At 47.7% G+C, this 144179-nt stretch overlaps 1 protein-coding gene across 6 annotated transcripts; it reads left to right on the top strand.

Annotated features, from left to right (window-relative positions):
- On the top strand, positions 29260-136759 carry FGF1 (fibroblast growth factor 1). 6 transcript variants are annotated; one of them, XR_002341962.1, is made up of 6 exons: positions 29260-29690; positions 46308-46462; positions 115903-116105; positions 128707-128810; positions 133511-136162; positions 136552-136759. XR_002341962.1 is itself a non-coding variant. In XM_013987617.2 (6 exons), the coding sequence occupies exons 4-6, from the start codon at positions 115937-115939 to the stop codon at positions 133703-133705; spliced, it is 468 nt and encodes a 155-aa protein (XP_013843071.1). In that variant the 5' UTR covers positions 29262-29690; positions 46308-46462; positions 47389-47476; positions 115903-115936; the 3' UTR covers positions 133706-136759. The 6 variants fall into 6 exon arrangements, 4 of the variants coding, with proteins under 4 accessions (XP_013843071.1, XP_013843072.1, XP_003124058.1 ...); XM_013987617.2 differs by adding an exon at positions 47389-47476 and having other exon boundaries at positions 29262-29690; positions 133511-136759; XM_003124010.5 differs by having other exon boundaries at positions 29263-29690; positions 133511-136759.

Raw genomic sequence — 144179 nt, 5'->3', positions numbered from 1 at the left:
AGAATGCCAGGCTTGGCCAGGGCTCTCTTTTTTCCCTTTACTCCCCTTAACCCTTCAAACAAGGCTATGAGGCGGCTCTATTATTATCTATTATTTATCTGTCTATCTCCTGTCATTATCTAGTTATCACTATCATTATTTATTACTATCTATCATTTTCTATTACCTATTTAATCTATCATGTGTGTATGCCTGATCTATGTATGTGTGTATCTATCCAAACACCTGTCATCTATCTATCTATCTAACAGGGCTTTCTGCATCAGCTCTTTGTCTTACTTCTGGAAACAAGCCAGGGCCCCCCGCCCGTCTGTGGATGAGATCAACCCCTGAGTCCGCCCTCCGGAGGAAAGAGGTGTCCTGCCCCTGGTGGTGGCAGGGCAGGGGAGGAGGAGTCACTTCTCTCTAGAGGTGTCGGCTGCGATGTTCTTCACCCTCGAGGGGTTACAGCAGGAAAGCGCTGAGGTCGGGGGAGCCCGCTCTGGCTCCTCCCCTCCCCAGCACCCGCTGGAGGCACCCAGGGGCACAGAGACACCACCCGATCTCAGCTTTTGCTCACCCACCGCATGATACTGAGGGTTGTTTCCTTGCTTCAGAGACATAAAGGTCTCTTCCTAGAACACCTGGTGGTAGGGTAAGCGGGCAAACACCCCAGAGATAAAATTGGATCACCTGTACCTTCCCAGTAAGGAACAGCAATCTCTTACACAGTGCATCATTAAAAAAAAAAATGCTGAGAAAGACAAATACCACAACATATCACTTATATCTGGAATCTGATATACGGCACAAATGAACCTATCTAGAGAAAAGAAACAAACGCATGGACTTGGAGGACAGACCTGTGGTTGCCGAGGGGGACGGGGAGGGAGTGGGATGGACTGGGAGCTGGCGGTTAGGAGATGCAAACTATTGCATTTGGAGTGGATAAGCCATGAGATCCTGCTTAGAGCACAGGGAACTATATCCAGTCACTTGTTATGGGACACGATGGAGAATAATGTGAGAAAAAGAATATATGTGTGTGTGTGTGTGTGTGTGTGTGTGTGTGTGTGTGTGTGTATGACTGGGTTGCTTTGCTATACAGCAGAAATTGACAGAACACTGTAAATCAACTATAATAGAAAAAAATAATAAAAAACAAACAAACAAAAAAAATGCGCTTCCCACCTGCCACCCTGACCACGTTCCTCCCTGTGTCTCCAGGGCAGCCCTGCACGGGCTCACTCCTGCGTTGAGGGAGGGCCCAGGAAAATGAGTTCATCTGGGAGCGTTTGAGATTTGATCCCTTCCGTCCTGGGAGACGAGGGTGGGACAGGAAGGGGAGTGAGGTCCCTCTTTTAAAAAGAGGACCCTGGAGAGGATTCTGTTTGGAACAAAGGAACGACCCCAGTAGTGGAAGTTCAGCCACAAAGGCAGGGCAGGAAACCCCTGGGACCCCCGCACATCACAACTGCATCTCTGGCAGGGGCCTGCGGAGCTCTGGTGGCTGCTAATGGAGCTTCCGTGTCCAAGGCTTTTCAGGCCAGACCAGTAAACCCTAGAGAAGATGCTCTGAGGATGCCCCAGGCGCCCACCCTGGCCAGGCCACCTCTCCACAATTCCATGTGCTACCAGTTTTTAGTCTTGGGCCAGGCCTGCACCAGGGCCATGAGAGATGATGGGGGAAGCCCAGGAGGGGCTGAGCTTCTAGGACAGAAGTGGCCTCAGAGTCAGATACTTGGCGGTTGGGAGTAATTATATGTTCTCACTAGGCTCAGTTAAAAGGCTCAGTCCCTGGAGTTCGCAGTATTCAGGGCACTTGAGGATTCGGTGAGGAAGCATCCATAGTCTGCTCAGCATCCCCCCTGCTGCTTCCACTGACAGCTCCCCACCCCCACCCCGACTCCTCCCCAGGGCTGGTACCCAGGCACGTCCCAGAGCTGCTCTGAGCAATGAACGAGGTCCTAGCAGACCACTCCTCTGACTCCAGCTGAAGGACCCTCCCCTGGCCGGGCTGAGCCTTTCTTCAACCCACACTGTGGTCTGAGGCTCTTCCTAATGCTCATCCTTCCCCAGGTCTCCAGAAGCAGGTGTCAGACAGCAGAACACTGGGAAGCTGCTCCCTGCCCAATCCTGCTCCCTCCCTTTTCTGCAAACAACCTCTCACACTCCAGCTCATCTTGGCATCTGCTTCTCAGAGAACCCAACTAGTACAGGGATGGATGGCTGGAGAAGGCAGGCAGAAAGATGGAGCCTGCCTGGCTCCCCGTCGGGAAGGCAGAGGACACCATCCTGAGTAGAACATGGGGACAGAGAATCCCTGGCACAAGGTGGCAGAATAACCACTGACACTTCGCTGGTGGTGGCCTCATGGTGGAATGGGACAGTCTGACAGGTCGGAATCTGGAATCTGCCATTTGAATGATACAGGGGTGGATGGGGGTGGGGGTGATGTCTAGATGAGAAGAACCAGAGTCAGCTGGTTATTGCTAAGTTGTCTTGAAGCCCAGCCAGGGAGGAGAAACCCAGGGTCATTAATAAACAGTTAAGCAAACAGGCAAAGGCTAAGTGTGAGACCCAGAGGGTTTATTTGGTAGTTTACCAAGAGGCCCGTGTTTCCTGCAGGAGAAAAGTGAATAGAGCAGAGGAGCTAAAGCAGGGCTTGAGCTAAAAGCTCAGCCGAGACCAGCTAATACGCTAAGGCCAAACCCTGGCTGGAAAACCTAGCCCCTGCCATGTGGGATGGGGATGTCTGGACAGAGGCTCTGCCATGGTTCACACCCATGGGGAGCCCTGCCCCTTCCCCGGGTGGTGCCTCTGCAGGGTAGCCCACCTCTTTCCAGTTAGAGTTAGCACTTTCTCGCTCGGGGTGGGGCCGCAGAGGCCTCTCCCCCACAAGGCCTCTGGGAGCTGCCCCACCTTCCACTAACAGCGCTTAAATTCTAGCATGTGCTGGGCCTGACACGGGAACAAAGAGGCAGTTCATCAAGAGCTGTAGAAATTAGCTAGCATGTGTCTTTTTTTTTTTTTTTTTTTTCGTTTTGGGGCCGCACCCACAGCCTATGGAGGTTCCCAGGCCAGGGGTCTAATCCGAGCTACAGCTGCCAGCCTACACCAGAGCCACAGCAACGTGGGATCTGAGCTGCATCTGCGACCTACACCACAGTTCACAGCAATGCCTGGATCCTTAACCCCCTGAGAGAGGCCAGGGATTGAACCCACACCCTCCTGGGTACCAGTGAGGTCATTTCTGCTGAGCCACAATGGGAACTCCCAGATTTGGGGGTTCTTCATCAAAGGGCAAGAACACAGGACGCCAAAGACTTGGACTTGGAGGCACTTTCTTGGGACATGACATTTAATATCCTTCAAGGACCACAGGGGTCCAGGTGACCTTGCTGCTGGGGTTGCTATGGCCGGAGGCCTCCAAGACGGGCCCCATGGCCCCCTCCTGGTGTCCATGCCCTTTCGTCATCCCTTCCCACTGACGATGGGCTGGACTTGTGACTCCCACCAAGTAGAATATGGCAGAGTGACGGATGCCATGTCCATGACGAGGCTGGCTTACGTCTGAGGCTTTCTCTCTCTCTCTCTCTCCTGGTGCTCTTTCTGCCCTCCTGACAAATACCTTTTCCTTCTTTTCCAAAGTCCAGGCACCACGAGAAGTCCAGACTATCTTGCAGGAGAAGCCACCTCCAGAGAGAGATTCTGGAGGATGAGAGGTCACAGGGAAGAGAACAGGACACCCCAGCCAGCACCAACGGCCAGCCGTGCCCGTGAGCCTTCTCAGAAGCCACTCCTCCAGCCCCCACCCAAGCTTCAGATGATGCGGCCCCACTGACACCTTGACGGCAACCTCATGAGGGTCCCTGAGCCAGAACCACTCAGCAAAGCCCCTTCCCACCTGACCCACAATTGTGAAAGACCTGGTGTTCTTCAAAGTCACCAGGTTTTAGGGTGTTTATTCCACCGCCAGAGACAACAAATCCAATAGTGCTCAGAAGCCTGGAGAGAGTGATGAGCCCATGCGGACAAAGTGGCATGCATGATTCGCTCTAAAAGAGAGAAGAGGGAGGAATAAAGAAGCTGAAAGCTGGAATGGATCCGTTATGTGAGGTCAGGGGGTCACCAGATCCTGTTCTATGAAAGGATCCAGAGGACACACCATGAACTAAGGCCACCAGGACCTTATTAACTTAAGGTCACCAAGAAGTCTGGTGGTGGCTCTCCTCTGCAGGCCAGAGGGGGAGTCACAGAGCTGGGGGTGACCCCACCTTCACAAGGGACAGAAGCCAGATGTCAATTAGCGGGAGCCAGCTCTGGTGCGTTTCACCATAACAACCAGCAAGTCTGGAGGGGTGACCGATGGGGTGTGGAGATTGCTGACAGAGCAGCGCCATCCTAGATGTAACACAGGGGGCAGCTCGGAGTGACGCCATTTATCACAACAACAAAGCAAGTGTGGAGACACAGGAGACTAAGGGCAGTGGATCCAAGAAGCAGTCATGGGCCCTCACTCAGTGTCTGGATCAAGTCACTTTTCAGATCCAGAACCTGCTAGTGGCAGAGGTAGATGCGTTATTAACAGAAAGGACCCAGTGACATCACCCCACGTATATACTAGAACATGTACTCAGGTTATTGCACACGAAGAAAGTGGGGAGATCCAGGTGTTTGAAAGACCCTTGGGCATTCCTGTGGTGACACTGACAGCCAGAGACACAGAGCCCTACCTTGGTCTCCTGTAGAGTGAGGGCTCGTAGGAACCAGGTTATAAATGGATTCATGGTCAATATCTGGCTCCTGGTAGGTCTACGGGGTCTGTGGTCATCTCCCCCATCCTCCAGTGTCAAATTGGGATTAAGTTTAGCAGTGGGTATAATATCCACATTGGGTCTTTGGCCTTTGGCATAAGAGCCATCAGAGTGAAGAAGGGCAAATGGAAACTTCTGAAGGTGCCCCCTCCTGCCTGGCCAAGAAGGGAAATAAAAAAATAGTTCATCCCTGAGGATTGGAAAAGACTAATATCACCACTCAATACTTAAAGGAGATGATGGCCCCTCTTGTATCTTCACTTGATCTGCCAGCTGGAGCCCTGCAGAGAGCGACAGATCTGGAGAATGCCTGGGGATGACTGCAACTCAACGACTCAGTAGGCCTGACTGTAGCTGCTGTGATAGACGAGGTATTTTTTGCTCTAGAAGATTCATAAGGCCTAACGTATGTGGTGTGTGGCTCCTGGTTTGGTAAATGTTTCCTCTTTTTGCAAGAAAAGAAGATCCAGAAATAGTTCTCGTGATCATGACACCGATAATGCTTATTTAGTTGTGCCTCCATCTCTCTTAGCTCTCTCGGCTTTGGTGATAACATAGTCCAAAGAGATCTGGACCACCTGGACCTTCCATGGAACATCAGTCATTGGCTACATTGACGGCATCAGGCTCATCAGACAACATCACCGTCATTGGCTACATTGACGGCATCAGGCTCATCAGACAACATCACCGTCATTGGCTACATTGACGGCATCAGGCTCATCAGACAACATCACCGTCATTGGCTACATTGACGGCATCAGGCTCATCAGACAGAATGAGCAAGAGATGGCCGAGCACTGGAAGCCTTGGTAAGACCAGTGTGCCACACAGGGTGGGATGTGAATGCTATGACGATTCGGCAACTGGCCACAGCCACGGGGGAGTTTTCAGGGCTCCACTGGTCCGAGATGCACCAGAACACCCCCTCTAAATTAAAAGACAAATTGCTGATAGAGCCAGTGGGAGAATCATGATGCAGCTTCAGGATGCTAAGGCAGGGCCATGCAATCTGCAGCAGACAAGCACATACCTTCAGGGAAACAACTCGTGTTGTATTACTGGGTCCCAAGAGAGACAGTCTACGGTTACCTATTATGAGCTGGGGTCTGTCAGACCCACCAAGTCAGAGAGTTGGGTGGGCCCAGCAGCAGTTCAATGTAAGTTGGAAATGGTATATCTGGGACCAAGCTCCATGGATGGATAGTCCAGAGTCCCAGGTCACCTATCACAGTGGCTCAAGCATCCAGATGACATCTAGTCCATGCTGGATGTTCTTAAGACCAGCTGCAGGCAGAGGAAGAGGCCCTAGCGTGCTTTAGAGATGAGCTGGGCTGGTTGGTACAAAGCAAAAGTGGATGGAGGCTGCAACACATGGGATGACTGGCTGAGATGGAAAGTGAGAATCTTCTCAACAGGTGTAGCTTCAAGTGACAATGTGGTTACTCACTTCGTGTAAAAGCAAAAGTAATCTGAGGTGAGAATACGGAGAGGTTTTCGGGCAGAGGCCATCAGGTCATCTGATCAGTGTCATGAAAGTAAAAGGACGCCTCACCAGAACAGCCACAGAACCCCTGGAGTTCATGTGGCCTTGAAAAAGAGAACTGAGATACTGCCTTAAAAATGAACAAAATGACAGAACTTTGAATTTACTGTTGCCTCTTGGCAACAGTACGGAGAGATGAGGGAAAGAGGGAGTGGGGTCCTTCTTAGTCTCTTTGGCTGGTGTCTTCTTACATCTCGGACCTCTGAGGATGGGCAACTCCTTGATCGTGTCCACTCCTTTAATTCTTTACCAAACTACATCTTAGAGGATCGCATGGAGGCTCGTGGCTTAAAATAACATGTGTATGCTGATGGCTCCCAAACTTATATGTCAGTTCATCAAAATTAAAAACTTTGTGCTTCAGAGAACATCATCAAGAAAGGAAAAGATGACCCATGGAATAGAGAGAACTATTGATAAATCGTAATTCAGAGAGAGACCTGTATCCAGAATATACAAGGAACTCTTAGAACCCAAAAAATAAAAGGACAAATAACCCAATTAAAAGAGGCAAAGAATCTGAACAAATATTTTTCTAAAAAAAAAAAAGATAGACAAGGGGCTGATAAGCCCATGAAAAATGCTCAACATCATTAATATTCCGGGAATTGCAGATCAAAACTCAATGAGATACCGCTTCACACCCACTCGGATGGCTGTAATCAAAAAGACAGAACAATGAGGGTTAGTGCGTATCGGGAGAAATTGGAATCTTCACACATTGCTGGTAGGAATGTAAAATGGTGCAGCTGCTTTAGAAAACAGTTTTAAAATTCCTCAAAAAATTAAACATAGAGCCACCCTATGACCTAGCATTCCACTTCTAAGTATATACTCAAGAGAATTGAAAACATGTGTTCACACAAAAACTGGTACATGAATGCTGTGCTCATTGCAGCACTATTCGTAATAGCCCCAAAGTGGAAACAACCCAATTATCCCACCAGCTGATAAGTGGATACACAAATTACAGCTTAGGCATACAATGGAATATTATTCAGCCACAATAAGGAAGGACTGATGGTCACAGATGGACCTTGGAAACATGATGCTCAGTGAAAGAAGCCGGACACAAAAGGCCACATATTATGTGATTCCAGGTTTGGGAAAGGCCCGGAAGAGGCCTGTCTATAGAGAGGAAGGGGATTACTGATGGCCAAGGGCTTGAGGGGACAGAGGAACGGGAGTGACTGGGGATGGGGATGGGGTTTCTTTAGGGGGGATGAAAATGTTATGAAATTAGGCGGTGGTGATGGTTGCACAATCCTATGAATACACTAAAAATCCACCAAAATGTACACTTTAGAAGGCTGAATTTTACAGGATGTGAATTAGCTCTTGATAAACTATTATAAGAAACCACAGGATTAAGAAAGAATAATTAAATGTCAGGAAACCCTGACCTCTGTCCTAAACTCCACGGGTACCTACCGACCACTACACATTTCTGCTTAGATTCTGAGCAGGTATCTCAAACTTAATGTGTCCCACACAGAACCCTCAGCATCTCCCCAGAGGTGCTCCTCCCACCGTTTCCTCTGTCTCAGGCAATGCCAACCTCAGGCTTCCGGGCGCCCAGGCCAGAAAGTCTGGAGGCAGCCTTGACTCGTTTCCTTCTTCGCACTCTCCATCCAGTCCATCTTGGGACATCCTACTCCACGTAGGCCACTGTGGAATCGGACTCCTCCTCACACTTCCACATCTACGGCTCTGCTCCGAGCCGCCGTCATCGCTTGCTCACCCCCTAACTGGTCTCCCCAGGTCTAACCTTGCCCCCATACGAGCCAGACTGTGTTCCCTCCAAATATGGGAACTCTCAGCCCCGGCAACTCAGAATGTGGCTGTATTTGGAGAAAGAGCCCTGAGCGAGGGGCTTCCGTTCATCTGAGACCACTAGGGTGGGCCCTGATGCAATCCAACAGATGACCTTAGAAGAGAAGGAAGTGTGGACCCAGAGAGAGACAGCAGGGTGCCCGTGCACAGAGAAAAGACCACACGGAGAAGGCGGCCATCTGCACGCCAGGGAGAGAGGCCTCAGAGGAAACTATACCTGTCGACACCTTGAACTTGGACTTCCAGCCTCAGAACTGTGAGAGAAGACATTTCTGTGGCTCAGGCCCCCCGGCCTGTAGTATTTTGTTACAGTAAGCCCTAGCCAGCTAGCAAAACATCCTGCTACAACCTCCTTGTCACACAGCAGCCGGAGGGCACTTCCAGAATCCTATCACCTCCTGCACAGCACCTCTGTCACCGTCCTCACGTGGCCAGGCAGGTCCCATTCTCCATCTGCCCTCACCTCCTCCCCAGGGCCGCCAGGCTGCTCACCTCTTGGGAGATCCTGCCTGTCCTGTCCCTTCCCTCCATGGTCCTCCAGCCCCGCAGACGGCTCCAAATTCCTCAGACTCACAATTGCCCTTGTGCTGCCTGGCCTTTGCACACAAAGCCCTCTGGGCCTAACATACTTCCCCCTGCACGCGCCCACCTGGCCCTCTTCCTCGCCTGTCCAGGCTGATGCTCAAACCTCACTCCTGACAAGGACGCCCCTAATGGTTCTAAGATCTCTGTGCATGGTCTCATTTTTCTTCTAGCTCCTGGCATCATCTGACGTATTATCATCACAGGTTTCATTGTCTCCCTGCCTACTGTTATTCCTCTCAACTGGCATGAAAGCTCCTTGAAGACAGGGACTTAATTTTGTTCATATGGCTCTATTCTCAGTGCCTGGGATAATACCTGGCATAGAGAAGCTCCAGAAATGGTAGATTACTTTTTATTTATTTTTTTTCCTTTTTAGGGCCACACCTGCAACATATGCAAGTTCCCAGGCTAGGGGTCAAATCAGAGCTGCAGCTGCCAGTCCACACCACAGCCACAGCAATGCCAGATCCAAGCAGCATCTGTGGCTTACACCACAGCTCACGGCAATGCCAGATCCAAGCAGCATCTGTGGCTTACACCACAGCTCACGGCAATGCCAGATCCTTGACACACTGAGCGAGGCCAGGAATCCTCATGGATACTAGTTGGGTTCTTAACCCGTTGAGCCACAATGGGAACTCCTGATTACTTTTTGACAAAGGAAAGGGTGAGGGGATTGAGGATATTTGGGTCCCCTTTAAGACCGATTGTTTTTTTCCTGCTAGAAAGCTTGGAGCCAACCCGCGTGCTGTCTTTGGTAAAGGGAGCACACCAGGGAACCCACACAAGACCCTGGCTTTGTCAGGTTTCCCTTTGCTCTTATTCCTCCTACTGAGATAGACTGTGTGCATTTTGGCAAAAGCTGCCTTCGTTTTTGAGATGATTTTGAGTATAACAAGATGAACTTTAAAACATATTTTTTAAAAACATGTCTCTAGTTTCTGGCCTTTGGGATGGCTGTTTGACCCCTGGCTGTCCTGGGGGTGGGACGGACCCTTGGAGGGCTCCCGGGCCACATTGCTGGACATGGGTTCCCCTGCTCTCAGGAGTTCCTGGGAGAATTCTTCTGAAATTCTCTGAATTCTCCCAAGGACAGAATTCCCTGTAGCAGAAGAAAAGAGACCCTCTTGAGGGAGCAGTGGTCAAAGAGTGTGGAAAAAAATGAGCTTTTGGGGAGGCAAGGGCGTGCTGTCAGCCTCTGAGATGTCAGGCTACAGTGGAAAGGAGAGCTTTTAAATGTGCCCGCCCCAAAGGGCGCAAGGGCAGTTTCTAGGTTAAGGCCCTGGGTGCCAGCAAACACGGGGACAGAGTGACCATTGTCTGGCCGGCTGGGTTCCTAGAGGGCACTCTGCATTGGTGCTCACAGACTCACACGGCTGACACTGACCACAGGGACACAGGCGGGAAGGCGCCCCAAACACCACACAGGCATGCAGACTGTGCCCCTCTGCTCCCTGGGGGTCGGACCTTGCAGGCTGAGGCCAGGGCTGGGGCTCCCCCCTCTGCAGTCCACATGCCCAGTCTCTCGGCTCACAGTCCTGCCTCTGGCCTGCGGCAGAGGACAAAGCCACGCAGGCCTGGAAGCAGCAGCAGCTGCTCCTCCTGGAGGAGGCTGCCTCCCACCACGTGCCCAACAGCTAGGTGGTGTGGATTTTCTGGAACTTCTCACACACTCCCCTCTGCCCCCGCAAGCTTTGTCCCAGGCCAGGTAAGGAGCGCTGGTGTTTTTCCATCACAATTTCTTGGCCTCCAACTCCACGTGGCGTCAGATGACACCACTCTTCTACTTTCTCTGCTTCTTTGTGTTCTGTTGGCTAATACTTCGCTCGGTTGCCGAGGAACATCTAGTTGAGTCAGGAGAAAAAGAATCTCGGGTCTGCAGGATGGAAATTCAAGCTTCATTGTTGCAGAGCTGTGCCTTCCAAGAGTCCTGGTCCATCAGCATCATTTAGGCAGCAGGTCCCAAGTATAAATGTGTTGAAATTGCAGAGGGACCTGTGGTGAAGATGACCCGTTGAACATGAAGCCATCTGCTCCCTGTCTATTCAGTGAGCCTGGGGCTGGTGGGACAAAGAATCAGGTAACTGGACTCAACTTTTGAACACGCCCCAGGGGACTGTGGGCAGGCAGCCCGTGGACCACACTGTGGGAAATAAGTCCTATGGTTAACGATCTAGCCACCCACCTACCAATTCAGACCTGGCAACTCCGTGTGTGCTCTCCCCAGAGGAATCTGGTACACGGCTAAGCTGCAGACCCGCTGCCATAGGAATCACTTCGTTCTGAAAAGAAAGTCTCCAGTCTTTCAATTTAGATGTCCTTCCCCCAGGGGCACGTATCACGCCCTGAAAATCAAGGCGCCACCGCTGTGGGCACAGAAATGCTGGAGAAAAACAGTCACGTGCTGCAGCAGGTGAGATCCTCAATTAAATGACGACCAAAACAGAAGGTATGATTGTGATCACTTTACAGAGCTTTTCTCTCTTTTCCTGGGTCTCGTGGGAATCCCCAAGGTGGAAGGGGCCACCCGGAGCCACCCACCTGGCTGGGAGATGGGCCGCCCCATGTATGTGGGAGCAGAAGAGGCAAACCATAGCTGATCCATCCATCACCCAGAGCCAGGGCAGCCAGCATCCATCCTGGATAGCGGATAGTCGCCTATCAACACCATACGGGGGAGTTCCTATTGTGGGTCAGCAGGTTATGAATCCAGCTCGTATCCACGAGGATGAGGGTTCGATCCCTGGCCTCACTCAGTGGGTTAAGAGTCCGGCGTTGCTATAGCTGTGGTGTAGGCTGGCAGCTACAGCTCCGATTTGACCCCTATCCTGGGGACTTCCATATGCTGTGGCTGTGGACCTAAAAGACCGGGGAAAAACAAAAACACTGGGCAGGCTCCTCTGAGCCAGGTGCCAAGTGTGTTAACTGCCCCGGAGAGGGTGCTCTGTTGGGGGGCTCACCACCCCTGGAGGGGAATGACGTCACCTGCAGGAACACTGGGTCTGCCTACGAACAGGCAAGTCCTCTGGGGACAATCAGCAGTCCGGGTACCACATCATGGCCAATCCAGCTGCAGGATCTGCGGTTAGACTTGCCTGAGCTGGGCAGGCTGCTCCTCAGGGGGGACCAAAGAGCTGCATTTGGAGTTTATGATAAAGCCAGAGTCTCAGTCAAACGGCTGTGACTCTCACTTCCCAGTCCTCAAAAGCCAAGTGGCATCATGGGCCAGTCCTCAATGTCAGCTCCTTTCCTCCCACCTCCGGTGGGAATCACAAGGGTCGTGTAAGCCACTGCTCTCTTATTCATTCAACAAACATGGACCGAGTGCCTACAGTGATCACCATGCCTCATGCCGTCAATGTGATTGGCGGGGGCAGGCGCTGGGCTCGTGGGGGCTGGGTCTCTTAGATGATTCTCACCCAGCCATGCGAGAGAGAGGCTCACTTTACAGATGAAGAAACGGAGCATCAAAGTGGTGAAGCAGCCTGGCTAAGCTGCCACGGCCAGTAAGAGATGGAGCAGTCTGCTGGCCGGTCAGCCACGCCTGGGGACCAGGCAGAGCAGAGACAGTGTCCTCTTCCTGCCTCTCTGGGGAACAATGGATCCACTCCCTCCACAAGCCTTCATCCTTTCTGGGGGGGGGGTGTCCTTCACAGCCCATCCACCCTGCCCCCTTGGGCACTGTGCCTCCTTCCCGTCTCCCAGCCCTCTCAGGTGGGCTCGACCCTGCCATCCCCTGACCCCTCATTCCTTGTCCCCACTCCCCCACCTTCCCTCCACCCTCTGGCTCTCCCACCGGGTGGCCTCTTGAGCTCTGGTGTTGCTCCGAGTTCTCCGACTCTCGATTTTCCCAGGAAGACGTCCCTCAGCCCCGCCCCCACACGCACGGCTCCACAAGTGTCATTTCACTGTATACTGGAGATGCCTTTATCCTAACGTGACAGCCCATGCTATGTCAACAGGTGGCGTTTCTTCTGTCAGTATCTCTTATTAAAGTGGCTTCACGAAGGTGAACTGGTGCCCAGCCTCATGCATGGCACAGGACAGATTCCCAATAAACGTCTGCCAAACTGACCACTCACCAGAACTGACTCACAGGCCACGTACAGGGTGTGGGCAATGAAGAAGCAGCCCTGATATGCCAACATAACGAGGTAAACGTAATCTCATCCGCACTCAGAAGATAGAAAAACATACGGGAAAGAAGTATGGTAACTGAATTACACAGGAAAGGCCATGACACAGGTCAAATGCCTGACCCAGGAATCTGACCACTGGCTTTAAGTCCTGGCTCCCCCAGCCTCCAGCTTGGCAACCATGTGATCTGGAGCCAGTGATTTTGCCTCTCTGATGCTTAATCCCATCTAGAAATGGGACTAACCCATCCTACAGGGTTGCAGGAGGACTAAATGAGACAATCATGTGAGTATTTATTGATTTATTTTTGCTTTTTAGGGCCGTACCTGCAGCATAGGGAGGTTCCCAGGCTAGGGGTTGAATCGGCCACAGCTGTGGGCCTATACCACAGCTATAGCAACGCGGGATCCGAGCTGTGTCTGCAACCTACACCACAGCTCACGGCAATGCTGGATCCTTAACCCACAGAGTGAGGCCAGGGAGTCCAGGGATCGAACCCGCATCCTCATGGATTCTAGTCGGATTCATTCCACTGCACCACAAAGGGAACGCTCCTTGTGCAGTATTTAAAACAGCACATGGTTAATGTCTGGTGAATGGTCTATTTATTTTTCATTCATAATAAACGGATTTGCTAATGAAAGAGTGACGTTGGAGATAAAGAGGCATGGCAGAGTATTTTGAGAGCATGATACAAACCCCAGGGCAGATGAAAAATGCAGGTGAGAACTGGCCAACCAGGGGCTTAGATTTTACATTTTTTAATTAGCTGCCATATTTAAAAATAAAGAAACTTCACATTAAGGGAAAAAAATCCAGAGTTCTGACTTCCCTTGAGAAGCTGGAAGAGTTGGCAGCTCTGGGCTTCTCTTTCTGCAGGGTGGGAATTGTGGGGATTTGTGTAGTAACTGCCTGTTTTAGCACAGATGCCAGTGCTCCGGCTTCCCCGCCCCCACACCTTGCCATTTCTTACCTGGCCTGCTTCACACCATGGGCATTGAGTTTGTGACTCCTGCCATGGTTGATGCCATCTCAATACCAAGATAATTTCTTTTTAAATTCTTTTATTAAAATATAGTTGATTTAGGAGTTCCCGTCGTGGCGCATTGGTTAACGAATCCGACTAGGAACCATGAGGTTGCAGGTTCGATCCCTGGCCTTGCTCAGTGGGTTAAGGATCCGGTGTTGCCGTGAGCTATGGTGCGGGTCGCAGATGCAGCTTGGATCCTGAGTTTCTGTGGCTCAGGCATAGGCCGGTGGCCACAGCTCCAATTAGACCCCTAGCCTAGGAACCTCCATATGCCGCAGGAGCAGCTCAAGAAAAGACAAAAAGACAAAAAAAAAGAAAAAAAGTATAGTGATTTATAACATTTCGCCAATTTCTGCTGTACAGAGACTACGCAGTGCTGTGGAATATTTCAGTCATACAAATATACACATTCTTACAAAGGAAAAGGGCTTAATGTCCCAAATACACAAACAACTCATACAACTCAACCACAAACATCCCAACAGAAAAATGGGCAGAAGACCTAAATAGACATTTCTCCAAAGAAGACATGCAGATGGCCAGTAGGCACACGAAAAAAATGCTCACCATCACTAATTATCAGAGAAATGCAAATCAAAACTACAAAGACTTGTGTACCACCTCACACCAATCAGAATGGCCATCATTCATAAGTCCACAAAGGACAAATGCTGGAGAAGATATGGAGAAAAGGGGACCCTCCTACACTGTTGGTGTGAATGTAAATTAGTACAACCACTATGGAAAACAGCATGGAGTTTCCTCAGAAAACTAAATTAAGAACTACCATATGATCCAGCAATTCTACTCTCGGGCACCTAACTGGACAAAATGACAATTCAATAGGAGACATGCACCTGCATGTTGACTGCAGCTCTATGCACAATAGCCAAAACATGAAAACCACTTAAATGTCCATCAACAAATGAGTGGATTAAGATGTGGTACATAAACACAATGGAATACTACTCAGTCATAAAAAAGAATGAAATAATGCCATTTGCAGCAACGTAGATGCAACTAGAGAGTCTCATACTAAGTGAAGTCAGAAAGACAAATACCACATGATATCACTTACATGTGCAATCTAAAATATGGCACAAATGAACCTATCCACGGAACAGAAACAAACTCACAGTCATGGAGAACAGACTTGTGGCTGCCAAAGGCGAGGAGTTTGGGGTTAGTAGATGCCATTTCTGGCATGAGGTCCAAGCAATGAGGTCCTACTGTATAGCACGTGGAACGATATCCAATCACTTGTAATAGAACGTGATGGAAAAATAGCAGGAGAAAAAAGAACACACACACACACACACACACGACTGCGTCACTCTGCTGTACAGTCAAATTGACAGAATACTGTAAACCAACTATACTCTAATAAATTTTTTTAAATAAATAACAAAGCCCAGAAAACAAGTATCTATGTTCTTTATTATTATCTTCCATCATGGTCCATCCCAGGAGATTGGATATAGTTCCCTGTGCTGTACAGCAGGACCTCACTGCTGACCCATTCTAAATGTACTAGTTTGCGGGAGTTCCCGTCGTGGCGCAGTGGTTAACGAATCCGACTAGGAACCATGAGGTTGCGGGTTCGATCCCTGGCCTTGCTCAGTGGGTTAAGGATCCGGCGTTGCTGTGAGCTGTGGTGTAGGTTGCAGATGCAGCTCGGATCCTGCGTTGCTGTGGCTCTGGCATAGGCTGGCGGCTACAGCTCCGATTAGACCCCTAGCCTGGGAACCTCCATATGCCGCGGGAGCGGCCCAAGAAAAAGCAAAAAGACAAAATAAATAAATAAATAAATAAATGTACTAGTTTGCATCTACTAACCCCAGACTCGCCGTCCACCCCACTCCCTCCCCCCATGATAATTTATTCTCACACACAGTTCTCCTCTGCTTGAGAATCTAGTATAACTCCCTAGTACCTCCATCACCAAACTCACACTGCCACTTTCTCCATCTGGGAGCCCTTCCAGCCCCACTTCTCATGGATCCCCATTGCACCCCAGCTCTCCCTGCTATGGGGCTGGCATGGCCCCTCTCTCCCTCTCTATAGCCCCCCCCCAAGGCTTAGCTCCCGCCCAGCCACCCTCGCGAGCTTCTCCCACACTCTGCAGTCCACAGCGTGCTCTCTGACCCCCAGCTTGCTCTGCACTGCTGCCAGAAACACCCATGCTTCCAATGCAGTCGGGAGTGATGGAACTTGACCCCGTACAGAAATTGTCCCCTGGGTTCCCTCCTTTCCCCCTGCTGGACCTATCCCTGGAATTTTGTGATTTAGAACAAAACCAGAAGGGGCTGGGAGAAAGAGGGCAAGCGATGTGGGAGCTGAAGGGACAAGGAAGAGAAAAACCAGAGCAGACCTAGGGGGGCAGGTGAGTGGGAAGGAGAAACGGAGGGGCTGGAGCAGCAGCAGAGAGAGGATGGAAGGCCAAGGTCAGGGAGGGGAACTTGGCAGGTGTGTGCTTCCTGGGAGCCAGAATCACACCTTGGCTGCCCCCTAGGTCTTTGGTTCCCCCTGGCAATCCCATCTTCTGCAGGGTGGAAGCTCCACGAGGAGGGACACCCTACCCAGTGCTCCTTTATACCACCCAGAGCCCAGGGATTCCACAGGTGCACGCGGAGTGACTGACCTCAGCATCCTCAGGTGTGCTCAGGTAAGTGACCTGAAGATGTTGGGCATCGAGAGCGTGGGCTCTTAGATTTCACCTCCTGGCAGAAGTGTGATGAGATCAGATTGCAATGTGGTTTTGCCTCCCAACCAATAACCAGGCGGATGCTCTGAACTAGAGAGCAGTGGCGCCCAAGATACAGCCTGCAGCACAGTCACCTGAGGGGAGGGGGGAGCAGACGGTAATGAAAACAGAGATGCTTTCTGCCTCTCCTCCAGGGCATTCGATTCAGCTCATCTGGGACAAGGTCCAAGAAATTGCTTTCCTAACTCCTCCCCAGGTATTGCTGACGCTGCTGGACCGGGAATCACACTTTGAGAAACCCACCTCTAGAGTCCAGGGCTGAGGTCTCTGAAGCCATGTCACCCAGCTACTTTATGGAAGAAAAGTAACAGTTCCCTCCCATGCCCTTCACTGCCTGGCAGGTCACTCCTCTCTGTCTCCGTTTCAGTTGCTACCTGGACCTTAAATGCCCACGTGGGGAGGTGGAGGGTGCCCCCTTGTGGCACAAATGGAAAATTACCTGAACCGTAATGAGCATGCTCTTCCCCTTAATGGAATGTTGCTGAACAAATTTACCTTTAATCTGCCAGATTACTCACTAAATTCTCTGTTGGAGACGTTGCCTTTGTAACAGATGCTAGAAGCGAACAATTTCAAAGCCCTAGTAGCACTATGTGACTAAGGAGGGCCCTTAGGATGACTTTCAACTGTTTTCCCTCTAACTTTCCTGAAATTGGAAAGCTGGCATTATTAGCTGTGATCTAGTGTAGAGACGCTCTGGTGCCCAGCTGTCACCAAGTGATTCAGCGCAAGCACACAGCTTCTCAGCTTTTAGCGGGAGTTACAACACCCTATGGGATTTGCTGCCACCTGCTGCTCGGGCCTTGGATGTGCAGGAGTTGGTAACCAGGACGTCAAGCTGAGCAGCCTTCTCAGCCTAGACAGGTGCATTAGAATCAGCCAGAGGGCTTGTTAAAGCGTCGATTCCTGGGGTCCACTCCTAGAGATTCTGATTCAGCGGCACTGGGGTGGAGCCTGAGTATTTGCATTTCTAATCAGTTCCTGGGTGATGCGCCACTGGTTGAGGGGCGTGCCCCTGCATGGTATTTGTTGTTTCTCTTGAAGACACACACATTCTAGAGCTGGATATTAATCTGGCTAAGTCTGTAAATAATCAAGAGCCTCTAATTCCGGGTTCCTCAGCCTGCCCAGCATTGATATCTGGACCTGATAATTCTTGGTAGCGCGTGTTGGGAGTGGAGGTGGGGCTGTACTGTGCATTACAGGTTTAGCAGCATCAGGACCTCTAACCACTAGATGCGGGAAGCAGCTACCCTCCCCATCCCCAGATGTAGACAGTCACACATGTCTCAGGCATCACCAGATGTGATGCCCCAGCTGAGAACCACTGCCCCACGAGGTGGGCAGATTTCCCTCTCCGACTTGTTAGACAGAAGCCATATTCCAGCATGGCCTTAGATACGTAATGCTTGTGACCTGTAATCAACTTTCAGCTCTATGGGTTTAAACCACAGAAAAAAATGACATACATTTGTAGACTGCCTACGCTGAGCAAGGCACTTTGCTAATACTTTTGTATTATCAGCCTTTAATTCTTACAACCACTTTTTCTCTGGTGAGGAAACGGAAGCTTCCATGTGTTAAATGACCCGTCCAAGGCCATGGTTAATACCAGCTGGATCTGGGGCGGGGGGGAGGAGCAAGGGGAGTGTAGGGCTGGACCAGCCAGCACAGCCTCATAAATATAAAGCAAGTCACAAATACAAGCCATATGGGTAATTTTACATTTTCTAGAGCCACATTAAAACATTGAAAAGAAACAAATTAATTTCGACGTCTTATATTTCACCCAACATTTATATATGAACTGTTGTCATTTTAACATGCAAAATTTTAAATTTTTTTAAAATTTTAGGGCCACACCTGCAGCACATGGGGTTCCCAAGCTAGGGGTCCAATCAGGGCTACACCTGCCGGCCTACACCCACAGCCACAGCACGCCAGATCCCAGATATGTCTTCAACCTACATCACAGCTCATGGCGACAGCGGATCCTTAACCCACTGAGCCAGGTCAGGGATTGAACCTGTGTCCTCATGGATACTAGTCAGACCCGTTTAGAAGGAGCCACGATCGGAACTCCTAAATATTTTTAAATTGATATATTTTCCATTCTTTTTTTTTTTTAACTCAGTCTTTGCAACCTATGCAAACTGTATCTTATACTCACAGCACCTCTTAGAGCACAGGTCAGGTGCTCTAGGGCCACATATGCTCTTGGCTGCCACTTGGCATTGCCTAAAACTAAATCCTCTGCCTCAGCCCAGCCCCCCTCCAGGCTCAACACATGGACTATCGCGTGTCAACTTTACCTGCATGTTCTTTCATTTCTGCCGGCATTGTAACCATTTTACCAGACCCCACCCCCACCCCACCCCTACTCAGGGACCCTGCAATCTGTTCTTGGAATAGCTCCAGTTATTTTGAAACAAGGGCTACAGTTTTGTGAAATTTATCAAGCAGTAGATTCCTCATCTGGTGCCCAAACTGTTGACTGTCATCTAATTTTAGCTGCGACAGCTTTTCCAGTGGCTGTTTTCCTGCACGGTCTGTGTCTGTACTTGCATCACAGAGATCATTCATCTGAAGCCCATCTCTCTGGGCAAATATTTAATTACATTCTCCAGTCTTTTGGTTCATCTCCCAGCACCTAGGAAGGTTCGCCCTCATTCGGGGATCTTGCCTTTCAGCCCCTAGATGATGTTTCTCCCTACAGTCCTCCTGCTGCCTTCAGTAAAAGTTTCTGAACTCTTAGGAAACCGATTACTCTCTAGAGAATTTTGCAATAAACCCCTTAGTCTTACCACATCTGTTCGTTCACATTTTACAGGTATGAAAATCAAGACAGACCTGAGGACTAAGCTCAACTTACACCAATAAAATGGAGCAATAAGAGCTGATCTTTTAAAAATGCTTCCTACAAGCCATACACTGGGCTTAGCACTTGACACACATTTTACTTGTTTCGCCTAATATCCTACCAGGTGGATGCAATTACAATGGCTATCCTGAGATGAGGGGAGGAGGCACAGCGAATTTAAGACTCTTGCCCAGGGTCTCCCAGCTAGCAACTGGCAGAGCTGGGAGTCATATAGAAGTCTGTTTGATGACAGAGGTGACCTCATCTCTAGCCTCACTGTCCGAAAGTTGATTTGCAAATGTTGCTTTTATTTCTGAGTTTTTAAGCGTGTGGGTCTAGACTATATCCTTTGCCCCTTCTCTTGATGCGGAAGAGAAATCCGTAAATAACTAATAGCAGCATTATTTATAATAGCCAAGATATGGATGCAACCTAAGTGTCCATCAACAGACAAATGGATAAAGAAGATGGAATACATAAGTACCATGGAATATTACTCAGCCACAAAAAAGAACGAGACCTTGCCATGTACAGCAACATGGGATGGGCTTGGAGGTCATTACGCTAAGTGAAATAAGTCAGACAAAGACAAACACTGTATGATATCACTTATATGTAGAATGTAAAATATGACACAAATGAATCTGTCTACGAAACAGAAGCAGGTCAAAAGGGTCAGGAAAAGAGCACCCACGTTCATCGCAGCGTCATTCACAAAGGCCAAAAGGTGGAAGCACCCCAGTGTCCGTCGATGGAAGGATGGTATGTTCACACAGTGGAACAGTATTCAGCCCTTTTCAAAAAGGAAGGGCATTCTGACACTTGCTGCAACACGGATGAACCTTGAGGACACGAGGCTGAGTGAGACAAGCTGGTCACAAGCGGATAAATACTGCATGATTCCACCCGATGTAGGATCAACAGAAGTCAAATTTATAGAGACGGAAAGCCGAGTGGTGGCTGCCGGGGGCTGGGGAGAGGGGAAGGTGCAGGTGCTGTCTACTGGGTACAGAGCTTCAGTTCCAGTTTGCGAAGAAGATGTTCCAAAGCTGCCTGGTGGTGACGGTTGCACAACAACGTGAATGGACTTAAAGCCGCTGAACTGTACACTTAAAAATAGTTAGGATGGTAAGTTTCATGTCATGTGTCTTACCACAGTCTAAAAAAAAAAAAACAAAAAAACAAAAAAATCTAGCTCATTTAACAGGGACCTGATCCCGTGTCCCTGTCCATTTTTAGCTTGTCTCAGCTTGGCTTCTCTGTAAAGGAAGCTCAGCTGAGCGCAGGACAGGACTGAGCTGGGATATGGAAAAGCCACCGAGAGAGACAGTCCAGGGGACAGTAGTTCCCTGGGCTGTGGGCTTTGCTTTGAGAAGGGCCAGGTCTTTGGTCCCATGCTGACCCAAGAGGGACACCCCTGTGGGGTCCTCAGTAGCGGGAGGGGAGCTGCTTGCGGGGAAGGGAGACAGCAGCCTCCGTGGACTTGCCCTTTGCTGAGGGCTCTGCAGCCAGTGGCCCCCATCTGGGGAATAACACCACTACACAGTTATTACTAACTAAGCTCCCGTGTCTGGCATGGAATGCTCACAAGCTGGGTAAGGCAGCCCTGACACGGATGTGAGGACGCTGGAGCCACACCCCCGTCCCTTGCAATCCGGTGTTTTCAGACCCTGGGAAAGGAAGGAGCAGAGAAGCAGCCTTTGAACCCTCTCTCATTAATGAGAGACAGGATCTTTATACTGCTATGGGAACACTTGCAGAGGAATACACTTCCTTTCCATGCCTCTCCAGCTTGAGTCCCAAGCTCTTTTTACCAAATGCTTTCTACTCTGTGACATGCTTTGCCCACTGTCTATTATTAGACACATCAGAAAAAAGTCCGCCTTTGACTTCTCTTCCTCTGGCTTCTCACTCCTCATTCGTGGGAGGGGTGGTGGTTGGGGTAGGGGCCCTCTCCTTTCAATAGAACATGAGTGACAACGAGATGACAGTCATCTGAAAACTCACCTTGGTGCCAACGCAGCCTGGATATGGGCTCTGCCTCCTTTGCAAACGACACCTTGTCCTGGCTTCACCCCCCCACCCCCCCAGATGGCACAGCTGATGGGACAGGAGAACATACATATTTTAGAGCATTTACAGCATCGTTTCTCCCCACCCCCACTTCCTGAGAAGGTGGATTTCGTCTTGGCCAGCTCAGTTTCGGGGCCCTTCTTGCATTGGTTATAAGAAAGTACGGGAAGGGATTCTGAATTGTGCCATGCTGTGGGTCACAAGACTTGGGCTCACTGAAGAAAAGGCAGAGAATTAACTATTGGAGAAAGCAGACTAGAGGAGGTGAGGTTGGGGTGAGGGAGAAAGATCCAGGGGGAATTAAAGCGATAAACGGAGGTGGATTGGAGTAGCTGCTGGGCTGTCGGGAGGAGGGTTTGGAAGAGAGATGGGAGAGGATTTTTCAGAAATGTTGTTGGTGTTATAATTGGAATCCATCCTCCCCTTGACATTTTTCAGAGATTGCAGTAAAGACAGAAACTGGTTATGAAGTTATTTTTTGTAGGAGGGACTGGTGTTTATTCAAGGCAGCCTGGACCACTGTAAAGGAGAGCCCCCCTTCACCCCATTTCTCCCATCAGCACACGTGGTAGTCCAGCTATCTCACACTGCTCTCCTATGGGCTGCGTTTGGACCCCAGATGGATCTAGTGTGGCTCATTGAGAGTTAACTTTTTTAGCTACCATTGAAAATTAGGATTTCACGTTTAACAAGCCTGTGTTTCCTACTTCTCTTAAAAAACCAGGAAAAATTTGGCAACATGAGACTTTCATTCCCATGAGGCAAAAACAGGCCCTTGCTCTCAGGTTGGCCCCAGCGCCACCACTCACTTAAGGTGTGCATGTGTGTATACACCTGGCCCATTTCCTGCATTTGTATTTCCTGCCATCTGGTACCTTGGGGGTCTGCTTTCCTGCTGAGGACAATTAGAAAGGCTGGACAAAATAAAAATAAAATCAGCCTGAAGGCATCAAAGAGTTAATGAGAGAATGGAGACTTGCCAACCCAGTTCTGGGAAACAGTGAGCATCCAGGGAGACAAGCCCAACACCTGGGGGCTCTTTTCCCCTTGGGACACCTGCTGCTTCAGGAGGAGATAACTAAGAAACTGAGAGGTCAACCTGCACCTAGCAGCTTTGCACGTCTAAGGGGACCAAAGTTGGAATCTGGGGCCCACCAAAGAAGAGGGGGCCCTGTAACCCCCCATTTTAGGCAAGGCCCTGAAGGACTGTACCTTAAGACTGGGTGAATTGGAAATAACCAGATTTTGCCAGGCCCGAGCTCAGCTTCCAATGAGTCTGATGCTTCAAATGGATTAAGGGTATCTCAGGTTGCTAGTATCCCTGGGTGCCTAGCAGATACAAATGTATGCACTGTCTGGAGGAGGAGAGCATCGTAACGTCTCATGCTACTTCTACGAACAATCTTAGTTCTACACACAATTTCAGTCTGAAAATACCCAGGCACACAAGGAGACACAATAACATGAACAAGATCCAGCAGAAACAACTACAATAGCAACAATCCTAGAGAACTCCAGTTATCGGAAAGACAGACTTTGTGCAAAGGAGATAAAAGACAAGACTGAAAAATCTGGCAAAGAACTAGACACTTAAAAATATCATTGACACAACATGGTAAATTAACTATAATTTTAACAATTAAAAAAAGATAATCATGATTTGAAAGACAACTGAGTGGCATTTTAGAGCTGAAAAATATAACAAAAGTACAGAGTTCCGTTGGATGTGTTTAATAGGATCGTAGACATAGTTAAAGAGAGAATTGATGAACTGGGGATTAGGTTAGAAGAAAACATCAGCATAAAACATGGAGAGACACAATGATGGAAAATGCTGTGGGGAGAATACTCTTATATGGAAAATAAAGTGAAAACAGAGGTTCTGGAAGGAGAAGAGAGAGAGAACAGGGCAGTAGAAATATTTGAAGAGAAAATATTTGAGAAATTGCCAAAATTGACTGAAAGCATCAAGCCACAATTCCAGAATCCCTGAGAAACACAAGAAGGACAAGTAAAAAGGAAGCAACACTTAGGCATGTCATAGAAAAATAGAGAAAAACCAAAGACAAAGAGAAGAAAAATGTTGCGGGGGGGTGGGGGAGGTGTGTGTGTGGAGGAAACAAAAAAGCTACCATTACTTGAAAAAAAGAAACAGACTGTTAGCTTACTTCTTTGTTTTTGTTTTGTTTGGCTGTGCTCACAGCATGCAGAAGTTCCCGGGCTAGGAACCTATGCCAGAGCTGTGACCTGAGCCACAGCAGTGACAATACCAAATCCTTAACCTGCTGAACCACAAGGGAACTCCTAGCTTTCTTCTTGACAGAAACAATGGAAACTAGAAATTAGTAGAATTTAAATACCTCTAAATTGATGAAAAAGATTACTGCCAGCCTAGAATTCCATTCCCAGTGAAAATATCCTTCAATAATAAAGGTAAAATTAAGACATTTTTAAGATTCTTTACCAACATTGGATACTAAGGAGTGTTCTTTAAGCAGAAGGAAAATGATTTAAGATGATAGGTTATAGATGCAGGAAGAAATGAAGAACAATGCAAAGGTTAAGTTGAATAAATCAAATGAATTACTATACAAAACAACGTAACAATGTCCACTGGGAATTTTAAAAAAAGGTACATGGTTGGGAGTTCCCATTGTGGCACAGCGGAAACAAACCCAACTAGTATCCATGAGGAGGCAGGATCAATCCCTGGCCTGGCTCAGTGGGTCAGGGATCTGGCATTGCTGTGAGCTGTGATGTAGGTGGCAGATGCAGCTTGGATCTTGTGTTGCTGTGGCTGTGGTATAGGCCAGCAGCTGTAGCTCTGATTTGATCCCTAGCCCAGGAACCTCCAAATGCCATGAGTGTGGCCCTAGAAAAAGAAAAATTTTTTTAAAGTATGTGTAAGTCAGGATGGAGAGGTCAATAGAATTAAAATATTAAAATGTTCTAAGGCCCTTGTATTACTATGGAAGAAGATAAAAATACTAATTTAGATTAGGCTTTGATAATTCAAAGATACATACTGTGATCTCTAGGATAACTTCTGAAAGAGAAATGAAAATATATAAATTCCAAGGTAATATAGGGAAAAACAGAATATTCAACCACCCTAAAAGCAAGCAAGAAAGGCAAATAAAAAGAACAAAGAACATGTAGGATAAATTAAAACATCGAATAAGATGGTAGCTTTAAACCCAAATATATCAGTGATTACATTGTGTAAATGAACAAAATACTTCAACTAAAAGCTAAAGAGTATCAAAACTGAATTTTAAAAAATCCATATACTATTTATAAGAAGCACATCTAAAACATTAATTTTTCAAATATTAAAAGTAGAGTGGGCAAAATATAAATATTAACCACAATTGTATTAACAGTGTATATTAATATCAAAGTATCTTCATACAAATAGCGTTACTTCAGCTCAAGAAGGATACATCATAATGATAAAAATTTCAATTCACAAGGAAGATACGGTGATTAAAACTAGACCACATCTTATAATGTAGCTTCAAAAATATGAAGCTAATATTGACCAAAAAAGCACAAGAGATAACCAGATAAATGAGTAAGGATGTAGATTATCTGAACATGATCAGCACACTTGACTTAGGGGACATATATATAATATTGCAGCCAGCGATTATATAATTCAAGGTCTCCAAATATTTACAATCCCCCACCTTCCAAGGGTTAGGGTTAGGGCTTATTTATAACTTCCAACCTTCTAAGGGTTAGGGTTTAGGGTTAGCTGCCTAACCCTAAACAATAATCTTAACCCCAACCCTGAGTGATAATATAATTCAAGGTCCCCAAATATTTACAACTCCCCACCTTCCAAGTAAATAATAGAATTGAACTTCTCCCCCTCATTTTAGGTTAGGTGTGGCCCTAAGACTCATTTCAACCAATGAGGTGAGTAGGAGTACCCTCCAAGGGCTACTGTGAAAGTAAACATCTCCTTTCCTTCCTAAAAACAGAGGGCTGGGGCTCCGTCCGTCTGGGTCCCGACCTGAGAGTGACACAGAGCAGAGCTAGAGCTGCCGGGCCAACCTGAGGGTGTGTGACAAACAGACCCCTGTTGTTTTCAGTCACAGTCATGTGGGAGTCATTTACAACCACGGTAGAACCTGGTCTATCTAATACAAGTAGAAGAAGAAGGCTGTTTTGCAGGCACAGAGGTGAGCTCGTCTTGAAAGAGTACGGTGAGGTCACGGTGACTGAAGCCCTGGGGAGGACGGGTGAGAACGGGGCTGGGGCAGGAGGAGCAGCTCCCAAGAAGACCCTCGAGGACTGGCTAGATGCAAATCTTGAAGGGTCTCGGATTTAACAGTAAGGAGTGGATATGGTCCTGCAAGTTGAAGGTTCTCCAGAAGCAGGTGACTGGCTGTATACTGGTAGTGATGGGAGGATGAACTGGGGACGATCTCGCTGGTGTGAAAGGGGGAATCAGACGGAGAATATTCCCAGTGAACATGGCACACGTTTTGTGCTTGTGACAGTTGTTTTCCACTTCCTGGAGGGAGCTATTTTTAAGAATTTGGTGGGAATTCCCCAGCAATGGCACGCGCACACACACACACACGCACACACACACACACACACACAATCTAAACAACTTAAAAACACAAATCAGATCAACTACATTCTACCTGCAATTCTGAAGCTATTTTTTCCCCCAGTTAATGCTTTCAAGGCTCTTTTCTGTGTCATCTCAAATAAATGTGCCTTTTTCTTTTTTAAATTGACTGCCTAGTATATCCTTGCATGGCTGAACCAAATTATGTGGCTATTTCCCTCCTGACATTTAGGTTGTTTTCACTATTACAATGTTTTAGCAACCATATTATGAATCATTTCCATAGATTATTGTGTCTTCTTTCAATGGACAGCAAGACTGGTTTTGCCATCACTTTCATGCTGAGAATTCCAGGCTGGGTAACAGGAACACCACCAGGCAGGCCGTGTGAGATGACAGTTTTGGTGAGAGATACCTGGCGTGCCTTGATTATGCCCAGAAGAGCGTCTGAAACATAGTGGGCCCTCAAGAAGTACTTTCTTGTTGATGAATGAATCCCATCCACTGTCAACCCTTACTGGGCCTGCCCGTTCTCATCTGTAAGGGATTTTTCAACCTCAACACTACTGCCTCGGGGGCCAGCCTGGATAATTGACGTGAGGTGCTGTCAAGGACACTGCAGAAGGTTTTGCAGTATCTTTTGCCTCCACCCATCAGATGCCTTGAGCACAACCCCAGTCGCAGCAACCAAAATTGTCTCCAGAAACTGCCAAATGTCTTCTGGGGAAAGGGGGTTCCCACTGATGTATAATACGGACTGTATTTGTGCAAAGGCAAAGGGCCTTTCTAAAAACAACCGATGCTGCAAAGATTGATCCTGCTTTTTCCCCGCCCTGCCCCATTAAAATGGCCTTTCTTCCTGGGTCTCCACAGTCCTTTCAAACAGATAAGGAGGTACCTTTTTCAAGGTTAAGACCTCATTCCTGACCTCCCCACAGTGTGTTGGGTCAGCCCAAGACAATGCCTGACACATAGAAACTCAGTGGGTGTTGGTTGGATATATGGATGGATGCATGGATGGATGGATGGATGGATAAGAGCCGATGATCAGTCAACAAGAGGCACTCCAGGAGCAAGAGTCTTTGCCCCTCCTGAACCTTCTAAAACCATTTTGAAAAATAATGTTACTCATACTCGCATTTAAAAATTGATCTTAAATATTCACTCCAAAGTTCACATAGATTCAAGATAATAGCTTCCCATATACTGTAAATATTGGAAATAAAAAATTAAGCTGTGGCATCATTCTTTAAATGTATCTACTAATCTGTTACTCTTATTACCTTTTCTTTCTTTCTTCTTCTTTTTTTTTTAGGGCCTCACCCACAGCATATGGAGGTTCCCAGGCTAGGTGTCGAATCAGAGCTGTAGCTGCCGGCCTGCACCACAGCCACAACAACGTGGGATCCGAGCTGCATCTGCGACCTACACCACAGCTGACAGCAACGTCAGATCCTTAAGCCACTGAGTGAGGCCAGGGATCGAACCTGCGTCCTTGTGGATGCTGGTCAGATTTGTTTCTGTTGTGCCATGAGAGGAACTCCCATCATTACTGCCTCTAATATCCTCTACAGTTTGCTTTCACAGTGCTCTCCCTCAAATTCAAGGGACAGAAGAGACAAAGTTGTTAAATAAAAACTGCCTTAGTTATTGAGGGAAGCTGAATTCAATTATTAAAGGAAGCTTCCAGTTTGAGAATGTGAACTTAGAGGTTTCTATATTTGAGGCAAAGGTTCCTTAGGTTTGTGAAGAGTGAGGGGGATGCTTTCCAGTAGGGGAAGGATTATTAGGAACACAGGCATGTTCTCAGGCAAGCCAGTTTTATGAAAAAGTACCTAAAGAAACGGGGAACCTGGAAAGTGGTTCTCTAAAAATAACCCCCCCCACCCCGGGTGCCCATTGGAAAGTCTTGAAAACCACCATCCTGGGGCGAATCATGCTAGTGGCCAGCAGAGGGCAGTGTTGGACAAGCTGTTAGGCTCCATCTCCCTGGCTCCTCCCCAGGGCAGTAGACAGAAAGGGCAATTTCCCCTGGAGGCAGTGGCGAGCCCAGCCTGGGCGGCCCAGCCCAGTCTTCTCTGGTGTGTGTGTTTGCACAGTGAATTATTCATAGGAAACTGGCTTCATGGAGACTGGAGGCCAGAGACTCTCCATCCTGTACCAAGAATCAGGGCCTGGGACTGGACACAGATGAAAACCCTTATTCTTTTTCCCCTTCAAGAAACTGTGTTTGGGGGAAGAAATTGAAGAGTGACGTCATGGGTATGAATCAACCATGGACGTTTTTGTTTTTCTTCTTAAAGAAATGAAAACAACAGTGAAGTCTCAATAATTTATAGCTTCAGGAGACAGGGAGCAAAGTGGCAGCAAGCTGCCGCTCTGCGAGCTCACCCTCCCTGGCCTCTGCCCCTCTGGCAGAGCTGTCAGGGCTCTAGAAACAACCATGCTGATGGCGCGAAGAGGAGGATGGGCAGGTGGCATTTTGTCAGGCAGGAGGGCTTCCCAGCTTCCCAGGCAGGTCTGGAGAGGAAGGATCAGAGGTGAAAATCCAAGTTCCTTAAATATTTAAAGTTTTACAAGCTTAGGAGTTAAAAGCAGAAACAGCCAGGGGAAACAGCCAGCATCTCTGTGATTCAGGGTTCGAGCCTGACTCGTCACATGCTCACACCCCCCGCCCGAGGTTGCTAAGAGGGGCTCTTATGTCTGCAGCCAGAAGTGTGTTGACGGTAGGAATGCAGTACAAAGCAGTGACTTTGCTCATGACACATATCCTTCCTGAATCCTCAAAGGGTGGGGATGAGCTGGTGGAAATAAAGTTAGGAATCTGAACTAGCTGCTCGGATATACTAAAAGTGACCTGGGGAGAAAGACCCTCTGGCTGCCCTTCCGCCTTGCACAGGGAAAGGTAACCGGGCCGGTTCCAAAAGTGGCTCGGAGACAGCTTGGATGGGACATCTGTCCTTTCATCTGGCATCTATCCAGCCCCCAAATAGCTTCTGTGTTTGGTCCAAAAATAAAATCACATGAGAGGGGGGAGAAATAAATGCACAAGGACTTGCCCTTGGACTTTCTGTGAGTGCCCCAGCCACCCTGGTCAGGGCCCTGGGAGCGTGGCCTCACCATACACTCCCCTGCCTCCCTCTCGGGGCTCCCCAAGGCTGGGGAACCAACGACCTGGATCAGGGCGGGCGTGGGCTGCCGTCTGCAGGCAGCCCCTTCTCTGGGGCCCCCTCGAGCCCCAGTCACAGCAGTGAGGGAGCGGGAGAGAGAGGACCGCAGACCCAGCCGCCCGCACTCCAGGGAAAAAGGGCATCGCCTCCTTTGGTGAAGGACACTCCCTGCTGATGGAGGATGGGAAATCCCTTCCTCCTGCCGCAGCCCAGCTGGCCTGCAGTGGACCTGCTAGGACAGTGTGGACCTTGTAGGCTGTCGCAGCTGCCGTCGCCCCAGAGAGAAAGCGCCCCAGAGCCAAAGCTCCAAGGTGAGTGCGCCTGTTTCTCCAGGGGGCTCAGATTGCGGTGGACGTTCTGCCTGGCTTCAGGCTTATGCTCAGCATGCATGCTCTCCACACGCCCCTTCTCCCTCTTCTCCTCCCTGATCTGAGTCCGTGGCGGGGGTGAGTCTATGTGATGGATGCTGGGGTAAAACATTCCTGCACTCTCCTCTCTCACTCGGAGGCCAGCCTGCTTCCAGAAAGAACTGGGTGAGTCTAATGCTTAGCAGGGAAGCAGGAAGGGGTTCCTACCAAGTGAATTATCTTTGCTGAGATCCAAGAAGACATTTCTCCGAAGAACCATTAGACAGATTCCATTACAGTCACGTTAATGTCTAGCTTTGAAAAGCTCTGCCTCAAATAGGAAATAAACAAAAGGATGCCAGCTGAACCCTTGTCATTGGGCAAAAAGGAGAAAATGCAAATGTGGTCTGCAGAGCTTCCTCCCCCGCCTCTTACCCTATCTCTTCCTGATGTCTTGGAACCCTGCAAAATATTCTTAACAGATCCAAGAATTCATTTCTTTGGTTGTGAACAAGAAGGAATACATCAAGGGTTTGGGAAGAACTGCTCTGAAAGCAGAGCCCAGGGACAAAGAAGAAGGGAGAAATTTTGTGGAGCCATGGTTTCTTCCTTCTCTAGTCTCTGCCTCCCAAGCCTGGGACAGGTGCCTGCACCGCTTCTGGGATACGGGCTAAAGTCTCCATCACTTGGGCACATGCACTGTTTTTCCGAGACACGCACCGCCCCTCACTAGGGACCACAAATAGCTATGCTGAGGGTAAACCAATAAAATGTTGGTAGGAACAAGGTACCTCCTTGACTATGTCAAGATTCTTTTAGGGACAATGGACTGAAATCCAGTTGGAAGAGACTTAGGCAACTGGCAAGGCCAGGGGTTTGGGAAGGTGGGGTCCAGGTGCCTAGGCAATGGCACCCTGAATCTGTCTCTCTGCATTTGTTGGCTCTGTGTCCCTGCGTCATTCTGTTCCCCGGGAGGCTCACCTATCCTGGGGGCAGGGTGGCGGCCAGCCGCTCCAGGCTGCACCCTGGGGGCACAGCCCCCCTTCAAGAACGGTGCTCCCCTTCCCTGCAGTTCTAGCTAGACTCTCAGGGTCACGTTTCACAGAGCCAGTGTGGGTACTGCACCCAGCCCTGCCATGGGGTCTGGTCATCTCCACCCCAAAGCACATGCCCTGAGAGTGATGACGGGCGGGGGTCCCCAAAGACAATCGAGGGGGCTGGCTGCAGGACTGCCGAGGTCCCTGCTTACCATTTTCTGCTGCGTTTTTGGTGGGCTGTCTGGATGAAGAGCCAAAACTCCTCCAACATAACTCCTCCTCCTTCCTCCCTCTTTCCGTCCACAAAAATGTCTTAGTGACAGAAAGTCTCATAGGGCACGTGACTGTCTACTGAACAGGTGCCTGGCAGACCCCATGGCCTGTCTTTCCTAGGGACCCTGAGAGTGGGAAAGACACCAGAAGGTTTGTCTCTGGCTCAGTCCCCAGACTGCTCCCCATGCCTACACCCACCGGGCCCCCCCCCCCGCCCGTGCTCCCATGGGTGTCCCCTTTCCCTCCCGCCCCTGCCCGCTGCTGTCTCCCTCTGCTCTGTGATGTGAACCCTCCAGCCTTTATGGGCTGGACTCCTCTGGCCCCTCCAGTCTCTCCTGCCCTCTCCACTCCTGAACCCGGACAGCCCTGCCCCCAGCACCACAGTTCCCTCTGATGCCTTGTTGCCCTCCCAACCTGAATTTTACATTCCTGGGGACAATGAAGTTCCATCCCCAGCCCTCTCTGTGGCATCTGATACATGTCAGGGGTTCCCAACCACTTAAAAAAAATCAGCCTCCCTAAATAGCTTAGAGAGGATGGCTGGAGTATGTGAGATCCTGAATTCTGATTTTATAAGTGACATAATAACCATGACAGGGAGTTCCCCTTGGGGCTCAGTGGTAACAAATCCAACCAGGATCCATGAGGACGCAGGTTTGATCCCTGGCCTCGCTCAGTGGGTTAAGGATCTGGCGGTGCTGTGAGCTGTGGTGTAGGTCACGGACACAGCTTGGATCTGGTGTGGCTGTGGCTATGATGTAGGCTGGTGGCTACAGCTGCAATCTGACCCCTAGCCTGGGAGCCTCCATAGGCCATGACTGTCACCCTAAAAAGCAAAAAAAAAAAAAAAAAAAAAAGAAAAGAAAAAAAAGAATAACCATGAAAGACAGGCATTAATGGAGCTCCGAATGTATGCTGGGAGGTAAATACTGCTATTATCCCATTTAATAGATGGGGACACTGAGCCTCAGAGAGCTTAGCCACCTGTCCTGGATCACACAGCTAGTAAGTGGTGGCCTGGGGACAGGAACCCAGGCATGCCTTCCATTGCCCTTCCTATTAAATCCCTCAATTACGCACTTAGCAATGGCTCTTTCTACAGCCTGATTTTATTTTATTTTTTAACTTTTTGGTGGTTCTTTTTTTTTTTTTTCTTTTTAGGGCCACACTTGTGGCATACGGAGGTTCCCAGGCTAGGGGTCTAATCGAAGCTACAGCTGCCAACCTACGCCACAGCCACAGCAACTTGGGATCTGAGCCGCCTCTTCAACCTACACCTCAGCTCAAGGCAACGCCAGATCCTTAACCCATTGTGCAAGGCCAGGGATTGAACAACCGCAACCTCATGGTTCCTAGTCGGATTCGTTAACCACTGCGCCACAACGGGAACTCCCTGGTGGTTCTTTTTTTAGGTTTAATAAATATGAGTTCTAATTTCCTACATATACATACCCACAGAGAGGAAGAAATGGCATTAAAAAATAAGTAAAACTCCCACCTAATTGTAATATATCAAGTGTGTTTCAAATCAATCATCTTTAAAAGCACATTTTATAAAATATCTCCAGTAAGTTGACCATACATTCCTATCATGTGTTTCTGATTTGCTGCTGAGAGACGTGAACCACACAATAGAAAGGCAGCAAAGATAATCAATTGCTCCTCAACTCTAACACCTAAAGTTAAAAAAGTTGGGTGAATGACACAAAGTATGAAAATTTCCGTAAATATTTGCCCATAGCCAGAAAATATTCAGGTTTGGTCTATTCCGCTGCCTGATTTTAAAGAGCAAGGGGCACAGGTCAGAGAGCTTGAGGAGTTCAGTATTTTCAGCCCCTCTTCTGCCACCCTGGCTCTCAGTGCCTCTGTGGGGGGGGGGGTTGTTATTAGACTGTACCCAGGGGTCAGGGGTCACACCCCTACTCCAGAGCCAAAGAGAAGGTCAGGGACATGGGGATTTCCCAAAAGGAGGTACCTCTGGGGCTCTGCAGAGAGCGAGGTGTTTTTTGATTAAATGACGGCTCTAATTAGAGTGGTCTTGGGGGAAACATTAGCTGGAGGGTGGGCTTGAGAATTTAAGCTTTGCCCACCCGGCTGTCCGTCTCTAGGCATGGCCCCTGAACAGGTGACCAGGCAGGGACCCCCCTCAGAGGGCAGCTTGCAGGATTTGGAAAGCAACCAAATCAGATCTCAAAGGAAATTCACATCTTAAGCAAATGGCATTTTTTATACCGTCTGTGCCTCCACATCCAGCCACTGTCCTCTTGGTTGATGCTATTACCTGCGGGACACCTTGGTCTGAGGGTATCTGTCACCTGGGGAGCCCCTGATCTGAGGGTATCTTGTTTCTCTGACGCACATGAACCTACTCCTCTGGGTGAACATCTCAGGAGCAGATCCCATGGGGTTTATGTCCCGAATCCTCACAATATCCCTGAGAAGAGTCAGAGCTCTGGGGTCCTCTGGGGTCCTCACAGCGGAGGCACAGTGACACGGAGTCACATCCCAGGCAACACAGAAGCCTGGAGAGGCCCAGACTTAGGACAGAGGAGCTCTCAGATCTTGCAGAACCCAGCCTACTGGCTTCCTCATGAGGTCGTGATAGAACACAACTGAAACCCCAAGGATTACGTAGGCTAAGTAAAATGCTTGGTGTAAATCTTTAAAAGAAAAAGTACCACTGGACCCAAGAGAACTGAAAAATGTATGCTCACACAAAAACCTGTACATAACACAAATGTTCACAGCACTGTCATCCATGACGGCCGAATTGAGGAAGCAAGGCTGAGGTCCGTTCATCGATGAATGAATAAAATGTGGCATCAATTGGATTATTGCTCAGCAAGGAAAAGCAATGATGTTCTGGTACACCCTCCAGTGCGGACGAACCTCAAAGGTGTTACGCTTTTGAAGGAAGAGCAACCCACACTGTATGATCCCACTTAGAGGAAGTGGCCAGAACCAGCAAATCTACAGAGACAGAAAGTAGACTAGCCATTGTCTCGGCCTGCAGGGAAGGGGAATGAGGAATGAGAGCCAACGTGAATGGGGTTTCTTTCTTTCTTTTTCCTTTGTCTTTTTAGGGCCACACCCACAGCATATGGCAATTTCCAGGCTAGGGGTCCAATTGGAGCTGCAGCCATGGGACACAGCCATAGCCACAGCCACACTGGATCCAAGCCGTGTCTGCAACCTACACCACAGCTCATGGCAACGCCGGATCGTTAACCCACTGAGCAAGGCCAGGGATCGAACCCGTGTCCTCACAGATGCTAGTCAGGTTGGCTAACTGTGAGCCATGACGGGAACTCCAAATGGGGTTTCTTTTGAGGATGACAATTAAGTTCTAAATTAGATAGGGGTGATGGTTGCACAACTTTGTGAATATACTAAAAACATGTAATTGCACACTTTAAATGGGTGAACGGCCTGGTATGTGAATTATATCTCAGTAAAGTTGCTCAAAAAACGCCCAAACCATGGCTAATGGGAAATAATTCACCCAGTGACAGGGCTCTGCTGAAGGATGTGGTTTTCCCCATGTGCTCTGATAAGCTTATGTCTCATCCCACCAAGCTCGGCCACCGGCCACCCTGACAACTCAAGTAGAAAGAAGAGAGATGGGAAAGATGGGATCCATAGCACAGCAACGGGGGATCTGAGCCACGTCTGCTACCTACACCACAGCTCACGGCAACACTGGATCCAGAGTCTAAATAAGGACGATCGTTCCCTCTCTTTCTTATAAAGATCATTTTAAATCTTAGGGACTCAGTCTCACTATTCCATTTTTTGTTTCTGGGTTTCAAATCCTGCTTCAGACAAGCATTCCAAATCTTATTACCTATTGATTTCTTCTAATGTTTTTCTCTAACGTTTCCCTCAGTGGTTTGTCTTATTACATTTAAGGCTCTGATTCAGCATGAATTTAAATAACAAGCTGGGGATTCAGGTTGTTTTTGGTTTGTTTTGCCAAACAGTTTGCCAGTGATGAGAATGGGAGTTTTAAATCTGAGGTTAAAATGGACGGGGGGCAGCTTGTAACTTCCTGAAATTCAATATGGAAAAATGTGTGTGTGTACATTTACTTTTTTTTTTTTTTTTTTTTTTTTGTCTTTTTGTCTTTTCTAGGGCCACTCCCACAGCATATGGAAGTTCCCAGGCTAGGGGTCTAATAGGAGCTGTAGCTGCCGGCCTACGCCAGAGCCACAGCAACGGGGGATCTGAGCCACGTCTGCTACCTACACCACAGCTCACGGCAACGCCGGATCCTTAACCCACTGAGCAAGTCCAGGGATCGAACCCACAACCTCATGGTTCCTAGTCACATTCGTGAACCACTGAACCACAACAGGAACTCCTACATATACTTTTGGAGAATAGGCTCATCGATTCTCCGAGGTTGTGTGACTTTCGAAAAAACCATTAGGCCTCTACATTCATAACCTGGATCCAAGGAGAATTCATGAGTTCCATTCTAACGCACCAGAGTCTAATCCGAGCCAAGGACAGCTGTGAAACAATGATTGGGGCGGAGCGGGGGGGATGCTGAGTGATTACCCTTGGGGAAAGTCCTCTGTCACATGTCAAGAGCGGGTCCCATCACCTTTGGGTCTGATGTTTCACTGAGGCAGAGAACAAGCACTGCCTCTCACTGGCTCCCGTGGGCGGGTAACACTCAAGGTTCCTAATCACCTCTGACAAATCAATGAAGCCGATCCATCATTTTAGCTGGCAGGGCTTGTCTTGTCACAAAGAACGGGAGGCGGTCTACAGTCCAACAACTACAAATAAATGGTAAGATGAAAATAAAACTGCTATTCCAAAGAAGGCAGCAGATCCTTTTGCGCAGACTCCTGTATTCATATAACAAACGTATAAGCGATACCCACTGCGTGCCAGGCACTGTCTAGACGGGTGGCTCTCAAAGCCTGTCCGTAGACCAGCAGCATCAGCACCATCCAGGTACTTGTTAGACACATGCGTTCCCAGGCCTACTCAAGACCTCCTGAGTTAGAAACTCTGGAGGTCGGGGTCCTGCTGTCTGTGTTTTAATAAGAAACCAGGTGGTTTTGGGGTCCTTTAAGGTTTGAGAAACTTTGGTCCAGGTACTGGGAACATGATGGTGCAGAGACCAACAAAATCCCTGTTCTCCTCATGGACGTTACATCTCAGTGTGTGTGGTCGGAGGAGACCGACAACAAAAAAACAAATAGCTGAACACAATCATTCTCATAGAACAGTAAGATCTATGAAGAAAGAGAAAGATCTAAGAGGGGGGATTTAGGTGGTCAGGGAGGAGGGTCTGAAATGAGACCAGAACGATAGCAAGAGCCAGCTATGCAAAGAACCAGGGGACAGAAAATGTGTGAACTTCAGACAGAGGGATCAGTCGGTGCAAAGGCCCTGAGGTAGGACCACGCTTGGCCTGTACGAGGAGCAGCGGGGCTGGAGCACAGTGAGTAGGAGGAAGGCACTGGGGATGGAACCGGGGAGGCGGGTGGTGGCTGCAAGCTTAGCCTTTGTGCTTAGTGCCAGAGAAAGGCATGGGTGGTTTTGACCAAATCCAAACAGGATCTGATTTACCTTTCGGCAGGCTCCCTCTGGAATGAATGGTAGTGGGTCCATGCAGAAACAGGAAAGTCAGCTAGGAGGACACTGCAAGAATCCAGACAAGGACTATGGGTGCTTGGATGGACCAGTGTGCAAAGATCTATTACTAAGTGAAAAACAGACAATGCAGGACGTGGTGCCTAGCAAATTGCCTTTAATCATATACACATTTAGGTATAAAAAGACATTCCTTTTTCCCATGAAAGTTTCTAGAAAAAAAGTATCTATGGGAAGAAGGGGTTAGTGAGGCAGGTCATTTTATACCTTCCTGCACACTGGGCATTTTAATCACATGCACAGAGCATTGCTTTCATTGGAAGGTAAAATACTTTAGGAGTTCCTGTTGTGGCTCAGTGGGTTAAGGACCCAATGTTGTCTCTGTGAGGATACAGGTTCGATCCCAGGACTCTCTCAGTGGGTCAAGGATCTGGTGTTGCTGTGGTTGCGGTGCAGGTCACAGCCACAGCTCCGATTCAACCCCTGGCCCGGGAACTTCCCTGTGCTGCAGGTGCAGCCATTAAAAAAAAAGAAAAAAAGATAAAACACTTGAAAAATGGAAGACGTGAGATAGAGGAAAACAGAACAGGCCATGGGTGAGCAACACCAGAATGAGGAAGGCTGCTTCTTGTGGGTCTGCCCCCTTTCCAAGCGTCCTCCCCCGAGGTCACTGAGAGCCAGGCTGACAAAGTGGGGCCGGTTCCTGCCCTGGGTTAGAGGGGGAGCAGAGTGAGGCGCCTTCTCAGTGGAGAACTTCTGGATGTTGTTTCTGTCCTGTAGCTCTGGGGATGTTTGTGTCAGGTCTCCTTGGGCAACTAAAACAATTTCCTGTGAATGTCTGCTGCGTCTCCCTGTGCCCTGTTTGTCAAATCACTCCCCTGTGTCATCTTGGCAGCCAGTTCACCATGAGGCCAGCATGCCCTTCATTAAACTGCATGATTGGGCATAAACAGAAGGAAATACTTTGCTGGGGTGGTGGGGGCGGAGACTGGCGGGCAGCGTCCGATTCCTCCTGTCAGCTGATTAGGATTTGTTGAGTCCGAACAAGGTCAAATGAGATTAGAAAGAAAATGCAGTGTGTCTGGGATGCATTTCCCATAACTGTATCTTTTGTGTAAACAGGATGAATGAAGGGGAAATTTTAAAGCCAATATTGAATGGCAGCCTCAAGAGACAAGGTCAAGAAGCCAGGGCTTATGCGTTATGTCTGGAGGGAAAGTGAATTTATTTTCTGGGGACATTTGAGATCTTGAGGAATCTATTGGGCTCGGATTCTTCTTTCATGCAGGTGCAGTTAAAAAGTTTTATGTCTGATATGCAGAGACCCTGGGCACAGAATAAGAAAAACCAGAGAAATGCCACATTCTTCCTTTCTCGTCCTTCTAACGCTCTTCAAAGAGGTTTCGAGGCACTTTCTGTAGAGAGCGGCCACTAACGTGCTTAGCAGTGAGTCAGTCTCTCAGCATGTGGAAGGAAAAATCTCACCTCCACACCAGCCACAACATTCTAGACGTGGCTGATTCTGGCCAAGGCCACACCTCTGCGGATAAACCTACCAGGCTTCCACTAGGATTTTTGTTGACCCTTCAAATTTTTTTCTTTCCTTCTCAGACCCATCCTCTGCAGCGCTAGTGAGCATGGATATAAGGCTTTCATCCCTGAAGAAACAGCTTTAAAATTGGTCTAAGAGCTCTGAGGGAAGATACGGTTTCTGTTACATAGTCTGTATAGGATCTGGCATCTTGGGAAGGCTCAGTAACCAACTTCAACACCTGTTATTTTCATGGACTAGTTCCTAGCCCAGAACTGCAGGGCTTATTCTGAGGCCAGATTTTTTAACTCTTTTTTTTAAAAAAATTTCTTTATTAAAGTACAGTTGATTTACAACTTTCAAGTTCTGTTGTACAGCAAAGTGACCCAATCACACACATTTCCCTGTGCTGTACAGTAGGATCCCATTGCTCATCCATTTTATTTTTTTATTTTTTATTTTTTTTATTATTATTTTCCCACTGTACAGCAAGGGGGTCAGGTCATCCTTAGATGTATACATTGCAGTTACAGTTTTTTTCCCCCACCCTTTCTTCTGTTGCGACATGAGTATCTAGACATAGTTCTCAATGCTATTCAGCAGGATCTCCTTATAAATCTATTCTAGGTTGTGTCTGATAAGCCCAAGCTCCCTATCCCTCCCACTCCCTCCCCCTCCCATCAGGCAACCACAAGTCTCTTCTCCAAGTCCATGATTTTCTTTTCTGAGGAGATGTTCATTTGTGCTGGATATTAGATTCCAGTTATAAGTGATATCATATGGTATTTGTCTTTGTCTTTCTGGCTCATTTCACTCAGCATGAGATTCTCTAGTTCCATCCATGTTGCTGCAAATGGCATGATGTCATCCTTTTTTATGGCTGAGTAGTATTCCATTGTATATATATACCACATCTTCCAAATCCAATCATCTGTCGATGGACATTTGGATTGTTTCCATGTCCTGGCTATTGTGAATAGGGCTGCAATGAACATGCGGGTGCATGTGTCTCTTTTAAGTAGAGCTTTGTCCGGATAGATGCCCAAGAGTGGGATTGCAGGGTCATATGGAAGTTCTATGTATAGATTTCTAAGGTATCTCCAAACTGTTCTCCATAGTGGCTGTACCAGTTTACATTCCCACCAGCAGTGCAGGAGGGTTCCCTTTTCTCCACAGCCCCTCCAGCACTTGTTATTTGTGGATTTATTAATGATGGCCATTCTGACTGGTGTGAGGTGGTATCTCATGGTAGTTTTGATTTGCATTTCTCTTATAATCAGCGATGTTGAGCATTTTTTCATGTGTTTGTTGGCCATCTGTATATCTTCCTTGGAGAAATGTCTATTCAGGTCTTTTGCCCATTTTTCCATTGATTGATTGGTTTTTTTGCTGTTGAGTTGTATAAGTTGCTTGTATATTCTAGAGATTAAGCCCTTGTCAGTTGCATCATTTGAAACGATTTTCTCCCATTCTGTAAGTTGTCTTTTTGTTTTCTTTTTGGTTTCCTTTGCTGTGCAAAAGCTTTTCAGTTTGATGAGGTCCCATGGGTTTATTTTTGCTCTAATTTCTATTGCTTTGGGAGACTGACCTGAGAAAATATTCATGATGTTGATGTCAGAGAGTGTTTTGCCTATGTTTTCTTCTAGGAGTTTGATGGTGTCCTGTCGTATATTTAAGTCTTTCAGCCATTTGGAGTTTATTTTTGTGCATGGTGTGAGGGTGTGTTCTAGTTTCATTGCGTTGCATGCAGCTGTCCAGGTTTCCCAGCAATGCTTGCTGAATAGACTTTCCTTTTCCCATTTGATGTTCTTGCCTCCCTTGTCAAAGATTAATTGACCATAGGTGTCAGGGTTTATTTCCGGATTCTCGATTCTGTTCCATTGGTCTGTCTGTCTGTTTTGGTACCAGTACCACACTGTTTTGATGACTGTGGCTTTGTAGTATTTCTTGAAGTCTGGGAGAGTTATGCCTCCTGCTTGGTTTTTGTTTCTCAGGATTGCTTTGGCGATTCTGGGTCTTTTGTGGTTCCATATAAATGTTTGGATTGTTTGTTCTAGTTCTGTGAACAATGTCATGGGTAATTTGATAGGGATTGCGTTGAATCTGTAGATTGCTTTGGGTAGGATGGCCATTTTCACAATATTGATTTTTCCAATCCAGGAGCATGGAATATCTTTCCATTTCTTTACATCTTCTTTGATCTCTTTGATTAAGGTTTTATAGTTCTCGGCATATAGGTCCTTTACCTCTTTGGTCAGGTGTATTCCGAGGTATTTGATTTTGTGAGGTACAATTTTAAAAGGTATCATTTTTTTGTATTCCTTTTCTAATGTTTCATTGCTGGAATACAGAAATGCAACTGACTTCTGAATGTTAATCTTATATCCTGCCACTTTGCTGAATTTATGAATCAGTTCAAGGAGTTTTGGGGTTGAGTCCTTAGGGTTTTCTAGGTATAGTATCATATCATCTGCATACAGTGACAGTTTGATCTCTTCTCTTCCTATATGGATGCCTTTTATTTCTTTTGTTTGTCTAATTGCTGTGGCTAAGACTTCCAAAACGATGTTGAAGAGCAGTGGTGAGAGTGGGCATCCCTGTCTTGTTCCAGATTTGAGTGAGAAGGCTTTCAGTTTTTCCCCATTGAGGATTATATTTGCTGTGGGTTTATCATAAATGGCTTTGATTATATTCAGGAATGTTCCCTCTATACCCACTTTGGCGAGGGTCTTGATCATGAATGGATGTTGAACTTTGTCAAATGCTTTTTCTGCGTCTATTGAGATGATCATATGATTTTTGACCTTTTTTTTGTTAATGTGGTGTATGATGCTGATTGATTTGCGTATGTTGAACCATCCTTGTGAACCTGGGATGAACCCAACCTGGTCATGGTGTATAATTTTTTTGATATGTTGTTGGATTCGGTTGGCTAAGATTTTGTTGAGAATTTTTGCATCTACATTCATCAATGATATTGGGCGATAGTTTTCTTTTTTGGTGGTATCTCTGTCTGGTTTTGGAATGAGGGTGATGTTGGCCTCATAGAATGTCTTTGGGAGTATTCCTTCTTCTTCAACCTTTTGAAAGAGTTTAAGGAGGATGGGCACCAATTCCTCTTTATATGTTTGATAAAATTCACCTGTGAAGCCATCTGGTCCTGGACTTTTATTTGTAGGGAGTGATTTTATGACCTCTTCAATTTCATTTCTAGTGATCGGTCTGTTCGGTTGGTCTGTTTCTGCTTGATTCAGTTTTGGCAGGCTGTAAGATTCTAGAAAATTGTCCATTTCTTCCAGATTGTCAAACTTGTTGCCATACAGTTGTTCATAGTATTCTCTTATGGTTTTTTGTATTTCTGCTGTATCCGTTGTGATTTCTCCTTTTTCATTTATAATTTTGGTGATTTGGGTTTTTTCTCTCCTCTTTTTAGTGAGTCTGGCCAGGGGTTTGTCAATTTTGTTCACCTTTTCAAAGAACCAGCTCTTGGTTTTATTAATTTTCTCTATTGTTTTTTGAGTCTCTATTTTATTGATTTCTTCTTTGATCTTTATAATTTCCTTCCTTCTGCTGACTTTAGGACTTTTTTGTTCTTCTTTTTCTAATTCGTTTAGGTGGAGGGTTAAGTTGTCAATTTGGGATCTTTCTTCTTTTTTGAGAAAGGCCTGTATTGCTATAAATTTCCCTCTGAGCACTGCTTTCGCAGCATCCCATAGATTTTGAGAGGTTGTGTCTTCATTATCATTTGTTTCAAGGTAGTTTTTAATTTCCTTTTTGATTTCCTCATTGACCCATTAGTTTTTTAGTAGCATGTTGTTTAGTCTCCATGGAGTAGGTTTTTTCTCTTTCCTTTTCCCATGGTTGATTTCTAATTTCATGGCATTGTGGTCAGAGAAGATACTTGAGATAATTTCTACGCTCCTAAATTTATTGAGGTTAGCTTTGTGTCCCAATATGTGGTCGATTCTTGAGAATGTTCCATGAGCATTTGAGAAGAATGTGTATTCTGCTTTTTTTGGATGTAGTGTCCTGAAGATATCAATGAAGTCTAACTTTTCTATTGTTTCCTTTAGGGTCTCTGTTGCTTTATTGGTTTTCTGTCTAGAGGATCTGTCCATTGATGTGAGGGGGGTATTTAGGTCTCCTACTATGATTGTATTCTCATCAATATCTCCCTTTATGTCTGTTAATATTTGTTGTATGTATCTGGGTGCTCCTATATTTGGGGCATATATGTTGACAATAGTAACATCCTCTCCTTGGATGGATCCCTTAATCATTAAATAGTGTCCTTCTTTGTCTTTCTTTATGTCTTTTGTTTTAAAGTCTATTTTGTCTGATATGAGCGTTGCGACTCCTGCTTTTCTGTCATGTCTATTGGCATGAAATATTTTTCCCCACCCTTTCACTTTCAATCTATATGTATCTTTTGTCCTAAGGTGTGCTCATCCATTTTAAATATAACAGTTTGCATCCTTCCCCCCCACCCCCCGGCGAATGCCTATCCATCCCAGTCCCTTCCCCTTCCCCCAAGGAACCCCCAGTCTGCTCTCCTTGGCCATGATCTGTTTCTATTTTTTAAGATAGGATCATCTGTTTGATATTTTAGATTCCACAGATAAGTGATATAGTGTGGTATTTGACTTTTTCTTTCTGGGTTGCATCACTTAGTATGAGAATCTCTAGTTCCATCCATGTTGCTGCAAATGGCATTAGTTTGTCTTTTTTATAGCTGACTAATATTCCATTGTGTATGTGTATCACATCTTAATCCATTCATCCGTGGTTGGACATTTAGGTTGTTTTCATGTCTTGGCTACTGTGAATAGAGCTGCAACAAACATATGGGTGCATGTATCTTTTTCAATGAAAGTTTTGTCCGGATATATGCCCAGGAATGGGATTGCTGGACAATATAGTAGTGCTATATTTAGTTTTCTGAGGTACATCCATACTGTTTTCCACAGTGGTTGTACCAATTTACACTCCTACCAACAGTGAAGGAGGGGTCCCTTTTCTCCACACTCTTGCCAGCATTTGGTATTTTTTGACTTGTTAATTATGGCCATTCTGACCGGTGATGTGGTATCTCATCAAGTTTTGACTCTAATCTAGGTAACCTCCTGTCCTTTCCCATGCCAAATAATGGGGGGGCTGGAAAGTAATAACACTATCATGTCTCATGCTCTAAGCATCTGAACGTATACTATTTAAAAGATATATCTAGGAGTTCCCATCATGGCACAGTGGTTAACGAATCCAACTAGGAACCATGAGGTTGTGTGTTTGATCCCTGGCCTCGCTCAGTGGGTTAAGGATCTGGTGTTGCTGTGAGCTGTGGTATAGGTTGCAGACGTGGCTTGCATCCTGCATTGCTGTGGCTGTGGTGCAGGCCAGCAGCTACAGCTCTGATTAGACCCCTATCCTGGGAAAGTCCATATGCCACAGGTGCCCTAAAAAGACAAAATAAAAAAAAAAAAGAGATATATCTAGATATGGTGTACACACACACACATACACACACACACGCTGGAATACTACTCAGCAATAAAAAAGAATGGAATAATGCCATTTGCAGCAACATGGATGGACCTAGAGACTCTCATACTAAATGAGGTAAGTCAGAAAGAGAAAAACAAATACCATAAGATATCGCTTACATGGAATCTAAATGTGACACAAATGAACTTATCTATGAAACAGAAATAGACTCACAGACACAGAGAACAGATTTTGGTTGCCAAGGGGCAGCGATGGACTTGGGCGCTTGGGATTAACAGATGCAAATTGTTAACGTACAGAAAAGATAAACAGCAAGGTCCTACTGAGTAGCACTGGGAACTATATTCAATATCCTGTAATAAACATAATGGAAAAGACTGTGAAAAAGAATAACTCTATAGGTAAAACGGAATCACTTCACTTTACAGCGGAAATTAACACAACATTGTAAATCAACTAACTTCAATAAAATAAATTTAGAAAAAGATAAATCTAGATACTTGAAAGTTGAAATAAATATGGAACTTGAGGGACGTTAAACATTTTAAAACTTCAATGTTGAGGAGAATCACATCACAGTACATACGTTAAGGGAATGAGAATCACCATTTGCCAGTCTTTGGGCAGGAACATTGCCGAACACCTGACATGTAATAAAGACACTAGTTTCTATCAGTAACTAGGGATTGTATTTGCCCAAGAGTTATGTGGTTTTTCAGCTTTTTTTTTTTTTTTTCATGACAGCATTTTACAACTAGATGTAATGAAGAAATAAACTAAAATAATGACTTCCACTTGCAATACCGGAGTTGCAGGTGCGGTCACACTCTCGGGCACATGTGATTGTCAGCATAATTGTGTCAGCTAGCAGGGAACATGCGACTAGAGAACCTCACGAATCTCCTTCGGGAGGGAGGGAGTTGGGTCCTGAGGAACTGAGCTGCCCAGGAATGGTCAACAGCAGTGCAGGCTGGTTCAAGGGTGCCAACAGGAGGCGAGAGACAGGTTTCAGACCCAGTGAGGGCTTAGTAACCGGGGGTGCAGCCCAGGTGAGATGCTGAGCCGTGTCTCTGTCTTCAGGGTTTGTAGGGTGTTCCCTAACTTTAAACTTTACTGGGCCTCGTAGCTAAAAAGAGCTTGCACCCTCCACCCACCCACCGCATAGAGCAAAGCAATTCTCCAAAACTGACAAGATGACGGTCCATCATGTTTTCCTCTTTCCATGATTCTGAAGGTCCTTGGAATTGTGCAGATATGCAAGATCGCCACTGCTAGAAAGCAACGTCTCAGTGCCTTTGAATAGGTGGAAGGGGCAGTTCATGGGGGTTCCCATTAATTAGTTTGGAGACAGCAACTCTGTATCTTTTAAGCCCCTTTTAGGAGAGCTGCTCTTCTCCACTATCAGATGGGTGTAACATGTGTGCCTCTAGTTCTGTCTCAGGAGCTGAGCTTCTTATCCCTTCAGAGGTACATGAAGCCTCTCTGGCTGCTCCCTGATGAGTCTGGAGAACAGGTTTCCACCCCACCTTCCCAGAGGAGGGAGAGACCAGCCAGCATATTTCTAGTTCCAACAGGTCAACCTGCACCTCCTACCTGAATCACCAGGTGGGCAGGCTTGTGTGCAGACAGACAGACAGACACACAAACACACGCAGAGCTCCCAGGCTCAAATGCCTGCCTAAGTGGGTAGGACTCTTTGTCAATTACAGGAAACTATTAATCATGTTTCCATTTGCTCTCCTCAAAGACACCTTCTCAACTGTATCCTTCTCATCCAGCTTCATTCCTCACTTTCCAGCCAGAGACTTAAGAACACAGGCCACTTCCCCGCCTCCTCCGCCATCCTGACCACGGGCACAAAGATGATGCCCACGGTCCATGGAAGAAATACCTCCCCGCCCTTCATCAAAGCTGGACTCACCTGATGATTCCCCTACAGCTCAACGGGGACAGGCTTGACCCCCCAGGGAGGAAGGACAGAAATCTCCTCTAGGCAGCCCTCTCCCCCCCTCAAGCAGGATGGCCCTTGCCTTAAGGGGCTTTGCAAAATGGGATCAGCACATACAGACAGACAGACAGACACACGGCCTGGCACCGACGTCTACACCCTGTGCAGCGATGCCAGAGGCCAGGACAGAAAAGGATTCCCTTTCAGCCTTCTGATTCCAGGGAAGTGTGTCTCTGAGCCGCAACCTGCTGTTTCCCTGCCAGCTGAGGCCTCAAAACAAACAGGAATCCGCTCAGACGGGCTAGTAGTCCATTCGGCTCAGCCATTTGCCCCAAGACAAACCACTTTAAAATAACACCCAGGAGAGCTGCTACCACTGTCTGCTGTCTCTGCCTCCCTGCCTGCTGGCCAGCAGCTCTGCGTCCCTGGGCCCGCTGTGGGCTGTCCAGGGTTGGGGGCCCTTAGAGCTCCGTGTGCATCCCTGTGGGCAGGGTCGGTGCGGGCAGCTGCCCAAAGGCAGGTCCCCTCTGCCCATCAACAAGGCCAGAGAGAGACCTGGAGGCTGCCCCCGCCTTCCCACGCAGCCCAGCGGGACTGGTAGCCGGCTCTGTGGCGCGGTGTCTGGAGGCGGACCAGCAACCTGATGTACATGCCACGGCCCGTCCCCTCTCCCCACACAGAGCCGCCGTCACCGGGAGGTTCAGAGCCGGCGTGAGGCTGCCGGGGAAGCAGCTGGCTCGCGGTGACAGTGACAGCACAGAGCAGACGAGACCGAGTGGATTCGCTTTGCCCTCGGCCGCGGAGAGGCGCAGCTCTCAGCCTGCATGCTCTTCAGGTAAGAATCAGGTTTCCGTCCTGGGGAGCAAAGAGCTGGTTACATCCAGAGCCGAGGTGGAGAGAGAGAAAGAGAGAAAGAGAGAGAGAGTGTGTGTGTGTTTGTGTCCGAGGGCAAGTATGAGGCTGCTTAGAAAATAAAAGGCCGGCTGGTGGCACAGACATGTAAAAATAGCACCCGGGGTGCAAAGGCTGTAAGAATAATCACACACCACGCTGTCCCCTTTCTCTTCACCCCCCCCCCACCCCCCACTGTCGGGCCAGGAGGAGGGGGCGGAAAGCTCTTATTCACTAAAGCGCCAGAGGCAGCCTTTGTGGTTCCGAGGAAGCCAAACACTGGGGCCTTGATGAATCTGGCTGGGGGTATCCTGCTTCTCACACTTAATCGCTTAGGTGGCCTGGAAATTCAGCCACCTAGAAATTCTGTCCACTGGGTGGGCACCTCAGATCTGATCAACCTTTGGATGTAAATTTGGGCTGAAATATAGGATTATTTGAGTGTGTTGGAGAGGCTGGTATTCCAATGCCCCGCAGGTCACCTTCTTAGCTTCTTTCTTTGAAAATCGCATCCTCATTTCAGTGTTCCTCCAGACAGGAGGGAAGGGATGGGAATGGCTAGCCACCGGGCACACTCTTGGGCACAGATGCCAGCCACACCCACGTTACGACTGCATGCCAAAGTATGCAAGCCTTCTAGACGGAGCGCCTGAAAAAGTCAGACCTCTAGATGCTGGGGTGGGAATTTCAGGCATTTAATCAAGGACTCATTTTTCAGAGACCCAAGAAGGACCACTTATCTCAGTGCTCAGGTCCAAGAGCTTGCTCTGTGGCTCAGCAGACGTAAGTGCCCTGTGCTCCCTCAGGCTGTGTGAATCCACCCCCATTCCCCACTCTGGTGACTGGCCCTTTCCCTTTCATTCACTGTAGGGATGCAATTGTTTATGATTCATCTCCATGAACCCCAGAGGGCGGACTCAAGCATCCAGGCAGCGGGAGAACGGGGCTCTGAGAGAGGGTGAGCCAGCCGACTGGTGGCAAAGGGTTGGAAAGAAAGCAGCTTTGCAGAGTGGTGTCTCGCGAAGGGCTGGCCAACTGCTCCCTGGGCTGTCTGGATGGATGAGCATGCATTTTGGTGGAGACCGTGATTCACAGTTGCAAACTTCCTTTGTTTTCTTTGTGTTGGTCACTGAGGGTTTCTGAGGAAATTCCCCTTTTGAGATTGGGTATCTGAAGACAAAGTCACCGGATCTGCTGCTGAGGGTAGCGGGCGAACTCGGGCAGAGAGCCTTCGGGTGATCCTGCCTTTTTAGTGTGAGGAAATGGATTTGCAAAAGCAGTATTTAATCAAAAGCAAACTTAATACACAAAAAGTTAAGAGAGAAAACGCTGGGTATCCTGTAAAATCTCTCCCAGATCTGGTGAGCACATAGACATACATGGCTTGCCAGCTTCCATAAAGGACTTAAGGAAGTGGTATCCAGTCCATGAAGTGGTTTGATTTTATAGGCAGGTAGCACCAACTCTGATGGCGCCATTTCCATGGTAACAGTGAACGGACAGCCACAGGCTCCATCTGTACCTGGCGAAGGCATGTCTGATGCCAGGACCGAGAGAGACGTGCTCACACACTCTGCTGATGAGCATCCGAGGGACCCTGAGTAAACTGGTAAGGGGTGTGGAGCTGCCAATCCCGCTGTGCCAGCTTCTAGGCGTGCAGCGGCAGGGAGGGGGCCCACACCCCTTCCACCTCATCAAACAGGCGTGGCTTGGCCCATGCGGTATATTCCCCGACTTAAGCTCCTGGAAAAAGAATCCGCAGTTATTGGTGCCATAGTCGCGCTCTGTTTTAGGTAAATCTTACACTGAGCCATGCCACATAAACTGCAGGTGAATGATTGTTTTTCCTTAAGAAAGGATTCACTTGTCAAGTTCATCAAATTCCAACAGGGTGTCCCACCCCAAGATGGGACTGGATCCAGCCCACCCAACCATAGAGAAAGGTGGAAATCTACCTGGGTAGGCAGCTAAGAGAGAATGAACCTGGGCTGACTAGAAGGTCAACTCAGCCATGCTGTAAAGGAGTTCAAGGTACAGAAACAACAACAAACATCTTGTCCAGTGGTCCATAGCGGGAGAAGAGGGAGGGAGGGAGCAGTGATTCTTTTGACTCCTAAATGTCACTATGTAAGGGAGCCAGCAGAATATGGGGTGAAGTGCATAGATTCTGCAGCCAGGTAGAGTCTAGGGTTGAAATTTGGACTCTGACCCCGACTAGTCCTATGACCTTTGCCTCAGCCTTCTCATCTGTAAAATGGGCCAATGAAGTACCAACCTTGTTACTGATGGGATGAAATGAGTGATGCTTTTAGCACAGCACCTGGGTTGGAATGAGTACAACATCACCCTCATCTGAGCCTTGACTTTGTGTGTGTAATCTCGCTGGATCCTCAGGACAACCCTGTGAAGAAGGGCTGTCATAGCTGCAGGAACGGAGCTCAGTGGGCTGGGCCACATGCCTGTAGACACACAGCGACCGAGTAGCCAAGCCACATTTATACTGCTGTGTTTCTAACCATTGTCCTGTTGATGACGGGTGGGAGGTGGGGGGGCAGGGTCACGGGAAGTGTCCTGAGAGGCAGGTGGAAGGACAGATGGAATTCAGCAACAGGTGGTAGTTGAAGTCCTAGAAAGTGGGCCAGGATTTGTAAGTTCTGTCAAGAGATGGCAGGACCCTAGATTGGCCTGAGGACAGGATCTCAGCCTTGAGGACCAGTGACCTCTGGGGCTGGGTGTTTGGGAGCAAGATATGAACGGAGGCCCTGGGGCACGATGTCAGCCTCAAGCTTTCCTGCCACAGGCAGTGGACATGCCCGAGAAGAGGAAATGGTGCCTAAAAACAGAGGCAGGGCAAGGCAAGGATGCTGGGCCAGGGCTCCAGACACCGCTCCAGCCTGGGGTCAGAGGTCCTCTTGGGCTAAGTCTGAGGTCGAGGCTAGGTGACACAGTGCTAAGCCCTTTTCTCCAGCTGTGGAGAGAAGAGGAGCGGGCCGTCCAGATCTTAGCCTCTGGGTGCGGTAGAGTCCCAGTGACATAAAAGGCTTGATTTGCCCATGCAATCCCTCTACACAGAATATTTAAAACATGACACAGAGATTTGTTCTATGCATCGTTGCTCAAGCCCACCTCTGTGGCTTCATCCAAGGAATCCTGATAATGGGAACGGGGTGAGGGGCGCGCCAGGGCTGGGCGGATGTGCGGGTTGCTGACGGCCAAGACTCATCTCTGTGGTCTGACCCCGGGGATTTTCAAACTTTAATGGCATGAAAATCACAGAGGAGTTTGTTTAATACGTCAGGGACCTAGGACCCACTGACCCAAGTCGCGATGTGGCTGGGCTAACGAGAGGCCCAGGATTCTGCATTTCCTGGGTGAAGCCCAGCCGGTTCTGATGCCCTTGGTCCATAGGCTGCCGTCGAAGCAGCCCAGGGCTGAGGGTGTGCCATCTCCCTGCCTTCACTGCTGTTGAGGAGACCGGGGTCATGTGGCTTGAATCAGGGCTACTCGCCTCTTCTGCGTCACGGCTTCCTTCCTGAACGACCATTTTCCTTGGGCTGGACCTCCGACGCGCATCATAACGACAGCCCCCCAATGTGCGCGGGGTCACCAGGTGCTGGGCACAGTGCTAAGGCCTTCACAACCGCCCGTGAGTTAGTGATGGTTGTTATCACACTTTACAAGGGAGAGGCAAGGCCCCACTGCCCCTGAGTGGCTGGTCTGGGATGGGACCCCAGGCCCTGCAGGTCCCCAGAGCACAGTCACGAACCTCTGGGTGAGTCTCTGAACAAAGTCTTAGCTCTTCATCCGTTCGGCCCCCCTTTCTTGCTCTTGGGTGTCTTTCTCGTCTTCGTGATCCCATCTGGTCCACCTCCCTTTTGCCGACTCCCAAACAATCTCTGCGGGAGATGATGTGTCCTTGTGGTTCCCTATTTTTATCTCCTTCAGTAAGTCAAAACGGGTGGGGGCGCTGGGTGGGTGGAAGACACATGTCATGGGTTGAACTGGTTCCCCGCCTCAAGTTCATACGTGCAAGTCCCAGCCCCTGTATTTCAGAACCTGACCTGATTTGGAGACAGTGTCTTCATCAAGTTCTTTCTTTTTATTTCCCTTTTCTTTTTTCTTTTTTGGCCGCCCCTTGGCATATGGAGTTCCCAGGCCAGGGATCAGATCTGAGCCACAGTTGTGACCTACGCTGCAGCTACAGTGATGTCGTATTCTTTAACCCACTGTGCCTGGCTGGACATCGAACCTCCGTGCTGGCTCCAGAGATGCCGCCCATCCTGTTTCGCCACAGTGGGAACTCCTTCACAAAGGTCACCCAGTTTAAGTGAGGTCATTAGGGTCAATCCCAATCAGCATGACTGGTGTCCTCTTCGAAGGGGGAAACTGAGACACAGGGACACACAGAGAGGGCAGATGCCGTGATGAGATGCAGTGAGAAAATGTCCATCTACAGGTCACGGAGAGAGGCCTGGACCAGATCCTTCCCTCGCAGCCTCAGAAAACAACTGCAGAAGGACCCAGTTTCCCCCTGTAGGCCCTGGGTCTGCAGTGATCGAGCTCAAAGCCAACACATTCTGCCAAGCTGTGGCAATTTTTCTTTAACTCTGAGTGCTTTTCTGGTGGCTTAAATGTGTTCTTGGCAGCTGCAGGTGGGCCCAAGGCCCAGGAAGGAAGAAGGAATGAATAGAAAAGATAAAGAGAAAAAAAGGGATGAAGAGGAAGGAGGGGGAGTTCCCATCGCGGCTTAGCAGTAACGAAGCCGACGAGTATACATGAGGATGCAGGTTCGATCCCTGGCTTTGCTCAGTGGGTTAAGGATCCAGTGCAGGTCACAGATGTAGCTTGGATCCCACATTGCTATTGCTGTGGTATAGGCCTGCAGCTGCAGCTCTGATTTGACCCCTAGCCTGGGAACTTCCATATACTGTGGGTGCAGCCCTTAAAAAAAAAAAAAAAAAAAAAAAAAAAAGAGGAGGAAGCAGTGAAGGGAAAGCAGAGAAAAAAGGAGGAGAATGAGGAGGAAGGGGCTGGGGTGGGCACTGGAGGCTGTTTCTGAGCAGTTCAGATCATGGCAGCTCATTCGCAGGGCCCCTCCTATGTGCCAGGGAGCATGTGACGGGGCCTGGAACTGACAGCCCCTCCCTTCACCAAAGTTAGCGTCCAGGTAGGGTCACCAACATCCATCCTATAGGCATTCCCCTGGGTGGTCCCCCAACACATAAGGCAGAGTACTGGACACAGCTGGGGGCTTTGAAAGGCTTTGGTGAGGGGGTGAGGCTGAGGCTGAGATCTGCAGGCTGGGAGGTGGTCAACTGGGTAGGGCTGAATGTTTCAGGAGGAGGAAGAGCCAGTGTGAAGGTCACAGGGTGAGAGACTGGCTTCACCAGGAGTGGAGGGGAGGCTGGAGTGGCTGGAAGGTGGGGAAAGATGGGGACAAGTTGGGGCTGCAGTGGCAGGTGGGGGCTAGGCCATGGTGGCCAAGGTGAGGGTTTAGGTCCTATGCTAAGAGCTATGGAAAGCCAGAGAAGGAGGCAATTCTCTCTAGGGTAAACTCTGTTTCCAACAAAGGACACAGAGGCTATGGCATGGGTCAACCCTGGAGACAGACAGCATGCTCCCCAAGCTCCCAAACCTTGGCTACATCGCCGGAAGGGAGGAACGTTCCAGGCCACTTCCCAAATGGTGTTCTAGCCATGGTCTCCCTCATCAGGTGTGTTCCAGGTGCTGGTCATGGCCCCACTAGAAAGGGCCTGAAGAGGGACAGCTCTCAGTTTGTTCGTCAGCTAGGCAGCCAGGTCAGGCTCAAAGTGGGGTTGTGACCACTTGGGTGTCATTTGAAGGACACAGAGAGGCCGTGTAAATACAGCTTCTCCTTTGCCTGCTGAACTCTGCCTGAAGCTACTGGGGCAGGTGTGCGGTCAGGATGCTAATGATTCAGCACAGCTGTGGAGAATGGCTGGGACTCAAGATGGGCAGGGGAAAGAGGTGGGGGCAGAACCCCCCAAGGCACCAGGGAGCAGAGAGGGGTCTGAAAGGGGACAGAGAGTGTGAAAGAGGGGGTATAAAGGGCGTGAAGCCAAATTTTGCCTTATTCCTGATTTCATGCAAAAAGCAGCAAGGCGGGCCCACTGCTGCAGGAAGTCCAGTGTGGGGTCTGCAGTCCTGTCAGGTGCCTCTGCTACCAGACACATATCACTGGGAAACTCATCGGTGCCAGCTGTTGTTGGTGTCATCCATGAGGGACTCCTGATGTCTCACTGAACGCCATGCCTTTACCATATGCCCTGCCTTCCCCCAAAAGAATTCCCTTCTTTGTCCTTCCAGAGGAAGGACAAGGTTTTGCTAAACAAGGATGAGCTCTTCGGGCAAGTGCAGCACACTTGGGAGAAGAGAGGTGACTTTCAGGAAGGGGAGAGCCACCAGGATGCTTCCTGGGGAGCAAGCCCTCCCCACTCCTCTCACATCCCCCACTGATTCTCACCTCACTGGCCTCTTTTCTGTTCCTCTGCTGTTCCATGTCCTTTCTTGCCTCTGGGACTTTGCAACTACTGTTCCATCTACCTGAAGTACTTTCCCTGCAGTTCTTCACATAGCAAACCTCTTTATTCTTCAGGCCTTGCATCTCATCAGCTCCTTAAAGAGGCTTTCTCTGCTGTTACACCCAATCCTACTTCTGTTTCCTTCATGTTGCCCCAGTCTAGAGTCAGCCTGTCAATTTTTTTTTTCAATTTTTCTATGACTCATCCTCCTTCCTACATATAAGCCCCAGGAGGCCAGAACCTCATCTGTCTGGCTCCCTGCCGTATCCCTAGAGCCTAGGACAGAGCCTTGCCACATAGTAGGTGCTCAATAAATGCTGGCCCAATGAATTAATGAGCAATTCCTTCAATCCTGGAAGTAGGAAAGCCAAGATCAAGGACAGCAGTGGGTCTTCCCAGCCTCTGTCGCTCCTTAAACTCTAGAATGGGATGCACTACATCTGCAAGCAGGAAAGACAAGTTCGCATCAAGGGTTTGGTGCTGACTTGGGTGGGCAGGCCCCTCACAGTCCCAAGGAACCCAGGATCTGTGTCCGCTGCTCTGGCTTAGCCCTTGCAGTCCCATCTCTTCAGAGAACTCACTTTGGGAGCCTGGAAAAACCCAGCCTAGCCGTACTGTTCACAATCAGAGATGAACAGCTTCCTCTGGCTGATGGGCATCAAAGGCAAACAAGTCAGGCCCCCAGAAGGAAGATGCTGACCCAGCATGTTCTGGCCCCGCTCACAAGGGGGCCACACAGCTGCACATCCCTGCCTCGGCTACCGGCCCAGTGGGAGCAGAAGCAGTGGCCAGCGTCCATGAATCAAGGCACCCAAGCCTCCGGGGACGCAAAGAGCTGCGAGAAAATGAGGCTGTGCTGGTCCTTCCTCTGAATTTTCATCAGAGTTGAGAAATGGTGCCTGGAGGAATGCTGAGGACAAACACTCCAGCAAGTGGTCTACACAGCAAGTTGCAGCCCTGGGAGCGCATGGCCCTGGTTCAGCGTCCTAGGCTGGCTCGGCCCAGGCGTCTCGGCCTTTAGTGCTAGGGTGGCACTTAAGTTAGAGCAGAAGGATGTTCCTCCTTAGGCCTCCTTTGGTTTCTTGTGTTCGAAGTGCTACTGGGGATATCTCAGGTGGCAGAGATGCAGGGCAGCTATAGGATTCTTCAGAGTGGTTTCTTCCCAAGGATAAAATCCCCACTCAGTTGGCTGCACAGAACTTGCCTTTCTCTCAGGCCGATCTTAGGATGTCTCCCCCGTGGGTTCGAGAGGCTGAGTTCTAGGTTCCTTGGAAACAGAGCTGACGCACAAGACCACGAATCCTCCTGTCAGCTCCAACTCGGCCTCGTCTCTCTCATCGCCGTGTCGCTATGCCAGAGTGACCATCTGGGGGCCCTGATGATAAGGAGTGTAATGGCCAGGGCCGGACTGCTTGGGTTTGAATTCTGGCTCTGACACGCAACAGCTGCATGGCCCTGGCCAAGCTCCGTAACCTCTTGACTTGGTAAAAGAGGGAAAACAAGAGCTTTTGTATCCTGGGGGGATCGATGGGACCACGTGAGTCCATAGAGTGAAGTCGGCACAACGGCAGTGTGGTGTTATCAGCCTCCATTGCTGCTCACTCACAAGGCTGATTTAAGACTTCCGTGAGACAAAAGTGTTTTAGTATATAATGCATAACACACAGTGTTTGTCCAATAAAATAGTAATTATTATTGCCACTGGCAAGCTTTGCAGTCTGGTGAAGGTTTCTTGGAAGTCTTCCTAAGAATGTACGTGAACTTTGAAAATGACCACTGTGAAGGTCACCTGCTGCCCTGCTGTTCCCCTGTCACATCTCCTTTGTGCCAAGGGACAATTCTCACCCTGTGCTCTTTCGGCACTTAAAAGCCACATGTCCGGAACCTGGACCTAGCCAAGAAAGCAACAGCCCCCTTAAAGAGGTCAAGCATGGAGCAGACACATGCTCCCCGTTCAGCAGTTTTAAGCTGTAGGCGTTTGCCACAAACAAAGAAGCCTCGATTTCAGCAAGGCTCCTTTTGCGCAATTCCCCAAAAGGCTTTAGGATTCCCACCCCCTGGGGGTGGGGGCATGTGGTTCCTGGTTTTGTTCAGCATCCCCTGCCCCTGGGCTCTGCGTTGAAATCATTGGATCGCAGGATGCGTGGGATGGGCTGCTGGAGGCTGTGAACCTCACAGTCCTTTTGCACTCGGGCTGTCCGAGGCCCCGCCCAGCCCTCCTGAGTGACCGTGGGTAAGGGTCTGGTCTTCTCTGTGCTTTGGTTTCCTTCTCTGCAAAAGCTGCTCTCTAGGGGGGGTTGCAGAGGTTATTAGGGGGGTGTGGGAGCTCCAGCTGTCTCTCCCCATACTTGCTCATTTCCTTCCCCTTCCTCTGTGGCCGTCCTGATTATCCCGTAGCAGAGGTTATGGAAAAAGCCAGTGGTGATCAGCGTTCTAGAGGTCCATAAATATTCCCTTGCACTAGGTGACCATGAGCAATCACTTGGCTTCTGGAGCAGCACAGGGAGATGGATTACGGGAAAGGGTCCAGGCCACAGTCTGGGGGAGGGGATGCGGGCGGCCCCCACACTTAGCCTGGCCCATCCTTGGACCATGGAGACCAGGCCCGGAGAAGGCTTCTCAGCCCGAGGCTCTCCTGGGTCTCCAGACCTCTCGCTGAGACCTGAAGATGGATGGTCTCCCATCATGAAGGTGACCCCATCCTGACACATTCCGACCTCCCCCAGATGTCACCCTACCTCCCACCAAGGCCAGAGGATTGAAGACACAGCTGGTTCAGGGTGGATCCAAACGCACACAGCGCAAGTGGGGGGAGAGTGTTTCCAAGGCGATGTCTGAATTGTTTCTAGCAAACCATTGACCCGACCCTCCCCGCCTCGCGCTGCCCCAGGACTGAGCCAAGACTGCGCTGGGCGGCTACACCTTGGGATGCCTGGCTGGGGTCCTACTGTGGTGGGAGGTTCACGACCCACGCTGGGAGGGGCCCCGGGGAAGGTCAGGGGGAAGGTGAGCCAAAGCAGGCTAATCCCTTCCCCGTGACCTCCTGCCCTTCCCTCTTTGACAGCGTGGAGGTCAGCTGGAGGCCCCTGTTTTAGGAACTGTAAGGAAGAGCTCTTAAAAAAAAAAAAAAAGGATGGGAGCACATCCTGAACTGGTTGCTTTAAACCCTTCTCACAGGCTACAGACCAAGAAAACCCCTGGTAGCGAAGGAGGAGCCCTACCTGCAGCCCCGGAGCCAGTATTTTCTTGGAGTCAAGGTCCCTTTCTCTTCCTGGCCAGTCCCCAGTCCCACATCCTACTGGGCTTTGCTGGCCAGCTTCTGTTTCTCATTCTCTCTCCCCCATCCTCTTTAAAGGCTTCTCACTCCACCCAGGGGTTTTATTTTTAAACCTGCACAGTAATGCTAAGGCTGAGCAGCACACACTGCCCACGTCCACGGAAAACCAGGCTGCCTGGAGGGGTACTCTCCCCTCCCTTCCTAGGTACTGGGCATCTTCTTCCGCATGAGGGGTCCAAGCACACAGTGGAGAGGCAGACATGGCCCCTACCCTTGAGAAGTTTGCATTGTAATGAGGCAGGGGAGTAGGGCTCAGAGTGTATGCATGCACACACGCGCACACACGTGCATACACACACACACAGACACACACACACGTAAGCCAATGGGTAAAGAAATAAGCAGAAATTGTGATAAGATGTACAAAAGCACACAGACAAGGTCCTGGAACAAGAGAAGCTGTTCCAGATTAGGTAGGAAGGGAAAGCTTCAAAGGGGGCTAGAAGCAAAGAGCAGCAGAATGAGAGGCTCTGGGCAGGCAGAGCGGAGGGGCTGAGGCTCCGCTTCTCGGAGGGAAGAACATGCGAGATGGGCCAGAGCCTGTGTGTCCTGGCACCCATCAGAAGGCTGGGACAGCCCACAGAGGGGATGAGATGAGGCTGGAGAGGCTTGCGGGGCCAGACCATACACATGCCCAGCCTGGCATCTGCAGAGCGGGGGCTTTACTCCGAACGCGCTGAAAGCCACTGGGGGATTAGAGTTAGAGGAGATGTGCGACAATGGACACTTGAAGACTCTCATTTGGCCCCGAGTGGAGATTTGAGGGGCAGGAGGGAAGGCAGCGGTTTGACTGAGGAGGCCTGGGAGTCCGGCAGAAGGGAGATCGGGGGCGCTGAGGCTGCAAAGAGGCGGTGAGGCCACGACCAGAAGTAGGCTGGCTCTTCCTGGACTTAGCCGGCTGCTAGGCATCTTCCTTCCAAAGAGCTGAGAATAGAGCTAGTAAGACCAAACAGAACACCAAGGCCCAGAGTCACAGAGCCAGCCAGCGTAAGGGACAGAGCTGAGCTATCCTAACGCCTATGCCGAGCCAAATTTAGTAGGTTTCCAAACACCACGAAGTAAATCATTAAGATTTTCTGACAGGTGTAGGAAGACTCTGGTCTCTCTTTAAACCATGGCAGCTCCCTCTGGTCTTTGCAGCTATGGCTATAAGGCCCCATGGCTTTGACTGGGTGATCTCACCCACATGCAAAACTCAAAGGTGACTTTATATGTCTGAATCACCTAAACAGTGGTCCCTGCTCTCCAAGAGAAACACAACCATGTCATACGCTTTGGCAGAATGGAGATGGAAAACACAGCCGCAAGGTATCCATTCTACAGAGTCAGAGTAACAATAGCTCTCATTTGTTGGGTACCATTTAAGCATCCCAAAGGCTGATGAGGCAGGTACCCCACTCTGCATCATTTTACTCTCCATGATGATGGAGCTGAGGCTTAGAGGGAAGGGAGTGATGTCTGGTGGTAGAAATGGTAAGTCAGGGCCTGGCTTGTCGGCCTCCATCGGCAGGACTCCTACCTACGTTCCAGGGCTTGGTTACTGTACACTTTGGTCACCACTGTTTTCTTAAATTTTTTTTATTATGATTGATTTACAATGTTCTGTCAGTTTCTGTTGTATTGCAAAGTGACCCAGTCATATATATATGTGTGTGTATATATATATATATATATATATATATGTATATATATATATATATATATTTTCTTTTTCTCACATTATCTTCCATCATGTTCCATCAAAAATGATTAGATATGTAGTTCCCTGTGCTAAACAGCAGGACCTCATTGCCTGTCCACTCCAAATGTAAGAGTTTTCATCTATGAACCCCAGACTCCCAATCCACCCCACTCCTCCCCCTCCCCTCTGGCAAACACGAGTCCATCCTACAGGTCCATGATCTTTTCTGTTTTGCAGATAGATCATTTGGGCCCTATTTTAGACTCCACATATAAGTGATATCATATGGTGTCTGTCTTTCTCTTTCTGACGTATTTCACTCAGTATGAGAGTCTCTAGTTCCATCCATGTTGTTGCAAATGGCATTATTTTGTCCTTTCGATGGATGAGTAGTATTCCATTGTATATATGCGGCACATCTTCCTAATCCATTCATTCATCTGTGGGCATTTAGGTTGTTTCCATGTTTTGGCTATTGTGAATAGTGCTGCAACGAACATACAGGCGCATGTATCTTTTTCAATGAAATTTCTGTCTGGATATATGCCCAGGAGTGGGATGGCTGGGTCATATGGCCATTCTATTTAGTTTTCTGAGGTATTTCCATACTGTTTTACATAGTGGTTGTACCAGCTTACATTCCCATCAACAGTGAAGGAGGGATCCCTTTTCTCCACACTCTCTCCAGCATTTGCTATTTGTTGACTTGTTAATGATGGCCATTCTGACTGGTGTGAGATGGTATCTCATAGTAGTTTTGATTTGCATTTCTCTAATAATTAGTGATGTTGAGCATTTTCTCATGGGCCTACTGTCCATTGTATCTCTTCTTTGGTGAAATGTCTATTTAGATCTTCGGGCCACTTTTCAATTGGGTTGTTTTTGTTGTTGTTGTTGTTGAGTTGTTTGCAAATTTTGGAGATTAAACCTTTGTCAGTTGAGTCATTTTCAAAAATTTTCTCCCACTCTGTGGGTTGTCTTTTTTTTTTTTTTTTTAATGGTTTCCTTTGCTGTGCAGAAGCTTTTGAGTTTAATTAGGTCCCATTGGTTTATTTGTGTCTTTATTGTCTTTATTCTAGGAGGTGGATCAGACATGATGTTGCTGTGATTTATGTCCAAGAGCATTCTGCCTGTTTTCCTCTAGGAGTTTTATAGTGTCTGGACTTACATTTAGGTCTTTAATCCATTTTGAGTTCATTTTTGTGTATTGGGTTGGACACTCTTCTAATTTCATTCTCTTATATGCAGTTGTCCAGTTTTCCCAGCACCATTCATTTGAAGGGACTACCTTTCCTCCACTATATGTTCTTGCCTCCTTTGTCACTGATTGATTGACCATAGGTGTTTGGGTTTATTTCTGGGCTTTCGATCCTATTCCATTGATCTATATTTCTGTTTTTGTGTCAGTACCATATCATTTTGATGACTGTAGCTTTGTAGTAGAGTCTGAAGTCAGGGAGGCTGATTCTTCCATTTCCATTTTTTCTTTTCAATATTGCTTTGGCTATTCGACATCTTCTGTTTTTCCATACGAATTTTAAAATATTTTGTTCTATTTCTATAAAGAATGTCATTGGTAATTTGATAGGGATTGCATTGACTCTGTAGATTGCCTTAGGTAGTATTTTAATTTTGAGAATATTGATTCTTCCAATCCAAGAGCATGGTATGTTTTCCCCATCTATTTATGTCTTCTTTGATTTCTTTTATGAGTGTCTTACAGTTTTCAGAGTATAGGTCTTTTTTATCTTAGGTAGGTTTATTCCCAAGAATTTTATTTTTTTGATGCAATGATAAATGAGATTTTTTTCCTCTAATTTCTCTTTCTGATCTTTCATTGTTAGTATATAGAAATGCAATCGATTTCCATAATAATTTTGTATCCTGCGACTTTACCAAATTCATTGGTGAGCTCTAATAGTTTTCTGGTAGTGCCTTTACAATTTTCTAGGTATAGAATCATGTCATCTGCACACAGTGATAGTTTTACTTACTCTTTTCCAATTTGGATTCCTTTTATTTTTCTTCTCTGATTGCCTTGGCTAGGCCTTCCAAGACTGTGTTGAATAACATTGGTGAAAGAGGACAGCCTTATCTTGTTCCTGATCTTAGTGGAAATGCTTTCAGTTTTTCACCACTGAGAATGATGTTAGCTGTGGGTTTGTCATAAATGACTTTTATTATACTGAGGTAGTTCCCCTCTATGCCCACTCTCTGGAGAGTTTTTATCAGGAATGGGTGTTGAATTCTGTCAAAAGCTTTTTCTGCATCTATTGAGATGATTACGTTTTTTATTTTTCAGTTTGTTGATGTGTATCACACTGATAGATTTGCAGATATTGAAGAATGCCTCATCCCTGGAATAAATCCTACTTGATCATGGTGTATGATCTTTTTAATGTATATTTGTATGTGCTTTACTAATATATTGTGGAGGATTTTTGCATCTATGTTCATCAGTGATATTGGCCTGTAATTTTCTTTCTCTTTTTTTTGTGGGATCTTTGTTTGGTTTTGGTATGAGGTTATAGTGGTTTCACAGAAGGAGCTTGGGAATGTTCCTTCCTCTGCAATTTTCTGGAAAAGTTTCAGAAGAAGAGGTGTTAACTCTTCTCTGAATATTTGGTAGAACTCAGCTGTGATGCCCTCAGGTCCTGGACTGGTTTTTTTTGTTTGTTTGTTTGTTTGTTTTTTTGGAAGTTTTTAAATCACATTTTCAATTTCAGTACTTGTGACTGGTCTATTCATATTTTCCATTTCCTTCTGGTTCAGTCTTGGTAGGTTTTGTACCTTTGTAGGAACCTATCCACTTCTAGGTTGTCCATTTTATACCACTGTGTTTTAAAAGCAGCATAGAAAAAGACCAGAAGGAGATCATATAAGATGCCACAACAGGCATATGAGTAAATTTGTATCCTTTTTGTTTTCTGTTTTTTTAAAAGTTTTGAATAGACGGAGTGGATTCTCAAAAGTTGTTTGTATAATGAAGTCATTGAATTAATGAGTATGTATTACATAAAAATTATTTTAGGTAATTAGTATATTTCATTATAGGAAATGTAAGCAATACTAAAAAAATAAGAAAATAAAAGTTTACCCATCATCCAGAGATAAGCACAGTTAAAATATTGATAGCATTGATACCCTTCTACCTCTTTTCCTTCATTTACGTATGTCCATGTTTGTGTCTGCCTACTTTCTCTGTGTGTGTTCGTGTGTGCGTATGTGTACATGAAACAAAAATGGGTTCATACTGTTTTTACAGACGTTTAACCTAGCAACATATCATGGGCATTCTTTACCCCACTTAATTTTCTTCTAAAACAGAATTTTTAATGGTAGCAGTGTATTCCTCTATAATTTAATGAGTCCTCTATTATTAGATGTTCAGTTCATTGTCACTATTATTAATGATGCCATATTGAACATCCTTCTACAAAACATTAATGCATAGCTCTGTTACTACTAAGGAGAGCGCATCATATATGGAAATACAAAACAGAGCAAGACACCTATTGTTAGGGCTCTTTTGGGTAGGCCAACCACAATTCTTGCATTTGTCCTTTGGAATCACTTAAAGCTGGAGAGAAGCCATCTGAATGTTCCCCATTTTCCCAGGCTTTGTCATTAGTCACCTCTCAAGTATGTTTTTGGTGCAATTCTGCCACAATGGAGGCAGGTGAAGGAAAATTCTGGTTGTGGCTAAAATGTGGGCCCTAGTGTAAGACAATCAGATTTCAGTTCCAAGCCTGTCCCTCACCAGCTGGGTGAACCCCTACTGGTTCATCTTTCTGAGCCAGTTTCCGTGTGTAAATGGCACACACCTCAGAGGATGCAATGATGTGACACAGGTAACGCTCTACTAACATCTGCTCAACGTGGAACTAAAGCTCGGAAAATGGTGATTACTGGGAATTTGCATCGTGGTGCAGTGGAAATGAATCTGACTAGTATCCATGAGGACTCAGGTTTGATCCCTGGCCTTGCTCAGTGGGTTAAGGATCCGGCGTTGCCTTGAGCTGTGGTGTAGGTGGCAGACGCAGTTTGGATCCCTCGTTGCTGTGGCTGTGGTGTAGGCTGGCAGCTGTAGCTCTGATTCAATCCCTAGCCTGGGAACCTCCATATGCTGCTAGTGCAGCCCTAAAAATGAAAAAAAAGAAAAGAAAAGAAAAGAAAAGATAATGGTGATTCCTATTCTTATGAAGGCAAAAGAAGACTCTCCTCACAAGTTCAGTGCTTTGGAAAACTCCAGCCCAACCCACAATGCAGGATCGAAGGAAAATGAATTTTAAAATCACTCAACATACCCTCTAGCTAAGGTGCCCTTTTACCCTTTGTTTATGCATGTGTACCTGTGTGTGAGTGTGAATGTCTAAAGTGTTAAAAAAAAATTAACTCTTTTTCCCTTCCTTGCCAAGAACCAGATCTGGAGGATCAGAGATATATTTAAATTCTGTTGTTCACAGCTGCATAAGGAATGTAGCTTTTCTTTCCATTTTGCCAGCTGTGTTTTGTTACTGTCCTAAAATAAAAGCAAAGCAGACAAAAAAAAAAAAAAAAAAAAAAAAGGCAGGACTGTCTACATCAATCTGAAATTGCTCTCAGTTTTATGTAAGAAAACAGAGACTATCTTACCCCTAAAACACAGACCACTTAAAGAACTGACCTGACTCATCTCTCGTACACTGTTTATTAACAAAGCACATAACAGGTGCTCACTGAATCTTGTTGAATATATTTATTGAATATATGTTTTCCTCACAAAGAGCAAGCTGTTGAGAATTAAATCAGTATATTCATTTCATCTAAATACTGTCAGAGCCTATTTGGAGGGGGTGAAGATGATGATATATGATGAAGTGAACAGATGCTTTTTGAGTCTGCAAATTCAGTGTTGGGAAACTCTCCCCTCCTAATTCATGGCTCTTGAAATATGTTTATGATCCTGGCGGAACTATGTAGGGATTTCTCTAAACCGCCATCAAGTGGAGCACATGCCTGATGACCAGGCCAGGTTTTTCCATTTTTGCCTAAAAGTGGAAAATGTTCAGAAAAATCTTAGTATATGTCTCTCCTCAATATCCAAATGGCTCCAGACATCATAGGTGACACATGTGATTACAAGGCAATCCAACGCTGGGCCAAGATTTTAATTCCAGGGCAAAGTCCTGCAGGCAAATAACCATGAGGTACCCTGTAATTTCCAAGCCAATCACTGGAAGTGGTAGAACTGCCAGCATCTACTGCCCTTATGTATTTGTTTCTTCATATGCTTGGCTGGTGTGGGGTGAAGGCCTTCTCTGCATAAGAGATCACGCCACGGGAGATTCAAATTAAGAGGCATCTTTGGCTCTCAGGATGTCATGAGCCAAGGAGGAGAGGGACAAGCCAACAACTGGCTGGATCTTAGAAGGGATGAGCAATGTGCCAGGCAAAGCACCACACTGTAGGCCCTGGAACAAAGGAAGGAAGGGCCCTTCTCTCTCTCCCTTTTTTAATGGCCACACTGACACCATAAGGAAGTCCCTGGGCCAGGGGTCAAATCATAGCTGCATCTTTGACCTACACCACAGCTTGTAGGAATGATGGATCCTTAACTCATTGAGTGAGGCCAGGGATCGAACCCACATCCTCATGGACACATGTTGGGTTCTTAGCCCAACAGGAACCTGCTGAGCTACAACAGGAACTCATAGGAAGGAACCTTCTTCCTGGAGATCTGGGAAGGCTTTGTAGTGAGGTAGATGTGCTGTAGGCCTTGAAGGGATAAGGAGCATCTTAGCTGCTAGAGGTTGGAAGGAAAAGGCTTTTGGTTGAGGGAACAGCATGCACCACAACAAGGGAGGGCCGCACGTGGCTGAGATGGGGTAGGACATAGCAGAAGGTGAGGCTTTTCAGACAAGATTTGGGGTCGCGGAAATGCTTTGCAAGGACTTTGAGCCTTAACGTCTGGGAAGTGGAAGCAAAGGAACCCCGAGTATGGACGGGTTGACAATTGCAGGTCTTCCTGTAAAAGAAGGACTGGACAGCCATGTGGACAAGTGATGAGAACAGCAGCTGGGAGGCAGGAGACCAAGCTCCAGGCTCTGGCTTCCATTTTTCATCTGTTTAACCTATTTGCAGTTCTGGAGGGTGTGGCCCAGAGCCTGTGATCCTGTACCTTTTGGCCTCCAGTCTCCTGCGACTTCTCCTCTGAGCTCACCAGCTGCATTGAGGGTATCTAAGAATCCAGGGTGTCCTCCAGGGTGGCTGCCTCTATTTCTCTCTCTCTCTTCTCTCCCAGGTTATTCTCCCCTGACGATCCCATCTCTGCCCCTGCTCTGACCCTCCTGCATCTGCCTCTGACCCTGGCTTCCCTCCAGAGCCCCATGTTCAGTGCCTGCCAGACCCTCAGCTCTGGAGGGGTGGCGCCCCCACCAGGGACAGAGCCTACTGTGCAGCGCGCTGGGCACCTACCCTGTTGACTGCGTTTCTCCTGCTTCCGTCCACTCTCCCACGCATTCCTCCGCCCTCCCCACCCACGTTTGTAGCTATCTCTGAGGATTCCTCCGCTGAGTTCCCGGCATTTGCCAAATCGCCATCCCCCCCCCTCAAGTGACTCTAAGAGCCCCACTCCCTCCTACTCTCACAGCTCTAGGCTAGGACCCATTTCAACTTGATTAACTATTTGCGAAGCCCTGGGGATGGTGCTGGGGACACAGATGTGCGAAGGAAGCACATGGCCCCCTCCTAGAGAGCATGCAGCCAGGTAAAGGTGAATATTAAGCTAGGACATGGAGGCTGATGAATTTTCCAGAGACGGAAATGGAAATGCAGAGCCAATGCCCCGCAGCCTCTGCCCAGCCCTCCCCCTCCCCCACCGAGATCTTCCTATAAAATGGTCCCAGAAGCATCTCCCCAAGTCCCTTCTCAAAAATCCCCATGGGCTCCCACTGCCTGCAGGTAAAAATCTATACTCTCCCAGATGGCGGTGTTCTGGCGCCGTGGTGGTGTGACTTCAAACTCGTGTGCGGTGACCGGCACATCCCCAGTGCCCCCTGAGCCACAGCACTGGTCACTCGTGCTGGGACCAGACCACCTCTGCCTGCCCAAGCCCGGCCTTTGTTCCAGATGGCCCTTTACTCCACATCCCCACATGCAAAGCTGTCCTCGTGGCTTTCACCAATCCTCCTGGACCTCTTCCACCCCCAGTCTTTGGCACCTTCATCACAGCACTTACCACAGTCTGTCTTAAGAGTCTGCTTTTCACCCGCCATCAAGGACAGGTTCATCCTGAATAATCATGACAATGAAACAGTAGCTAAAACTCTGAGATGCTTTATGTGTGCCAGGCACCGTGCTAAGTGCTCTTACCTGAGGTACCTTGCTTCAGCCTCATAATGAACAGGTGGGTGCAGGTGGGCCCCGTCACTTATCTTACCTTACAGGTGAAGTAATGGATGCTCCAAGAGATAAACTGACTCTCTGGACTTAAATCCAAGAGCCGGATGGCAGAGCTCATGCCTTTGACCTGTATTCCTGTGCTGTGTCTTATTGGGTCCCTCTACTTAACGGGTCCTTAGTAGGGGTGGCTCGATTAAGTGAAGGTAGATGGTGAAGCCAGAGCAGCATCCTCAGGGTCATACGGTGAGTCACGATGGATGTGCAAATGCGGGGTGTTTACTGGACCATCTTCTCTAACACGTATTAACCAAGAAATGGAGGCAAGTTTCAAAGGAAAGTTGAAGATTCCCCACCTCCGCCTTTTTTTTTTTTTTTTTTTTTTTTTTTTTTTTTGCTTTTTATGGCCATTCTAGCATCATGTGGAGGTTCCCAGGCTGGGGGTTGAATCAGCCACATCCACAGCAACGTGGGATCCGAGCCACATCTGTGACCTACACCACAGCTCACAGCAACGCTGGCTCCTTAACCCACTGAGCAAGGCCAGGGATCGAACCGGCAACCTCATGGTTCCTAGTTGGATTCATTTCTGCTGCTCCACCATGGGAACTCCTCCACATTTTTAACGTTTTATTGAAGTATAGTTGACTTACAATATTGTGATTATTTCTGCTATGCAACAGAGTGATTCAGTTATGCATGTACACACATCCATTCTAAAGCTAAACATTTTTCACTGACCGGGGGCAAAGGATTAGATGGAGGCTTGTTGGATCCAGAATGACTTAATCCGATTTGATTTGGTGCTGTGCTGCATTCACAGCCCTGGCTGGACCAGGCACCGAAGCAGAGAGCTCTCCCTCCACCCATACCCGCTGCCTCTGCTGAGCCTGGGCGGTGATTCACGAGGGGGACACCCTCCCTCCATCACTGGACTGAACCTGCCCATTTCCTTAAGGGGAGCCATGTGCAGGGCAGCCCTCCCCCCTAGTACGCCCAGCTCAGCTCCAGACAGACCTGCCTTTGTGAGCAGGGCGGGTGGGCAGGCGGGCACAGCTTGGCATTCCCGAGCTGGGAGCCTGGGAGCAGGGCCAGAGGGGAGAGTGGGGACAGAGGCTGGGAAAGGGCTGCTACTTTTCCAGAGGGCTGGACGTGCAGCCGCCACCAGGCCGGCCTGGCACTTCCTCTACTCCATTCTGGGATGAGTGAGGCAGAGGTTCTCCCCGGAGAGCCCGCAGGAATGGGGCCCCAGGTGCCAACGCCTGATAGCGCCAGGCACTTTGACCTTTCAGAGCCACCCCCTCCCCGACCCCAAGAAAACACCTGCAGTGTGGGACACTTGGTAGCGGGGGACTGTCGCCCTCCTGCCTTCCTACCGGCCTGCGCCAGGTCCAGGAAGGAGGCCTTCCCTTACGTTATGCCTTCACTGGCCTGGAGTCCTCTGTCCTACAGACACCCTACAGCCACTCTGGGCTCCTTATCCTGGCTTAAATGCCACATGTCCTTCTCCGAACATGCACAGACAGGCAGACAGACCAAACGATAAATAAATAAAAGTGGGGAATCTGGTCTAACATGCCAAGCTTTCTACTCTCTGCTTAAATGATGCTGTGTCGCTGCTGCTGCATTTCATGAAATGGTCCCTCTCACCCACTCCAGCACAGGCACTGCGTCCCGGGGGACTCAAGGGAGCAGGAACAAGTTTGGAGGAGCTGGCACTTTCTGGACATGGTCCTCAGCCCATGAGAGATTTTGTCATAAATGCAGCGAGGACTCCTAATCCCACAGCTTCCCCGAGGGGCAGGCCCATGAGGCTGCGCCAGGTCCAGCCCCCTGATGACAGCCTTGAAGGGAGCCAGTGGCTGCTTCAATGACAAGGCCTGGGACTTCCATCAGATACCAGCCAAGGTGCACACAAAAGTCTGGAGTTCCTGCTACGGCACAGGGGGATTGGGGGCATCTCTGGAGCACTGGGATGCAGGTTCAAGTCCCAACCCAACACAGTGGATTAAGGGTCCAAGTTGCAACTGCAGCTCAAATCTGATCCTGGCCCGGGAACTTCACATACTGTGGAGCAGTCAAAAAAAAAAAAAAAAAGGCAGACTGTAGAAAGGCTGGCTAGAGCCAGCCTGGGGAAAAATCACGAGTTCCGTCTCCTGTACTCACAACATGATGAGAAAGATGAGGGCTCAGGAAAGGGATTGGCCAAGCCTGTCTCCCTAAGGGGCTCTGCTCTGCAGCCGCCCCTGAGGAAAAGCTTGTTTGTGGTACTTTGAGAGGAAGGCTGTGTGATGCTCTGGATGGAGAGACCCAGCAGGACCTGATGGCACAGCATGGGGGAGGGTCTGGGTGTGAGGCTACTAATGTTACAAATGCAAAGCTTGATTGACCTTGATGCCTAAGACTTGCGAGGTGGCGATAAGAAGCTTTGGGGAAAAGAGGCCATTTATATTTAGGTCAGGGGATTCCAGCAAGCAGGGCGGCACACAGCTTGGGCACAAGAGGAGACGGAAGGTGAAGCGACAGAGAAGAGCCCTGCTGGGGAGGCTGTGGGTCCTCAGGTGCTTGAGAAAACGCCAGTCGGGCAGGGGCGGGTGGTGGCCTTTGCCAAGCGGGGAGCGAGCCAGCCCTCTTCCCAAGCAACAGAGTTCCTGAGCTTGTAGGTGCAGAGTCCTGAGGAGGGCAGGGCCAGGGAGGGCTTGGAAAAGAGGGGGGTGCAGGGCACAGTGGAAGATGGAGTGCAGGTGGGGGCGGGGGGCATGAGGCGGGGCTGCGGTCCTGCCGTCATCACCCACAAAGCATGAGTGCTGCTGGTCTGGCTTCTGAGACCCCTCCCACGGGGAGTCTGAGGTGGAGGTCTGTGTGGGGCTCCAGGGGGATCTCAGCGGGAATATTAAGAATGATAATGACACTCTTAACAAAGTATCATCCTGTTACATCAGGTTGTTAGCAGCCGCAGCAGCCCCAACATGAAAACAATGCGGCACTGCACTAAATAAGCACTTTCCGTCACTGTATCTCATTGTGACCTCACTAGGGTAGGTGATAGTGTTGTCTCGCCAGGATCACAGAGGAAACTGAGGCTCAGAGAGGGGACAGTGCTTAGCATGCATCTCACGGTGAGTCGCCGCCGAGACAAGGCTTGTGTTCAGCAGGGCTCACTCCAGGGCCCCAGTTCCTGTGCCCCAGAGCAAAGGCTCAACCAGCCCAGAGAGAAGGGGATGCCAGGATGTGGACAGAGCCCTGAGCTCAGCACGGGCGGAACAACCACAAGACACCTCCAGCACCACTTACTGGAGGTCTGCTTCCGCATTTTATCAAACCTAAAACGCCATCGATGGTAAGATACGCCATCATTGGTAAGATACGCCATCATTTTCTGTACCAGCCGAGCATCAACGCTGCACATCCTAATATTAGAGATGTCAGGATACCGAAGAAACCTGCCTCTGAGGCTCGGGGAAATGTTCTAGGGGCCACGCTGTGCTAGGAGCCTGGCCTCTGCCCCTTACTCCATCCCAACAGCCCTCTCATCACTGACCCCACTGTTGGAGCCGCAGAGACTAGGTGTGTCCTCGGCAACCTCCTATGCCCCAAATCCCTAATCACTGGGCCACAGTGCCTCTGCAGGAGATGGCCATCTTTGTCATGTGTTCCTTCTGGTGGACAGCCAGCCAGGCAAACCAGAAACACAGCAGAGACACCTGACCTCAAGAGAAAAGCCAAGCTTGCCTCGTTCCTCTGCACAGGCTCATCTGCCCAGACTCGTTCTGAGTCTCAAGCTCCCCTTGAACTTGGGGGCGCAGCCTTGGGCTGCCAGATCAGGTGACCTACTTAGGACGATCTTGCAGCTTGACCATTCAGCTCCCAGTTCACAAGCCTCCCCGTCCAGAGCCTTTCTCTGACCCACTGCTCCTTCTTCCCAAATGCCAGTTGGTGATTTGTGCCAGATTTTGCAGCATCATCCCTGACCCTGAACTTGAGTCTTCCCACATCTTCCTTGCCTCCTCCCATCTTCCCAAGAGTCTTCACCCTTCTGCCTGACCCTGCCTTGCTCAAGAGCCTTATTCACACCCGAATCCCTTCCTAGCCCTGTTTCACACCTCCTTCTCATTTAAGGCTTTCTAGAACCCTCCCTGCGTGTCCAAAATGAAAACATGGGGAAAAGAGACGTGGCACGAGGAGGCTGTATGTGGGGAAAAAGCCAACTAGACAAGTGGCCTTAATTTTTGACCCCTGGACATCCACCACCCACTGTGGGTTGCATGTCTCCCAGCTGGCCTCTTGGTTTCCCAGCTTGTGTCATCATCTATCTGCTTTGCCCCCGGACTTGACCTTCAGGCTTGCCTTCCCATGAGTTTCCACAGTGAAGAGGGCAGAGGCACTGTAATGAAATCTTCCTCGTCTCTTTGAAATACTCTCGTTCCCTCCCCTCCCGGCCACTGAGTCACTCTTTTCCCTGCACATCTATTCTCAGAGACTTCCCGACACCGGAGCTGAAGGAGGGCGCCTGGCACGTTCCCCATTCTTGATTTGACGCCCCATTTCCACGAGAAACGAAAATCACAACTTGGCCATGCCTCCTTCCTGGCAACATCATTCTGTTGCAAAATGCCCTTTCTCTTCTTTTTCCTGATTAAGCTTCTTCTCGCCTACCCTTCAGAACCTCTCTTCTTTTATGTATGCCTGTCTCATCTCAGCCTAAGTTCCCACAAAGCCCCCTCTAACAAAATTTCCACTGGCCATCTATGTAAAGTTTATGCAAGGTTTGCTATTATTTGTTCTCAGTGTTTAAGCCCAGTACTGAGAGCGAACCCTGCTCAGTACTGCTTCCTTTGCTCCGAGTTCCCCCAGGGCAGAGACCTGCCTGTTCTGTAGATTCACTCCATCTTTGCGGCACAAGGACACAGCAAACAGATGCTGAGAGAATGAACGACTAGCAGCCACTGCTGGGCTTTTGCATCCATTGAGGATATGAGCACCATGAAGCATCTGTTGGTCCCACACATCTCTGTGAGACCCTACTATGTGCCAGAGACCCTACTATGTGCCAGGCTCTGTGTTAAGCATAGTGGAGATGAGCAAAACCAGAGACCCTATTCTCTCAAAGCTTCACTTCTCATGGAAAAGGACTGTTTAAAAATCATTAACTTGGTATCTGGCCACCAAAGATTGGATTCTAAAAAACCTGTCAAAGAAAGTCTTGAAACGACAAAGAACAGAATTCAGACTGTCCAGGAAGAGCTAAGAAACCAAACAGGAAAGGGAGAGTCAGAATGAAATAGGACCCTTTTAACAGCTTTATTAAGATAGGGTTTATATACCATATAAATCACCCATGTAAAGAATACAGTTCAATGGAGTTTACTATACATATATTTTTTGGATATGCCCTTGGCATGCAGAATTTCCTGGGCCAGGGACAGAACCTGAGCCACAGCGGTGACAATGCCAAATCCTGAACTGCTAGGCCACCAGGAAACGCCTGGATTTTACTATATTGACAGAGTTGTGTGACTCCTGCTACTGTCTAATTTCAGGACATTTTCACCACGCGAAAAAACGTGCACGGTTAAGCTGTCACTCCCCAGCCCCTCCCCTCCCTCCCAGCCCCTGGACTCTAACTAACTTTCTGATTCTATGGATCTGCCTAGTGTGGACATTTCATATAAATGAATCATATAATATATGGTGTTTTGTGACCAGCTTCTTTCATTAGCATATTTTTTGCAGTGTTTCTAGAGGCCATTGTAGGCAAAGTGTGGCAGGACCAAGGGTAGACCTCCTGGGTGGAGAGGCAGAGGCCCAGAGGACCCCCCCCCACCCCCCAGAAACAAGGGCTCATCAGCCAAGGCGCCGCCTGGGGCCGTGACCCAGCTGAAAGAGACCAGGACCTCAGCTGGAGCTGTAAAGACTGAGGGTGGGTGGTAACACAGCCGGGAGTGGGCTCCATACCCAGACCCTGGCCCCAGAGGCCCCTGAGTGAGGGTCTCAATTCTTCTAGCCAGACCATGAGGGACCTCTGCTCCTCTGATGGCCGGATGGTACTTCCGAGGGGAGCAGCGAGGGTGGCCGAAGATGCAGGCACGTGTGGGGTGGAGTGCTTCCTACAGGGCTGTTTGGGTTCTTGTACTGAATGAGCATGAGGCTGTTTTTCAGCCCCCTAACAGGTGAGGAATTGGCAGGAAGCTCAGATGATGGATAAGGGAGCAACTGCAGGCACACCGTGTGTGACAAAACCGGTGACCTGCCACCTGCATTTGCCTGGGTGACTTGCTCAGCGATGAGCCAGGTCAGCACAGGGCAGGAGTCAGGATCCCACTAAGCCTGAGAGTGTGTGTGTCTGTGGCCGCCTCCAGGGCCTGTTCTGGAGTCCAGGGGCATCTGGGCAAGGGCCTTTCTCCCTCACAAGCAGAAAAACAGCTCAAAGTGCATGTCCTCTGTCTTGTTTGGCTCTGACTTAGAAGCTTTTGGAGGCATTTGGTTGGGCCCGTCCGGGAAAAAACACTCCTCTGACAGCAGTATCTCCGGGATTTTGAGTCCTTATTTTGTTTCGGGTGTTGTGCAAACACTTACATGTGTCACGGAATCCTTGCAGCGACACTGTGAAAGTGGGTGCGATTATTAGTTGTGTTCTATAGGTAAGGATAACAAGGGCTTGGTGAGGTTTCCCAGGATACAGTACGGATAAGCATGAGAATCAGTACTTGAACTGAGCGATCTGGCTGCAGGGCCTGGGGAATGGAGCACTGCGGACACTGCCGCTCATTGTCTATCTAAGACGCTCCCTTAGAATTGAAGCAAGATGAGATGAAGAACTGTTTATTGAAGAAAAAAATGCTCATGTGACTGTTTTGATTTGTTAAAAAAACACTTGCCCATTTCACACTCATAAGGATGGTTCATTGGAAAAGGGGACAAGCAACCAAAATGGTGGAGAACTCTTCTCAGCCACTCTTCCCTCAGCGCACGCCACTCCAGCAAACTCAGCCCTTCGGGTATGTTGCCTATGTAACCATCCCCCAAAGACACTGCACCCAGCTCAGGTCAAAGCATGGGTGCTTCATCCACCCACCCAGACACTCACTATCCATTTGGGTAAATGGATCTCTCCATCCGTCCACCCATCTCTCCACTCACCCTTCTATTCATCATCCACCCAGCCAGCCAGCCATCGATTCACCCATTCATTTACCCATCTATCCACCCATCTACCAATCCATCTACCCATTATCCACCCATCCATCCATTCATCCATCCACCCAGCCATTCACCCATCCATTTACCCACCTATCCATCCATCTACACATCTCTCCACTCACCCTTCTATTCATCCATCCACCTGGCCAGCCAGCCATGGATTCACCCATTCATTTACCCATCTATTCACTCATCCACCAGTCCATCCACCCATCTACCCACCCATTCATCCCATCCATTCCCCCAGCCAGCCACCCATTTATCTACCCATCCATCGATTCATCCAGTTTTTTATCTCACAGTTATTGAGCCTAAAACGTACAAAGCATATCTACAAAGTTCCTTCCTTTGAGAAGTTCACAGTTGGCACAGGAACACCCCCAGAAAGCAGGGTAGACAGGTATGGTGGCTCGGTATGCACGCAGTATGGAACAGGTAGGAAAAGGGAGTGAAGAGAGGCAGGCGTGAGGAGGAGGAGGTTCGCCTGCAGCGAGCTCTGCCCACGTCTCTGCACCTTCTCTTCCTTCAGGTCCCAGCTTAACCGTCTCCTCCTCAGGGGAGCCATGCCTGACTGGTCTAAAGTTGGCTTTCCTCTCTCATCTCTGTCGTGGTTCCTTGAGGCTGGATTTTGCTTTCTTTGTCCTTTAATTTATGAATTTGTGTGTGTGTGTGTGGTCTATAAAGTCCAGGGACAAGGTGGTCCCAGAACACAATGGAACAAAGACTTAGTTTTTTCTCAAAAGAATCTGTAAGGCCTGACCATTGATGGGTTCTCAGTTTGTTGCCTGAATAAATAAAGGTTGAGCCAGATCACAAAGGGCCTTGAATGCCAAGTTAAGACGTCTGGGCTGTGGCCTGCAGGCAGTGAAGAAGTGGTGGGGGTTTGAGCAAGGATGAGGCATGACCAATCTGTGGTTTAGGAGGACAAAGCTAGAGGTGCTGTGGTGAAGCTACAGAGAGAAAAATTTGAAGCAATCACCCTGGATAAGGGCAAGATTTCATTGGCCTGACCAAGACACTGATGGTAGGGAAGAAAAGGAATGAAAATGTGAGGACTGCTTAGGTGAAATCAGTAGGAGATGCCCGTGGGTGGTGAGGGAAAGGCAAAGGACCAAGCCCTATAGTCTGGGTTTCTCCGTAGCTATTATACTGCCACCCATTAAGGCAGAGGCAACCTGGGATTCTGGCGACATGGATGGAAGCAGAGGCTGATGAGGGCACGTGGGGCGACAAAGAAGCACATACCTGGTTAGGAGAGGACACCTGAAGGATGCTGGATGCCAAGGGAAGCTAAGGGCCAAGAATCCAGGAAGTGATGTTGAGTAAGAGCAGGTAGAGAGGAGGACCCAGAGGGCAGCACTACCGTCGAAACCAGATGGAGGAGAATGTTCTAGAATGAGATGAGAAGCTCTGCAGCCCAGGGGGGCAGATGAGTCCACAGGAGGGAGCAGTGGAGCCCCCCAGGCAGGCTGCCCCCTCAGCTCCAGTCACACAGGAAGGTGGGCAACAATGGGTCAGACCTTCTGAGGGTTACGGAGTCCAGAGAGCGTCGGGTCCACTTGAAATCTAATCATCAGTAGATGTCAAATAAACCAAGAACAGCTGCAAGCAACGTGCAGCTCCAGCAAACCAGACAGCCTCAGGCCACCTCTGGCTCGTGGCTCCCCAGTTTCCAACCCTGTTTTGGGGGACAACTGGGCGAGCTCTTCCAGGAGCAGTTTTGGTGGAAAGAGGCCTCCAAGGGCTGGGAGTGACAGAGAGGGGCTGGAGGCGGTGACATTTTGGGGGAGAAGCTCAGCCAGGGGGAGAGCTGAGAGCCAGGCTGGGATCCAGCGGCCCCAGCGAGGGCGGGAAGGGTCCTCCAAGTGGAAGATGTTTAGCAGCTTTGGGGGCTGCAGGGAAAGGGTGAGAGGACAGCGTTCTTGCCCTCTTTTCAGAGGTCTTTCCAAGTGTCACTGCCTTTTCCTTTAACTTGGGAAACACCCGCCATGTATTTTCACCACCTCCATCCCACTCTCCGGCGGTCATCATTTTTTTCAGGTTCCCATCTCTGTATCCACACAAACACACATAATTTTAAAAGCCAGGTATGGACTCATCCCACACATGCTGTCCTAGGGCTTTCTTCCCCACCTCATCGACGTACATGTGTGTCTAGCGCTCTTTTTTATAGCTGCCTGCATTGTGCATGCCTGCATAATTGATCACTGCGTTATTGAAGCAGGATGGTTTCCAAGTCCTTGCTACGGTAGCGAGTGCCGCTGTGAACCCCTCAGACACCGGGGGGCGTCCTTCCCTCCACAAGACGACTTACCGGTCACAGAGTCTGCACTGTGCGCCGTTTCCTTGAAGTTCTTGTTGAATTTATCTGCTGTTCCCTCAGGACCTGGGGATGAAAAATGCAGGGAAAAAGGTGTCTTTCCAAGGAGGCTAATACACTGAGAATGAGGCTTGCATGGATCCCAATCTGATGACTGCACAGCTTTCTTGTCAACGGTGATGCAGAGGGTGGGGCGGGGCTATACACAGGTGACTGATTCTTCAACCTCATAAATAAGAACAAACACAAATAGCTCTCAGCGAGAAAAAAGAGCCGTCTCCTCTCCTTGGTGTAAACATCCATCTCTTAGGACTAGCATCAATATTTGAAGAAACACGGATTCCTGGGGGCCCACTGAAATATGTGAAAAGAGCCACAATGCTGGAAATTTGTTGGCAGATTTCAGGGAGACCAAAGGTCGAAGGCCATTAAAAAAATTTTTTTAACATATTTATGTGCCTGGGATTTGGTATTGAATCTGGGAAATCATCAGTGTAATTATATTTGCAGGAGATCATCCTTTGGCACAGAGGAAGGAAAACCCGCTCTCACTGCTGCAGAGACACACAAAAACACGCAGGGCAAACAAAGGTGAAATGTAAACAGTCTCTTTCAGGGACCCTGATTTCTGCGCCAAGGTCGGCACACTTAGCTCAGGGCGCCCTCTTCTGGACTCAGGCTCCATTGCACCAGCCTGGGCCCAGCCCACCAAAGGCAGGACGCATATGATTTTCTGTTTGGAAAATTGCTCTAGTTCTAACTTCAATACATCTTTGAGTTTCTTCTGCCTTAGCCACTGAAACCCCAAGATGTTCTTTTTCAATATTTGTGTTATATTTTCAGGGGGCACAGGAGTCGGTCTCCTCTTTAAAAAGGATTCCTTGGTGACTCTTTAAAAAAAAAAAGCAAAAACAAAAACCCTTCTGAGATCTGAGTTAAGCCAGTGGGACTCCATGTAAGTTTGCTAACTGTCGGGAATAAGTTCCTAAGTTTGGTTGAGTGGGAACTAGGTCGAGAAGCCCAAGGAGAACGGCAGTCAGTTGTATGTGTCCAGAGCCAAAGCATTTGCTCAAACTGGGTTTGAGACTGTGGGTTTCTGCCCCACTTGAGAAAGTTGTCAGAACCTTAGGTCAGCCTCCTGTCTCCTCTAGTCCTCTGACAAATACTGCTGGGCAGCTATTACGCACCAGCAATGTTCACAGCGGGGGACAAGGGGACAAGAGGGTCCCTTTAATCCCTCATGTGTGATAACCAGGAGGTGTTTTTATTGCAAAATACTTGAAAAAGCTCTAAGCATCATAATGAGTTACTGGAGCCTCAATAACGTTCTTTCTAATTACCTGTAATCGTTCCTGTGCTCCTATTATTCAATTGAACTAGGTTAATCCTCTCAACTCAGAAATGGCTTCTTTCTAACTTCTTAAAAGGGGCTATTCAACCCTCCAAGGCACATAATCATCATGTTAGGATCAGAAGGAGGAGGCAGGATGAAAGAAAATAGCTTTTCTGCAAAACGGCCCGTTTTCCTTGGAGCCGGGGTGGGCAGAGCCGAGACCGGGCCCTGTTTGCATGTGGGAGCCTGCAGTTACCTGGCACGTCCTCCAGAAACCCTGCCAGGTCAACCCCAGGCCCCTAACCACCCCCGCTCGCCCCATCCTGCTCATCCATCTTCTGGTTGGAGGAGAAGCACCCTACCCCCTCTCTCTCTCATTCAAGGAAGCCCTTAGGCCCATTTGCCAAACTGAGGGACATCGGGTCCTGGAAAGGACTAGCCCCAAAGAGGATGCTTCCTCGCAACCAGACCACAACATCACGGGGCCGAAGACGGCACCCAGAACACTGGGGAGGGAGGCAGGCGAGGCCGCCCGGGAAGATAAGGAAATGACGCAAGGCCAGGGGTTGGCAGAGCCAAATCCCACAGCCTCCAGTGGGATTCCGTGGGTGATTTATGCTCTGACTTTTACTAAACTTCAGATGAACCTCGCAGAGGCAGACACCCTTCTGTCCTCACTTCAGTAGGATTTATAACCGTAACACGATGCTGCTTTAAGAAAGTTACGGATCTAGTTTCTAGCATGCTATCCCAATTATAAGAGACCTTGGCTTTTTAAAAAAGCTAACCTTCTCTCTAAAATCACTCCAGGGAGCTCCTGGTGTGGCACAGCAGAAACGAAGCCAACCAGTGTCCATGAGGACGGGGGTTCAATCCCTGCCCTTGCTTAGTTGAGTTCAGAACCCAGCTAGTATCCATGAAGATCCCTGGCCTCGCTCAGTGGGTTAAGGATCCGGTGTTGCCATGAACTGTGGTGTAGGTTGCAGATGTGGTTCGGATCTGGTGTTGCTGTGGCTGTGGTGTAGGTTGGCAGTTGTAGCTTGGTGTTGACCTCTAGCCTGGGGACCTCCACAGGTTGCAGGTGCAGCCCTAAAAAGCAAAATAAATAAATAAATAAATAAAATATCTTGCGGGCTTGCTCCATCAGATGTGCTGAACTTTCCTGTGCTGTTTCTCAAGTTACCCTGTTCAATTAAATCCAGTTCATTCAGTTCAACTCACCAAATATTGACTGAGGCGAGCACTGTGTTCACAAAAGACCCAGACGTGGCCCTCAGGAAACTCACAGACCAAGAGACGAGACAGATGAATAAACAAGCTGTGTCAGTCCAGCACGGGGAGTGCTGCGATAATTGTGTACAAGGCAGCACTCGCAGGCCTCTGCTCTCATAGATTTATGGTCTGGAGGGAGGGCCAGACAGTAATCGGAAAATTGCACAAAGAAAAGCAGAGTGCAAACTTTGACCGAGGCCATGACGAGAGGCAGGCAGCACATGACAGGTTACATGGAACCTGTGGTCAGGGATGTTGAATAGGGCAGCCCTGAAGAAGGGGCAGTTGAAATGTGAAGGATGGTTCGGGGAGCGTTAGCTGTAGAGTGGAGGCCACTGTGGCCCAGGCCAAGGGAAAGCTTGTGCAAAGGAACTGTGGCCAGAGATCTCACAGTGCACTCGGGGGCCCAAACCAAAGCTGCTGTGGCCAGAACACAGGGCTGGAGCGCGGTGGTGGGGTGGCTGGGCCAGAGAGTCAGCAGGGCTGGATCTCATGCAGCCCCTGGTCAGCCATGGCCTTCACTTCTGGGTGCTCATTTCTTCATCCATGTAAAGGGGATCAGAGTGCACCCACTTGGCAGGAATAAGTTTCTAGCCCTCTTCGCACCTCGAGGAAGCCTGTATCAGCTGCTACTGGAAAGCTGGAATTCTCAGGCTCACCGTCTCACCAGGATGCACCTGCTGGCCCAGGTCAGACAGTTCTTTTCACACTGCTATGTGGGCACAGTTCCAGAGAGGTCTCAGAGGCCACAGAACATCAGCATCAGCTCCTGTAAGGGACACCGCTGGCCCTCTGGAGACATCTGAATGCGTGACTGGCTGGGCTGCTGACCACAGGGCTCAAAAACAACCACCAAGAGTTTATCCCCAAGGACCCAGAAAAAAACGAGACAGAGGAAGGAGCGCAGTGCCTCCCAGAGAAGGCTGTGTCTATAAATGGAAAGTGACACGGAGTGAAAACAAATCTTACTTGATGTGAAGCCATTTTTGACTCTGTCTGGAAATCCAGAGCAGAAGGAAGTGGAGGGGACAGGGAGACGGCTGGCATGCACCCGCGTGTGCTGTGACAGCGTGATGATGAGGGGCTGCGGCCGGCGGCCCAGGCACCCACACCTGGGCCAGACACTGGGCAGAATCCCAGGCTGCAGACGTTGGCCCCTGGGCTGAGGTGGGGAGGCGGGGAGCGGGGCGGGATGGGCAACATGCAAGGAGCTTCGGAGGAGTAGGGAGAGCAGGGCTGGGCTCCTGGACACCTGTTTCCTAAAACGGATTGTCCCAGCGTGGGAAGGGATGACCAAGCCACGAAGTGCCCAAGAAGCATCGGCTTAAAAAGCCATTAGCGCTCTCTTCAGGGCAAACATGACGTTTCAGCCCAGGCCTGTGACCCCTGGGCAATGGGCACTAGGGAATTTCCAGCATCCCAGGGCTCTGTCTGCCTCGTTAGGAAAAAACTGCACCCTGACCGTCTTAGTGGCTCTGCTTCAAAACTACTAACAAGAGGTGGCGGTGGGTAACGGGTTTTCACTATGTGCCAAACGCTGTTAAGAACTTGCCTGGAGTTCCTGCTGTGGTGCAGTGGGTGAAAGATCTGGCATTGCAGCAGCTGTGGTGTAGGTCACAGCTGTGGCTAAGAGTCAATCGCTGGCCTGAGAACTTCCACGTGCCATGGTAAAGCCAAAAAAAAGAAAAAAAAAAAAAGAAGAACTTTCCCAGGAGAATACAGCATCCATAATAACACCTGCACTCAGCATGTCTGGGTTGGAATCACAGGCCAATCCTTTGCTGGATCTCTGGCCTTGAGCAATCAGTTAACCTCCCTGGACTTCACTTTCCTCATCTGTAAAATGGGAGTGTTCAGAGTACCTAGGTCACGGGGTTCCAGAAGGACACATGAGGGAAGTGAGAGGCAGTTAGCAGGGAGCCTGGAGCCTCCATGCTATCATCACCGTGAACTCCCCTCATCTGTGCTACCCATCACCCCATATTACAGCCTGGGAAACCAGGGCTAAAAAACAGTTGTGCACCTGCGTGATGGAATATTACTCAGAGCTACAAAGAAATGAGGCATCACGCCATGAAAAGACATGCAGGAGCTTTAAATGCACGTGGCTAGAGAAAGAAGCCAACCTGAAAGAGCTACATAGGCTATGATCCAACTACAGGACATTGTGGACAACTGTGGAGGCAGTAAAAAGATCAGTGGTTGCCGGGGTTTCAGGGAGGGGAAGGTGGGGAAGAATTTTTAGGAGAGTGAAAACTGTGCCGTGACAATGGTGGACACATGTCATTTATCCAACCCCACAGCGTGTATGCCACCAAGAGTAGCTCCCAATGTGGACGGTGGGTTCTGGGCGATTAGTACGTGTCAGTGTAGGTCAACCAGCTGTAACAGAGGCACCTGTCTCATGGGGATGCTGATGATGGGAGAGGCTCTCCTTGGGCGCGGGAGGGGGACATGGGAAACCGATGTACCTTCCTCTTAAAACTGCTGTGACCCTATCTCTCAGGAGGCGGAGCTTGGCTTTATCTGAGCTCAGAGCCAGGGGTCTCACCCTCTTTCCTTGGCCAGGGTGGAAGATGTGGGCTCCTGTGGGCTGAGGCGGGGCACAGGGAGGAAGCAGGTTGCAGCTCAGGGGGGGACGCTGGGCACCTCTGGGTTACCTTCTGGGTCCCTCAGTCTCCAGGTGGGATCCCCTTGAGCCAGGAGCCCCACCCCAAGGTTCACAGGAGGGAGGGGGACATGCTGTGTTTCTGCCTCCCCCACCCTTATGCGCGCTTGGCTGGGGGAGGGGGAGAACTTGGGCGTGTGCATGTGTTAAGCTCTGTGTTTATACTTAGGGTGTAAAATGTTTACCCTCTGACTGAGCCGCCTCCTCTCCCAACACGGGAACCCCCTACTCCGCACTCCAGCACATTTCTGGAACCTGCACCCTGTGGAGCTGCTTACAGGTGTTGATCATATTTTTCCATGAGAATAACAGGCGACTGAGGGCTAGACAGTTAAGATCTCTGTCTGTCCTGAGATATTAAAGCCCTTCCAGTTGCCATCAACCGCTGTTAAGAGTCTCCAATAATGACGCTATGAGCCACACTATAAAATAGAGGTGTTGGCTCTAAGGAGGCATCACAGCCATGAGCGTCGTTCTCACCCCCACGTCATCATTTATCAGCCATGAAAGAAGTTCCAAGTTCTGGGTTAAGCAGGGTATGTGCCTTAAGTCACGTGATCGTCACCATTTTGTGGTTGGGGAGACTGAAGCTCAGAGAGGTTAGGCGACTTCTCAAAGGGCACACAGCACTACGTAAGTAGTGGACTCCACGAACTCTTTTTAGTTGCCGTATCACCTTTGGCAGCCTTTGGAACCCTTTGCATGTATCATCGTGATGAATCCCTGGATTCCCTTCTACATCAAGCCCTCGCACAGTGCATGGCATGCAGGAGCTGTCAATCAAGGTCACTCTCCTACCCTCCCCATGTACACCCATCCTCCACCATCTATCTGTCCCCACCTCCCCACCTCTCAGAAGAACCACCTGTGCTCCCCAAACCAGAGAACTGCCTAAGAACCACCTGGGGAGGTTCACTATCACGTAGGTTCAGCAGGTCTCATGTGGGACCCAGGAACCTGAATTTCATAACAAATGGCCCATGTAATTCTGACTTGGGTGTTCCTTGGAGCATACTCTGAGAAGTCTTTTAAGAAAATTAACTTTTTGGAGTTCCCATGTGGCTCAGTGCTTAACGAATCTGACTAGCATCCATGAGATACAGGTTCATTCCTGGACTTGCTCAGTGGGTTAAGGATCTGGCATTGCCATGAGCTGTGGTGTAGGTCGCAGATGTGGCTCAGATCCGTGTTGCTGTGGCTGTGGCATAGGCTGGCAGCAAGAGCTCTGATTTGACCCCTAGCCTGGGAACCTCTGTATATGCCCTAAAAGCCAAAAAAAAAAAAAAAAGAAAGAAAAATAAAATTAAATTTTCATATTTAAAAACATCTATTTTTAAATGCATCTGGTAAAAAAAATTCAGAAAGTTCAGAAGCGTGGACAGTTTTAAGTATCTCTCTCCATGTACAAAGGTGTTCCCAGCAGCAATTTGGATAGTATAGCAAGAAACTAAAAGCAACCTAAGTGTCCATCCCTAGAGAAGGCATGCAAATACAGCATGAGCTTCCTGGAAGATCAGAACTTACTGCTCTAGAAGTTACTTACATGACATTTGTTGTTAGACAGCAATTATTACAGAGAAGGTATCAAAATGGATAGATCTCAGATACAATGCCGCATGATAAAAGCAAAGTGCAGAACTACACAAAGAGAGTACAACTTTTATGAGCATTAGACACACATACACACACACTGAATTCCTAAGAGGGGCTGCCTCAGAGGAAGAAGGATAAAAATACTATAAAGGGGGGAGTAAGGGGAACTTCACCTTTCTAATGTCTTATTTCTTTTATACATAAAAAAGCCTAAAGTAAATCTGAGAGAATGTTAACATTTGCTAAATTTGGGAAGAGCACATACAGGTGGGTTTTTTTTTTAATTATTTTTTTGTTTTTCTTAAATCAAGAAGAAAGCCATCCTGCCTCCCTAAGTCACTCCATTTTCTTCCGTAAAGGCAGCCTCATGTTTACGTTGTCCCTGTTGAGTCAGTCTAGGCATGAACTCACATGTGAGCTGAATGGGGTTCTCTCCTACTCCTCCAGGACCTGGACTCATTGATGAGGGTGTCTTTGGAGCTCCGATCTATTCAGCACCTTTCCTCATTCTACCAACATTCCCAGGTCTCTCATTTGGAAAAAGCATCTCTTGGCATTCCCATCGTGGCTCAGTGGTTAACGAATCCGACTAGGAACCATGAAATTGCAGGTTCGATACCTGGCCTTGCTCAGTGGGTTAAGGATCCAGCATTGCTGTGAGCTGTGGTATAGGTCACAGATGTGGCTTGGATCCCTCGTTGCTGTGGCTGTGGCGTAGGCTGGTGGCTACAGATCTAATTAGACGCCTAGCCTGGGAACATCCATATGCCGTGGGTGCAGCCCTGAAAATTAAAAAAAAAAAAAGTATGGAAAAATCATCTCTGCACGCCTACTCAAGACACGATTCTCCTCTGGGTATGACTGTTCTGGGCAGGCGGTGTGGATGAACTGCTTTCAACCACTCACCATTGACTCAAGCCCCGGCTCCCCTCCCATGGTTCCTCCACCACCCTCCTCTGGGGACAGAACTCCCAAGGCCATTTCTTGGTCTTCAGCCCTTGATGTTTCTGCAGGATCTGATGCTCACAGTCACCCCATTCCTGACCTCGTCCCCTGCCCTGACAAGCGCAGTCATTCTTCATCAGTCTCCTTCTCCATGTCCTCATCTCACTCCCCTTCCCTCGTGCCCACCCCGGCGCTGCCCCCACAGGCCACCAATTCTGCCATCTCCTCTCCTCTCCACCTGGGACCTCACCACGACCCACACGCCAACCCTCAATGAGCATTTTGGTAAATGCTCACTTCCTTTCCATGACCTCAGAACCACATTTCCAGCTGTCTGAGGGACATGCCCACCTCACTGTCCTGCAGCGAGGGCACACTCAACCTGCCACATTCAAAGCATTTACTCAGGAATTCTAAGTGTCCGCTAGGTCGGTGCTTCTCAAATTTCATATGCATACGAGTCAGCTGGGGCATCGTGTTAAACTACAGAATCTGGTTCTCCAAGGCTGCTGTGGTGCTTGACACACTGCAGTTCTAACAAGCACCTGCTGATACTAGTCCAAGGCCCCACTTTGAGTAGTGAGATGCTACAGAGATTTCCATTCTCTAAGTCAGGTTTTCTTAACTCTATTGGAAAATCAGAAGCACCTGGGGATAGTATTAGGTATAATACTATCATTTAAAAATTTTTTATCATAGTTGATTTACAATGTTCTGTCAATTTCTGCTGTACAGCAAAGTGACCCAGTTATACATTTATATACAATCTTTTTTTTCACATTATCCTCCATGATGTTCCATCACAAGTGATTAGATATAGTTCCTTGTGCTATACAGCAGGATCTCATTGCTTATTCATTCCAAGTAATACCATTATTAGAAATATGCATATGGTAAAAATTCAAATAAATTAACTCTTCTTTTACCTGGCCCCAACCAAACAAATGAGTCAGAACTTCTGGGTGTGTGGCCCAGGAATCTGCATTTCATAAAGAACTACTGAGCACCTACTTGGCTGGGATTGCCTAAGGATTCACAAGTCAGTGGCAAATAAGATGAAGTCTTATGGAGCTTACAAGGTTGAACTGACCCTGATGACAGAGAAAAACTAAGATTGGAGCGCATTTCAAACAAGTGCTATAAAGGAAAAACTGGAGTTCTGAGACAGGGAAAAACTAACAAGGGGCTAGTTTAGGATGGTCAGGGGTGCCCTGCAGAGGTGACATCTGAGCTATGAGTCATGAGGAGGTGGACAAGCAGAGATCGAAGGGAAGGAGCACTTCAGGCTGAGGGGACCGTATTTCGGACAGAGGGAACAGTAAATGCCGACGTGATGAGCAAAATAGTAAATGCTGCGGCAGGTTCATGCCTGGCGAGTTCAAGGAAGAAGGGGACAGGAGCGTGGATGGAGTGGGACAAGCAGGGAAGGAGAGGAGAGTGAGGCTGGGAAGTGGCTGAAGCCTGATCGTGAGCCCCTTGGGCACAGTCTTTCCATGGAGAGAGGGAGGCGAAGCTACTAGGAGGTTTCCAGCAGGCGAGGGATATGCTCGGACTTAAGCAAGCTGCTGTACCAGGGCGAGAATTGAAACAAGGAGGCAGGTGAGAAATGATGGTGGCTTGGCACCTAGTGGTAGTGATGGAGAAGATAGAAGAGCTCAGATTGGGGTAGGTTTTGAAAACAGACCTTGCTGATGACCTGAACAGGGCTAAGGTGAAGGAGACAGAGAGACGTCTCTGTTTTATGGACACTTATGAAGATCCGAGATACTTGAAAAAGAACGCTGGGGGACTGAGTGGGGAGAACCTGCAGAGGTGTCCAGGCCATCTTAAGTTGAAGGTAATTACTGAACATCCAGACAGAGATGCTGAGTGGGGAGCGGGTTATAAGATCTGGCTGTAAATGCTTTCCAGCCTTACCCCCTCTCCCACGAACTCATTATGTATGAGCTCCTCTTAATTCAAAGTGTACAGCTTCCCAGATTCACAGACATAGAAAACAAACCTATGGTTCTTTAGCAAAGGAGAATGGGGGGAGAGGATAATTTAGGAGTTGGGATTAACTGATGTACATGACTATATATAAGACAGATAAGCAACAAGGTCCTTCTGTATAGCCAGGGAACTACATACAATGTTTTCTAGTAACCTATAATGGAAAAGAATCTGAAAAGTACACACACACACTCACACACACATCTCCTCACTGATATCTGTCATTCATGTGATTTGTGCCTCCCGGGAAATGCATTAAAACTTGATGCTGTGTTTGTAGCTTTCATCACCACCCCCGCCACTTGGGTGACTTGTGTGTATTTACCTCCTATGCTGGATTCTTAAGTTCCTGGAGGGCAGAACTTGCATTCTTTTACCTTCTCTACCACGATAGCCAGAAATGTGCCCAGTACATAAAAGCTCTTCACTGAATGTATGGAGTCAGTGAGTGATTAGGACATGTCCTAAGACTAATGCTGAGATTAATCTAGGCATGGAGATCAAAGGTAGGAGCTTTGCTTAATCCTGGACAGACCCATGATTGCCGAGTGCCCCAGTCACTGGTATAGAGCCACCTAGCGCGATGCTAAGAGTCTCAACATATGTACAATCACTATTTATCTCAAAACAGTGATGCAAGTAATCTCCTCTAGGCCAGAAGCACACCCCTTAAAAAATCTGAATCTAATTTATGAACCCACTAAAATAGGCTATTATTAGAAAAGCTGGTTGTTTCATCTTTCCTAAGAAAAATATTACAGTTATAATCACCACTGCTGCTCCACGCCCCTTTTTTTTACTCAATGAATTTTATTACGTTTATAGTTGTACAACAATCATTACAACCCAATGTTATAGCATTTCTATCCCAAACCCCAATCCCCCCCCCTTTTTTTCTTTTTGGGCTGTCCCTGGGCATATGGAGTTCCCAGTAACTCCATATTCCCAGCAATGCCAAATCCTAAACCCACTGTGCTGGGCTTAGGATCGAACCTGCAGCCCAGCACTCCAGAATCACCACTGATCTCGTGGCACTACAGCAGGAACTCCCCATGACCAATTTTGATAACACTGAATTTTGGTCCACTTTCCTGTCTGTACCTTAAACTGGAGTGATGGACATGGGTGTTGAGCCCTGCTCATTTATGACCTTATGACTCATCCGTCCATGAGGTGTCACCAAAACCAGACTCATTTATTCCAGGGCACCTTACTTCACCGTGAGCCAGGTCACGGATTCTGGAGTAGAGACGAGACATGACAGGTCAGATATAGGGTCTTGGTGCACAAACTGGCAGACCCTGAGAAAGTGCGAAAAAGATAGGCAATGAAGGCAGAGGAGTGACCATGGAGGGAGGCTGGGGTGCAGCCCCAACTTGAAGGGCGTTAGAGGTAAAGGAGAAAGGTGTGAGGGTGTGAGGCTCAAGGAGATGAAAAGGCAATAACAACGTGAAGGCTGGAGAAGCAAAGGAGCCTCTGGAAGAAGATGCTTAAACAACACCCTCAATACCAGCACCTGCCATCTGTTGAGGGCTGGTTACAAGCCAGGCACGGCGATAACGGTTTTATCCAGATTGTCTGATTTACTTTCCTCATGACCTTGTGGTAGGTACTATTATCGCAGCCATTATACAGATGAGGGATGTAAAAATCAGAGAGGTGCAGTAATTTCCTGGGGGTCACAAAACTAGTAACTAGAAGAGCTAGGATTCAGGTCCAGCTCTGTTGGATGTCAAAGCCTAGATTCCCGAAGTGCTGCTTAAAATCCCCTCTGACTCGGATTCGGGGGCATTTCCTCTCACGGTGCCTGAAGTAGGCTGAGAAGCGCAGCATCTTCCACCATCCCAGAGAGAGAGGTGCTGCAGGATGAGCTAATTCAGAGGTGTTGCTCCAAAGCCCTGCTATGACTGAGCTGTCTGCCGGGGCCGCGGGCCCTCGGAGCGAAGATGCTCTCATCCACCATCAGGGAATACTCACTCCATTGTGTCGGGCCCCACCTACATGTTTTTTTATTGTCTGCTCTTCACCGTGAGTAATGCCACTTTCCATTTTAAGCTGGGAGCTTCAGGAGATGACCGTGTTATAAGCCAGGGTTGAAAGCTAAGCACAGCCTGGGGGATTACTCACCCGCTTTAAGATGCAGCCAACATCGCACCCTCCCACTCAGGATGCTGCTGGAATAGCCTCTTCCTTGCCAAAGCCTAAAGGAAATCTGGTTTCTCCTGGAATCAGACTAGGAACGATGCCAGGTTACCCAAAAGTTGGCAAGTTAACTGGTTCTCCCAGTGGAATGCCTGTAGTTGTTCCGGTCCCCTCGTGGGCAGCTGTTTGTCCATTCATTTGGCATGTACAAAGGGCCTACTATGTGCCAGGCCCTCTGCCCCATGACAGAGCTACTGCCATTATCTAGAGGGCTCTAGTCCTTGTCTTCAGGGAGCTAAGAGTCTAGAGGGGAATAAGCAGCCAACTCCAGTGAAGTATAATAAATAATGGGAAGCCTAGAGAGTTTGGGGAATGAATAGCTGAAGGACTTATGCCAAAGCAGGACAAGCAGGAGCTGGCAAGATTCCTTAACAGTCGGCAACCCAAAATGACTTTGATAATAAACAGAAAGAGAAGCTGGAGAACCCAGGTTTGCCCATGGAACCACTGGGAAGCTGTGGGAAGCCTGAATCACACTGCAGGAACGGTCCGGCCAGACTAAGACCTGTGTGTGTATTGGGGGGTGGGGGGGTGGATAGTCTTCAAATATAGGATGGGGCTTGAGATGGACAGTCAAAGAGGATGACAAATGTCCAGGACAACAGGTAGAAGAAGGTGGGGAGAAGGCTGTCTCAGAATGACCTAAGATACTGACTCAGAAAAGCCGAGAGGAACAGCTTTAAAGAGAGAGCTGACTTAGTGAGGTGGGCAGGCACTGGGGCCGCAGCCAGTCTCTCAGGCGTTTCCTTAGTGAGTTTGCTGCTTCACCCAAAGACTTCGAGGCTCTGTGTGGAGACAAGCCCATTGCCAGTAGGTAAGTAGAAACTATCTTTTGAGCTTTTCTTTTCTTTTTTTGGTGTTTCCGGGGCCATTCTGGAAGGCCACAGTCCTGAGTACAGGCTTTGAGGTTACAGAGCCCAGCTAAATCAGAAAAAAAATGTTCTCTGCAAAACAGTTCGCAAAGATGATTGGACAAGGCAACGGGATAGTGATAATAGCCAACCTTTATGGCTTGTGCTATGATGCGCTAACATGCATTATTTCATCTAATCCTCATAATAAACCTATTAGTTTTACAGACGAACAGATGGAGGCACAAAGATTGTAAATGGCTTGGCCGAGATCCCATGGTTAGCAAATTGTGGAGCCGTGATGCAAATGTCCATTTACTGGACTCAAACTAAGAGTCCATTGACAGAGGATTCAAAGAAGTGAGGGTCAGATGGGGACAAACAGTCCCCACACAAGGAGAAAACTTTTTTTCCCCTATGCTAAGAAACCGAAAGCCTAATCTCTTAGCTATGACCTCTCTCATGGGTACCATTTTGAATCTTAAGGTCAATTATTGCTCCCTACTGAGAACTTTTCAAATTTTATCCAAGGGAGAAAAAGCCGTATTTTCTAGAGGGAGACTTTCGGAAGGGAACTTTAAGCAGTAACTCAGGGTATTCACCTTTAGGTTGCAGCAAGAGGTATATATGGTGTTTTTAATGGATTTTTAAAATAAAAATGGCTCTATACAAATACTATATGCTACTTGTAAAAAATTAGGGAAATACGGAAAAATATAAAGAAGAAAACAATCATCTGTAATCTTCCTGACTAATAATGGTGATGGCCCCACCTTCGGGTGTGTGTGTAACTCTGCCGTCTCTGCAATGCATATCTATAGGTATTGCATCGTAAAATCATAGTTATTAATATATTCAATGATTCTTATTACCGCGATGTCATCCTTTTCCTCAAGGGGCAATTGTATCAGTGTTCAATTTGGCAAAACTCCTACAGGAATATCAGTAAACAGAGGAGAGCATGATATGGAATGCAAGCGTCTTTGTTCAAATGCAGGGGGAAGAGGGTAGGCAGAAGACACAAGGACCTGCTGGTTACACTGGGTCTAGTGTATGTGCTTGGTTCTTTTACGGATTTGTTCTTTCATTATTTATTAGTATTTCTAGTTGGTAAGCCAGTCTGGAAAAATGTTGAACAGAATGAGTAACCTGATCGGGTAACCACTTATTTATTGGGAGAGATTTATTCCACAGTTGACCATACAGATGCCACCAACCACTACTATGGAGATAAAAAGTACAAGAGTCATGTTTAGGACTGAGTGCCAAGTGTCGTCTGGGTTCTGATCCCGCTTCCCCTCCTCTGGCTTAGAGGGACACCCATCCCTTTCCATGTCCCGGTCTCAGGCAGGTCGAAGCCCAACACACACAGCAGTTTGGCTTTCTCAGGCAGGAATGCAGTTTGGCCTTTACAGCCCCCTGTATCTGTCCTCGGAGCCCATGAGGTTCGAGCCAGCACAAGGCCAGATCTATTCAGTCACTGCTGCCGTCAGCTCTTGGCATGCCCAGTGCCACCCACCTCCTGTCCTTTTCCTAACTCATCAAGACAGAGTCCTACCAGCTGAGGAGTCCCACATGCTTCCTTTGTGCCGCCCAGACATCTGTTTTGTGTTGGGAGTCCGTGGCCGGTCAAGTGCTTGCACCGTGCAGCTGGATTTGCTGATGTAAACAAAGCTGCCTGCACGTGGGTTTTCTGAACCTGAAAAGGCCCCACAGAACTATCCCCTTGGGGGATAGGGCATTGTGCCCCCTGGCCAAGGGGACAAGGAAAATGGACTTGGGTTTATTTAATAAGTGACAGCCGAGAGGGACCTAGCTCCTCTCCCCTTTCCCTGTTGGCAGGTAATCCCTTTCTTCCTGGACCACCATTGTCCTGAACTGAGGCAATGTCACTGCCAAGTGCATCCATGTGGTGGCCCAGCAAGCCAAGGGTCAGCTGGCTCCCCTGACAACAGTGGACACTACCTCACTATTCCTAGTACAGAGCCCTTTTCTACTCTGGCCTCTTTGTTTTGTTTCCTCTTGCTTCAGTAGATTGGATTCTTAGTTACAAAAGTAAACACTCAAACAATACTTAAGTATCCATTTTTTAAGTTAATCATGTCCAGGCCCATCTTCTAGTCTTTTTAGCTCCACTATTCCATTTGCAAACACAATAAAAAAAACTAAAGGGTAATTCAGATGAAAACACCTTCTTACTCTGGGAAACTACTTAATTTCTCAAAATTTCAGACTTCTTAATCTGTGAAAACGAGGATAACAAAATTTATGCTACTTCAGCTGCTATATGAAATCCTAAGATGACATTTATGAAGTACTTAATAAGACAGTACAAATAAATTAGATTTAATTAGTTACATACTTTCCATTTTTAAATTTTGTAACATTGTATTTTTTCATAATTACTCTTGCCATTACCTTCATGGCAAGTGATACTGGTTTTATATTTCCAGCAGTGATACAAAGTTTCCATGTGTATGAATTCCAGATTCAACATTGGTTAGACCTTAAAACTACTAATTATAACAAAAATACATTGTAGCTCCATAGGTATAGATTATTCAGGACAATACATTCTGTATAAAAAGAAAATAAGCTCCCTCAAAGAAACGATGACAAAACATAAGACATGAAACCCCAACCAAACCCCAAATCAACCACTAGCCAATCAGACCACAGAATCTCCCGGCAAACATGGACGAGTGTGGCATAGGGTTGGGAGAAGTAGGCAAGATGCTTTCCAATGGCTTTTTCTTACCATTAAGACCAAAACAGCAAAATAACCAACTAGTCCCCATTGCCAAGCCCCCTTCTGTACTACCCCCCTCCCGCCCCCGCAAGCTTTCTTTTCTTATCCTGCCTCCCCCACTGCAAAGCCTTGAGGCATTCAATGGTCTCCACCAGAACCATCTGGGTCTCTCAAGATTTCCATGCTCCAAAATTATCATTCCCATCCCCCAAGTCAAACTCTTTTTAAAATAGGTATGTTTCAGGGTTCCTTAGCAGCTCCGTGGGGTTAAGGATCTGGCATTGGCACCACTGTGCTGCTAAGGCACATGTTCAATCCCTGGCCTGGGAACTTCCACATGCTGCAGTCATGGCCATAAATAAGGAAATAAGAAAGATAGGGATGTTTCCAAAGCAATAGCCAGACATTTTGTTATTCTATTTAAGAAATGTCAACAAAGACTCACTGAGCATCTGTTAGGTGTGAGCTAAGAGCGTGTCTCTATGCAGGAAGGGAGAGCGTGAGACCCAATCCCTGCCCTCGAGGAGGCGAACACTCACTAGAGAGGCCCAAGGGAGGATGCAAATAACTCTAATTGCAGGGTGGAAGGGAGTAACTGCCACAAAGAGCTCCAGCCAACAAGCTGCAGGAGGAAACAATGAATTTTGGCTTGGTGAGGGTCCGGCGGGTTAGAGGAAGGAGGCAGCACTGGCCCTCTGAGAAGCTCCATCCTTTAATAGATTATGTTGGAGTTCCCGCTGTGGCTTTATGGGTTAAGAACCTGACTAGTATCCACGAGGATGCGGGTTGGATCCCTGGATCTGCTCAGTGGGTTAAGGATCTGGTGTTGCCGTGAGCTGTGGTGTATGTAGGTTGCAGACACAGCTCGGATCTGGCATGGTTGTGGCTGTGGTACAGGCAGCAGCTATAGCTCCAATTCAACCCCTAGCCTGGGAACCTCCATATGCCACAGGTGTGGCCCTCAAAAGAAAAAAAAAAAAAAGATTATATTAAGGCCTATGACCTCCCCAGCTGGTGGATTATTTCAAGGCCCTGCCTGTCCTGGGCTCACTACTGGAAGAAGGTTTAGCCTCTGATGAGTCTTCCCTGAAACGTGCCGGTCCCTCACTCACGAGTGTTGCTAGGTCTCCTCTAGCTGGTGAAATAGAGTAGGATGCGGGTATCCTGCGCACATCCCTAGGCCCCACCCACCGGGCTCCTGCCCATCCTCCAAGGTCCCAGCTCGCTGTCATTCCTCAGAAACACCCCACAACAAACCACTCCCTCACTGCCTCCCGCCACCTGACTTCAATGGGGAGGTAAAGGCATGGGCCCTGTAGGATGTTCTTACTCAGCTGCTCACTTTTTAAAAACTTATGATCTCCCTCAACAGGAATAAAAACAGATGATGAAAGCAGGTACTGTGATTATTTTATTTGCCTATGAGTCCCCAGGGCCTGAGAAACCATAGTTGTCACAGATATTTGTTGAATGAATTAATGAATAAGAATAGACAGCTTCAACCTCCTCTCTGCCCCCAGTCTCTTCTTCCTCGTTTGGTTTGTTAGTTTTTATGGGGAGGGATGAATGGTTTTAGAAGAGACATAGGATTAAATTCAGATGGAGTTAAACTATTAAAAATATTCACGTGTGGGCTCAGGATGGCAACTGGACAATTAGGAGCTTCTCAGGGGCTTCTAGGTGTAGCATGTGACTTTTCAGGAAAACTGACAGAAGGCACAGCACACCTGGACCATCACTCCCCCCACCCACCTTTCTTTCAACAAACACTATTTTGTGCACCTTACATGCCAGGGTTGTGCAAGATGCTCGAGATCGAAAGCTGAGCAGCAAAGGCCAGGGCTCTGCCCTGATGGAGCCAAGTCAAGGGGGAGGGAGTTCCTGTCGTGGCTTAGTGGGTTTAGGATTCAATGTTGTCTTTATGGGAATGAGGGTGCAACACCTGGCCTTGCTCAGTGGGTTAAGGATCTGGCATTGCCACAAGCTGTGGCCTAGGTGGCAGCTGTGGCTCAGCTCCAGTGTTGCCACGGCCATGGTATAAGCCGGGAACTTCCATTAGCTGCAGGTGCAGCCATAAAAAGAAAAAAAAAAGTAGAGGAGGAGGAAGAGATCAGTGAGCAGTTGCAGCGACACCCAGGGGGCCAAGGGCACCTGCTGGGCTGGGCCATGACCTGGGGTGGGGGTCAGGGAAGAACATCCGGGGAACAGCCGAGGGGAAATCTGAGGGAGACGCGGGAACATCCCGGATGTCAGGGGCTGAGGGTGGCAAAGCTGGCAGAGAGGTAAGGACGAGGGGCAGCAAGTTCAAAAGTCCAGAAGTGAGAGCCAGCTCAGAATCGGGAGGTGTTCGCCCTGGTGGGAGGCCACTGACGGATTCAAGGCCAGGGAGCCTTTGGGTCCTCTTACTCACAGCTAAGCCCAGGAGAGCTTGGAGGCGGTGTGGGTCCAAGCTGGTTGCACCTCAGGAAATGGCCGCAGGGTAAGGTCCACAGGGCCAGGACCCCGCAGCTTGCTTCTGAGGGCAGTGGCCAGCAACAGAGAAGCTATGAACCAGCCATTCCCTGAGGGAACAAATGCAGCACCCCCAAGATGACCTCAGGTTCCCAAGGCTGAGCATCTCAAGGGCTGGCTGGTCCAGTCTGTCTGACCTGCCCTCCAGCCTCTCAGAGAGGACACTGATTTGCAGCTTTTCGCAAGTACAGAAGCATGACTCGCAAATCCAGTTCTTGAGGCTGTCCACGTACAGCCGAGGGACAGACAATGAGTCCAGTCAGCTGCTGAGTCGGGGCAGGATGGAGAAGAGCGAGAACAGGGTCCTTCATGCCCAGGCTGCAGGTCAGGCAGCAGGACTCGCCCACATTCTCTGTCATCCGATGAGATGCCCATGGTGCCTCAATTCCCAACCTGTCACTGAATATCGATGAACCCACATTCCCACAGCAGCTCCCTCTCCTGCAGAAATTATATTTTCTGGTAGACATGGTGGTGAGAATTTCAAGTCTGACATCAGCTGATGTCTGGGTACCGTGAGCTGGTTGCACGCTGTGGTCTCTCTCAGAGAAGGCTCCCATGTAACTAAGATATGCCAGCCAGGGAGCTATGAAGAGTGGGCACCACATCTGGCCTGTGCCCACATCTACATGCTGTCTGAGGTCCCACCACCTCTTACTTGGGCAGGTGCATCTAGTTTCCCTGAACTCTTTTCCAATACTGCTTCGCTCAACAGTCAAACGGACATTTTAAAAATGTGAATCTGACCATGTCACACAGCAAGACTCATTGTTTTGTGGTTTTGAGATAATGGCTCTATCCGCTTCCCCAGCCACAGCCCTCTTGCCTCAGCTGGACTGGACTATTTTCAGTTCCCTAAGTACAACGTGCTCTTGTTGGACTCAGGACCTTTGCACAGGCTCTTCCTGCTACCTTCTCCTCCCTGTGCACTAGGAATAAAAATGCCCCTTCCTCCAGGAAGTCTTCCCATCTGCCAGGCTCTCAGTAGGGCCCCCATTATCTGGCTCACAAGGTGCCCTGGACTTTGCTGCTGTAACATTCATTCATTCATTCGCTTTTTCGGCGGGTCTCCCCCATTTGCATGCAGACGTTAAGAGGTGCATCTGCCTTGTTCTCCATTATACTCCTCCTGTCTGGCACCTAGTAGGTGTTCATGAAGCATGTGTCAAGGGAATGAGTGGGTGCTCAGATCTTTGAACAGTTGGGAACAATGTTATCGCATGAATTACGAGGCAGAGAGAAACGAGAACATAATAGAACCGCATTGCAATCCTAAACCACGTGACCTTCCTCGTGCTGGAGGCCAGATTTCATCGCACTCTGGGCTTGTGCATTGTGACTAGGCCCCATTTACATCCCCAGAACTGGTGTTTGGCTCAGTTCACTGTCATCTGGGCCTTTCCATCAGCCACGACCACGATCAGGAAACCAGAGCCTCGGAGCAAACCCAGTCGGGGTGGGATGTGTCAGTGAGCCTGCTGGTGGCCTGTGCCTCTCTCTCACAGAGACAGGAAGCCCTTCCTCCTGCCCCAGCCTCGCACAGCACCCTGGAATGAGAAGGATCTGGAACCTATACTCGATGCACCTTACCCTCTGTTTTATTTTCAACCCCACCCCCACCCCCACCCCCAGCAGGGACAAACAATAATTCAGCAAGGGAAATATGAGTAATGGAAAGAAAGAGGAAAATAAACATATCAAAATGGGCAGTGTCCCCTGGGCCACCACTTTTAAAGAAAACAAGGAGAGTAGATTTGGAGGTATTTCGGGGACCTTGCTAAAATGAGAAAAATAATTGAGCTGGCGCCTTCCTTCGAGGCTGAATTCCTTTCCTTTCTCTTGATGTAGGGAAAAAAAAAAAGGATCTCCCAGACCAGCAGTTCTTACGCCCCCATGTGCATCAGAATCCTTAGGGGAGGAGTTCCCGTTGTGGCTCAGCTAGTATCCATGAGGATGCAGGTTTGATCCCTGGCCTCGCTCAGTGGGTTAAGGATCTGGCATTGCCGTGAGCTGTGGTGTAGGTCAAAGACATAGGTCAGATGTGGCATGGCTGTGGCTGTGGTGTAGGTCGGTGGCTACAGCTCCAATTGGACCCCTAGCCTGGGAACCTCCATATGCCGCAGGTGCAATCCTGGAAAAAATAAATAAATAAGTAAAAATTTTTAAAAAGCAAAACACCACAAACTATAGTTAGGATGTGTAGAGTGATGCAGATTATTAATTTCACCTTCTGGGCAGAAAGGGGGATGGGACAGGTATTCTATGCATTTCAGTCACTTCAGTTGACACTGACCGAGGGGAGCCCACAGGTAAGGAGCTACGCTAGGTGCAAGGGCAAAGTGATGACAGGGATGGAATCAAGCATGGTGATGACGGCAACTCACGTGGATGACACCTTGGAACGTGCTTTGTGTTTTCCACTCATGGTCTCATTTAATCCTCAACCACCTTACGAGGTATTAATATCTGTGTGTGAGAGATGAGAAAACTGTGGCACAGAGAAGTGCAGTGACCTGCCCAAAGTCACCCAGCAACTAAGTGCCCACTCAGATTGGAACTAAGGTCTCCTTGTCTGTGCAGCCTCCAGGCTTACCTGTTACCTTGCAAATGCCCTTAAGAGGCCCAGCCCTTGCTTTTCTAATTACAATTAATGAGAAAGGCACAAGACAATCAAAATAATAGGTGCAAATTATATAGTTCTGGGAAGCAACGAGTTATCACCCTGGGGATGTCTGATGTGTCTCAGCCTGTTGTCATTACTCACTTGGCTGAGGCTTTGTTACCTGGATCTCGGGAGTCGTGAAAAGACAGGACAGTCCTCAAACCAAAGTAGCCATTTGCCCTTCTCTGTGGAAGGACGGAGTTGGGGCATTTTCAAAAAAATCAAGCAGCCTCCACAGCCTGTTTCTGCTGCATGCAGAGGCGTCTGGGAGCACGAGGCCACAGCCCAAACCTGGAGGGATGCTGTTTCATTCTGTGAATCCCTCAAATATGAAAGCTAGGATAGTGCCAGGAGTGACGCGCTGCCCAAGTGCTGTGGAGAGCACTATGCGCAATATGGGTCCTTCTCAAGTTAGGTCTTTGCAGCGACCCCACGAGCAGGGACCATTCAGGCGAGGAAATAGACTCGGAGAGGACCAGCCACTAGCCCGCAGTCACACATCGACTATGGGGTGACACCTGCTGGTCTGAATCGCAATGAGTTCCCAGCACCTTGGCTGCCTATTTAAAGACCAGGACAGACACCACTGGGAATGCTGGGGAAGCAAGAACTCCCAGCGGTCAGGCATTTTTCATTTGGCTGTGCCAAGCCCAGCCTCAAGCCTGGGAGGTGCTGGGTTCTTATTTCAGCAAGTATTTACCAACAGTGTGCCACACAAGGGCCCCGCATTTAATAAGCAGAAGGTCTGGTGCCCCTTCACAATAATTCACTGTACATTTACAAATGAACAGCGGATAACATCACTTCGAGGTGCTATTGCCAGAGGTCTGGGAACTGCTGGATTAAGCAGTCACTGATGCCTGTGATTTGGAGAGGAGGGGAGGTTTGAGCAGAGCTCAGGCAGGGGTTGTCGGCACTGACAGATGATGGCAGGGTGGCAAAGGAATGAAGTGGCCGAAACGTCAGAGACAGGAGCCACCTCTGAGCCCCGCCGCCAGCCCACACTGCCACAGGGCATCTGCTGCCCACAAGCCTGGAGCTCGCTGAAGCCCGGCGAGGGTGGCGGGTGCACGCTGTGGGGACAGCGTCCCTCAGGTTGGGTCACGTGCTCGGGAACATGTGCAGCAAAAGCCCAGGAATGGTGCTGAGTCTCCTCAGAGCAGGGTCAGGCAAAGGGCAGGGGTCCCATTTTACGAGGGCCTTTTGAAACCAAAGTCGGCAGGTCAGAAAGTTTCAAGTTAATTTCTCCTCTCCCTCCAGGAGCAGACACAGAAATCAGAAAGGAAGTAGAGTGAAGTCCAGGAGCAAAAACAGAACTTAAGCCCATAACAGGCACAAACTTTCTGAAATTTTTTGAGTAATAACCTAAACAAAACACATTATGCTTGCCCCCGGCAATTCCATTTCCATAAATCCCTCCTAAGCGTGGAATGGGCTTCTATGCAAGAATGACCACAGCAATTCTGCTCATAACAGTGACAAACAGTATACAACCTAAATGTCTAATGATAGGGGACTGTTGCCCCGGTTTTGCACGTCCTTATAATGAAATCTTAGAGTCCTATGCAGCCATTGCAAATGCAGATGCATATAAATTTATGTTTATTAATGAGAAAAAAATCATACATATGAGTTCACTTTCTTCAGATCAAATCTGAATCAAGTTAACAGCGTTGAAATCATACAAAATAAACTCTCTGATCACATGCAATTAAATTAGATCTCAACAACCATAACTATCCAGAAAACCTCAAATACTTTCAGCTAAACAACCTTCATTGAAATAACCCTTCGACCAAAAAAAAAAAAAAAAAAAAAAAAAAAAACCCAAAAAAACAAAGGAGAAATTATAAAATAATTTAAAGTGAACAATATAAAAAGTACGGCATACAAAAATTGGGGAGGCAACTCAAATAATCGTTAGAGGGGAATTTTACCATCAAGTGCTCATATTAAAACATTTTTAAGGGAGGGTCTAAAAATGAATGACCCAGGGTTCTGCATTAAAAGAATTTTAAAAATAAAAGTATAAAGGAATCTAAAAGTTAGTAGAAATAAGAAAGATTAAAGAAAAAAGTAGATGGCAACACAATAGAAATCAGGCAAACAACGCAGAAAATCAACAAAGCATAAAGCTGTCTTTTTGCCTCTGGAAATCTGAGATGTTCGTATGTGTGAATCATGTCTAATTTCACTTTGCAACATCCTTTCGTCTCCATGAATCGATATGTTAACAGAAGTTATCTGTGGCCAAGAGGAACCTGGACAGTCTTTTAAGGCTTTTTATTGTTGTTCTTCTGTATTGTCTAATTTTTCTAGCACTCTCAAACGTAAGGATTTCTAAGAAGACTGACTGGCATCCTTTGCTTATTTGTTGAAAGGATCTAACAGCCAAGCACCCAAGTATTAGCCCTTTGCTTTTCAAAGAATGGGGCCCTTGCCCCTGGCGACGCCAAAGTTCTGAGTGGTTCTAAGACATCTTTTAGGAACAATGCCGAGAGAAAGGGTGCCCCCTTTGAAGACTCCTTCAATCACTTTCATTATTCAAGGAGAAAGCTTTGGTTTGGTACAACTTTGTTTTCAGCTCACCTAGAACTGCTGTTCTCTCTTTGTGACTACAAGAGTTGAGCAGGCAGGAAACAGCATCCAAGCAAAAGCCAGTGACTGCTGTCCTTTCACTGTATTTGCCTTTACAATTGCCTTCCCTTTACGGGACATTTTTGCAATTATAATAGAGAGATAAAGCTATCTTTAAATAAGGAAATGAAATTTAGGTAAAACTGTACTTCGGTAAAACAATTTTAAAGTAAGGGATTTGGCAAGGGGATAAGGATCTGAGTAATAAAGGTGCACACCTGTGTTGAGGCCCAAGGAAAGGGATGCTAACCTCCGGTGATGGGAAACCCACCCTACTGGAATATCATGCACACTAGTTTATCCCAATAGCTCAAACCAACCCAGGCCTTGATTTCTGTCTATCTTATCATTTCAATATAAAAACAAAAGCACAGAGATGATAAACGAGGAATTTGCTCAGGTGGTGACCCAGGTGGAGGGGGGACGGCTGCAGAATAGGACTTATGTCCAGATGAGTCCTGCTGGAAGGATGATGGAGAGGGAGGCTCCCAAGAGCAGATACAATTTCTTTGCCCTGAGAAAAGAGGCCCTTCCACAGGAAGAAGGTCAAGTCCGGTCTATTTTTACAAGAGCATTTCAAGTGGTTAGTGGACTTACTTCCTGTGGTTCCCAGGAGGATGTTGGTGGCGGGGAACAGGGACTTGATGAGTGAGAATCAATAATTATCTCTATATTTGCTTCACGTTTTTCCATAAAAATAATCCGGGGGAAAAACACTTGCTTTAGAAGAGCAAAGTTCATGACGCCAGAGAACAGAACAGGACCTAAAAGTTCCTGAGTGTGTGGCAGAGTCCTTAGGTCAAGATTTTGCAAGCGGAAGACTGATGGATTCACTTATTCCCTGCCCTCCTTCATTCACTCGAGAAAGAGTTGAGCAGGTTCTCTGTGCCAGGCGTGCTTGAGGGGCTGTGAAGAAGCTGGCTCTGTCCTCCAGGGGCTTATGGTCAAGTCGGGGAGAATGTCATCAACTGAGGAAACACATGGGGGGGGCACACAATTAAATTACAAATGATGAGAAGTGGTGAAAAGAACAAGAGCCAACAGGGGAGAACCACAGAGGTAGAGGGGACAGAACTCAGAGCAGGAGGTCAAGGAAGACCTCGGGGAGGTGGCACTTCAGCTGCCACCTGCGAGGTGGAAAGGGTTGGGGAAGAAAGAGCATTGCTGGTGAGGGAAGCATTTGTATGAAGGCAGCCGGAGGGAGGAAACCACCATGGACTCAAGGATCCAAGAGAAGCCAGGAGTGGACAGAACTCAATGTGGAGAGGGAGGGAGGAGGAGGTCAGGCTGGGTCACAGGGTCTGGGTTTTACTTCACGGAAATGGAAAGCTATGAAGGTTTTAGGCCAGGGAGGGATCATCTGATAGATTTATAAGATCTTCTGACACTGTGTATAGAAATGACTGGAGGGGGCCAAGAACCAAGGAGGGGCTACTTTAGAAGTTAAGATAGGAATGGCAGCCGGACGCGACTAGGCATTGACAGTGGGTGGTAAGTACTAGAGTCACGGGGCTTGATTGTGAATGCTTAAAGATGTTGATGCACTAGCAGGGCTGGGACCAGGATGGGGCCAGGGAGGCCCCTGCTTTGGGTGTCCAATTTACTCAGAAATCAAGAGAACTAATATTTTAACACAAGGTTTTCTAAAAATCAAATTTAATGGATGAACAAAATATCAAGTTTCTTTTTAAAAAAAGAACCAGTAACCATGCTGTGCCAAGCCACATGAGAAAGCTGAGGCCAAGGGGGAAAATGAGTAACTGATCCAGCCCTTATTTAAATTTTTGATAGTTTGTTCATTTCTTCACTCTTGTCCTGGTGGCTGAACTTGCCCACCTGTAAGGCAAGAGACCACCAGGTGACCCTCTACTCTAAACAGATATCACGGAAGGAAAACTAATGACATGAATCATCAAAGCTGCCTGGTGGTGTAGACAGCATTGTTTCTCCTTATTCTGGAGACTCTGAGCCAGAAGGTGCATAATAGTTGCTTCATACATATTTCTGGGGGTAACATAACTGGCTGACATTTATGAGGCTCTTACTGCGTTAGGTCCTCTGCCCCAAACTGTTAAATACAATGATCTCCTTTAGTCCTCACAGTAATTCTCAGAAGGAGGTTCAGTGTTACCCCTTTGTCGCCATGCCTGGCATATGCTTGATGGGCATTTTAAAAATATAGGAAGAAAGAAAGAAAGGCTGGAGAGATAGAAGGGAGGAGAAGAAACAGAAAAAGAGTTTCACACTGTTTCTTCAGAGTCCTCTGTGGATAAGCAGTGATTCCAACACTGGAACACGCTGCTCTAACAAATGCTATTCACCACGCTTGAAAGGATCAGTGGAGAAAGGAAACTAACCCAAAATACCACCTTCTTCCACAGGGAATATTTTAGGTAAATTGGGTTGTTTTACACTTTTTCCCAACAGCTTTTCTGATAATTTATTTCTTGACTTCATTCATTCCCAAATATTTACTGAGCAATTACTACGCATCAGGCACAGATCTAGGTGATGACAATAGTGTGTGAGCCAAACAATCTGTGTGTGTGTGTGTGTGTGTGTGTGTGGTGCTGGAGGGAAACAGTACCAAGGAAGCAAACACATACAGAAAATCACCAAGTATCATAAATATTACATAAGAAACACTTCGGGGTCTGAGGCAGAAGATAGGGAAGCCATGGGGTCTCCCCTAGACAGGATGTGCCCAACACAGGGAATCTTGGGGGCTCCTGAGGGTCATGCTGCCCAAGATGCTGCCAAGAAGAATGTCTGCAAATCAAACCAGCCAAACCTGACAACCTAATGACTTGCTCCTGGGGAGGACAGTTTTGAAAAGCAACACCCATCTATTTATCTTCTGTATGAACTCATCCATAGAAAATCTATTCACGCCATCAAGGAGTCAGGAATACAGCATCGTGGAAACACTGGGAAATATTCTGCCTTCTGACTGCCCCACCCCACGGGCCCACCTACATGTCAAGATGTGTGAAATTCCAGCCCCTTGAATCTGATAATGCCAGGGAGCCAAGGAATGTGGTTTCCTTGAAAGTTCAAGAGGACCCATGTGCCAAAAGATGGCAGCCCAGAGAAGGAGGCCAGCCCCTGACATTTCTCCCTACTTCGTGTTGCCTCATCTGCTTTCAAAGGCCAATAACGCAGAAGCGTTCCATGTTTCAAACCACCCCACCCAAGGCAATGGCACTCTGATCTCTAAGACCTGAGAGAAGGGCACTGGGAGGTGGAGGATATTAATGGCTTTGAAAGGTCAGTTAGGAAAAAAAAAAAAAAAAGGAATAAACAAGGAGCGAAGCCATGAGGCGTTGAAGGGATGAAAGCAAGCCATACGTTGAGTTCCCTGCCAAGTTCAAGACCGCCCCCGGGAGAGGCCATGTTGGACATATCAGCACTGAGCTATCATTGCAATGTTTCTGATAAATGGCATCTTGACTGCAATTTGCACCTTCATGGAGACGCTAGATACAAGGGCAGATTTATCTCTTAGTTTAGCCTCTTGGATACAAGACCACGACTTGCTTCCAAGCTCTTTCATCGCTTATCAAACACTGGTCGTACCCCAGGGCCTTCAGGAGTGATGTTCTCTGGCTCCATCTCCTTCCCATAAAACCCACCTGGCCCCTGCCAACCACAGCTGTGTGGGGACCTGTGTGCGGAGCCCAGGGACGCAGTCTCCGGACCCGAGAACCATCAGACAGGCAGAAACAGGGCAAAGAGTGCACACTGGTCCGGGTCCCTTCTGGACTTTTCCTGTGGGATCAGAGAGCTGGCACGTGGAAGAAATCTCTAAAGATAGCCAAAGTCCTTAACAAGAAATAACGCAAAAGGAAACAAGTTTTAGACCTTCCTGCGGCAAGCCTGGCAAAAACGAGGCCCCAGGAGACTGGTACTGGGGGATTCTTTTCTTCCTGCCCTTTGGCCATGACATCCACTGGGTACCTTTGTGAATCCCGGGCCCAGTTCCCCCCACCCACTCCCTGCATGGTGCTGGACGCCTCTGCAGGAATGTCACTCTTGGCACATAGTTGGGGCCTCCGTGGCCCGCTTTCAAGACCCAGAATAGACTCTGACATGTGAAACGAGTTCCACGGGGTTTACATTCCTCTTCTGTATCCAAGCACCTTAAAATACAAACCCGCATGCCAGGACTGCTAAGTCTTCTTCCAGAGACGCTTGGATATATCTGGCTGGCAGAAATGTGAGTTTTGTCCTTTTTCATTTTTGAATGTTTTGAGTGAGCCTGGGGCCTTTGGAAATGAAGCCGCCCCACAGAGGGGCAGCGAGATAAGCTGATGTCTCGGGACAAAGGGTTTTATTCTTGGCAGAGCCAGAGCTTTGTTTTGATAAGCTCGTCAGCATCTCTGCGTCTCAGATCGGCTGGTTAGAGAAACGGGAGAGGCGTTCATCTACTCAGTGACAGCAGGAAGAGCAGACACAACAGGATTACCCAGTCCCTGGCATGGTGTCTGTACCAGAGACACCCCAAGGTAAAATGCTTTGCAAAAGCCCAAGTGTTTTAAAAATGTAAATAACGGACACACTAAAACACAGGCTCTCATTAACCACAGTCATAGGGCCTCCTATTCCAAGGCACTCATGCTAAGCAAGGCCCTTCCCAAGTCTTAGCTCTCCTCCTTCCTCCCGGCACCACCACCACAGGATCGGGCGTCTCCACAGCATCCTTTGGCAGATGAGGGTCAGAAAGGTTAAGTGACTTGTCTGGTCCTACAGGGAGTGAATGACACAGGAGAGACCCACAGCCAGGTCTGTGGGAATATCCCTTCCCTGCGCCTTTCCAAGCTAGGCTGGAGGAAGATCTTTGACCCAGTCTGCCCGGTGGTATCTGGCCTCAGCCCAGCCCCTTCAGAGCAAAGGCAAATGACTCCACGGTGACAAAAGCCAAGAAGGGCTTGGCCAACGCTGGGTCAAGGGGGAGCAGTGTTACAGTGACAATCAGCAACGTGCTGGTGGGGGCACTGGACCGCGGTGGAAGATGGTCACGTGTCAAGGGAGAAACCTGCAAAGACCTCATTGAAGAAAAACAAGCGCTTCCTTCAGAACATGACAACGGCGCTCTGGGAGCTCTGGGGGCTGGTGGCGTAAAATGGGTAGAAAAGCCAAGGACCACTCAGTCAAAGAGGCATTTAATTCTCTTTCCCACGTTTCTTTGGCAATTTAAATTGTAGGCTTTGGAGTCCAAAAACCCTCCCTTCTGATCTCAACTTTCACATTTATGTAGCTGTGTGACCTTAGACAAATTGCTTAAGCTCTCTGAGCCCCAGTGTCCTCAGCTGCCAAATGGGAGATTAAAAAACAATGTCATGAGTTCAGTTCAGGGCAGTGTCCCTGGTCTGTTAATTAAACTCTGAGACATTGAACTGGCTGGGGGTAGATGACTGCATCAAAATATTCCTCAATTCATTTACCTCCCGGCTTACAAAAACAAAGAAAAAAAAAAAAAAGCCATGCCTGCCTAATAGAATTTCTTTGAAATTAATTAAAATCATGTATGTCAAGCACTTAAGACAGTACCTGGTACATGGTAAATGTTCAAGAAAAGGTCACTCTTATTATTTATGGACATATTTTATGATTTATGGGTATGTCCGGAGCAGGCTATAAAGAAATATACGGCAGGGGCAAGCCCTCGGCATTTCCAGAGAGATAACATACGCCTACTTCAAAGGACTTGAGTTTGGAGAAGCTGAGTTTTCTAGGCCAGGAGAGAAGGAATACAAAAAAAAAAAAAGACTCAACAAACAGCCTTTCTTTCTATGAGGTGTAAGGTCCACTGACTTCAAGAAAGGAATGTTCTTGCTGGGCTGGTTCTGGAGATTGTAACTCACACAACAGATTCAAAAGATTTTTGGAGACACATCAGTAAAAGAAGGCTAGAGGAAGGGGCGGGGGAGGGCAGCCAGAGTGCCTGCAGAATCGTTTTGCATTTGGCTCGAAGCCCTTTAAAGCATCAGTCTGCAGGAAGGATATTTCCACGGGAGATGTGTGCAGGTCTTCACTGAGCGCCCAAAGGATGCTCTGGCCCGGGATGTACCATTAAATTTCAGACAGCACTGGGGCCCGGCAGAGTACACCACTGCGCCAGGGAGTGGTCTGTTTTTCCTCTCGGAGGGGAGGCTGTTTTCTCTGAGCACTTAAAAGAATTCCTGACCTCAAATTGAATGATACTCTATGGGGGAGATTTATGGGGGGTGGAGAAGCCAGACTGCAGAGCATGAAAGATCCAGAACAAGGGAATGCAGGATACTGGAGGTGATGCTTGGGAATGGATGTGTCTGCCCCTGTGTTCTCCTCTTCACTGTGGAGTGTGAGAGCTAAGGCTGGGATTGAGCTATTGTGTGACACAGCCCCCACTTCCTGCTGGCTACTTAGTCTAAGCATTCACGTCCCTCTTATCTGAGGCACAGCTTGATGAATCTGGTACAGCCAGACTGTAAACTCCTTAAGGGCAGACACTGTTATTTCTGCTACAGGTCCAGAAACTCTTATTTGAAAAGCCTTGGGGCTAGACATGTTCCAGAATCCAGAATTTGGGGGATTTTAGAAAGGCAGTATGGTGCATATATCGTGTATTATGAAACAACTCCAGAGGCGTCTGGTACCGCATCCTATAACCAAACATGTTAGTAACTCCGCACCAGACGATGCAAATATTAACCCAGGAGTCCCCCTTGTGGTGCAGCAGAAACAAATCTGACTAGGAACTATGAGGGTGCGGGTTCAATCCCTGGCCTCGCTCAATGGGTCAAGGATCCAGCGTTGCTGTGGCTGTGGTGTAGGTCACCAGCTGTAGCTCCGACTGGACCCCTAGCCTGGGAACCTCCACATGCTGCAGGTGAGGCCCTCAAAAGAAAAAAAAATAAATAAATAACCCAAAGTGGGATAAAGACTTTAAATAGTCTCAGGACGGTTTGGGTTGGGTTTTGCCACCTTTCAGTTGTGGAAGAGCTTCTGGTTTTCAGAGACTTTCAAATTTCAGAGTTAATGGATGCGTGATTTCAGGCCATTTTTTTTCTTTTCCTTTTATTTTTCCTCCTTTTCTGTTGTAAATTTCCAGGACATCTGCAGCCTTCTGCCCCTGCCCATCCAGAACATGACCCCTTGATCGCCTTCGTACAACGTTTGATTTTGGAAACTGGGGGATAGTTTATTTTCAGGGACTTGGAGACTCTCAAGGATTAGAAGGACCCTAAATCAAAGGACAGGAGACAAAGACAACTGAACTCAGTGATCCTCTGTCCTCCTGAGAGTCATACACATAAACCCATGACCCATACTGAGAGCTGGTACATCACAGTTGGCACGTAAGTAGATGAGACGAGAGCTTCGCTGCACATGAGTGATAAAGAAGAATTCTCCCCTAGCACTTAGAAAATGATGTTCTTCAAATATTGTGAAAATATCACTGAAATGTTAAAAATCAGGTTTGTTCAATCCTAAATCAGTAACACAGATGATTGGAAAATAAAACAAGAAGCCACACGGAGGTGGATAATCAAGCTAATATCTACTGAGTGCTTATAAGCTTTCAAGTGCTGGGCTCAGCACTTTGTATGCATTATCACTTAATACTCAGAGAACCCTGGGCAGTAGCTATTGTTCTGGAGATGAGGAAACTGAGGGTGTGTGAGGGTCCAGTCAGGACTCCAACCTGAGATTGGCAGTCAGGAAAAAAAGAAGCAAGGAAAGGAGGGAGGGAAGGAAGAGCAGAAAGAGAAAAGCCTTGACTTACAGCGTGTGCCAGTTTCCTTGGTGTAAATACTCTTGCTGGGGCCAATTTCAAGCTACTAATGGTTCGATGACTGGCTCACAAAATTTGTGAATATTTAACCATTAGCTTTTCACAAACATGTAGGAGCCATGTTACACACCTCTGTCAAGCCCATCCCACAGCCACATCCAGAGTTTGCTGCCACCTTTGGGAAATGAGGTTTTAGCTCAGGGATTGAGAGCTCCCTGGCTTGGGAGCATCAGGAGGAGGTGCCTGCCCGGGCTCCATCCTTATCTCAGACCTGATGCAGATCTCCAAGGGTGGAGTAGAGAAAAAAGAGGAAAGAACACACGTCTCCCTTCCTTCAGGCAAACTTGCCTTCACCAGAGGATGGGAACCCAACGAGACACACCCTGCAGACATCATAACACCGGGAACTCTTTCCAAGACCCTCCCAACTTCCTCTTGGTCGGAGAAGAAGGTCAGACTTGAGACCACAGGGTTTGATACCTTCCTCTAAATCCTTAATTCCCTTAACATCTCCTTTGAGGAAGTAAGGAAGTATCTTCTACAAGATGCGACACAGGTTTGGGCCAGCTTTTTACCCCAGGTAGGACATCTCAACCCTAATTTGAATCCAATTAAAATACCTGTAGGCTCCTGGCATAGCTTCTCTGTTAATACCTGAAGGACCTCCCCTTCTGCTAGGTGTCCTGACGAGAAGGGACTGGCTTGGTATGCAACCAGCAAACATGCACAGGACAGATTATGTGCAGCCAAGACTAAGTGCTAGGTCTAGAAAGATAAGGCACAGTTTCTGTCTCAGGGCCTCAGAGACTAATGAAGGAAATGGTCAAGCAAACATAGTTAAATTACATTCATTCATTGATCCAAAAACTATTTATCAAATGCCCATTCGGTGTTAGGCATTTTGCCAGGTACTAGGATACACCGCAATGAGCAAGACAGATTGGTTTGTACTACCATGGAGAGAGACATTAATTAAATAATCAGAAGACTGAAAATGTTATTTAAAATGGACACAAGAGCTCTGAGCAAAAGGTTAAACAATCCTAGGGGGACGAGAGGAACCTGGCCCGGTTAAGGGAAGTCAGGCAAGTCTTCCTTGAGGAATCGACAACTGAACTAAGACTTAAAGAAAAAGTAGGAGTCCAAGTGAGTGGGGTAGCATGAAGGAGGAGAGGAACAGTATTTCAGAGAGAGGGAACAGCCTAAGCGATGTCCTGAGGGGGGCAGGAATGCATGTTTTCAAGCAGATGGAAGGCTAATTTGTAGCGAGAGAGGGACAGGGGACGAGGCAGGGGAAGAGGCAAGGGGTTGTCCTCACAAAGCCCCCCAGGCCCTGTTATGACCTTAGTCTTTGCTCCAGAGCAATGGGGAAACAATGAAGGGTTTAAACAGGGAACACACACAGGGCTGCGACAGAGAATTTGAAATGTTGCTCTGGAAGCATCGGGGAACCAACAAATCTGAACTGGTGTGTGTGGAATGGAGGAAGAGAAGGGAGGTTAAGGCTGGGAATCTGTCCAAATAGGCTTCTGGAGGAGGAAATATCTGAGATGAATTTTTGAAGGATGAGTGTGACTTAGCCAAGCCACGGTGGAAGGGTGGAGGAAGTGAGAGACAGAGAATGTGGCTGGATGAGTGTAAGGATGGGGGGTCGGGGTGGGGCTCCAAGAAGGGCAGGCCAATAAGAGAAAAGGCAACATGGTTAGTGGGCACCAGATGAGGAAAGCCTTATAAGTCATGGTGGGGTCTGGGTTTTATCCTGACAGCTTCTGGGAATGCACTGACACAGTCAAAGATCATCAGTAGGAGAGGGATGCTTATTTTTGCATGTTAGAAAGGTCACTGGCAGCAGAGCGGAAAGTGGACTGGAAGGAGCAGTGCTGGAGAAGAGAGATCACTGTTGCCTGCCTCAGCAGCCTGGGTGAGAGAAGGTGCTGCACCTGAACTAGGGCAGCACAATGAGGATGGAGAAGAGAGGGTAACGCTAGATGTCAAGGAGGGATGGATGAACGGGCTCTGTCACCAGTGGGAGTGATTTCTATTCCACCCAAAGAACAGTCTCAACAAAATGAATTCTATTTGTGTTGACTCTTTCCTTATAAGCCAGTACACGGTCAATTTTCATAAGCAGTCCATGTGTCCTGGAGAAGAATGGTGTTCACTAACTGTTGGGTGCAGGGTTCTCTCGTTTTCTTTTTTTTTTTCTTTCTTTTCGTTTTTTTTTTTTTTTTTTTTTTTTTTTTTTTGTCTTTTTGCCTTTTCTAGGGCTGCTCCCACAGCATGTGGAGGTTCCCAGGCTAGGGGTCTAATCGGAGCTGTAGCCACCAGCCTATGCCAGAGCTACAGCAACGCGGGATCCAAGCCACATCTGCGACCTACACGACAGCTCACAGCAACATCGGATCCTTAACCCACTGAGCAAGGCCAGGGACCGAACCTCCAACCTCATGGTTCCTAGTCGGATTCGTTAACCACTGCGCCACGATGGGAGCTCCTCATTTTCTTTTAATGGCCATGCCCACAGCATGCAGAAGTTCCCAGGCCAGGGATGGAATCCGAACCATGGGTGAGACCTACGCCACAGCTGTAGCAATGCTGGATCCCTTAACCATTGTGCCAGCCTGGGGATTGAATCCGAGACTCCAAAGCAGCTGCAGTCAGATGCTTAACCCACTGCACCACAAAACGAACTCCAGGGCTGTCTTGTACTGTTCATTCTATTAAGCTTATTAACTGTGTATTTCAGTCTTCTACTTCCTTAATATTTTTTTGCCTGTGCGCTCTATCATTTGTGATAGAAATGTGTTACAATCTCCCGCCATTGTCATGGATCTGTCAATTTCTCTTTATATAGTTGCCAATTTTTGTTCTATATATTTTGAGGCTATGTCATGAAATATATATATACAAGCCTAGAGTTTTTATATCTTTCTGTTGAAGCGACCTATTTATCATGCAGTGATTCCTTTGATCCCTGATCATTCTTTTTTGCCTTAGACCTACCTCATACTATATTAATACGCCATATTAACTCTTACTTTTTGTTAATATTTGGTATCTATGTCTCATCCTTTTGCTTTTGACCTTTCTGTGTCCTTATGTTTAAGGGTGTCTCTTGTAATCTGACTGTGGATGATTTCTATTAAAAATCCAGTAGCTAGTAGATTTAGCCCATTTACATTTATTGTGATTATAAATATATTTGAATTTATTTTTGCCACCTAATTATGAGAAAAATTTTTAAAACATTTCTATTCTTTTTCTCTTTTTCCATTTTTTTATAAATACAGTTTTTTATTTATTTCACCTTTTTTTCCCTTATCCCCCAGTTGCTGAGTGGAATTAATACGTCTTATTTCTTTTAGTAGTTACCCTTAAGATTTAACATGATATTTGATTTATCAAAAATCTAAGGGTAATTAGTATCTCTAAAGAAGAGTTAAGATTTTCGGGTGATACCATTCAAAGAGATGGGGAACAAGGACTTAGGGCATATTTGGGTGAGGGTTACCAAAGGTGAGACCTGTTTTATGTATGCTGGATTCGAGGACATATATCCAATTACCACATTCATAGATGCCTATACACCTATCCTCAGTGGCTTAATATATTTTGCAAAATATCCTCCTTCATGGGTATTTTGCATTGTTTAAGCAGTGATGGAGGCTAAAAACAAAATTAAAAAAAATAAGCATCAGTGTTTGCCTTCCTTTGATTCTTAGAACCATGTCTTCCCTTCTAGCCTAGTCACCAGGGCCAAATTACGCACAAATGTGTCCCAGAAATTGCAAGCTTCACAAATGTTCCTCCGATAAATGTTGATAAACTGAGACCTGAGTCTGAAACAGTGACCTGGAGTTCCTCTTGCACAACCACAGCTTACCTTTGCCCCCTCCATCTTCTCTACTGTTTGAGGCTTAAACAGTGAGGGAGGCAGGCCTTAGCTAACTTCTGCCAAATACGAGAGGGAATGAAACATTCTATTTCCGTAACAACTAAAAAATCATTTTATTTATTTTTATTTTTTAATGATTTTTATTTTTTCCATTATAGCTGGTTTACAGTGTTCTGATAATTTTCTACTGTACAGCAAGGGACCCAGTCACACATATATATTCTTTTTCTCACATAATCATGCTCCATCATAAGTGACTAGATATGGTTCCCAGTGCTACACAGCAGGATCTCATTGCTTATCCATTCCAAAGGCAGTAGTCTGCATCTATTAACTCCAAATTCCCAGTCTATCCCACTTCCTCCCCCTCTTCCTTGGCAACCGCAAGTCTGTTCTCTAAGTCCAACAGTTTCTTTTCTGTGGAAAGGTTCATTTGTGCTGTATATTAGGTTCCAGATCTAAGAGATATCATATAGTATTTGCCTTTCTCTTTATGACTGACTTCATTTAGTATGAGAATCTCTAGTTCCATCCATGTTGCTGCAAATGGCATGAGTTTGTTCTTTTTATGGCTGAGTAGTATTCCATTGTATATACATACCACATCTTCTTAATCCATTCATCTGTTAATGGACATTTGGGTTGTTTCCATGTCTTGGCTATTATGAATGGCGTTGCAGTGAACATGCGGGTGCATGTGTTTTTTTCAAGCAAAGTTTTGTCTGGATATATGCTCAAGAGTGGGGTTGCTGGGTTATATGTAGTTCTGTAGTTTTCTAAGGTGCCTTCACACTGTTTTCCATAGTGGCTGTACCAATTTACATTCCCACCAACAGTGTAGGAGGGTTCCCTTTTCTCCACACCCTCTACAGCATTTGTTATTTGTGGACTTATTAATGATGGCCATTCTGACTGGTGTGAAGTAGTACTTCATAGTAGTTTTGATTTGCATTTCTTTAATAATCAGTGATGTTGAGCATTTTTTCATGTGCTTGTTGGCCATTTGTGAATCTCCTTTGGAGAAATGTATTTTAAGGTCTTTCGCCCATTTTTCTATTGAGTTGTTGGCTTTTTTGCTGTTGAGTTGTATAAGTTGTTTGTATATTTTAGAGATTAAGCCCTTGTCGGTTGCATAGTTTGAAACTATTTTCTCCCATTCCGAAAATTGTCTGGTTTTTTTTTTTTTATGGTTTCCTTTGTTGTGCAAAAGCTTGTCAGTTTGATTAGGTCCTATTAGTTTATTTTTGCCTTTATTTCTGTTGCCTTGGGAGACTGACCTGAGAAAACATTGGTAAGGTTGATGTCAGAGAATGTTTTGCCTATATTCTCTTCTAGGAGTTTGATGGTATCCTGCCTTATATTTAAGTCTTTAAGCCATTTTGAGTTTATTTTTATGAATGGTGTAAGGGTGTGTTCCCGTTTCATTGATTTACATGTGGCTGTCCAGTTTTTCCAGCACCACTTGCTGAAAAGACTGTTATTTTTGCCTTCTTTGTCAAAGATTAGTTGACTGTATGTGTCTAGGTTTACTTCTGTGTTCTCTATTCTGTTCCACTGCCTTGATGAATGTGGCTTTGTAATATTGCCTGAAGTCTGAGAGAGTTATGCCTCCTGCTTGGTTTATGTTCCTCAGGATTGTGTTGGCAATTCTGGGTCTTTTGTGTAAAAAATTATCTTAAATTAAGCATTCAGTTGTAGCTGACCTAGACCACATCAGGCTTCAATTAGTTCAACATAATCACTGACTCCTATCTCCCTGAGGTCAGGTCACAGTTGCAAATTTTGCAAGTGTTGTTATGAATACTGGGTCCATTTAACCCTTCAGACAACTGAGTGGGCAGGGTAAAGACTATTAGAGGAAACATCTCGGAAGGAGTGAGTGACTCACCCAGGGTCCCAGAGCCAAACTGTGCATGGCTGGGGCCGAAGAGTGTTGCTCACGCTCCCACATTGAAAAGTGACTGGTGTATTCCCAGGCGAGAGCATATACTGAAGATCCTATTCACATGTCAGGGTTAAGGTTCTCTTTCAGAGGCTACAGCTGACCAAATAAGTCAGCCTTCACATAGACGTTCCAAAAGGCTTGGTATTCCCCACTTTGGTGTCATCAGTGAGTCAAGAAAATCTCCCCAATGCCCTAAACCTCAAAGGGCTCAGCTTAGCACACAACAATGACATGGAGGCCATGGGGCTTGATCTTCTCCATCTCCCAAGACACACACACACACACACACACACACACACACACACACACACACACACACACACAGTCCTCTCCTGACAGCCAACAAAAAGATAATAGCAACCAGCAGTACAGCTTACACATGACAAATTGCCATTCCTCTTACTGCCTGATTTCACATAGTTAATGGACTCTCTTATTAGAGCAGTTTGTGAAAATCCCTAAGCCCCTGGTAAGGCTGCTGCCTAATTGTTTTATCATATCACATACTTCTTTTATTCCTATCCTTTAACAAATACTGGATTGGCAAGAAAACTTGGACCAACCACTGCCTAAAATAAAAGCAAGTTATAAACAAAGCAAAAAAAGGGGTGGGGTAGGCATTTTGTGCCTCTGGACTTCCCTTCTCCAACAAAAAGGGATTTCATTTTTTGGATGTCCAGCTAATTCATAAATCCTATTGTCATAGACGATCAAGATTTATTTTCAGGCATCAGCGTATGTCCTTCAGGTTTCAGGAATGGATCTGAACTGATAGGTGGTAAGAGTGATCTGAAATCAGGGCAGCCACACCCCTGCACCCCCCAGTCACTGTTCCTGTCACTGGAGTGGGGGGGCAGAGCAGGCACAGAGTCGACATGTGGCCCTGGATAACCACAGGTTTCATTGTGATCAGGAGGCAAGGGGTGCCTACTGGCCTCTGGCAGAGGTCCTAGCTGGGGAGAGCGCGCAGTGACACAACCCCCCATGGCTTACACTCATGTGAATGGGAGTATCAGGACAATTCTTGGTCAGAGCTGATGCCTCCAACCTCAGTCAGCCCTTTGGTGCACCTGTTCCCTCCACCCCAATGGGACAGAAGCAAGACTGCAAATGAGTAGAGCTAAATCCACACCCCACCCTTAGAAACCAACTTAATGGAGACTCCCCACGGGTGCTGGATCTACAAGGGAGTCCATCCTCTGAAGGCACCTGCTGCACAATTGGGCTCAGGGTTTGACCTCCATTTGAGAAAACCCAGGTACAGCAAGAAACAAAATTCTACCGTCTAAGATGCACGATACAAATGGCTGTTCATACAGTGAAACGGCCACCACTAGTGTGTAAGTGCTGTCACCTGTACCGAATTAAGTGCTCAGTAAGTGTGTAGAAAAAAAAAAAAACCTGCTAGAACAAAAAATAGGGCTTATCTCTAAGTTGTAATTTGAGGAAGAAGGATCTGGTCACTGCTGCGTGCTGATGAGAGCTGGGAGAAGATGTCCATCTGTGGACGTGCATAACTGCTTTACGTCAGGGGGGATCCAGAATGTAATGAGGATGCAGAGAGAGAGGGAGATGGAGGGGCTGGCGCGGGCAGGCTAAGTAGAGAGACAGAGGTGGGCACAGAGACCCAGAGGCTTGTAGACGAAAGACAGCGCTTTGCAAGAAAGAGTGAGGGTTTGGGAAGGAAATGCAAAGTGCCTTGCGAGGGGAACTCTGCCATCCTCCCTGTGAAACTGATGGAAATGAAACTGTTTTCCACCTATTGTTGTTCCATGTGAAGAGGGCCAGACAGGGTTTCACCATCTGAAAAGGGGATATTTGGGGTGGTCTGATTTTAAAGATAGTTTATACAACATGTGCCAAAAGGCTCTTTGGGGGTCCTCAGAGGAACTCAAATCAGGTGACTGTCGATTAGAAGAGGAGTTCCTGCAGGTTTGATCCCCAGCCCAGCCTAGTACAGTGGCTTAAAGGGTCCAGCGTTTCCACAACTGCAGTGTAGGTTGCAAGTGTGGCTTGGATTTGACACCTGGCCCAGGAGCCCCATATGCCATGGGGAGGCCAAAAAAGGAAAAAATAAGAAGAAGAGGTGTACCAGGCATGTGAAAATGCAGGGAAAATGAATGGAGGTTTCCAAACTGAACCCTCACACCAAGGTCGGGACAAATCACCCAACGCACCGCCTTGATGGTGGAAGGAACGACTCTGTTCGAGTAGCTCCAAGAGGCCGCTCCAGGCTTGGGCAGAGGGTTTATGTGTGTGTGGTGGTGGGAGGGGGGTGGATGGTGAGTGCCAGGAATGCACGAGGCTGGCTGGCCTTCCAGCAAGTTCGCAGGGCCCCTCACACTTGGTGACGTGGGCTCTCGGGGGAATGAGGAGATGTATGCAGGCAAAACTGGAAGCTGCTGGTGGTGACCATCACCATGTGAGTGGCAAATGAGTTCCTTAATGAACGGCGACGTCACGGGGGCAGGTGCACATGCCAGGCAACGGGTAAACCCCCCCTCATGGATATGATACTACGGTTTCAGTGACGTCATCTCACTTTGTCACGGTGATAAAGGGCCAGTTTGGGCTTTCTTTCAACAGACCTCTTTTGAGGCTCAGCTCCCACACTCACTAGCTGATGATCCTGGACAGGCCATTGAGTATCTGTAAGCTTCGGTTTGGTTTTATAAAAAAATGAGGATGATGTTGTCTCGAAGGGTTATGGTGGGGATGCCACGAGTTAACCTGTGGCCCGTGATATGCTAACGAGGTTGGTGCGCGTTATTATTACAAAGCCACTTGATCATCAACCTGCTCAATGAGCTCCTACTCACTCTTGTACGAGGAAGTTCCCACGTTAGTTTTCTGGTCTCTGCTTCGCCTTGCTCTTGCACAATCCTTGCAGTCCAGCAGTGCATTCTCCTAAACGATGGGGCAAGAAGATATTTAAAAATACTAATGTTTACTGGCTTTGCTTTTCAATCCTTCTAAGTGCCATCAATGCATTTTTACAGTAATAATATAAATGCATTTAGAGTGGGTATATACAACGTTCTAGGGTGAGCGTGCATGGCCTGGTGGCTTCTGTGTCATCATATGTATGTCCCATGAGAAAATAATTAGGACAACAGCCTTTGTACCAGGGACAGGCCACCACCTTCCTGTGTCACGTGAGGATCCACAGGAAGCTGTGGACACAGGCAGAACCTTCAAAAACTCCACTTCATAAAATGTCCCTTTGGCACAGTGGTTGCCCTTTAAAAAGCCCCCTTAACACCTCCATGTCCCTTCTTCTCCAGCTCCGGTTCCCTTTCCCTCCGCGAACCCAGGACTGTCCTTTACACATTAACCCTTGGCTGTCAAGGAAACACCCCCCCCCCACTCTCGCCCCCACCTTCCCACCCCTGGGTCTCCCATGCCCGGCTACCTGGGCTGTCTCTGTACACAGCCTCAGCGCCTGGTCAAGAGAGTGGGAGAGAAAGGGCACAACCTCAGTGCCGGCCTCCCGGCTTTTGTGGGTTTCCGCCAGACCCTGAGTGTTATTTTAGGGCAACTTTGGTGTTTAATTGGAGGATGTGTGTGGATCAGAAGGAGGGACCCAAACACTATTTTTTTTTTCCCCTCTGCCAAATGATCAAATTCGATGTTCTAAAAAATGCCCAGCCTGGTCCAGAGCTGTGTCCCATTGGGTGGGAAATGCCTGAAAATCCCTCCCCTGCCAGGTCCATCCTTCCTTAATTAACCACCGGCCACCGGGTAGGCCCTTTAACTGTGGGCAGCACCTGGGCAGCCTGTGGTTACCACCAGACCAGGAGTCTGTGCCCTGAGGCTCTCCGTCTCTTCTGGAAAGTGCCCGCTGCCCCTTCGCTGCAGGAACATCCTACAGGGTTCTTTAATTTCTCAACAGCCTCGAAAGCACCACAACCAGCAACTGCTGAGCCATGGCTGAAGGCGAAATCACAACCTTCACGGCCCTGACCGAGAAGTTTAATCTGCCTCCAGGAAATTACAAGAAGCCCAAGCTCCTCTACTGCAGCAACGGGGGCCATTTCCTCAGGATCCTTCCAGATGGCACAGTGGATGGGACCAGGGACAGGAGCGACCAGCACAGTAAGCACCCATCTCTCTTGGATCCCCTCGCCCTCTGGTGTCCTCCTTAGTCAAGGGTGGGGGAAGGGAGGAGGGCTGAGGGCTGGCCCCTCCTCCCCAGGTTCTATTCAGGCAAGACTCACTCAGAGGCAGGGGTGATGCAGAAGCACAGGGGTCGAGGTATGGGCAACGGGGAGTTGGGAGGGCTACAGCCTGCCTAAGGGGTCCTAAAAAATGGTTTGGGAGGACTCGCTGCTGACCTGCTGTGAAATCAGGTTGGCTACCAGTATTGGATTGTTCTAGATTGCCATAACTAGCCAGAGGTTTGGTCCCCAAGCCTGGTCAGGGCCCCGCTGGCTCCACGACAGCAAGAGTCACGTGGGGCAGGGGCGGTAAACCCCCTACAAAGACGTGGGCTCCGTTTCAAGCTGAGTCTCCAGGTTGTGTTTCCATTGGGCTTGAGTGGTGAAATCCTAGTTCAGAATCGTACGCTGACACATCATAAATTACGTTGCTTTTGCTCTGCACATCGTGCAGATGTGGTTGTGGTAACCGGGAGACTTAAAGTCGTTCTCCAGACCTTACAGTAACTGGAGAGCAAGAGCAATTGTGCCAAAGGCTGCATATCTCCTCCGGGCTTTCCGGCCAGCCCAGCTCTCAGATGGTGTTGATAAATGGAGGTATGACTCTGGAGAAAAGAACCTTCTCGACTAAGAATAAAAGCCTCTTCCTTCTGCTTTAGTCTGGTGGTGCTGTGTACATCTGATACTAGCTGACTGGGTCCTACCATGATGTTGCTGAGCAGGATTTCCTGAGCATGACTGAGGCATCCGATGTTGCAGAGAAGCCCAAAGTCGGATCTGGTCTCTGCTAAGAGGCTCTAAAGGGTGAAACATGTCACAAACCAAGAGAAGGAAAGTGCAGACGTCAGGAGATTCAGAACAGTGCAGGCGGACATTTAGGTTCTGCAGGATGGCTTTAAAATGGAACACAGAACAGTGGCTTAGATGTGACGGCTTCTCTATCAGGTAGCCTTTATCATGTGAGGAATATGCACCAACGGTTGCAGGCGCTAAGCACAAACAGCTCACTCTCCATCCTTAGCTGCACAGGTGGTAGGGAGGAAGCCAGCATTTACTGGGCAGATGGCATGTCCCCGTCTTCCCACCCACCAAGCAGGCCCTTGAGAGGAAGAGCTGGAAGGCAGAAGTGTTCTGACCTTTGTTCTCATGGCTTGTCTTCAGATGGGCCTGCTGAAGGCCTGATACTCTGTGAAAAATGGGTACCAGAGGGAAGCAAAATAAGACCACTGAGTGTGTCTAACATACACAATGTTTAATATGCAACGTTTATTGCAAATAAGTGGATTTTGGACTGTAGTCTGCTGTGTGGTGTCAGGCAAGCTACGCGATTCGTGTGACCTGCCTGCTCCCTCCAACACAGAGGGAACACGCTTTAATTTCTTGCAAGTTTTAAATGTTTCTAGTTAAGTCTTACCATGAGCATGCTCTCTGCTCCTCAGAATCTCATGGGAACAGAAAACCTCGCTGATGTGCTCCGTGGGGTTAAGCTGACTCTTCTGGGAAACCTTGAATTCTAGGGTAAAAAGAGGCTGCGATTCCAGTTCCAAGCACAGGAGTGTCTGTACAAATGGCCTCTGATGCCACAGTTAACGTGGCAGACTGCACGATAGGCATGTAATTTGGGTCACCTTTGGAATAGCACTGGGAATTCAGGTGCCTGACTCAGATGTCAGGAGCCCTGGAAGGCCGCGTACGGTAGCATAAGAGTGTGTGAGGAAATCTGCATTGGGCTCGTTACTTAACCCTCTGGCCTCGCTTTTCTCACTTGGCAAGTAAGAATATGACCTGCCACCTAGGTGTCTTGGGAGGGTTAAATGAGATAATACAGTGAAAATTCTTGGCCCAGAGGAAGAGCCCAGCCCATGTTGGTTCACATGGCCACTGTGGGAACCACTGCCATCCTCGCCCCAACCCAGATTTCCACGTGTGCAGAACAGCATATGCAAACAGAGTGAGCCTTATTAAGGAAAGTCTCCTCTCTTCAGCAGCACTGCCCTCCAGGGAGGCCAAGGGTCTGGATTCAGGTTTTGATTCAAGGCCTCTTGGCAACGTTCGGAGCTGTTGAGCTGACCTATGTTCTTACTCTAGAACTCAAAGAAAAATCACCAGTCAAAGCGGGTGAAGGAGCAGAAATCCAGCCCCATACTTGTTAGTGCCAGAGAACTGGGTAACTCCCACCCCCACCCCCAGGCAGCCTCCCCATTTTGCACAAAGTGCGCTCTGCAAAGGGCACACCAGGTCTCCAGCCCCAAGACCCTTCCCATCATCCTCTCAGGCGCCAATGTCCCAGCTATCGAGTCTCGGGGGACATTACCAGGCTCACTTTCATCACCTGTGCAATGGGAATAACAGCATCGCCTTGTGCCCCTGACAAAGCTGCAAACTCTGGAAATCCAGTAGCCAAGAGGCCTCCCTGCTGTGGAGGCGCCCACTAGGGTGTGGTTCTGTCGCCCTCTTCTGCCCAAAGGTGGTACTGCCAGAGTCTTGAATTGCAAGGTTCTTCAGGGCCAGAACCAACCTGGCCAGGGATGGAGAGGATGATCCCTGGGTAACTGGTTAGCTCAGTTCGGCAAGGGGATGGTTTCTACTCCTCGATCATTAGTTTAAAGGAGACTAGAGTCCAGGGTGACAAGTGGGGAGCCACACTTTAAGACTTCCTTCAGGAAGAATATTTCTAAAAACCAAATATTTGGTTTCTAAATAACCAAATATTTAAATACATCTACATAAATCATGCAAGACACAACTGTACACCTTCCAGCTCTACCAGGCAACCCCCGCCTGCAAAAAAAAAAAAAAAAAAAAGAAACAAGAAAAAAACAAACAAAAAAAACCCCACCTCCTTTTACAGCTTCTCTTTGTCCCCACTCAGTTGCTCTGCACTGAACAAGACTGGGAAGTTCTCCAAAATCTGTCTCCTTCCTCCCTCCAGAAGAGGAGGTTTCCCAGAACCTAAGACAAGGCCTTCCTGGGAGTGGATAACCTGGGAGGGACGCACGTGCGTGGCCACTGTATATAGGCTGGAGCCAGAGGTCTCCACTGGGGGCACTTTCTGGCCTTCAGGGAAGAAGTCTTTGGTGTGCCCCTTGACAATGGCTCCGATCACAGCTACAGGCAATTAGCAATGCAGGCTTTGGACAGGCATCACAGTGCCCCTCGAGCAAGCCCAGCGGAAGGAGAGAGGAGAGCTGCAGAAGGGAGAGGGGCCATGAGGGCAGGTGTGAGAAGATTCTGACTCCCGGGCTTGACTCGGGGAGACTGGTAAATGGTCGTGCCACTGTGAGAGGGAGGCTCATGGGAGGGGCACAGGGCGGGGAAGGAGGACCAGTGCCAGCTCAGATACAGGGCATCGTGGAACATCCCGCGTACAGCCAGCCTTCCTTGGGGTCATCATGGCCCATTTTCCTGTGTGACTATCTAGTGGTTTTCTCCCCCTCGGGGCTCCCTGGGAACAGGGACTTTGTCTTTACAGCCCAACAGTGCAACTTGTGTGTTGAGTGCAATGCCTGGCAGTCGGGATCATGCACAATAAATATTATTTTGATGAGTGAAGGAAGTGTGTTGGCGGCAGGTCAATCCAAATTCAACAGCATGTTCCATCCATATCTACTGAGCACCTGCTATATGCCAGGCACTGTGCTAGATGCTCATTTCCTCCTCGCCACAGTCCACCTCGTCCTTAACTGCCCTGGGAAGGAATCCCATGAACCCTGAGCCCAGAGGGGTCCAGCCCAGCTGGTAACTGGGAAACTCAGGACCAGCCCATAGCTGCTGCTTCTAGGACAAAGGCTCTCTCCACAGCCTGCTACCGCCCCCAACAGGGTGAGCATGTTTTCACTCCACATGCTGATGAAATCAACATACTGACTCCCACAGCCTGTCGTGCAGGCTGGATGAGGATGGGAGCAGGTCCCGTCACTACTGTTTACTGCTTCCCTGTCACCTCGGGAAAGGTACTTCTCCTCCCTGGGCCTCAGTCTCCTCGTTTTGAAAACAAGGACGACAGGGAGTTCCCATCATGGGCCAGTAGCTTAAGAACCTGACTAGTGGAAGGTCCTGTCATGGCTCAGTGGTAAATGAACCCAACTAGGATCCCATGAGGATGTGGGTTCGATCGCTGGCCTCGCTCAGTGGGTTAAGGATCTGGCGCTGCTGTGAGCTGTGGTGTAGGTCGCAGGTGTGGCTTGGACCCCGCGTTGCTGTGGCTGTGGTGCAGGCTGGCAGCTGTAGCTCCAATTCAACCCACAGCCTGGGAACCTCCACATGCTGCGGATGCGGCCCTAAAAGGACGAAAATAAATTAGAAATAAAAATAAAAACAAGGATAACCACAGTAACCACCCTCGGAGAAAAGTAGGAATTTTAAGTGTGCTCATTTGTGGACGTGTTTAATAACACCCTGCCAGGCGCATGACAACCACTGAGAAAGTGGTACCCAGCACCATCAGCATCGCCATCATCAATATCATCCTCCCGAGGCTTGCTCGGCCTTCCCCACCTAACCCTCTGATCTCTGCAGTCTGTTGAGCTAAGCAAGCGCTGCATTCTCTCTCCATCTCGGTGTCTCCAGGCCTATCCAGGTTTGGAGCTGTCAAGGTCTGGCATGTAGGTAGTTCATGCCCAGGCTCCTGCCCCGCAAGCCCTGCCCTATCTAACCACCTGCAGAGCAGGCTGTCTTGGGCAAAGCGAGGGGGAGCTCCCTGTCTGAGTCCAATTTTTCTGCTGGAGTTCCCTCTCTGCCCAAGGGGGGCATGACTTGTTCCTGGATGGGATTCCTACCTGGAACAGTCACTGGAGGAGAGGAAGAAGCTTACCAGCATCCCAAACATGCAGCCTCCTTCTGCAGGGCAGACCCCCTGGCCTCTCCAAGCACATAGGAGGCTGTGTGGGGAGCAGGGTTACCGGCACTGCTCGCCGTGCGAATGGAAACGTTCTGAGCAAAGTGTGTGCCAATCAAATATTTATCAATCCAACCACATCCTTCAGGCACTAGAGGACTTCGCTGGTCCAGGGAGTCCTACTCTGAGGCCCTTTATAAAGGGCGGGCTCCGGCTCTTGAGCAGGATCCCTCCTGCCCCGAGTTCTGGGGACAGTCCAGACACCCATTCTGCTATGACTTGGCACCTAATGGTAAAGGCCTTTGCTCCCACCAGCTTGGGCCCAAAGTCAAAACAGCTTTTTAAATGCCCAAGGTGGGCAGACTCAAGCCAGACTGCTGGGCAGACATCAGGCAGGACCACTCTCCCCAGTAGGATGTGGTGCCAGAGGATGCCTGCCTTCTCGTCCCTAGGTGCCCCTTGCCCAGTCATACAGAAAGGATTTTTCTAGATAAACTTTTGCTCTTTTTTAAATATCACACAGTCCATGGACGGCATCAAAATTTTCCAGGCACCTTTTTCAGACCTGAAAGAAGCAGATACCTTTATACGTTCTAAGAAAAGTCTTTTTCGTATATGTATGTATTCCAAACCACTGGAACTTTTTTTTCCCACAAACCCTATTTTATTTCTTCTCCGTCTTTCTCTAATGTTTTACGGCGCCCGGTTTGTGGCTACATTTTAATTATAAATGCCACTGACATAAAACAACCTCACCGAGTTCTGAATGAGGCTGACCTCATTTTGGGTAAACACAGCAAAGGACGGGAAGTCTCCAACCCAGAATAAACCAGGCACGTAATCGCTTTTGGCCTCTCTTTGGAGAACAGGGGTGGAAAGCGGGCTTAAAGGCCAGGGGGGAACGTGCTGCAGAAGCAGGACCTCCCTCTGCAGTCGAGGCTCTGCTGAATGCACGGGGTGTGACCTTATCTTTAATTATCCCCAGGGCAGGATGGGAAGATACAGGGAGGGCATCCCAAGCTCCCATCTCTTGGCACTGGTGGGCTCCTAACTCCTTTTCCTTCTTCCTATCCTTGGAAAGTATGGGATCACGTGTCTTACTAGGAATAAACTACTCAAGAGTTAATGGACGACTTTGGGAACAGAAGAGAAAACCAGAGGTACTAGCTTGTAATTCCTCAGATAAAAAGGAAGAACACGCAGCCAGGGACCAGCATATCCACCCAAAGGCCTGATTCCCCCCACAGAGGTTCCTCTGAGGAAAGACCCATGAAGGGTTCGAAGGATGAATACAGGACAAAACAACAGAACCACATGCAAAGGGGATTTTGTACCTTTCCGTTATGTGACATTTATTTTTTGAGAAACTGGCTATTCCTAAACCAGCACACCCCAATGCGTCCCCAAAAAAGGGGCAGGATTCTGGATTCTGCTGGAGACAATGTGGTTTCCAATCCGCCAGGCAAACGCTGCCAACCTCCTTGGAGCACATTTTTTACAGTGCTTGATACATTTGAATTTCCTCTAAGAAACCTGTACCCATCATCAGAATACCTGGTGGTAGTTAAAAGACTGCTTCCCTTTTCTTCTGCTAAGTCAAGTGTCTCCATCTATACTTCAGAACTGGGGAGTGAATGGGGAGCTCCCTGCAGGCTAAACAACTTGCCTCATTTTTCACAAAGCACTTGCTCCTTCATCCTTGGGATGCTGTAGAACCACTGTCCCTCTCATTAAGAGCAAGTCCTAAATTCCCTGTATGGGAGGGAGAAGGCGTACCCCCCTTTGTGTGAGGGGGGTACTCACCTGGCAGAAGGAGATGCAAGAAGAAACTAAGCAGAGCAGGTGTGGTGTTACTGGCCCCTCACCAGCTTTCCTGGTTCCCTCTCTTCCCCCTAGGAGACCCTCCTTTTGAGAGTACCTAGGTTCAGGTCTAGGAGGTACCTGAGGTCAAGCCCATGGTGGGTCATAGAGCACTGCAGGGGTCACAGCAGGCAAGAAGCAGAATTTTGCCCACCAACTAGAACCAGGCTTTACGCGTCAACTACCCACCCCTACCTCCCCCTGCAAAAAAGTATGAAAACATCAGCAGCCTCATCCCCCAGAACTAACCACTGCGCTAACCCACTGGCTGTTTTTGCATTAGAATTGCACTTTGAAGGAAAGAAGAGTTAGGCTGAAGGAAAGGTTCTTCCACTCCCTTCCCAGTCTCAGTCTTTCTCGTCCTCCCCAGAGCAGCCACTGCTATGAATTTGGCCTGAACTGAGTGCACATTTTTATATTTTACTCCCTATCTACTCATGGCTGTTGTACACTTTTTTTTTTTTAACCAAGTTTTCATTAATGATTTACCATAAATACCTGTTTACAATTCATTTTTCACTGTACAATATTTTCTGCTTTCCTTTGAAACTGAAAAAATCTATCTTGGAAAAGAGAGCTTTTGTAGCTATTGCACTTCTCTTTGCTTTTAGCCCCATCATCCCAGTGGGGTGTGTGTGGGGGGGGTGGTTTGCTACTGTGTTGCTTTATCACTAGTGAGTCTTCTGTTTTGGTGTGTTGCTTTATCACTAGTGAGTCTTCTGTTTTGGCTACTGTGTTGCTTTATCACTAGTGAGTCTCTGTACCTCTAATTGGATGTAAGCCCCTGAAGGCAGGGAACTTGCTAGTAAGGAACATAGCACCCAGCGCAGAAGGGCCAGTCAATGAATACGTGGAGATTGGCTGGTTTCCTGCAGAGCCCCCTGGATCACTCCCAGAGGAAGGAGCTGCTGCTTCAGCCCAGGCTGTTGGCCAGCCCCTCCCTCTCTTTCTGAGCCCCCCACTTTCACTTGCTCGCCTGCCCATCCGCCCTGTGAGGCAGCTGCAGGAGGATGTAGGTTTGGAAAACTGGAATGAAGTCACACTGGGAGTTGGACACCTAGTCAGTTACATGAGCAATGTGGCTGCGTGTTACCCCTTCCCGCCAGCTCTGCTTGCAGAAGGATATATGTTTAAGAAACTTAGCCAGAAAGAAATCCAGTGAAAATGAGCTATGAAACTTGGACATCCTGGAGGAATAATATTTACAGAGGAAACTCTTGAGACGAACTCTCACCAGTGCAACAACCGTGGTGTTGGGGCTCATGGCGGAGAATGGAGTCCTGTGCCAGGCAGCTCTGCCTCATGTTTACCTCTTTGGGGTGTTTACAGGGCCAAGACGGGACTCCTCCAATGGCAGAGTCAACCCTACTTACCCCCGCTTATCCCTGGGGTGACAGGGACTACTTAAGGCAGAGAAGAGAAATGGACTAGAAAATGAAAAGCTTTAAAATAAAAAAAAAAAAAAACCTTACTTGGTGATAATGACGTGTCACTGTAGGTTCATCAGGTAAAATAAGGTCTTTGCCACTCTGACGAGGGTGCTGGTAATGGGATGCCCACATCTAGGGGAGGGGATGTATGGTCAATTTCTATACCATACCCTCAATTTTGCTGTGAACTAAAGTTGCTCTACAAAATAAAGTCTACTAAAAAAAAAAAAAAAAAATTGGGAGTCCCCATCGTGGCACAGTGGTCAACAAATCCAATTAGGAACCATGAGCTTGTGGGTTTGATCCCTGGCCTCGCTCAGTGGGTTAAGGATTCAGCATTGCCATGAGCTGTGGTGTAGGTCACAGACGCGGCTTGGATCTGGCATTGCTGTGGCTGTGGTATATGTCAGCTACAGCTCCGATTGCACCCCTAGCCTGGGAACCTCCATATGCCATGGGTGCGGCCCTAAACAACAACAACAACAACAAAAAAAACAAAAAACAAAAACAAAAAAACTTTCTTGATTACCTAAAAGAACTTGGCCTTTAGGATTTCTGTTGTATTTATAACGTGACTGACTAAATACCTATTACAATGGATGGTATGTGGGAAGAAGTCCCAGGTGACTAAGGTCTGTCCATCCCATGGCCGCAAAAAGGGATTCTAGATGGCCACTTGACATTTTGTACTTGTCTGACCTTGAACCCAAGGGGGGACCGAGAAGGGGAGTGACTATGGCTTGATTTGGACCATCGTTCCTGCAAGTGCAGCTCAAGATATCATGTGAAACAGAGGAAAAAGTAGGAAACCTGAAATAGTCAAGCCTGGGTTCTCATAATGTTGGATGAAATATGCTTTTCCAAAGCTTCAGTTTCCTCATCTGTAGGGTAGAGCCAGGGCCACCCTCCTTGAGGGACGCTGTGAGGGGTGATGGGGTCAGCCAAACACAGTGGAAATGAGGCCAACGGTCCTGGACACTGCCAGGTGTCCCACCATTCAGCCTCCCAACTTCCCGAAGCAGATGCTACCACTACAGGGAAGGAAACAGGGCTAACTGACCAGGCTGGTCATCACACAGCTAATACAGAGCCTAGCAGACAGAGCCAGATTTTGCTTTCATGCAGCTTGACTCTGGAGTCCAAACGCTTTCATCTTATACTATTCATACCAAGAGGGAAGCCAGCATTGGAGGTGGTCTGTAAACAGGTATTCCCTCCTCTGGTCTCCCATAAACATACAGGATTATGCTAAGCAAAAGATCAAAAATGTGTATGAACATTTCCTAAAAACCCTAAAGCGTAAGGAAAATCAAGAGCACTCCAAAAAACAATTTTATTGAGCTAAGTTCACATATGACCCAGTTCCCTCATTTAAAGGATGCAGTTCAGGTTTCTTATATTCAGGGATTTGACCAACCCTCTCTGTAATCAACTTGCATCCCCCCCCCAAAGAAAGCCTGCACCCCTTACCACAATTTCCCCTTCTCTCGCCTCGCCTTCCTTAGCCCCTGGCTACTACTAACCCTGTCTCTATGGGTTTGTCTGTTCTGGACCTTTTGTAGAAATGGGATCATATGATCCATGGTCCTTTGTGTGTGGCTTCTTTATTTAGCAGGTTTCGGTTTGGCCATGTATCGCTTCATTCTTTTTTGTGGCTGAATAATCTTCAGTTGCATACAGCACTGTAATTCAATTTGTTGACTTGGTTTCTCGATGGTTAGAGCTGAAAAACTCTAGAGATTGAATCCAAAGGTTCCCCCCCCTCCATTTAACTAACCAGAAGACAGTGGCCTGGAGGCTCAACAGCCCCACCCTGCTGCTTGGTGACAAAGCCTTACAACTCTCAATTCAGCCTGGTTTTATTCATTCCACCAAGTGTTACTGGAAACACAGTTCAACATGTGCAGCTCACTGATGGACCGAGAGAATCACCTCTGCCAAGATGAGCCTAACACCACTCATTCTGTAAACACACATCAGCTGCCCCAGAGCGCAGGGCACTTTGAGGAAGGGGCACCAGAGACCAAAAGGGAAAGAGAACAGATAAGACCCCCACCCTTCTTCCACATGTGCATTTCTCTGAGGAAACAGATGTAAATGAGTTAATCCCTAAATGCTCAGTGACAGTGTGCATTATATGAAATGCCACAAAGGAGACACACTGGGACTGAGAAAGACAATGACGAGGGGACTAGAGTGGCTGGGGTCCCGGGGGGGCGGTGGAAGGACTTGTGTGGGGAAGGCCTCCCTGAGGGAGGGGTTTTAGGCAGAGGCCTGGAGGGGAAGGACTAACTCCATGCATATTAAGGGGAGGAAGGTACCAGCTAGAGAGCAGAGCAGGTGCAAAGATCCTGAGGCAGAGCAGGGCTCGGTGTGTGCAGGTGGGGGTAGAGCAGTGACTCAGTGAGCAAGTGGGGTGACCCTTCTGGCCTGTGCCCTCATGACTACCTCCTGGTGCTCCCTGGAGTTAGGAGGATGGGCGGGAAAGGAGGTGGTGGCTTCCAGTTTTCCTCTTGTGAGTTAAATTGACTCCACCTCCCAGAGGAAGCCAGAGGAGGCCCTGAGTCTCCACAGCAAAGACTTCCAAGGACAAGAGAACTGCATCTTCAGTAAGGGTGATGGAACCATGTGTCACCCTTGCAATGAATCAGAAGATATGGAAAACAGAGGGAAATGAGAAGATGCAGGGCGATTAATAAGGAAGTGGTTACACGATTAAGGTGCTGCCACATAATGGAGCATAACTCAATGGGCAAAAAGCAGGAGGGTAACTCCTGCAGTACCTAAGTAGAAAGATTTCTAGTGTATTGTTAGGCAAAAAACACAAGATACAGAGCTGAATGGTAGCTTAACCATTGGTGCAGGAAACAAATGGCAGGAGGGAGAAAACGTGCATTTCTCTGACATGCATAAAATCTCTCTAGAAGGACACACTCAAAATATGTGTAAGAGGAGTTTGCTCGTTAGGCTCTGTCCCCCTGGGAGAATGTTCCTGGAGGATGGGGAAGGGTCCCACCTGCCCTACATCCCTCCGGTGGGAGTGGGAACCTGGGAGAGGCAGGAGGAAGACATCCACTCCCTTCTCTTCTGTGTGTCCAAGTCTGAAACCTGAGAATATAGTTCTGATTCATAGAAATTAACAGAAAGCTAAAAACAAGGAAGAGCAATGAGGGGTCTGGAGGTGGTGGTGACAGCCCGGGGTTCCTTCCAGCACCCCTGCCTTGGCCTCTGATGACCTTGACCCTTACAGAGGTCAGTAGATTCCCAGAGAGCTACTGAGGGCTCGATAGATTTCACTCATCATCGCAATGGTTGAGACCAAAGCAATTGTTCCTAAGGGTCCGGAATGCATTTCAAAGCACAAACAGAAAGCCTCTAAGCGCCTCCCTCCAGAGCCCCTGAACAAATGAGCAATCATCAAGCTGGACTACAGTGAGGTACCCAGCAGAGGGCAAGGCACCCCAGGAGCATCAGTTGGTATAAACGGGAGGGGTAACTCAGAGTATCTCAGTCCTTGCCCTTGACCTCAACGTTTCCCAGCCTTGGCATGTGGATGTTTGAGCTGATGTTCTAAGTCCTTGTTGGGAAGGGCTTCCCTGGGCATCGCAGGAGGTTTAGCAGTCTTCTTGGTTTCTGCTCACAAGATGCCAGTAGCACCATCCGGCTCCAGACGGGACAACGCCACGTGTCTCTAGACATGGCTGTAGGGCAAAGTCGTCCCCAGGTGAGAACCAGTGTTCCCCTCCCAGGGAGCTGCTCTGTTCTCCCCCCTCAGAAGCCAGGCTCTCCCCTCTTCCAGTAGCCAGAGGGTTTGCCACAGAGGGTGGGAGTTGACTGACCTTCACGGTGGGTGAGCTTCCTGAGTTCCCTGGGTGCCAAGCAAGCGAACTTCCTGGGAACCTCCTCTATTTGGGACAATAACACTATCAGATTTTTACAAGTAACAGTGTCCACAGGAAGCTCCCACGCCAGGAAGGCCCGGGCCATAAAAGGGCACCCCCACCGGAGCAGGTTGATAACTGAGCTGAACACCCTCAGGCTGGCTGGCTGCCACGCTACAGTACCCCACCATCACCGTGGTGATGGAGCCAGGAGAGTAAATGCCATTTCCGCCCCCACCCATGCCCTGCCAAGTGCACTCAGGGTCATTTTGTACCAAAGAAGGTAGCCCAGTGGGGGCGCCTGCCCCCATCTCTCCTTCCCTTGAGAACACGATTCCCAGTAGACAGCTTTCTTTGGAGGGTGAAGAAAAAGGAACTGTGTTTCTGTGTTGTGATTAATTTGAGGCTCATCCTTGAGGGCTCTGTGAAATGAATGAGTAGAATTTTCCATGGCTCACTGTCCTGGCCGCCAGGCCCTATCGGCAAAAGCTTCGTGTTTATTTACTTTTGCTCATGTTATTTTTATTTCAGTTCAGCTGCAGCTCAGTGCGGAAAGCGTGGGGGAGGTGTATATAAAGAGTACGGAGACTGGCCAGTACTTGGCCATGGACACCAGCGGGCTTTTGTACGGCTCAGTAAGTATGAGGCTGACACGCTTCCAGATGCGGCCAAGGTTTGAGGTTTCCAGAAATCTTGTTACACTGAGTGATGCAAACTATAAAGCATCAATTAGTCTCTGTTTGTTATTTTTTCCAGCAGGATTCCCACCCTCCACCCTGCCTTATTTTAGGCACAAACATAAAAGAATTTCTTGCAGTTTTCTCTCAAAATACTCCAATGTATTATCACATAGACACAGGGAAAACATGGATTGAAATTTTAGTAACTTGTGTAGTCACTCGCTCCAGAATACCTGGTCCTGCTGCATTCATTCATTCCAAAAATGTTTCTTGAGCATCTATGGTAGGCTATATCGCTGTGTCTCTTAAGCTTTTTTACAAAAATTGCAGAGCCCAGATGCTGGCAGTTGATACGTTATGCATAAAACTGGGGAAATAAGCTTTTCATTCTGGAAGGGTCACCTAAAAGGATAAAACATTTAATAACTTCATTCAACCAAGATTGATCAAATATTTTCTGTGTCTGGATAGGCTTGGGTACCGAGGGGGTGCAGAGATGGAAAAGCCACATCGCTGCCCTTTGGAGAAGCAAAGTCTAAGAGTTTATTGGCTAAAGTCCTCCTTATCTCCTGTTGCATCCCTCTCCTAGTTAGTGCTTATCCGTGTTTGACTCAGTACATATTGATCTTGCCGAGAAAAGAGAGAATAGCAGCAATCTGATTTGGTCCCTATTGGTATCTCTGGGAAACTATTTGAATGGAAAGAGGGCTGAAGCCAATGGCCACAGGTTTTGAAATTATTTCTGGATTTTGATGATCCTTTCTCATAACTGAAAATTAAGGTTTCACCCAATCCTTTTCCTTCCATTCCTGAAGATGTCAAACAAAAGGCAGCCAGCGGGTGGGGGCGAGGGGGGGATTTTAGTCTGGGGCTCCCTTTAATTTCTGTTAAATTGCCAACTGAAGCTGTAACCTCAGCCAGAGGCTGAGATGTGAACACAGCTCATTGTTTTCACGTTGCCCACTAGGGCTCAGGAGACAGACCATCCGAGTAATGGGTAGCTTCTAGTAAGCTGTCTGCTGAAATAGCGATTGATTTGGACAACTTGAAAGGGTTTGGAACAAGGCATTGACTGCTACTAAGGGAGAAGATATTTTTTTTTAAGGCCTGGTCTTCTAGTCGATAATAAAATCAATAGACCAATCATTCAATCTCAGATGCGCCCTTAAATCTCACACCTCCGCCACTTGGGCAAGCTGCTCACCTACTCAGCCTTGTCTGAAACAGGGGCAGTAATCGGTGATAACAACCACATACTCACATACCCGAGAAGAGTCAGATAATGCCCAGAACCCGCCCACTGGCACAGCAGTGATAGCTACAGGCTAATCAGTTTACAAATTCCTAACCCTCATTATTTCTGAGCTTACATTTACAATCTTATGGTTTTTCCTCCTTTACATCAATTCCACCGTTTATTAAAACCTTCTCTTGCGTAAAAATCTGAGGGAGAACCCTCCCCCGATCTGATTTCCTCTAGGCTCCAGACCTCCCCCTTCTCCCACTATAGTCCTGGACAAGACTGCTGTGCCTGAAATATTCACAGGGTCATCTTAATATATGATGCTGAGTAATTTCATGTTCTCTCATCGATAAAGAGAATTTCTAAAACACCTCAGATATCTGCCTGATGCTCTTAACCAATTTAGGTATTCACCCATCCTGATGCAAATCTGTGTGTGTAGAAAGGACATATTTATTTTAAAAAATAAGTATGAAAGGCTCTAAAACATAAGATATCTTTATCTCTGGGAGTGGTGAATGGCTGATTTTATAATACATGAATGCCTTTCTGTATTTCCCAATTTCCTACAGTGGGCATCTGTCACCTATGTAACTGGGAAAAACATGCTAAATAGAAAGAAGAAAACAATTATAAAACAATAGGCACGAATCATCTTTAATCCCCAGGCCTGTGGCACCACACAAAGTGTATCGTAAGCGTTGACAAATCCTGGGTAAGAGACAGATGGAGCATCTCCAACCGGGCCTGCTGACTCAGCCTGTGACTCAGCCATTCTGTGTGTGTGTGTCAACCACTCTAGTGTCATAGACACCTCAGGTGGGGGATGTGGCCGTCCTCAGCTTCGTCACACACAGACCTGACACCCACTGAGGGGCGTCCTGGGGTGAGTCCTCCCTGCAGGAGAGTGGGCAGACCACACGGGTCCCAAACTCCCTGTCTCCTCCCCCCCCAACAATGAGCATCCAACAGTCATGTCTGGATAAGTTCCTCCAGAGGCAGCAGAGTCACCTAATTAAATATCACACCGATGCCCCATTTGCTCTAAAAGGATCTGAGTGTCTCACCCAGTTGTCACTGCATTAGCCTATGGATGAATAAGGAGCAGAATACTTCCTGTCGCATGGTTCCTTACTAATCAAAGTCCACTTTACCGAATGCTTTACGTGATCTCAAGAATCAAATTACATTCATTGCCTCGCCAGCGAGCACCTATTATCTGCAAGGCCCCGGGTCTAGGGGGTAGACACAGGCTGACAAGATTCCATCTCTTCCTTCAGGAGGGTTGACAGCCTAATGGACAAAACATGCCTACAAATAAAGAATAAACAAGAGGATTGGAAACCATGAGAAAGGGTGACACTAACCATTGCAGGTGAAGAGATAATATAGAGATCACATGACTTGGAAATGGAGTGAAGTCACTATATAGCAGAATTTTTTTTTGTTGTTTTTTTTGTTTTTTTGTTTTTTTGTTTTTTTTTGCTTTTTAGGGGCTGCACCTGAAGCATAAGGAGGTTCCCAGGCTAGGGGTCAAATCCGAGCTGCAGCTGCTGGCCTACACCACAGCCACTCCATCTCTGGATCTGAGCCACAACTCCAACCTACAGCACAGCTCATGGCAACGCCAGGTCCTTAGCTCACCGAGTGAGGCCAGAGTTTGAACCCACATTCTCATGGTCTTCTAGTCAGGTTTGTTACCACTGAGCCATGACAGGAACTCCTACAGCAAAAGTAATTTAATACTTCTGTTTTTGGAGTTCCTACTGGGGCTCAGTAGGTTGAGAATCTGACTAGCATCCATGAGAATGCAGGTTCAATCCCTGGCCTCAATCAGTGGGTTAAGGACCTGAGGTTGCCACAAGCTGTGGTGTAGGTCAGATGCAGCTTGGGTCTGCCGTTGCTGTGGATGTGGTGTAAGCTAGCAGCTGTATATCTGATTTGACCCCAGCCTGGGAACTTCCATATGCCGTAAGTGTGGCCCTAAAAAAAATAAAATTAAAAATACTCCTATTTTTTTATTCAAATATAATGAACATATTCTAAAATCTTGACATACAGAAAGTTCAAAGAACTGGGATTTCTCTCAAACAGATGAATTCCAAGTAAAAAAGTAATAGTTGGTAGATATTTTTAATGTACTTGTGCCATTTAATATGTCAAAGCTATCTTTGCAGCTTAATAAATTTACAGGTACATTGGATTCCACTGTTTGGATGTATTACTCTCCATTTAACCCATCACCGTCTCATGGGTGTTTATACTGCTTCCAATATCCAATAGTTCAATTCTAGAACATCCTTGAAAATACAGTTTTACACCTGCTCAACTATCCTATCAGAATCCATTCCTAGCAGTGAAATTGCTGAGTCAAAGGTAACACATGTTACATTTTTATATGTATTGTCAAACTCTCCTCAGAAAGTTTCCACCAATTTATCTCACCAAAAGCATGTGAAAGCCCATTTCCCACCCTCTTACTAATACTGCGACGTCTACATTTTTTTTACCCTTTGCAGATACCACAGCCAACGTACGTTAAATCATGTTTTAATTTGCATATTCTTTCTAGTGAGATTAAATATGTTTCAATAGGTTTATTGCCTGCCTTTAAAACAGCAGATATAGTGTGCCATTTTGATAACATCCTGAGTCTACGTCCACACAGTCTTATCTATGTCTCTCTGTGTGGTCATATGTAAAGCCATAAGGAAGGATATCCATCCACTGTTAACAAGTGCCTATATCTGGGCTAGTGGGCTTTCAGGTGATTTTTTTTTTTTAAGTTGTGAGATCTTACAAGTACCACTCTTTCAATAAGTAGCAAAAAAATAAAGCAATTTTCATTAAAAAAAAACTTTAAGTTTCTAGGATACATTTTGTGCAAGCATTTAAGGTCATCCCAACACTGAGGTAAAACCCTGATACTGTCAGTGAGACACCAGGACGTCCAGCGAAATCCGTAGGTTTTCATTTATTCTCCACGACTGAACTTAAGAACCCCCATTGCACCACAGTCTGCTTTTACTCATTTTGGTCCTTTCTCATGGTCGGGCCTAGGTGCCAGGCCCTCGCAGAGACAGAAGACCCAGCCCTACCCAGCCCTTCCCTTAAGGCTTAGTCATTCAGGATCTCCCCATTGGGAGACTCTAGGGTCCCGAACACAGCAGATGTGAGGGGAGCTTACATAATAGCAGATGTACATTGAAGCCTCATGAAGCGCTGGGTCCTGTTCCAAGTCCTCACTGCTATCCTGAGATAGGCTCTGGTATTTTCTCAATGTAACTGAAGAAGAAAGTGATGTACAGAGAGCTGCACTAACTTGCCCAAGGTCACACAGCTAAGACCCAGAGGTATTCCGTCTAAAATCACTCACTCATGGTTCCACTCTCTTCTGCTTTTATTTCTTTAGCAGACACCCAGTGAGGAGTGTTTGTTCCTGGAGAGGCTGGAGGAAAACCATTACAATACCTACACATCCAAGAAGCACGCAGAGAAGAACTGGTTCGTTGGCCTCAAGAAGAATGGAAGCTGCAAACGCGGTCCTCGGACTCACTATGGCCAGAAAGCCATCCTGTTTCTCCCCCTGCCAGTATCCTCGGATTAAAGAAATGACCTGGGTGCTGACCACGCTGGAGGAGCCTGAGGGGTCTGCACCCGGGTGACGCCAGATGATGCCCTTGACCATTGGCTGCGCTAAGCCCTGGCCCACAGAGCCTGAATTTGTAACTCGCTTCTAAATGCCCAGCTCATCTTTTTTTTGGTAGAGCCCTTCACCCTGGCACAGTTTGGAACAGAGGGACCAAATGGCTTTTAGGGGCCTACTGGCTGGCCAGTCGGGTCTGGTTTGGAAATCCAGCTGCCTCTGGGCATTCACTGCCAGCTGCAGCTCTCAACATAAAGGTGGGGCCGAGTGAAATGTGAGCTGGGGGTCGCCAAGTGGGTGAGGAGGTAACTGCCTACAATTCCCTCCTCAGAGTAAACCCCACCCGAGGGTCCCCCAGATGTCTGGCGTGACTCCATGTCATCCTTTCAATACTCTGAGAAGCTGAGCAGAGAAGCCTGTGGCAGCATTAGAGGAGGGCAGCTTTCCATGGGTGGAAACAGGAATGATGAAATCCCCTCTCAGGAACAGAAGGGATTAACAAGGCAAGGCTGGATTCTAGTGGATGCCTTAGAAGAACAGGATCTCAATGCCCAATAAATGACCTGGGCGGCTCAGGCACCAGAGCTGAGAAGGAGGGGGCTCAGGCACAGGAGTGCGGAAGGAAGGCACGGCCTTGGGAGTTGATGTGATCCCCAAGGCTATTCAGCAGCAGGAAGCCCCTGGAGGAGGTCAGGTGCAGAGCAGAAGTGCGTTCTTGACCAAAGGGTTGGCGAATTCACTCGGGCTGGGGGAGTGGGTGTGTGAGGGCTAAGAAGGAAGGGGAAATGAGCTAAGAGGATGATTCTAGAAGTGCGAGGCAAAGAGAAAGGGCTGCCATGACCAGCGCCTGACCACCAGGAGGCAGAGACTTTTGGGACCGGGGCAGTGTGCAGACATCTCCTTTGACTGCAGATTCTGGTTCAGTGGGTCTGGGTGGGGTTTTTTCCCCTATTTCTAATAAGCTCCCTCCCAGGCGCTGGAGATGCTGCCTCCCTACCCCCACCCTATATAAACCACAAGGTCTCCAGGTGTTAAAATGAAAGGGGCTCAAACACCAACTATCCCCAGCCACACCCTTCAATATCCCTCTAATCCTCCTGCACTCCGGCAGCATCAGCAGTTCTGCCTGTGTCCTGTGTTGGGAGCATGGCTTTAAGGCGCTTTGGCCCAATGCCTATACAATGCCCATTGAGAAGATACACAAAAGCATCCTTCGAAAATGTTAAACCCTTGCAAACAGCTTTTCCCAAGAAGCCATTTGAGTTCCGGTGACTTTGCATAAACACGCTTCCTGCTTAAGTAAACCTGACCTGAGTGGCTAGCTACTTAGAAACATTGTTCATCTCTGACATGATACTGTTGCCATGCGAGGACATTTAATAAGCCATTTAAATTTACTGTGAGCCTGTACCTTTTTGTCACATTTAAAAGTAGATAGCTCAAAGGCAGTTCAGAGAGCATTCAGTCACTGAGAATGATAATAAATAATAATGTACAAAAAGCTCAATTATCTACTCCTTAGACTACATTTGCCTATGAAAGGAGATTTTTCTGTTTTCCACTGTGCTGTTAACAATTACCCCTTGAAAACGGGGACTCTTAAGCAATGACATAATTGTAGATTAGAAGTGATAAGAGGGTTAGCTCGTGTTTTATAAGGAAGCCATTGTTAATTGAAAGGTAATTCCTCAGTCACTGAGCTGTATTTCGAAAGGAAGGAGAACACCAACGTGTTGAAGTGACAGCGCAGGTGCGGAACTGAGCTAACACCAACGATACCACTCTGCATTTGTACCGCCAAACATGTCATAACTTTTTTGGGTTTTGTAGCTTGGATGAGACAGCTTTATTTGGGTAAATCTTTGTAGGGAAGGTGGGGCTAGTGCAATGTGGCTCAACATCTCTTTACTATGAAGATTTGGCCAGAAAAAGGTACCCAGAGAGGAAATACAAGATATTTATAAAGGCTCATGATTTTTAGCGTATGAATCAAATTCAAGGATGACATTGGCCAACAAAAATGAAATACTGTGGCTAACAGTGAGCCGGAAGTCTGTGATTGCAGAGACGCAAAGCATTGAAAGCAAATAGTCCTGTGACCTTGACCACCTCGACCCAGTCGTTGTTTGTGTGTTTGGTTCAGGAATGTGTAGGTGCCAATGGTGTGCCAGGCACCGTGCTGGGTACTAGGGCCCTTGGGAACCTTGTCTGTCTGGTTTGCTGCTGTCTTCTCTCCCAGGGCATCATATTTATGACGAAAGATGCTGGGGATTCATTTCTTTCAGTCAAGTAAGAACAGAGATGTCGGAGGTTCCTGCTGAATGAGCAGCAAGGCCCAGAATCCAGAGTTTTTGGAAGAATTAGCAACCCCCAGCCTAAGATAATCCCCCTACTGAAGTTTCAGAGGACACGGAAAAGGTAAACCTAACATTCCAGCTGCAGAACCATGTCAGGTCAGGGTAACTGCTTTCAAATCAGAAAAAAGGGCTGTTCAGTCTTGTCAGAAGAAGGGGGTGGCAGCTCCCCGCTCCGTTTGGAACATACTCCCATTCCTTCCTTCAACACGGAGCCGTCCTGTGGCTCTCTCTCTCCCTGAGTATGTCCTGGAGCCATCTGCCTGTCAGATGCCTCTCATGTGGATTCATGTCCAGGCCAGCCGTTATGAGTTGCCTGACATTCTGTACAAAGCATCAGGAGCGTATATGCTTTTGATTGTTTTCAATGGGAAGGAGGAGATGGCAGGAATCTGTTTCCTTGGAAGGGGGGATAGGTAACGCCTCCTCAGGCCAACCTTGTGTACTTAACAGACTGGAGCATCTCGTGGTACTGAAGACGAGGGTCCTTGTTTTGCATTGGAGGAGACGGAGCCCAGGTCCTCAGACTTGGAGAATGAGCTGTTCAACCCCCTGAGCTCCTGGGCTGCAAAGCAGACCTCTGAAGAAGATGACTGTCATTTTATATCACTGTTTTTTGCACCTTAAAAATATTAATAAATGTTCCACTTACAGGTGACAATGTCTGAGTTTCTGAGCATCACTGGGTTGCATCTTCCTATGGAAGGACTTTGCCAGCATCCCTGAGATGTGGCTGCTTTGTTTTCTAGCTTGTTACCAGATAGGAGACTTTTAAGGCTGATAAGAAAAACATTTTCCATTTTGTTTGGAAACCTAAGGCCATACTAATGCTTCTCCAGGGATCCTTAGGAAGTTTGCCCCATCAAGAGCCAAGGACCATAACTAACCCAGCTGACACTATTTCTTCATTGTAGCATGTGAAATTATGCTACAATTGGAGAGCTGACCAGCCTGTGCTTTGGCAAAGACATAGTGACCTGAAAAAAAAAAATCTAAGGACTTATAATTTTAAGTCAGTAGCAACAGGTGCGTCTATCTCCAAAGCCTTGATGTGGGGCTAGAAGTTTGCGCATTGGATTTTCTGAAATTATCATCACATTAAAAAAAATCTCCTTCAATAAACTTTTTCATCTTGTGATGCTTTTTTCTGGCAGAACCAGATCACATATGTGCAACACGTAAACACATGCACATGTATGCATCTATAAAAAATAGTTGGCTGGTGTTTGCCCACTCAGCTAATTACATATCACAACCAATCCCTCCTTTTCCTTTTAAAGTTGCCTAAAGCATGGAGCTCCTGTCATGGTTCGGTGATTAACAAATCCAAGTAGGATCCCTGAGGATGCAGGTTTGATCCGTGGCCTCGCTCAGTGGGTTAAGGATTCAGTGTTGCCATGAGCTGTGGTGTAGTTTGCACATGGGGCTCGGATCTCGAGTTGCTGTGGCTGTGGTGTAGGCCGGTGGCTACAGCTCCGATTCGACCCCTAACCTGGGAACCTCCACATGCCACACCTGCAGCCCTGCAAAGACAAAATAAATAAATAAATAGTTGCCTGAAGCAGTATTTTTCTACTTTTTTGTAACTCGAGCCATCCTAAGAACTACATTTTCTATCACAACCCCTTTAACATTTACACAACTAAAACCCAAAATGTCACAAAATTATGTATATGAAAGGCACTAAGATTTTTCTATTACATTCCACTAAAAAGTGCTGGTCAAAGATCAATTGGATGGGGAGTTCCCATTGTGGCTTAGTGAGTTGAGAACCCGACTAGAATCTATAGGATGCTGGTTCAATCCCTAGCCTCGTTCAGTGGGCTAAAAGACCTGGAGTTGCTGCAAGCTGCAGCGTAGGTTGCAGATGTAGCTCAGATCTGGTGTGGCTGTGGCTGTGGCTGGCAGCTGCAGCTCCAATTCAACCCCTCGTCTGGGAATCTCCATATGTCACAGGTGCAGTCCAAAAAAGAAAAAAAAAAATCAATTCAGTGGGGTCATGACATTTGGGGTCACAACTGCAATTAATAACACTGGCTTAATGCAATCATTCTCCTTCCCAAAGATGACCAGACCCTATGAGGATACTGTATTATGACTTCAGTGTTTGCAAAGACACGGTTTGTTCTTGAATAAATAATGTTAAGAGGACATCCTGTTACCCAGGAACCATCTGTTTGGAGGGCGTGATGATTCTTTTAGCTAGTCTGCTACTAATCATGCAAAATGAATGCATGGATGCAGATCCCACAGGCACCTACTACTGCCTGCAGTGCTGGTTGGAGCAGATTTCTGCTCTCAGAGCCTCAGAGATTTTTGACCCTCTCCCCTTCTATGGAATTCTCATCACTTGGGTCTTTTGTTTTTTTAATCTTCTTTTTATGGCCACACCTGCAGCATATGGGAGTTCCCAGGCTAGGGGTCGAATTGGATCTGCAGCTGCCAGCCTACACCACAGCCACAGCAGATCCGAGCCATGTCTGCAACCTACCCCACAGCTCACAGCAATGCTGGATTCTTTCACCTACTGCATGGACAGAATCCACATCCTCATGGATAGGAGTCGGGTTCTTAAGCCACTGAGCCACGACGGAAACCCCTCACCTGGGTCTTGAGGTCTCTCCCTCCTGAACTCTGATGGTCTTGACGTCATTGCTCTCTTGCCCTTACAATTCCCACTTCATAACCATTTCTAAACCCAGACATGAAAAGTGCACTGAGCCAGGAAAAGACTAGAAACTCAGGGCCTCAGGGCACATTCCCTAGCCCCCAACACTTTCTGGAAATAATGCTCTCATCTACCTTAAAAAAAAAAAAAAGTACACCATTCATGACTCAGTCATAAGATAAAAGCCGTTGCTTCTGGACTGCATCTTATTCAGAGATTCAAAAACTCCCATCTTTGCTGAGCCAATCAAAAAGTATAATTCTAAATGCCCTAGATGTTTGAGGGGGTTCAGGTGTCTGAGAACTGGCCTCTTATGGGTGAACACGAGACAAATACAAATGCAGTCATCACCTTTCAGATTTTTCTGAGTGATGCTCTGCCTGCCGTGGGGCAAGCAGGAGAGGGGATCCTAAGCCTGAAGTGCTTTGGGATGGTTGTCAGCATATTCACTGCGATACATTAAACAAAGATGTACCTCTAGCTGCACTTTCACAAAGTAACGCGAATTCTTTTCAGGAGCAGTAGTTCAAAGTCAGAATCTTTGAGCCCAACCAAGCAGAGGGACTTCTTTGTTTTCCATCTCAAGATGACTAAGGATTTGTTTGACAAGCATTAAAGCTGAAATGATGGCTCATAAAAAGGGGCGCCCCTCCTTCTGACTTGGCTCCCTAAACCTGCCCTTCACTCCCAGAATGACGCCTTTGCCACTGCACATAAAATTTACTCGAAAATCTAGGCAGACAGCTCAGTGCTTGAGACAAGGGGCTCTGACACTGGGTGCTCTGGAGTCCAGTGATTGACCGGATATCCTCTCAAGTTACAAGGGAAATGTACGAAGTGACTATTGGGAACTTTCTGTAACAGGGTACCCACTTTGCGGCAGACACATTGACCACGATATTCTACCCTGGTAGCTTTCCACCAGAGCCCTACCATTCAAAAGAGCAACCAGGTCCCACACAGCCTGAAGCTAGCAGATGGGTGTGCTTTATAAAATGCATATACTGTAGGACCCTGCCAGAGGCTCTTCTGAGGGGTCTGACAATGTCTGTGAAGTGGGGAGGAGGGAATTTCCCAAATTGCTTCCTTCTTTCTTGGCTTCCTACTATCGCATGGGCTAAATTTATATGTTGAGCAGCAAAACACTGCTGTCGATTTGACTACATCAACAAGCAAAATCTCCCCAGGTCCTTGATGTGCTTCTCCATCAGCCTTAAAGCAGGCTTGGGTCTTCCCTGTTGGCAACTGGGTTCCACTTCAGCATTTGGCTCACTCGGCTGCAGAATTTGGGGATGGAGCTGTAGGCAGGCAATTTGTGCAAATCATCACAGAGACAGTCTTCATGGTGATTTTCATATTTCATGTTTTCTTGCCTTGGGAGAACAATTTTTTTCTAGTCTGACCCAGAGACACGTAAGAGCAAGATGTTCAGTTACTTTACTGGTTTGCCTTGGTCCAACACTCTTTCTCCAGAATGAGTTACAGGCATGTTATATACTACCGTGCTTTGGGTGAACTGCAAAAACAGGACTATTCAGGGCCTGGAAATGAGAGCTGTATTCAGAGTTCAGTCATTTCCTGTCAAAAGAAATGGTAAAATCTATGGCATTCTCAAGATAGGAACACTTGCATTAGGAACCCTGACTCTGCCCTGGGAAATTCTTAGTGTTTTAGGACTGACAAATTATTCCTGATAATACGGGATAAAAAAATGCAATCCAGAGTGGCTGTGCAGAGAGAATAGACGAGAGGGAAACGTGTTTCTTTCTTCTTGGTGCTACTGGACCATATCATAATATTTATTTGGTTTTACAGATTGCTTGAAAATGTGTGACTCCCAAGTAACTTACAGGTCTGAGGAGAGTAGCATAGGGCAGAAAGTGATTCCAGCCAGTCCAGTCCTCAAGATAAACAGCAGCAATATGCTGAAAATGAAGCATCTTCAAAAAAATACAGAGGAGTTCCCATTGTGGCTCAGCGGTTAACAAATTTGACTAGCATCCATGAGGATGTGGGTTTGGTCCCTGGCCTCACTCAGTGGGTTAAGGATCCAGTGTTGCCCTGAGCTGTGGTGTAGGTCACAGACATGGCTTGGATCTGGCGTTGCTGTGGCTGCGGTGCAGGCCCAGCAACGCAGCCCAATTGGACCCCTAAGCCTGGGAACCTCCATATACCATGGGTACAGTCCTAAAAAAAAAAAAAAAAAGAAGAAAAGAGAAGAAAAGAAAATGAAGCATCTTCCCTCAGCTCCCTCACGAATCCATCCCTCAGTTATTGGGAGTCTAGCACTCGGGTGAAGCAGGGTCTGATCAGGAGACAGAAAGCCGGCCAATAATTTAAACAGGAAAACTGTAATGGAAAGAGCAATAGGAACAAGGGATGGAGGGATTGACTAAAGAGAGGGCTAGAGAGATAAAGTAAAGATACTGGAAGAGCAGGAACAGGGAGCAGCCACTTTGCCCAAGGCTGAGGAAAGCACTTGAAGAAGGAACAAATACGCAAGAGGCCCTTCTCTGGAGGATGAGAGGCGGACTTCCTAGGGAAGGTGGGGGCCTGCCCAAGGGAGGGGGCGGATCTCTCCCAGTCCTTCAAGGAGCTTCCCACTGCAGCACTGGTGACTGCAAGCAACTTGCTCAGGTGCCAGTGACACTGGAGGTTGTGTACCGCTAGGTCTCCAGCAGGAAGTAGCCCACTGGCCCCTGTACCAGAGGAGCAACAAGAAAAGCACACGAACCCCAGAGAAAAGCCCCCTCCTCTCGCAATGGCCCTCCAGCGCCCTCTACTGACACACCTTAGGTTGCATCAGCTGACAAATGAGAAATGACAGCAGAGTCCATCTGGTTCTAGCACCTCTAAACAGGGCAAGGAAGGAAGGAATCTGGAGCAGAGGGGCAATACTTTGGCAGCTGGCATAAACGTGATTTAGAAACTGGGCTCGACCCGGGATCAGAAGATAAACAAAGGTGGTCCTTGCCCTTTAAAAGTGTGTGACAGCGGGGAAGAACATCCCTACGGAAAAGCACCATGTTTTTGGGCTCTGTCCCCTCTAAAAAAAATGCCATCTTTCTAAGCCCGCTAAGCTTCTCTGAAGTCCACCACTGATGTTCAAGGGGCTTTCTTTAGATAGTACTAGGTCAGTCACTTAACAGAATTCAGCCCAAAGCAATGTAATGTTCACATCCAGTCTTGGCGTCAGACTGGATGGGTTTTGGAATCCTGGCTCTTTCATCTACTGACTTGGTAACTTGGGGCAGGTCCTCTCTTTCCACCTTTGTAAAATGAAGGTACAGATGGTAGCAACCTCACAACCTCACAGGCTTCTTGGGAAGATCCGATGAGATGGAGGTAGGCAAGTATTTTTAACACAGTATCTGGCATATGATAAGGACTGAATTAACAATTGCTATTATCTTTATAAAAATATAATTATACATATTATATAGTAAGATAGGACTTAAGATGATCTTTCAGATTCTCCATTTAGGTTTCCCGTCATTATTATCATGAATCCATATTTGGAGAGAACTTGCTTCATAGCAAGTCATTTGGAAAAGACATAGAATCCTTTTTTTTTTTTTTTACTTTTACTTATTTTTTTTCCCACTGTACAGCATGGGGACCAAGTTACACTTACATGTATACATTTTTTTTCCCACCGTTTGTTCTGTTGCAGTTTAAGTATCTAGACATAATTCTCAGTGCTACTCAGCCCGATCTCATTGTAAATCCATTCCAAGTTGCATCTGATAACCCCAAGCTCCTGATCCCTCCCACTCCCTCCCTCTCCCCCCCGGGGAAGCCACAAGTCTATTCTCCAAGTCCCTGATTTTCTTTTCTGTGGAAATGTTCATTTGTGCTGTATATTAGATTCCAGTTATAAGTGATATCATACGGTATTAAGACATAGAATCTTAACTGAGGCCAAGCATACATCTGGGAGGCAGAGGTTACGTTATGTAACTGTCCTGTCGCAATTTGAGCTGGTTGGTCCACACCTGGGCTACTGTATCTCATTTTAGATGCTACATAGTAAATGAAGTTTTTCAAATTTTAAAAAATGTTATGTGGAAGCTAAAAGACGAGTAGGACAGGGCCAGAAAAAAACACATAACAATAACAACAAAACTGCAGAGGAAACTAGGTGAGTTCAGTTAAGAGAAGACTTAACTTAGGTCAAATATTAACTATTCATATTGCAATGACATATTAAAAATGCTAAAATAAAATCGCATGGCTCTCTTCAGATGGTTCAAAGGTCCTTTTGTTTTTCTTGCTCTGGTAGTCAAGATGAGTACAGGTATTCGGAATGTGACAAGGTTTTTGGTTCAGTACAAAGAAAAAAAACCTTTTCTAACAATGATAGCCACTCCAATTATTGTTGAAGCAAATCCCCAGACAGTGGTTGATATCGGCCATTCTTGGGGATTTTCACACGGAACCTAAGCACCCATAGTTGACTGTGAGGCATCGTCCAGGTCTCCCTCCAGAAATGACCCTCCCAGCAAATGATGCAACCCACAAGGGCTTAATTTCCAAAATACACAACTCAGCAACAACAAAAAGGAGACAATCCAATCGAAAAATGAGCAGAAGACCTAAATAGACATTTTTCTCCTAAGACATACAGACAGCCAAGAGGCACATGAAAAGGTGCTCGAATCGCTAATGAGAGACATGCAAATCAAAATTACAGCGAGGTACCACCTCACACCACTAAGAACAGCCATCATTAAAATGTCTAAAAATAGCAAATGCTGGAGAGTGTGTGTGGAGAAAAGGGAGCCCTCTGACACTGGTGATGGGCATGTAATTTGGTGCAATCACTATGGAAAGCAGTATGGAGCTTCCTCAAAAAGCTAAAAATAGAGTTGCTGTATGATCCAACAACTCCACTTCTGGGCATACCCAGGCAAATAGATACATGCACCCCCTATGCTCATAGAAGCCCTATTCACAATAGCCACAACATGGAAACAAACTAAATATCCATCAACAGATAAAGGGATAGAAAAGAGGTGGTACATATATACAATGGGATACTACTCAGCCATAAAGAAACAAAACAATGCCATTTGCAACAACACGGATGGAAGTAGGGATTCTCATACTAACGGAAGTCAGTCAGAGAGAGAAAGGCAAATACTCTATTATATCACTTATATGTGGAATCTAAAATATGATACAAATGAACCAATCTATGGAACAAAAATAGATACACCGAATCTATAGAGAATAGATTTGTGGTCGCCAAGGGAGAGTGGCGGGGGGTGGAGTGGAAATTTGGGGTTAAGAGACGCAAACTACTACATATAAGATGGATAAGCAACAAGATCCTACTGTATAGCACAAGGAAATATATTCAACATCCTGTCATAAAACACAATGGAAAAGAATATTTAAAAGAATGCATATT

Source organism: Sus scrofa, chromosome 2, assembly GCF_000003025.6.
Source record: "Sus scrofa isolate TJ Tabasco breed Duroc chromosome 2, Sscrofa11.1, whole genome shotgun sequence".
In the NCBI taxonomy this organism is placed as follows: Eukaryota; Metazoa; Chordata; class Mammalia; order Artiodactyla; family Suidae; genus Sus; species Sus scrofa.
This window is presented reverse-complemented; position numbering and strand designations above follow the sequence as displayed.

Excerpts from the sequence above, each read along its gene's own strand:
- FGF1 (XM_013987618.2), top strand. The coding sequence starts at position 115,937 with ATGGCTGAAGGCGAAATCACAACCTTCACGGCCCTGACCGAGAAGTTT. Across the intron at positions 116,106-128,706 it reads GGACAGGAGCGACCAGCACA|TTCAGCTGCAGCTCAGTGCG; the intron begins GTAAGCACCCAT and ends TTTTTATTTCAG. Across the intron at positions 128,811-133,510 it reads GCGGGCTTTTGTACGGCTCA|CAGACACCCAGTGAGGAGTG; the intron begins GTAAGTATGAGG and ends TTATTTCTTTAG.